General features: G+C 44.8%; 1 long non-coding RNA gene across 2 annotated transcripts; it reads right to left on the bottom strand.

The window, feature by feature from the left end:
- Positions 1–62130: 62130 nt before the first annotated feature.
- Positions 62131–140701, bottom strand: LOC143805606 (uncharacterized). 2 transcript variants are annotated; one of them, XR_013221286.1, is made up of 4 exons: positions 140103–140701; positions 81618–81725; positions 81407–81485; positions 62131–62261 (listed from the first exon to the last, which is right to left on the bottom strand). It is a non-coding gene; the product is annotated as an uncharacterized LOC143805606 (long non-coding RNA). The 2 variants fall into 2 exon arrangements; XR_013221285.1 differs by lacking the exon at positions 140103–140701 and adding an exon at positions 83611–83815.
- Between the last annotated feature and the right edge of the window lie 3478 nt (positions 140702–144179).

Genomic DNA, 144179 nt, shown 5'->3' with positions numbered 1-144179 from the left:
CATTTCCATCATCTTCTGGACAGTCAGCGCCACGTGGTTCCTCACAAACGCGTAGGCAGGGGACAGTTTGTGAGGAGGATGAGGAGGAGTCAATGGAGGAGGAAGACATCCATCCAGAGGAGGGAGTTACACAATTGTCCAGTACTCAGTGAGTACAGCGAGGGTGGGGTGATGATGAGCGGGCAGAGATCACGCCTCCAGCAGGGGACAGCGTTTCTTGGGCAGTTGGCAGTCTGCAGCACATGGTGGATTCCATGCTGCAGTGCCTGAGAAACGACCGCCGCATCGCCCACATTCTCAACATGTCTGAATATTTGGTGTTCACCCTCCTCGATCCTCGCTACCGGGACAACGTAGAAAGCCTCATCACACCGTTGAACCGGGAGCGAAAAATGCGGGAGTACCAAGACACACTGGTGAATTCCATCATCTTCTCCATTCCAAGTGAGAGAAGTGCTGCTAGTGCATTACAAAGCAGCTCAGTGCGTCCAGGCAGTGGTGGAGGCTCTGCACAAAGAGGGAGCAGAAGCAGTGCCTCTGCCCAAGGCAAGAGCAGTATGGCCCAACTGTGGCACAGTTTTCTGTGCCCACCACAAAAGTCAACACCATCACAGACGGCTCCATTCAGCAGGAGGCAACGGTTCCGTCAGATGGTGACAGACTACATGTCTTGCCCTCTTGCTGTACTCCCAGACGGCTCTTCACCTTTCAAGTTTTGGGTCTCAAAGCTGGATACATGGCCAGAGCTAAGCCAGTATGCATTGGAGGTGCTGGCTTGCCCTGCGGCTAGTGTATTATCGGAACGCATCTTTAGTGCTGCAGGTGGTGTACTAACTGACCGTCGCATGCGACTATCCTCCGATAACGTTGACCGGCTTACTTTCCTGAAAATGAACAAGGCCTGGATCTCGCCGGAATTTGCCATTCCTCTTCCTGATTAAATAATTAGGTGACTGTCTACGTTATCCAGGTCTCCTGTTGTGTTCATCTTTCTACCACCTGAACTTAAATTCCTGGGCTCCAACACTGCCAGTTGAGGCTCAGAAGTGCCGTCTGCACAGTCAAAACATACGACCCAGTGTTATTGGGTTTCAGTAACATCAGCTGATCCCCAGCTGTGTAGCCGGCAATGTGTCCTGCGACCGCCACGCTGACACAACAACTGAAATGTAAGGGAACCTGTCCCCCCCCAAGGCGTTTGTTACTGAAGGAGCCACCTTGTGCAGCAGTAATGCTGCACAAGGAAAATGTAGCTATTTTTGTTTAGCTCCTTACACACGCAGAACTTAACACTTATAAAATGTGTCCACTGATACCGTAAAACCGTCCCGGAGGTGGGACTTTCCTTCGTAATGTGACGCAGCACAGCCATCATTCTTACCCCCCGGCGCAGTGCGCCGGCTGCTCAGCGTTGTTTGATTCCGTCCCAGAGCCTGCGCTGTTATGTTATCCCTTGGCCAGGCACACTTAGCGCTGCCCATCTTCTGACATCATTTGTGTCAGGCTGGCTGCGCCTGTGCGGCCGCGCTGGCCGAGAGCCCACCTCGCAGTGTCTTCTGATTTAATCCCACTGGGGGCCTGAGATCCATGGACATGCGCAGTGCATATCTGAACCTCCACCTCTCACTCATCTCCCTATGGCTTCTTCAGACTGTGCGGTGTCAGCTGGTCCCTAATAGCATGCCACGGCCTTGACACCGCACAGTCTGAAGAAGCCGTAGGGAGGGGAGTGAGAGGCGAGGATATGCACTGCGCATGGCCATGGATCCCAGGCCCACGGTGGGATTACATTAGACGACACTGCGAGGCGGGCTCTCGGCCAGCACGTCCGCACAGGCGCAGCCAGCCTGACACCAAATGATGCCAGAAGATGGGCAGCGCTAAGTGTGCCTGGCCAAGGGATAACACAACAGCGCAGGCTCCGGGAAGGAATCAAACAACGCTGAGGAGCCGGGGCATGGCGCCAAGGGGGTAGGAATGACGGCTGTGCTGCGTCATATTACGAAGGAAAGTCCCACCTCCGGGACGGCCTCTCGGTATCAGGGGACACATTTTATAAGTGTTCAGTTCTGTGTTTGCAAGGAGCATAATGAAAAGAGCCACCTTTTCCTTTTGCATCCTTTGTGCTGCACAAGCTGGCTCTTTCAGCTACAAACGCCTTGGGGGGGTTAAAGGTTCCCTTTAGAATTTCCCCAATCAGGCTTCGGCCTACACTGTGTTCCTCTCCTCCTCCTCCTGTCCCTGGGCTCCAACACCGCTAGTTGTTGCCTGGTAGTGCTGTACGCACAGTCAACAGTCGCTCCTCTGTTATTGGGGTTCAGTAACGTCAGCTGTTCCCCAGCTGTGTGTGTGGCAATCCCTCCTATCTCCTCCACCTCCTCCTCCTCCTCCTGTCCCTGGGCTCCAACACCGCTAGTTGTTGCCTGGTAGTGCTGTACGCACAGTCAACAGTCGCTCCTCTGTTATTGGGGTTCAGTAACGTCAGCTGTTCCCCTGCTGTGTGTGTGGCAATCCCTCCTATCTCCTCCACCTCCACCTCCTCCTCCTGTCCCTGGGCTCCAACACCGCTAGTTGTTGCCTGGTAGTGCTGTACGCACAGTCAACAGTCCCTCCTCTGTTATTGGGGTTCAGTAACGTCAGCTGTTCCCCAGCTGTGTGTGTGGCAATCCCTCCTATCTCCTCCACCTCCTCCTCCTCCTCCTGTCCCTGGGCTCCAACACCGCTAGTTGTTGCCTGGTAGTGCTGTACGCACAGTCAACAGTCGCTCCTCTGTTATTGGGGTTCAGTAACGTCAGCTGTTCCCCAGCTGTGTGTGTGGCAATCCCTCCTATCTCCTCCACCTCCTCCTCCTGTCCCTGGGCTCCAACACCGCTAGTTGTTGCCTGGTAGTGCTGTACGCACAGTCAACAGTCGCTCCTCTGTTATTGGGGTTCAGTAACGTCAGCTGTTCCCCTGCTGTGTATGTGGCAATCCCTCCTATCTCCTCCACCACCTCCTCCTCCTCCTCCTGTCCCTGGGCTCCAACACCGCTAGTTGTTGCCTGGTAGTGCTGTACGCACAGTCAACAGTCCCTCCTCTGTTATTGGGGTTCAGTAACGTCAGCTGTTCCCCAACTGTGTGTGTGGCAATCCCTCCTATCTCCTCCACCTCCTCCTCCTGTCCCTGGGCTCCAGCACCGCTAGTTGTTGCCTGGTAGTGCTGTACGCACAGTCAACAGTCCCTCCTCTGTTATTGGTGTTCAGTAACGTCAGCTGTTCCCCAGCTGTGTGTGTGGCAATCCCTCCTATCTCCTCCACCTCCTCCTCCTCCTCCTGTCCCTGGGCTCCAACACCGCTAGTTGTTGCCTGGTAGTGCTGTACGCACAGTCAACAGTCCCTCCTCTGTTTTTGGGGTTCAGTAACGTCAGCTGTTCCCCAGCTGTGTGTGTGGCAATCCCTCCTATCTCCTCCACCTCCTCCTCCTCCTCCTGTCCCTGGGCTCCAACACCGCTAGTTGTTGCCTGGTAGTGCTGTACACACAGTCAACAGTCCCTCCTCTGTTATTGGGGTTCAGTAACGTCAGCTGTTCCCCAGCTGTGTGTGTGGCAATCCCTCCTATCTCCTCCACCTCCTCCTCCTCCTCCTGTCCCTGGGCTCCAACACCGCTAGTTGTTGCCTGGTAGTGCTGTACGCACAGTCAACAGTCCCTCCTCTGTTATTGGGGTTCAGTAACGTCAGCTGTTCCCCAGCTGTGTGTGTGGCAATCCCTCCTATCTCCTCCACCTCCTCCTCCTCCTCCTGTCCCTGGGCTCCAACACCGCTAGTTGTTGCCTGGTAGTGCTGTACGCACAGTCAACAGTCCCTCCTCTGTTATTGGGGTTCAGTAACGTCAGCTGTTCCTCAGCTGTGTGTGTGGCAATCCCTCCTATCTCCTCCACCTCCTCCTCCTCCTGTCCCTCGGCTCCAACACCGCTAGTTGTTGCCTGGTAGTGCTGTACGCACAGTCAACAGTCCCTCCTCTGTTATTGGGGTTCAGTAACATCAGCTGTTCCCCAGCTGTGTGTGTGGCAATCCCTCCTATCTCCTCCACCTCCTCCTCCTCCTGTCCCTGGGCTCCAACACCGCTAGTTGTTGCCTGGTAGTGCTGTACACACAGTCAACAGTCCCTCCTCTGTTATTGGGGTTCAGTAACGTCAGCTGTTCCCCAGCTGTGTGTGTGGCAATCCCTCCTATCTCCTCCACCTCCTCCTCCTCCTCCTGTCCCTGGGCTCCAACACCGCTAGTTGTTGCCTGGTAGTGCTGTACGCACAGTCAACAGTCCCTCCTCTGTTATTGGGGTTCAGTAACGTCAGCTGTTCCCCAGCTGTGTGTGTGGCAATCCCTCCTATCTCCTCCACCTCCTCCTCCTCCTCCTGTCCCTGGGCTCCAACACCGCTAGTTGTTGCCTGGTAGTGCCGTACGCACAGTCAACAGTCCCTCCTCTGTTATTGGGGTTCAGTAACGTCAGCTGTTCCCCAGCTGTGTGTGTGGCAATCCCTCCTATCTCCTCCACCTCCTCCTCCTCCACCTGTCCCTGGGCTCCAACACCGCTAGTTGTTGCCTGGTAGTGCTGTACGCACAGTCAACAGTCCCTCCTCTGTTATTGGGGTTCAGTAACGTCAGCTGTTCCCCAGCTGTGTGTGTGGCAATCCCTCCTATCTCCTCCACCTCCTCCTCCTCCTCCTGTCCCTGGGCTCCAACACCACTAGTTGTTGCCTGGTAGTGCTGTACACACAGTCAACAGTCGCTCCTCTGTTATTGGGGTTCAGTAACGTCAGCTGTTCCCCTGCTGTGTGTGTGGCAATCCCTCCTATCTCCTCTACCTCCTCCTCCTCCTCTTGTCCCTGGGCTCCAACACCGCTAGTTGCTGTCCAGAAGTGCTGTCCGCACAGAGCCAAACACCTCGCCAATGTGTTAGTGGGGTTCAGCACCGCCAGCTGTTCCCCTGCTGTGTATACGGCAACGTGTACTGCGACCGCCACGCAGGCACAACAAGTTAAATTTAAGGGAACCTGTCCCCCCCCCAGGCGTTTGTTACTGAAGGAGCCACCTTGTGCAGCAGTAATGATGCAAAGGGAAAAAGTGCCTCTTTTCGTGGTGCTCCTTGCACATGCTGAACCTTACACTTATGAAATGTGTCCCCTCCTACCGTGATACCGTCCGGTAGGTGGAACTTTCCTTTGTGATGTGACGCAGCACAGCCGTCATTCTTACCCCCTTGGCGCCGTGCGCCGCCTCCTCAGCGTTGTTTGAATCAGTCCCGGAGCCTGCGCTGTTAGGTTAGCCCTTGGCCATGCACACATTTTGCGCTGCCCGTCTTCTGACATCATTTGGTGTCAGGCTGGCTGCGCCTGTGCGGCCGCGCTGGACGAGATCCCGCCTCGTAGTGCCTTCTGATTTAATCCCACTGGGGGCCTGAGATCCATGGACATGCGCAGTGCATATCTGAACCTCCACCTCTCACTCATCTCCCTACGGCTTCTTCAGACTGTGCGGTGTCAGCTGATCCCTAATAGCATGCCACGGCCATGACACAGCACAGTCTGAAGAAGCCGTAGGGAGGGGAGTGAGAGGTGAGGATATGCACTGCGCATGGCCACGGATCCCAGGCCCGCGGTGGGATTACATTAGACGACACTGCGAGGTGGGATCTCGGCCAGCGCAGCCGCACAGGCGCAGCCAGTCTGACACCAAATGATGTCAGAAGACGGGCAGCGCAAAATGTGTGCATGGCCAAGGGCTAACCTATCAGCGCAGGCTCCGGGACTGATTCAAACAACGCTGAGGAGGCGGCGCCCGGCGCCAAGGGGGTAAGAATGATGGCTGTGCTGCGTCACATCACAAAGGAAAGTTCCACCAACCGGACGGTATCACGGTAGGATGGGACACTTTTCATAAGTGTTAGGTTCAGCATGTACAAGGACCATAATTAAAAGAGCTAAGTTTACCTTTTCCAGCATTAGTGCTGTACACGATGGCTCTTTCAGCTACAAACGCCAGGGGGGGGGGTTTAAAGTTTCCCTTTCAACTTGCTCCAGTGCAGGCTTCGGCCTACACTCTGCTCCCTCTCCTCCTCCTGCTGACCCTGGGCTCTAACACCGCCAGTTGGGGCCCAGATGTGCTAGCTGCACAGAGCCAAACACCAGCCAATGTGTCAGTGGGGTTCAGCACCGCCAGCTGTTCCCCTGCTGTGTAGCCGGCAACGTGTCCTGCAACAGCCACGCAGACACAAGAACTGAAATTGAAGGAAACCTGTCCCCCCTCCCCCAGGCGTTTCTACGTTTTACAGCCACCTTGTACGACAGTAATGCTGCATGTGTGCAAGGTGGCTCAGAAACTTATTCTCCTTGCCCATGTTGAACTGAACATGTCTAAAATGAGTCCTCTGCGACCATTAAAATGTCCCTCAGGTGTGATTTTCCTTTGTATTGACACGCAACAAGCTCCTTGGTAGCGCTGCCCGTCTTCTGGCATCATTGTTTGACTGCCTGCGCCTCTGCGGCCGCCTTGCCCCACACAACGCCCCTCGGTGTCTTATTTATTTGGATTGCGAGGGTGTGATTGATGGGCATGAACGGTGCATTTCTTCGCCTGTCCCTCATCTCCTTCCGCCTTCTTCGGACTGTGCGTCTTCATGGCCGTGGCATGCGATAAGGGATCAGCTGACGCTGCATAGTCTGAAGCGGGTGTAAGAACCCAAGCGAGAGGCGAACATATGTACTGCGCCAGGCCATGAATCCCAGCCCCGCAGTGTTTTAACAATGTTAAGACACTGCGGGGCTGGGATTCATGGTCATCGCAAACCGCAACGGCCGACATTACATGATGTCAGAGGATGGGCAGCGCTAACAGCGCAAGGCCAAGGGATAACACGAAAGCGCAGACTCCTGTGCAACAAATAACGATGCTCAGGAGGCCGCGCAAAGCACCAAGGTGGCATTTTTGACAGCTGTACTGCGTCTCTTTACGAAGGGAACTCACGCCTCAAAATCAGTTTGACTGTGTAAGGGCCTAAATGTTATACGTGTTCCTTTCAGCGTGTGCAAGGAGCAAAATTAAAAGAGCAACCTTTGACTTGTGCAGCATTACTGCTGCATAAGCTGTGGCTCTTCTAGTTTGTAACACCTGAGGGGGGGGTTAAAGGTTACCTTTGAAATTGGTTCAATTAGGTTTCGGCCTACACTCCGCTCCCTCTCCTCCTCCTGCTGACCCTGGGCTCTAACACCGCCAGTTGCGGCCCAGATGTGCTGGCTGCACAGAGCCAAACACCTCGCCAATGTGTCAGTGGGGTTCAGCACCGCCAGCTGTTCCCCTGCTGTGTAGCCGGCAACGTGTCCTGCAACTGCCACGCAGACACAACAGACCCAAAGCTGCCGCCAGTGCAGGCTTCGGCCTACACTCTGCTCCCTCTCCTCCTCCTGCTGACCCTGGGCTCTAACACTGCCAGTTGGGGCCCAGATGTGCTAGCTGCACAGAGAAAAACACCAGCCAATGTGTCAGTGGGGTTCAGCACTGCCATCTGTTCCCCTGCTGTGTAGCCGGCATCGTGTCCTGCAAAAGCCACGCAGACACAAGAACTGAAATTGAAGGGATCCTGTCGCCCCACCCCCAGGTGTTTGTATGTTTTACAGCCACCTTGTACAGCAGTAATGCTGCATGTGTGCAAGGTGGCTCATAAACTTATTCTCCTTGCACATGTGGAACTGAGCACGTCAAAAATGTGTCCTCTGTGACCATTTAACCGTCCCGGAGGTGTGACTTTCCTTTGTAATGACACGCTGCAACCCCCTTGGTAGAGCTGCCCATCTTCTGGCATCATTGTTTGGCTGGCTGCGCCTCTGTGGCCGCCCTGACCCACACAATGCCACTCGGTGTCTTATTTATTTTGACTGCGAGGGTGTGATTGATGGGCATGAGCAGTGCATATGTTCGCCTGTCCCTCATCTCCTTCCGCCTTCTTCAGACTGTGCGGCTTCATGACCGTGGCATGCGATAAGGGATCAGCTGACGCCGCACAGTCTGTAGCAGGTGTAAGGACACGAGCGAGAGGCGAACCTATGTACTGCGCCAGGCCATGAATCCCAGCCCCGCAGTGTTTTAACTATGTAAAGACACTGCGGGGCTGGCATTCATGGGCATCGCGAACCGCACCAGCCGACATGAAATGATGTCAGAAGATGGGCAGCGCATGGCCAAGGGATAACGCAACAACGCAGATTCCTGTACAGCAAAATGCGATGCTCAGGAGGCCGTGCCACGCACCAAGGTGGTGTTTTTGCCAGCTGTGCTGCGTCTCATTATGAAGGGAACTCCCGCCTCCAAGACAGATTGACTGTATAAGGGCCAAAATGTTGTACGTGTTTCATTCAGCTTGTGCAAGCAACAAAATTAAAAGAGCAACCTTTGACTTGTGCAGCACTACTGCTGCATAAGGCGTGGCTCTTCTACTTTGTAACACCTGAGGGGGGTTTAAAGGTTACCTTTAAAATTGGTTCAATTAGGCTTCGGCCTACACTCTGCTCCCCCTGCAGAGCCTGGGCTCTAACACCGCCAGTTGGTGGCCGGTACTGCTAGCTGCACAGAGAAAAACACCAGCCAATGTGTCAGTGGGGTTCAGCACCGCCAGCTGTTCCCCTGCTGTGTAGCCGGCAACGTGTCCTGCAAATGCCACGCAGACACAAAGCTGCCGCCAGTGCAGGCTTCGGCCTACACTCTGCTCCCTCTCCTCCTGCTGACCCTGGGCTCTAACACCGCCAGTTGGGGCCCGGTACTGCTAGCTGCACAGAGAAAAACACCAGCCAATGTGTCAGTGGGGTTCAGCACCGCTAGCTGTTCCCCTGCTGTGTAGCCGGCAACGTGTCCTGCAAATGCCACGCAGACACAAGAACTGAAATTGAAGGGAACCTGTCCCCCCTCCCCCAGGTGTTTGTATGTTTTCCAGCCACCTTGTACAGCAGTAATGCTGCATGTGTTCAAGGTGGCTCATAATCTTATTCTCCTTGCACACGTGGAACAGAACACGTCTACAATGTGTCCCCTGAGACCATTAAAACGTCCCTGAGGTGTGACTTTACTTTGTAATGACACGCAACAACCCCCTTGGTAGCACAGCCCTTCTTCTGACATCATTGTTTGGCTGGCTGCGCCTCTGCGGCCGCCCTGCCCGACACAACGCCCCTCGGTGTCTTATTTATTTTGACTGCGAGGGTGTGATTGACGGGCATGAGCAGTGCATATCTTCGCCAGGCTGTCACTCAGCTCCTTCCGCCTTCTTCAGACGGTGCGGCTTCATGGCCGCGGCATGCGATAAGGGATCAGCTGACGCCGCACAGTCTGTAGCAGGTGTAAGGACACGAGCGAGAGGCGAACATATGTACTGCGCCAGGCCATGAATCCCAGCCCCGCAGTGTGAAACACTGTAAAGACACTGCGGGGCTGGGATTCATGGGCATCGCGAACCGCACCAGCCGACATGAAATGATGTCAGAAGACGGGCAGCGCATGGCCAAGGGATAACGCAACAACACAGACTCCTGTACAGCAAAATGCGATGCTCAGGAGGCCGCGCCAAGCACCAAGGTGGGATTTTTGACATCTGTGCTGCGTCTCATTACGAAGGGAACTCTCGCCTCCAACACAGTTTGACTGTATAAAGGGCTAAATGTTATACGTGTTTCATTCAGCATGTGCAAGGAGAAAAATTAAAAGAGCAACCTTTGACTTGTGCAGCACTACTGCTGCATAAGGTGTGGCTCTTCTAGTTTGTAAACCCTGAGGGGGGGTTAAAGGTTACCTTTACAATTGGTTCAATTAGGCTTCGGCCTACACTCTGCTCACCCTGCAGAGCCTGGGCTCTAACACCGCCAGTTGGGGCCCAGTACTGCTAGCTGCACAGAGAAAAACACCAGCCAATGTGTCAGTGGGGTTCAGCACCGCCAGCTGTTCCCCTGCTGTGTAGCCGGCAATGTGTCCTGCAACAGCCACGCAGACACAAAGCTGCCGCCAGTGCAGGCTTCGGCCTACACTCTGCTCCCTCTCCTCCTCCTGCTGACCCTGGGCTCTAACACCGCCAGTTGGGGCCCGCTACTGCTAGCTGCACAGAGATAAACACCAGCCAATGTGTCAGTGGGGTTCAGCACCGCCAGCTGTTCCCCTGCTGTGTAGCCGGCAACGTGTCCTGCAACAGCCACGCAGACACAACAGACCTACAAATGCCTCCAGTGCAGGCTTCGGCCTACACTCTTCTCCCCCTGCTGACCCTTTGCTCCAACACCGCTAGTTGGGGCTCTAGGAAGACAAGCTTGAATAGGTCCCCATCCTGGTTCCAGCACAGTCAGCTGGTTCCGGGCAGAGCCTTTGGCTTAGGTGCCTCCCTCTGGGTATCCGAGTTCCACCAACGTCAGGTGGTCCTTGGTAGTGCTTTCAGGCACGGGTACCTCCTGCTTAGTAACCGGGTTCCAGTAACGTCAGCTGGTCCTCGGTAGTTCCATTGGCTCTTGGACCTTCGGCTACCCATCCGGGTTCCAGTACCGTCAGCTGGTTCTCGGCAGTGTCTTTTGCTCTTGTACCTTCTGCTCCCCATCCTGGTTCCAGTACCGTCAGCTGGTTCCGGGCAGAGCCTTTGGCTTAGGTGCCTCCCTCTGGGTATCCGAGTTCCACCAACGTCAGGTGGTCCTTGGTAGTGCTTTCAGGCACGGGTACCTCCTGCTTAGTAACCGGGTTCCAGTAATGTCAGCTGGTCCTCGGTAGTTCCATTGGCTCTTGGACCTTCGGGTAGCCATCCGAGTTCCAGTTCCATCAGCTGTTTCTCGGCATTTTCTCAGCCTTCTTGTACCTTCTGCTACATTTCCAAGTTCAAGACCCTAAAGACGACGACCCGGAAGACCACCCCTAAGATGACGACGACACCAGAGACGACGACCACTGAGATGACGACGACCCTGGAGACGATGACCCTGAAGACCACCCCGATGACGACGACCCTGGAGACGACGACCCTGGAGACGACGACCCTGGAGACGACGACGACATGGGAGACCGAGAAGCAGAAGAACAAGAGGCTGCAGAACAAAGAGCAGAAGAACATTAAGCATAAGACTAAATATCAGAGCAAAAGATATTATCTAAATTATAAGCAGAAGAAGACTAAGCAGTGTATGGGGGTGAGTCCATTCCTCCTCGTGGTGCCCCTGGATAAAGCCTGATGCTGCAGGCCAAACTGAACGCGGACAAATGTAACTCTTTTGTGACAGGCAGAACGGAAGGTGTAATCTTCAAACTTTTATAGATAACAACTACGGGAATGCCTGTCACAAATAAGAATATGATGAAGAAGTTGAATATGAAAAAGATAATAGTTAAATAAAAAGAATATGAACAATGTAAAAAAAAAAATATAGGTAGAATAAGAAGAAGATGAATAAGGTGAAGATAGTTGATGTCAAAGAAGCTGATGATGAGGACAATGAAGAAGAAAGTGTGGGAGAAGTAAAAAAGAAGGTGAAGGACGTGGAAGTAGTGAAACATCAATATCTGACAAAATAAAAAAAAAAATAACATAGTCAAAATCTTTCTAACGCCGAACGTCATAAAAAAAAACAAAAAAACCTGCTATTCTATTTGTTTGGGCCAAACCTCTGTGCCTTTAATGTCTCTGCCACCTCCCCCAATACATCCTACATTATTCTTAGTTGTTTTCCTTCATGTAGAATGAACCTACAAGGAAAGAAAGGGTTTATTTTAATTCCGATATTTTCGTCCCATTGACTTGCATTGGGATCGGGTATCGGTATCGGATTAGATCCGATACTTTGACGGTATCGGCCGATACTTTCCGATACCGATACTTTCCGATATCGGAAGGTATCGCTCAACACTACAGGTCACCCATAGACCAATTCAAGAAACCATATGGTGGAAAAACGTGGATGAAACCCGCGCTGCTGTAAAGATGATAATCCAGGTAGACAGATGAAAATGATGGTATTTTATTCACTAATCTCTCAACGCATTTTGGAGTTCATATAACTTCTTCTTCAGGAGATACATAAGTAATTTTCGTCATTTTCATCTGTCTACCTGGATTATCATCTTTACAGCAGTGCGGGTTTTAATTTGTTAGCATTTTAGATAGTTTAAAAATGTAGCAGTAATTTTTCCTTTTTTTTAGGAAATGTACTAAACTTATTTTTCATAGGGACCTGTTCAGTTTTTAAGTGACTTTGGAGGTCTTATTATATATATTGGAAACACCTAAAAGTGAGACGATTTTAAAAACTGCACTACTCAATGTACTCCAAATTGCTTTCAAGTATTTCATTAACCCTTCAGGTGCTTTTCAGGAATTAATGCAAAGTGGCATAACAGGAATTAAAAACTTTATTCTTACCATGTAAATTTTGATAACTTCCTAAAAGGCCGCTATAGCCGGAAGATGTTTAAGCTGTTATTTGGCCATGAGCTGCCGTGGCAAACATAAGGATCACACGATGATTTCAGAGTGCCAATGAGCTTAAAAAGGGAGCTTCCACATTCTGTTAACCATTTAGATGCTCTAGTCACTATTGACAGGAGCATCTAAGGAGTTAAATGGCCTTGGTCGGTGCCAACACTGATTGTCGCTAATGCAGCAAGTTGTCAGGTATAGTGTACAGCTGATAGCCACAGGATTGTCACCCAATGGGGAATACTAGTCTCTTATTGCAGGTCAGTAAAACGATGCATTGTGGTAATTTAGGGGTTATTCAAGCACAAAATGCTTTCCAAAATTTCTAAATTAATTGAACCCCCTGGTCAAAAAAATAAACATTATATGTAGGAATCCTATGTAATTTTGATATCTATATCTACTTGATAAAAATTTGAGCAAAATTATTTGCGTTAGGTAAAGCTGGTAGTGCACATATATGAGACATCTTGTGGAATCTGTCCACCACCACAAATATAACTGTATTACCGAGGGATACAGGTGGAAAAGTGATGAAATCAACCAACAAATGACTTTTGGAAATGTGCGCTGACTTGGCATACCTTGTCAAGTAGGTCAGACAAGACAGGGTATGTTTTTAAAAACCACTGCACAACCAAGTTCAGCACGTGGGCCATGCATGGAACTTGTACTAGCTTGCCAAGATTTAAAGCCGCCACCAAGTTACGCCCATTATCACACACAACCAAACCTGGTTGGAGGTTCAGCGGGGAGAGACACTGATCAGTCTGTTCTTTTATCCCTTTCAACAGTTCGGCTGTGTTGTGAGCTTTATCACCTAAACAGATGAGCTTCTGCAGAACGTGCTGCCGCATCGCCAAGGCAGTGCTGCAGATTTCCCAGCTGGGGAGTGATGGTGAGGCTAGTTCCGCTGAGGATGAGGAAGAGGAGGAGAGACAGGAAGTGGAATATGAGGAGACTGAAACCCTGATGGAAGTTGGGCCCACTGGGTGTGGGTAAGATGTGTGATGTCCCAGCCTTTGACTCTGTCCCAGAGTCCACCGGGTTAACCCAGTGTGCCATCAGGGAAATGTATTGTCCTTGTCCACAAGAATTTGTCTACGTGTCTGTGGAAAGGTGGACCTTCCCTGTGACTGCGTTGGCCAGAGCACGGCTGATATTGCGTAACACGGGCACACCGGAAAAATAGTGTTGGTTGGAAAATCGAGTACCGTGGGGCTGCCACTGCCAAGAGGTCGCTGAATGACTCAGATCCCAGTAGTCTAAACAACAACAATTCCAGGGCTAGCAATCTGGCAATGTGGATGTTTAACATTTCTTCCTTTGGGTGGGTGGCTGGATATTTCTGCTTTCTAGTAAATGGGGCAGGGATAACTGAATGCTGCTCTGGGACAATGAAGTGGATGTGGTTGCTGACTGCTCTGTGTGTGCAACCATGGTTGTGTGCAGGATTCATCAGCACCTGCTTCATGGACAACAGATTGGAAAGGTCATAACACAGGGGAAGGGGCAGTGGTTTCACCTGCAAACACATATTTGGTACCCAGGTGTTCTGCCCATCTACTGGGATGCTTGGCTGCAATGTGCGTTTGCATGCTGGTGGTGCTCAGGTGCTCAGGTTGGCTGGTCTTGCCTCTTGTTAGCTTGGTTTAGCAGATTCTGCAAATTACAGTTGTTGTATCTGAAGGACTTTCAGAAGAAAACTGCCATACAGGGGAACAACGCACCCTTGGCTGAGTGGGGGGACTCTGTGGAACAGTTGACCAAGTTCTACCTCTGGGCAAACCACTACCTCTTTTTGCTTCTTGCTTTGATTCCATCCCTCTCAGCACAGCTGTTCTCTCTAGGCATTCCATTGTGCCAGTTTGATCAGTGGCCTCATCATCGCCCATGTTGTCTTCCGATTCCTCTAGCTGATCTTCCTTCTGAGCTGCAATTTAAGGCTGACCTCATGGCAACTGTGCCTCATAATTATCCTCCACCTCTTCAGACATAAATTGACCTCCCCCAATGTGCCTTTCTCATGGCCATGTGTGCTCAAATGTTTGGGCATCACTGCACTCCACCTAATCCTGACCCTCTTTAATGGTGCACGTTGAGAGGCCTGACAAATTTCAAGGGAACGTAAACATTTCCCCAGAGTGGCTAGCATTGGGGTCATGTGTCTCCTGGGACTCTTGATGGTGGGAGCAAGAAAGACCAGGTTGAAGATTCAGAGGCCCAGCCCCTTGGCTACAGAGACTGCACCATGTGGAAGATTTTGTGGTGCTGCTTGTCAACACACTGGAGCCTTTGTCTGCCATCCAACCCATAACATCCTCACACTTGTCTGGGTTCGTTAGTGGTGTAGCGTGCTGACCAAATTTTGACAAGAACCTAGAACGAGATACAGTCACCTTCGCATCTGTCTCACAGCCTTGGTGGGCACCACCATATCCACATCCCTTAACGTCACCCTTTCACATCTTGAATGTGGTATGCTTATGAAAGCAAAAAATACTGGCTTTTTTTCAGAAGTACCCTTACAAAGTTCTTATGTACAAATTCACTGTATGTAGCAATGAGTGGCTATTTTTTTGGAGATCGTCTTGCTTACACACTCCAAATGCAGTGTAATGAAAATTATTGCCCCTGCTAAATTGTCACAATTGTACAATTATCTCTACCTGGTTTGTGCCAGTCGCACAACTGCTAGAGAAAGATGCGCTATTTTTTAGAATAATAGAAAATTAGGATTCTTTTTAAATCAGCTTGCTGACACACTGCAAATGCGGAGTGATGAAGATTATTGCTCCTGCTAAATTGTCACATATGATTATCTCTACCCGGATTGTGCCAGTCACAAAACTGCTAGATAAAGATACGCTATTTTTTAGAACAATAGAAAGTTAGGATTATTTTAAATCTGCTTGCTGACACACTGCAAATGCGGAGTAATGAAGATTATTACTCCTGCTAAATTGTCAAGTAAATGTATTTGTACCCAGATTGCACCAGTCGCACAACTGCTAGACATGTATTAGGTATTATAGGTAGAAAATAGCAGAGAGCTGCAGCATGTACTTGGAATGATCAGAACACTGTGCTTTCTGCCTTTTATCCAAATCCCTACCTCCTAATAAATCTCTCAGTACTAAATCCCCACCTAACAAAGATAAACAAGCAATCTTGACAATCTTCTGCTCTTAAAAGAGTTTTTGGAATAAATGCTCACTATAACTTTTTATCACTGTCCTTACGCTCACATTATGCTCTCACTATGCTGTTTTAGGGTGCAATGTGTGCAAGATGGCACTGGCAGTGTTTAAAAAGTCCCTACGACGCTCGAAGGCCAGCCAATCATAGTAATGACACACAAAAGATGGCACCGGCATTTCTGTGATTGGCAAGCCAGCCCAGCATGTTTATTGGCTGCAAATAAAATGCCAAACATGCAGGGCAGGTCACTTAAATATACCGAGGTGAATATCTAATTACTCGCCGAGTAACTAATAGATCGAATACTGTACTATTCGTGCGAGTAACCAATAGTGCCGAATGTATTCGCTCATCACTAATCATGATGTTCCCTTAAAATTTTAAGACAGAGATTCACCAGTCCAAACAGTTTACTATGGGGATATACTGCTGGGGCATCACTCTGAGCCTCTACAACCTCCTTCTCAGATCAGAACAGTTAGTAGCAATAACTACTCCTTTCTGTACTATAGGAGCCAGTTCACAATTATCTACACCCCCAGGAAAAGAACAAAATAAGTCATCCGCCTATTTGTTTTTATTCCCTGGCCTGTATGTAAAAAAAAAAGAGTTGAATATGGTTAAAAATAATGACCATCTTGCCTGACTAGGTGTCAGGCACTTAGCTAATTCTAGTTGTAACAGATGTTTTTTATTGGTGATAATTATGACTAGATTTACTGCCCCCTCCTAGAAATGTTGCCAATCTTCAAAAGCCCACTTTATTGCCAAGAGTTTTCTATTATCAAGGTCATAGTTTTTCTCACCAGATTACAGTTTCTTAGAAAAGTATAAACATAAATGCCAATTACTAGGAGATACACCCTGTGACAATACAGACCCTACCCCCACTTCTGACACACCAACATCAAAAATGAATTGCTGAGTGACATTAGGCTGTACACAGTGTCGGACTGGGGTGCCAAGGGCCCACCAGTAACATTGACTTTGGGGGCCCACTTTTCACCTGCATACAAATATTACACTAATTTACCTATATCTCTATATAATAATAAACTGGGTAGATTGGTTAATGAATGATGATATGCTGCTTTTTTCCGTATAGAGTGAACCAAGTGAATTATACAAAGTACTGCCCATGAAATGGGGTTGGTGGCCCAGATCTGCACAGGGGCCCACCGGGGGATTCCCCTGTTACCCTATGGACCAGTCCAAGCCTGGCTGTATAACAAGATGAAGTGCTTCTAACCAGTGCAAGAGTACGTGAAATCAGATGCTGCTGTCTTCTAGACTCTCTCTATCATGGTATACTCGTGACTACTAAGATGAAAAAGGCGAAGAGAAAAACCAGCGGCCCAGTGGTTTGATACTATCAAGGTAATGGTGGAGAAGACCATGTTGGAGCTATCTAGGCTTACAGAAGATTGAACTTTCTACAGATCGTTTATCCATCAAGTCGCCATGGCTGAAGGCTGTTAAATAAAGTAATAAAATACATTTTTTCCCTACTGGTCACCTGTCATCAACATTTGGTGAAGAGCATCAATTGGCCCTGCATTAAATCAGCAACCAGCATTCATGTTTTATTCAAAAAGGAAGGGCAATCCGCTGTTCTTTTAAGACAGAATGAATATTGATCCCTAATTTGGTGCAGCAGTCATGTGAAGTCCTGCCCCAAATATTGATGATAGGTGACCAGCAGGGGACATAGTACTGAATGAGGAGGAGTGCCACCAATCCAGAAGGTGAGTATAGATTTTTTTTATCTATTAAAGCACCATAGGCCCACTAACCTAAAAATTACATTAGACAGCTTTGCAAGAGTAAAATTGAAATATGTACTGTACATTTACAATGTATATTTTAAGCTAACGTATGTTAGTATTTGCATAAAATGAAAAGTGAAAACAAATAATGGGGGCACAAATACTCAGGGTACAGCAGCAGCAAATTTGCTCTACAATCTTTACAAAGGTAATACAACAATATTTTTAAACTAAATGTGTGACTCAACACATGAATACCCATGCACAGAAAAGTATATGTAGACTTGGAGAAATTGTACTTATAGGTTATTAGTAGCATAAAGACAGAAACACACTGTTTAGCCAGTAGGAAGACATGGTTACATGCAGAAGGATCATCATAATTGCTGACATAAGAGACACCTGGACTCTGTTACATTAATTGCTAGAAGAAAAACTACTACTATTATCTCTCAGCATGACCACATTAAGTCATGCTTATTACACTCTATAATTCATGGTATGAAACCAGATAGTCATTTAAATGGATAAAGGAAAATGGCATGAAAATTAGAAACATTTCTAAGTGCTTAGCAACATGAAAGTATATATATATATATTAAATACATTTTATAAAAATTATCCTATAATCATAAGTCATATTGAATGCCATTCACAGCCTGAAAAAATATGTGTCGGCATTGTGCAATTTTCTCTATACAATTATTAATCAATATATGACTTAAAAAAAGCATGCAAAATCTGTCCATGTCTCACAGAACTATACTTGAAAAAGTATAAACGTATCACTTCATAACATCTTAACCCCTTAGTGACCGAGCAAAAAATTTTGACCTTAATGACCCAACCAATTTTTACAATTCTGACCACTGTCATTGTGTAAGGTTATAGCTCTGGAACGCTTCAATGGATTCCACTGATTCTGAGACTGTATTTTCATGGCATATTGTACTTCATTTTAGTAGTAAAATTTATTTGATATGACTTGCATTTATTTATTAAAAAAATACAGAATTTTGGCAAAAATTTTGAAAATGTTGCATATTTCAAACGTTTAATTTAACAGAGAGTCGTGTCACACAAAATAGTTAATAAATAAAATTTCTCATATGTCAACTTTACATCAGCCCAATTTTGGAAACATATATTTTTTTTGCTAGGACATTATAAGGGTTAAAATTTGACCAGCGAGTTCTCATTTTTCCAACAAAATTGACATAACAATTTTTTTTAGGGACCACCTCACATTTGAAGTTATTTTGGGGAGAAAATACCTAAAAGTGACACTGTTCTAAAAACTGTACCCCTCAAGGTGTGCAAAACCACATTCAAGATGTTTATTAACCCTTCAGGTGCTTCACAAGAACAAAAAGCAATGTGGAAGAAAAAAATAACATTTAACATTTTTTCACAAAAAATTAATTTAGACCAAAACTTTTTTATTTTCACAAGGGCATCAGGAAAAATAGACCACCAAATTTGATGTGCAATTTCTCCTGAGTACGTCGATAGTCTGAAATAGGGAGAAAGCCACTGTTTGGGTGCATGACAGGGCTCAGAAAGTAGGGAGCACGTTTGACTTTTTGAATGCAAAATTGGCTGGAATCAATGGTGGGCACTATGTCATGTGTGGAGATTCCCTAACACAGGCCTAACCACAACCCTAACCCCAACATACCCCTAACCCTAATCCCCATCCTAACCTTAAACCACAACCATAACCACAAATTTAGCTCCAACTGCAACCCTAACCCCAGCACCACAACCGTAACTACAACACAACCGTAACTACAACACAACCGTAACCCAATACAACTCGAATCCTAGCCCCTACCCTAACCCTACCCTAATACTATTGCAATACCTAGCACCAAACCTAACCCTAGCTTTAACCCAGAGTTGCTGGAAAATTAAATTTCCATCTCCAACCCTAACCCTAGCTCTAACCTAAACTGCAAAGAATTGAACAAATATATATTTTTATTTTATTATTTTTACCTAACCAAGGGGGCTTTGATTTACTATTTTTTAAATTTTGATAGCTGTGATAATGTCTATCACAGTGATCAAAATTAACCAATTGGAAAAATCTCCCATTGTTGCCGGCTAGTGGCCGGCAGATCTCGGCGGGCACAATGCGCATGCGCCCACCATTATCTTCTAGGAAGATAATGCGGAGGGTCAGGGACAGAGCAGGAGGATCTGGGGACAACAGAGGTACCAGGGGGGTCGAGGGACCCCATTTCTCTCTCCTCTGATGTGCTACATCATATCAGAAGAGGGAGAAATGGATTGAAAATCTGCCTTTTTGTTGTTTTTTACATTGTGATTGCTGCCATTGGGTGAATAACAACTATCATGAAACTGGGGATAGTAAATCCGACCCAAATCATTTTCTGACGCTGTGGGCACTATACACTTACTTCTCAGCACCATTAAACACAATAAGAATAACAATAGTAAGAATAGGGCCCGGTAACTGCAGCAGGTAAAAGGTATATCAACGGTCATTAAGGGGTTAAATCCATCCTCACTTTTGGACAATTTTGGAGCTTTTAGTATAAAATCTTCAACTCTTTGTATAACATGAAGTATGTTACTTATTTAATTACCTTGAAAGAATGTTTTGAAGAAATAGACTGCCTCCAAAAGAACAACATAACATAGCAAAGTGGAACCAAACAGGGTAGTTTATGCCACAAAACAGTTAATTGTGGTAACTCAGTGAGCACACAGAAGTAGGGAGGGAAGTGTTTGCAGCATTTATCTCAAAATCAGTCTGCCTTACGGCTCTAATTATTATTTTGTATTGACCAGAAATCCTGAAACAGTAGAAATCAGTATACTAAGGCAAATTAAGGCTGGAAATATTATATGATCTTTATTGTATTACACTCTGAGTGCTCCACTGTACTCGTTCATTAAGGGGCTTCTTATAAATAATTGTATGAGGAGTTGAGGATTGATTCATTGGAATAATAAAAAAAGATGGTTTTAATTTGTTTATACATTTTAATTTTGGTAAAAAATGGCATGTGGGATGAGCACAAGTGTATATACAGTTCTTTTTTCCTTGGCCCAGGTAAACGCTTCTGGTGTTGTCTATTGGTCATGAGTGGCTAGACACAGAATACGACACTTGTAGCCCATGTCTTGGATCCATCTGTGTGTGGTGGCTCTTGAAGCAATGACTCCAGCAGCAGTCCACTCCTTGTGAATCTCCCCAAAATTTTTGACTATCCTTTTCTTAACAATCCTTTCAAGGCTGTGGTTATCCCGGTTGTTTGTGCACCTTTTTCTACCACACTTTTCCTTCCACTCAACTTTCCATTAATATTGTAGGATACAGCACTCTGTGAACAGCCAGCTTCTTTAGCAATGACCTTTTGTGGCTTCTGGACATCTGTCAAGTCAGCAGTCTTTCCCATGATTGTGGAGCCTACTGAAACAGGCCAATGGACCTTTTTGAACACTTAGGAAGCCTTTGCAGGTGTTTATTGCAATTTACTTAGATAATGACTTTTGGGTTTTCATTGGCTGTAAGTCATAATCATCAACATTAACAGAAATAAACACTTGAAATAGATCACTCTGTTTGTAATGACTCTATATAATATATGAGTTTCACTTTTTGTATTGAATAACTGAAATAAATTAACTTTTTGATGATATTCTAATTTTGAGAGAAGCACCTGTGTATATATACATATATATGTACACACAGAGGGGAAAATAAGTATTTGATACACTGCCAATTTTGCAAGTTTTCCCACCTACAAAGAATGGAGATGTCTGTAATTTCTATCCCAGGTACTGTGAAAGACCTTGAAAAAACAGAAATCATAATGTATGATTCTTACATAAAATTAATTTGCATTTTATTGTATGATAAAGTATTTGATATAATAGAAAAGCTGAACTTAATATTTGGTACAGAAACCTTGGTTTGCAATTACAGAGGCCAGACGTTTCCTGTAGTTCTTGACCAAGTTTGCACACACTGCAGCAGGGGCCCATTCCTCCATATAGATTTTCTCCAGATCTAAAAAACTGACTGGTCTGTGAGAGCCAGAATTCTTGCTGGTTAGTAGGGGATCAAATACTTATTTCATGCATTGAAATGCAATTGAATTATTTAATTAAAAATCATACATTGTGATTTTCTGTTTTTTATTTTTAGATTCTGTCTCTCACAGTTGAAGTGTACCGACGATAAAAATTACAGACTTCTCCATTCTTTGTAGATGTGAAAACTTGCAAAATCGGCAGTATCAAATACTTATTTTCCCCACTGTACAATAGAGTTGGATTCCAGCTCTATATCTCCCGGAAAGTAGAGTAGTCAAGATGTCTCTCTCTTTCTTGTTGCTCTTTCCATCCTTCTGCTTGAATTTCAAAACACCTGTACATCTATAGTTGATATGTTTTGAATGTGTTAAACAAAAAACTGCCATCTTTTAAAAAATGTGAACAAGCTTGCATTTTTTAAATTAGAATGTATCTGCCTTTTTAAAACAGACAGGCATGCCACACAAAATAATAACTAATTGATATTTTCCATTTGTCTACGTAATGTTGGAATCATTTTTTATATGTCTAACTATTTTTTTGGGAACATTAGAAGGCTTATAAATTTAGCAGCAATTTTTCACATTTTTAAGGAATTTTCAGAAACCTATTTTTAGGAACCAATTAAATTAAGGGCATTTAAGGAATTCCCAGTGGTGTAAGAAGTGTTTGCCCCTTTCTGATTCTCTATTCTTTTGCATGTTTGTCACACTTAAATGTTTCAGATAACAAATCAAATTTAAATATTAGACAAAGGTAACACAAGTAAACACAAAGTGCAGTTTTTAAATGAATGTCTTTATTATTAAGGGCAAGAGAAATCCAAACCTACAAGACCCTGTGTGAAAAAGTGACTACCCCCTAAACCAATAATTGGTTGAGCCGCCCTTAGCAGCAACAACTGCTGTAAAGAGTTTGCGATAACTGACAATGATTTTTTTACAACGCTCAGGAGGAATTTTCACCCACTCACCTTTGCAGAACTGTTGTAAATCAGCCACATTGGAGGGTTTCCAAGCATGAATCACATTTTTAAAGTAATGCCACAGCTTCTCAATCAGATTAAGGTCAGGACTTTGAATACAGCATTCCAAAGTCTTAATTTTGTTTTTCTTAAGCCATTGTGAGGCAGTGACTGGTGTTATATGCTAGGGTCACTATATGTCCCCCAGGATGCACAAAGAAGCATACGGAGGCCGTTGGAGTGCATTGCAGTCACTGGCATAGCCGTGATTGCAATGCAAAATAAAAGTGAGTATTAGTCTTGGGCATGCTATGTGTCCAAGATAGATATACGAAAACCTGCTCTGGGCTTTTTGAAATGGACTACAGGATGGTATTGGGGAAGTTCATTTCCTCCCTGGCCCTGGGTTTTCCATGTAGCCAATAGTGATAGGTACTTTTGTAAAAACCCGTGCAGCAGAAGGTTGGGTGTGTCAGTGTGGAGTTTGCAGCAAGCAGAGCGGCTGACTCTACAAAAGCGCTGCCTCTGTGAGGGAACACAGAGCAAACTCCTGGCTCCCCGCAGTGTGGTACGGTGGTGCAGTTGCTCTCGGCAACAGGATGCCCTTATGGACCGTCATGTGTTTCCCGGCCGCGATCCGGAGGATACCGTGTACTTTGTACTGTGTGAATTTGGACATTAAACATATTGTGCTTTGGACTTTGCTGGGTCACTGCCTCATCACTGCACAGCATGGATACCGCTGCACTGCACCATGCAGAGGTAGACTTGCTGGTGTGTTTTATTTCAGTGTATAGCTTTATAACCCAAGGGTGCTTCAGCTTGAGGTCACAAACAGATGGTTTTTCTGGCAAAACAAGGTGAAACAAGCCTTTATGTTCTCATTGCTCAGCAGTGGTTTTTGTCTTGGAACTCTGCCATACATACCATTTTTGCCCATTCTTTTTCTTATGGTGGAGTCATGAACACTGACCATATCTGAAGCAAATGAGACCTGCAGTTCTTTGGATGTTGTTGAGGGTTCTTTTGTGTCCTCTGGTATGAGTCGTTGCTGCACTCGAGGTAATTATCTTTTGCCGGCCACTCCTGGAGAGGTTCAGCACTTTTCCATGTTTTCACCATCTATGGATAATGGCTCTCACTGTGGTATGCTGGAGTCCCAAAGCTTTAGAAATGGCTTTATACCCTTTTCCAAACTGATAAATCTCAATTACTTTGTTTCTCATTTGTTCAAAAATTTCTTTGGATGCATGATGTCTAGCTTTTTGAGGATCTTTTGGTCTACTTCACTTTGTCATGCATGTCCTATTCAAGAGATTTCTTGATTGAGAACAGGTGTGACAATAATCAAGCCTAAGTGTGGCTAGGGGAATTTGAATTCAGCTTCCCAAAGATGTGATAAAGCACAGTTAATTTACGTTTTAATGGGCATTTTGCCATGATACAGTAATATTTTACCATATTATACAATGTTTGTTTGGTTGATATTGATCTCCAGTATAGTCCTCCATACTGTATTATGCGCACTACATAGTCTGCCATACAGTATTATGAACACCACATAGTCCACCATACAGTGTTATGAGCATCACATAGTCTTCTATACAATATTATGGGCACCACATAGTGCTCCATACTGTATGATGAACCCCGTATATTGCTCCATTCAGTATAATGAGCCTCTTATAGCACTCTGTAAAGAATAATAGACCCTTATAATGCTCCATACAGATTAATGGGCCCCACATAATGCTCTATACAGAATGGGCCCCATATAATCTCTAACCATTCCTTTAATTTCTATTGAATTTTTGACCTCTGTGTATTGTCTGTTTTTTCCTGATTTGGTGTCTGTAACTGTGGCCATTACTAACAGTGTCTCTTATTTGCATCACCTCTCAAGGATGAAACCCAGCCCAGCACTGACAGCCTGCAGCACCTCCCACACTATCACACTTCCTTGTGTTCCACTGTGCGTTCTACCACACATTACTTCTGGCCCTGCCCACAGGAAATTATGTCACTGCACATCACTTGTCTCTGCCCCCTCGCAAACACAAGCTGGAAACACCCCCAGCCTTCTGCACAAGGAAGCAGGACGTGAATCACAGACTCCTTATCTATGTAATGCACCACTTTACCAGGCACACCAGCAAAAATTCTATGGGCATTGAATCCCTATTCCTCACAATGCTGTTACATGCAATGTATCAAATGCAATCTGCAAGTGAATTTTCATGTCACAGTCACTTATTTTCTGTTTGAGGTCAGTTTGTATGTACCATGTGGCTCATTTTAATGTCTCTTTTTCTGTCATGTTTATAAGCACATTAACTAACTAACATACCGTAGCTCTCGTTATGGTCTAAACCTTCACTCCTCTTGTGGATTTGTCCATTACTACCTCACAATTATTATCTTCTAAGTGCACCATGGCTGTCTATTGCATTTAGGTCTTTAACAGACCATTTTCTAAATCCTCATCTGTGCTACTATATAATAGGGGCACCTTTCCCTTTTCAGTGATCCTTCTTAAAATTTCTTTCTGTACAGATCCATGGAATTGCTGTGTGCGTATTTTCAGAGACCCATATATATAGTCTTTTTTGTCATATTCTAATTTTCATAAACAATACATCATTTCTTATACAGATGTTTGCGTTATGCAAGTTTTCCTCTCATACAAAGTGGTCTCTACCATTGTTATGTACATAGGCATATATTACTGTAAATCTCATTGTAAATGTCATTGTATATTTCACTGTAAATTTCACTGTACATTTCACTGAAACGTATACTTGGATTTATAAGTTGGTAATTTTTTTTTTTTTTTTCTGTTTGTTTATTATATCCTTACAGTGTGAAGAAGGTCATTTTGACCAAATCATCACTGCTTTTGAAGTGCTTTGCTTTTAAATTATATTTAATTATATTTATTTTCTTGATGAGTGCTGGATGCTTTCTTTAGTAGGATCAATCTTCATCATGTGATTAACAATATAAATACTTTCCCACTACAGTAAGTCAGTTTTCAGCTATTAAAAAATGGCATCTAAAATCTATCTCATTTACAAGGGCTCATAAAATAGAGGGCCATATTGTAGTCTGGAGGGGTATAATTTGGCCTAGGCTATTTTACACCTCCAGGTAAAGTTTTGGCCTATGACAGTTTATCCCCCAAGGTATACTCTGGCCTGGGCCAAGCTATACCTGGGTTTAATCTGGACAGGGGTTAATTTTTTTAGTTACACTGGGTCATGCTTACAGCAGCCACACTCAGTATTATAAGCAGTGACAGTGTCATAGAGAAAAAATAATATATAATAATATAAAGATATCCTGAAAATTGGTGATCTCATAATCTGATAAAAGACCTAGAACATTTTATAACCAGCCCTAATATGAGCTCACCAAAGGGAGGTATGTGGGAGTAACATTGATAAAATAAAAATCAGAGTTTGGGTTCCTATCTTTGTTCATTTTCTGAAAGACACAGTTCGCTGTGAGAGTGTTCCATTTTCCTAATTGGAAGATCTTCCCTAAATAAAGAAGATCCATTCCTGCAACATAAAGTTAAGTCATTTTCTTTCGTTATCCTTTTTATTTTATGTGATTGTATTTACTGTATTGATTTGTTCCCATTTTATATCATCTTTGGATATTTTTATGAGCACTGCCTAACTTTCAGGATAAAAAATACAAAATGTAATAGCTCTGCTCCTCTTGCTCTGTAAACCGTAACACCGAAGTCATAAAATACCTGTAATGGGTGTCCAAAGGGCCTAAATAAACAATCGGGAGTGTCAGCTAGTAATTCCTTATATTATTGAGGGATTGGCAATGACCATACATATTTCATGTGCTATACATATTCCATGTGTTGGAATCGGATGTTTATATAGTATATTCTCACTGTGAGTTCCCCAATGACTGGCCAAGTAGTGGAAAAAGCCGTGGGCTCGTCTATCACTCGTGTAAGTGTAGTGAAGATTGGAAGCGTTCCCTGGCATATTGGTGGCAACAGTGGCATCAGTGTGATCTCTCTGGTGCTCACCTTAACAGTCAGTAATTGCTTGGAGCATGTCTGCTTGACTGAAAGCTGGCAGCTTCTGGGAGAAATAAAGTTAATTTTCTCACTGGTGCTGCACTTTCAGTACAACGACCGGACATTTCCATAACAATATTAACCTTCAGATTAACCCTATATCTGAAGCTTAATAGCGTTATCATACCTGACAGGTTCCCGCTAACGTTCTTCTTTTTACTGAGTATACTTGTGTAAGGAGGAGAGCTAGCCTCGACGTGCCTTGTCCGGGATGCGGGATGAGTCCGGAACCATAGGTGCCGTCATCCAAGTTGCAGGGGGGAGAGTTTAGTGCCCCAGACAGACCTTTGAACTTGAGATCAGGGGGCGTGAAGGATATGAGGGGGACAGTGTGCGGGAACAGGAGCTCGGTTGGTGGGAATCTGGAGTGTGCGGAGGCAGAGTGAGAGCCCTCCCGTGCTGTTCATTCAGGACAAAGTAGGCTAAAGTCAGAGAGGCCTACTGAGACTTACCAGAGACTGTAGGAAGAGACATCTCCTGAGATCCCTGACATACACTCCTGCAGTGTCACTGAGCATGTGTAAGCCCTCCTCATGACCAGACCTCAGGGGGCGCAGTTCTAGACTCGACATCTCGGCCGTGAACTGAGTGCGGCCATTAGACATTTGGAGTATGTGCACACGTTGCAGATTTGTCTGTGGATCTGCAGCAGATTGGACACTGCCGATTCGCAGCAGTTTTCCATCCGGTTTACAGTATCATGTAAACCTATGGAAAACAAAATCCGCAGTGCACATGCTGCAGAAAATACCACGTGGAAACACTGTGTTAGGGCTAGCGGAATGCACCAAATTATAAGAGAGATGGTATAAGGTGCGTTCGCAGCCCGGGGTCCACCATGCAGAGATCGAACCTGCTGCTGAGTAATGACGGACTATATGGTGGTACAATGTGGATACACACACGGGTTAACTTCACCCTGTGTGAAGGAAGCAAACCCTGTTGCGTCACAGGGCCGCGGTACCGCAGCAAGAGCACAAGCAAGGAGTCTCTGGACTCTATCCCAAGACACAGGATTAGAGTACGTTCAGACTATTTGTGCTCGACACCGCAACTGGGGTGTCAGAGTAACTGAAAATATTGTTTAAATGCACAAGAGTGTGTGCTGTGCCGCTTTGGAGGACGCCACTAACCACCCAGACTTGGAATAGGAAAGCGCTCTAATAGCGCACGGTGCCGCACTGGTGGTCACAGCAATTGACGCTGTATCGTGGGTTTAGTATTGATGGCTCTGTCGGGTGCTAGATAGCAAACATCCACCTTACACAAGCAGTCATAAACAAGGGAGGGGATGATTAATGAGCGACTTTCACACATCAACACACACACAATTTCAAGTATACACTAGCGCATGGCCATGCAGTCATGCAAACCTTTTATAGCTGCAGCAAGTACAGGACCTTCCCAGAAGGACCAATGGGAGGCTGCCACAGAATTTAAGCGCCTTCAGGACCTTCCTAGAGGACCAATGGGATTTGCTGCAGTATCTAAGCATGTGACCCTTGATCTCCAACGAGAGATCTTATCCTGGGCATGCTCAGGATGTGAAAAGCAGGACAGTCCCAGAAAGACCTGCTCGCTGCTGAACATTGTTGGCTACAAGGACAGAGCCTAGAAAGGCAGTAGTAACCAGTCGTTTAGTATCAGCCTGAGCTAGACGCTGGGACCGACGTCTCCGCTGAGCAGACTCCACTGCAGCTGGAGAAGAATGGGAGACCGCAGCGGAGATGGTTTGAGATTTCCCCTGTGCAGAGGCGGGAACTCAACACCTAACATTACCCTCCCCTCCTTGGACCTCGCATCGCTCGAAGGCAGCAATGAGCTGTGGAGCTTGAATGTGCTCAGCATGCTCCCAGGACCTGTCCTCTGGGCCATAACCCTTCCAATCCACTAAATAAATTTTTTTACCATGTACCACCTTATACCCAAAGATAGCGTTCACCTCGTAATCTTCCGTTGACGTTCACCTCGTAATCTTCCGTTGACGAACCCGATGTCCCGGCAGATGACTCGGAAAACCGGGACAAGTATACGGGCTTCAAGAAGGACACATAAAAGGTGTTGGTGATACCTAGGCATGTTGGAAGGTCCAGACGGTAGACCACAGTGTTAAACTGTTCAAGGACCTTGAAGGGACCCAAGTAGCAAGGTGCAAACTTAGTGGACTCAACTTGCAGCCTGATGTTACGGGAAGAGAGCCACACCAAGTCGCCAGGAGCAAAGGTCGGAGCGGGGCATCGATGTGCATTGGCGGAAGACCTCATTCTCTCCTTGGAGGCCCGGATGGCATCCTGAGTGCGGTCCCAAATGTCCCATGCCTCCACAGCCCAGTCTGCCACCCTGGAGTTGGAAGACACGGGCATAGGCACAGGAACCCGCAGATGCTGGCCGTAATTAAGGAGGAATGGGGTCTGACCAGTGGAGTCGGCTACGGTGTTGTTTAGCGCAAATTCCGCCCACGGTAGCAAGGATGCCCAGTCATCCTGCCTAGCTGACATAAAATGTTGCAGATATGTGACCAGGGTCTGGTTGGCCCTCTCTACCAAGCCATTCGTCTCGGGATGATATGCTGAAGACAGATTCAACTCAATACTGAGTAGACGACAAAGCTCTCTAAAGAACCGAGACACAAACTGGGGACCCCGGTCGCTGACAATTTTGTCCAGCATACCGTGTAGGCGAAAGATATGTTTAATAAACAACGCTGCCAGAACCCGTGCAGAAGGTAGCCATGGAAGAGGCACCAAGTGCACCATTTTGGAAAAATGGTCGGTGATCACCCAAATAATGGTGCAGCTACGAGACTTGGGTAAGCCCACCACTAAATCCATCCTGACCATCTCAGAGGGGCCTGTCCGCCACCAGCAGGGGGTAAAGCATCCCAGCTGGCCATTGCCAAGGAGACTTGTTCTTGGCGCAGGAGACACACGCCCGAACATAGTCTGCGACGTCACGAGCCATAAGCAGCCACCAGTATGTCCTCGCCAGTAGGGTTGAGCGAAACGGATCGGTCATTTTCAAAAGTCGACGACTTTTGGCAAAGTCGGGTTTCATGAAACCCGAACCGATCCCAGCGTGGGATCGGCCATGCGGTACACGATCCTCGCGCCAAAGTCAAGTTTCCTATGATGCTTAAAGCTCCATTTCTCAGCCAATGAAGGTGCATGCAGAGTGTGGGCAGCGTGATGACATAGGCCCTGGTCCCCACCATCTTAGAGAAGGGAATGGCAGTGATTGGCTTGCTTTCTGTGGCGTCACAGGGGCTATAAAGGGGCATTCCCGCCGACCGCCATCTTACTGCTGCTGATCTGAGTGTAGGGAGAGGATGCTGCCGCTTCGTCAGAAGCAGGGATAGCGTTAGGCAGGGTAAATTGACCCCAAAACCGCTTGTGCTTTAGCGATTTCCACTGTCCAACACCACCTTTTCTTTGCAGGGACAGTGGAGGCTAGATTTCTCTTCATCAGCTCTGTAGGTTATAAGGCTCCCTGATAGTTGCGTTGCTGTGTGTACGCCGCTGTGTGTACGCCGCTGTGCAAACCAACTGCTTTTTTCAAAGCACAAATCCTGTTGCTCCTTCCTTTCTGCACAGCTATCTTGTTTGTTTGTCCACACTTTTGACTTTTGTGTGCAGCAGTCCTTTTTATTGCTGCCTGCCACACTTTTCTGAGATTACTGTAGGGAGATAGTAATTGTAGTACAGTCCCTTTTTTTTTTTTTTTTTTGGTATATCTCTTCAAGCCACTTTCTGCCACAGAAAATATACTGTAATACAGTGGCCCAGATTTATTCACTAGTCTCCCTGAAAAAAACAAAAAGGGGCAGATTAAAATTGGCAAATCTGCATTAGTGCCAGTCCTGTGTGTGGCATCTGTCTTTGTTTTTCTGCCACAGAAAACCTACTGTATAACAGTGTGCCTGATTTCTTCCTAATTCTCCCATAAAAAAAAAACAAGTGGGAGATTAAGATTGGCAAATCTGCATTAGTGCCAGTCCTGTGTGTGACATCTGTCTTTGTTTTTCTGCCACAGAAAACCTACTGTATAACTGTGGGCCTGATTTTTTCCTCATTCTCCCATAAAAAAAAAACAAGTGGGAGACTAAGATTGGCAAATCTGCATTAGTGCCAGTCCTGTGTGTGGCATCTGTCTTTCTTTTTCTGCCACAGAAAACCTACTGTATAACAGTGTGCCTGATTTCTTCCTAATTCTCCCATAAAAAAAATAACAAGTGGGAGATTAAGATTGGCAAATCTGCATTAGTGCCAGTCCTGTGTGTGGCATCTGTCTTTGTTTTTCAGCCACAGAAAACCTACTGTATAACAGTGTGCCTGATGTTTTCCTCATTCTCCCATAAAAAAAAAAAAAAATTGGGAGATTAAGATTGGCAAATCTGCATTAGTGCCAGTCCTGTGTGTGGCATCTGTATTTGTTTTTTTGCCACAGAAAACCTACTGTATAACTGTGGGCCTGATTTTTCCTCATTCTCCCATAAAAAAAAAACAATTGGGAGATTAAGATTGGCAAATCTGCATTAGTGCCAGTCCTGTGTGCGGCATCTGTCTTTCTTTTTCTGCCACAGAAAACCTACTGTATAATAGTGTGCCTGATTTTTTCCTCATTCTCCCCTAAAAAAAAAAAAAAATTGGGAGATTAAGATTGGCACATCTGCATTAGTGCTAGTCCTGTGTGTGGCATCTGTCTTTGTTTTTCTGCCACAGAAAACCTACTGTATAACAGTGTGCCTGATGTTTTCCTCATTCTCCCATAAAAAAAAAAAAAAATTGGGAGATTAAGATTGGCAAATCTGCATTAGTGCCAGTCCTGTGTGTGGCATCTGTCTTTGTTTTTTTGCCACAGAAAACCTACTGTATAACTGTGGGCCTGATTTTTCCTCATTCTCCCATAAAAAAAAAACAATTGGGAGATTAAGATTGGCAAATCTGCATTAGTGCCAGTCCTGTGTGTGGCATCTGTCTTTGTTTTTCTGCCATGGAAAATATACTGTACAACAGTGTGCCTGATTTTTTTCCTCATTCTCCCCTAAAAAAAAAAAAAATTGAGAGATTAAGATTGGCAAATCTGCATTAGTGCCAGTCCTGTGTGTGGCATCTGTCTTTGTTTTTCTGCCACAGAAAACCTACTGTATAACAGTGTGCCTGATTTTTTCCTCATTCTCCTATAAAAAAAAATAAATTGGGAGATTAAGATTGGCAAATCTGCATTAGTGCCAGTCCTGTGTGCGGCATCTGTCTTTCTTTTTCTGCCACAGAAAACCTACTGTATAACCGTGGGCCTGATTTTTTCCTAATTCTCCCATAAAAAAAAAAAAAAATTGGGACATTAAGATTGGCAAATCTGCATTAGTGCCAGTCCTGTGTGTGGCATCTGTCTTTCTTTTTCTGCCACAGAAAACCTACTGTGTAACAGTGTGCCTGATTTCTTCCTAATTCTCCCATAAAAAAAAACAAGTGGGAGATTAAGATTGGCAAATCTGCATTAGTGCCAGTCCTGTGTGTGGCATCTGTCTTTCTTTTTCTGCCACAGAAAACCTACTGTATAACCGTGGGCCTGATTTTTTCCTAATTCTCCCATAAAAAAAAAAAAAAATTGGGACATTAAGATTGGCAAATCTGCATTAGTGCCAGTCCTGTGTGTGGCATCTGTCTTTCTTTTTCTGCCACAGAAAACCTACTGTGTAACAGTGTGCCTGATTTCTTCCTAATTCTCCCATAAAAAAAAACAAGTGGGAGATTAAGATTGGCAAATCTGCATTAGTGCCAGTCCTGTGTGTGGCATCTGTCTTTCTTTTTCTGCCACAGAAAACCTACTGTATAACTGTGGGCCTGATTTTTTCCTAATTCTCCCATTAAAAAAAAAAATTGGAGATTAAGATTGGCAAATCTGCATTAGTGCCAGTCCTGTGTGTGGCATCTGTCTTTGTTCTTCTGCCACAGAAAACCTACTGTATAACCGTGTGCCTGATTTTTTCCTCATTCTCCCATAAAAAAAATAAAAATTGGGAGATTAAGATTGGCAAATCTGCATTAGTGCCAGTCCTGTGTGTGGCATCTGTCTTTGTTTTTCTGCCACAGAAAACCTACTGTATAACAGTGGGCCTGATTTTTCACTGCATTCTGCCACACATAAAAAAGGGAGATTTACATTCACAACAAGTTCACGTACACCTTCTACCTGGTTTTACAGGACCACCTAACGGTTGTTAGTTAGGTTAAATTTTTCAAATAATGAGGTAGTCTGGTGGAAGAGGTCGTGGCCGTGGGCATTCATTGCCAGCTGGTAATGATGGTAGTGGTGGTGGTCGTGGAGCATCAGGTGGTCGTGGGAAAAGCAATATAGCCCCTAAGTCTCGAGTTGTTGAGCCTGCGTCATCGTCAGGCTCCACAAGGCCTCGAAGGCTCCCATTTCTGGGAGTAGGAAAACCGCTTTTGAAGCCGGAGCAGCAGGAACAAGTATTGGCTTTCATTGCTGACTCTGCCTCTAGCTCTTTCTCTCCTCCTCGGAAAGTGCCAAATGTCAGAGCAGTGCATCGTCAGTGGATGCTCCCGGTCAGGAACAAGTCGCTTCCTTGTGTCCTTCACCAAGAACAACAGTGAAGGATGCGTCAGGCGACACAACTGGTTACTCCATGGAGCTCTTTACACATACCGTGCCTGGGTTAGAAAAGGAAATTGTTAACAGGCCATGCCCATTACAAGATGAATCGGACATGGAGTGCACAGATGCACAGCCACAGCCAGATTATTATGCTGTTCCTTTGACCCATATCAGAACATTGCCCTCACAGTGTACTGATCCAGAATCTGACCCCGATGAGACTATGGAGCCCCGTCACGAACGCTATAGCACCGGCTTACACGGTGACCCAGAGGAAGGTGCACAGAACATAGAAGAGGAGGTCATAGATGACCCAGTTGTTGACCCCGATTGGCAGCCAATGGGGGAACAGGGTGCAGGCGGCATTAGCGCTGAAGCGGAGGAGGAGGAGCCACAGCAGGCATCAACATCGCAACAGGTTCCATCTGGCAGGCCCGTATCTGGCCAAAAACGTGTGGCAAAACCAAAACCAGTTGTAGGACAGCGTGGCCATCAGATTAAAGTAGCTCAGTGTGCAATGCCTGAAAAGGTATCCGATAGGAAGAGTGCAGTCTGGAATTTTTTTAACCAAGATCCCAATGATCAGCGCAAAGTCATCTGTAAGAAATGCTCAAGGACCTTCAGCAGAGGTCAGAATGTTAAAAATTTAAATACAAGTTGCATGCATAGACATTTAACCACCATGCACTTGCAAGCCTGGACAAACTACCAAACGTCCCTTATCGTTGTAGCACCCTCTCACAATGAAGCTAGTCAGCAACGCGACATCCCTTCCCTCACTGTAAGCCCACCGTTTACCACACCACCTGCAGGTAATGTGGGGGTTTCGTCGCAAGGCCAAAGCAGTCAGGGAATCACCAGGTTCGTGGTCAGAAAACCTGTATGTAGGGCAACATTAAGAATACCATCACCAACCCTTTCTCAGTCACCCATGTCCACCGGCACCCCCGCTAGTTCCACCGTATGCAGCTCTCCAGTCCAGCTCACCCTACATGAGACTCTCGTTAGGAAAATGAAGTACTCATCCTCGCATCTGCGTACACAGAGTTTGAACGCCCACATTGCTAGACTAATCTCTTTAGAGATGATGCCCTACCGGTTAGTTGAAACCGAAGCTTTCAAAGCCCTGATGGACTACGCTGTACCACGCTACGAGCTACCCAGTCGACACTTCTTTTCGAGAAAAGCCATCCCAGCCCTCCACCAGCATGTAAAAGACCGCATTGTCCATGCGCTCAGGCAATCTGTGAGTAGAAAGGTGCACCTGACAACAGATGCATGGACCAGTAGGCATGGCCAGGGGTGTTACGTCTCCATCACGGCACACTGGGTTAATGTGGTGGATGCAGGGTCCACAGGGGACAGTAATATTGGGACAGTTCTGCCTAGCCCATGGTGTAGGAAACAGTTGGCTGTAGGTGTTCGTCCCCCCTCCTCCTCCTCATCCTCCAGCAGAAGCGAGAGCTCATCCACAGACCGCAGTCGCACGACCACTCCATCCTCAGCTGCCACTGTTGCACACGAGGTGTCCAATTATGGAACAGCTTGTGGCAAGCGTCAGCAGGCTGTATTGGCAATGAAGTGTTTTGGCGACAACAGACACACCGCGGAAGTTCTGTACGAGTTCTTGCAGCAAGAAACTTAGTCATGGCTGGGCACTGTACATCTTGAGGCAGGCAAGGTAGTGAGTGACAATGGAAGGAATTTTATGGCTGCCATAGCCCTTTCACAACTGAAACACATTCCTTGCCTGGCTCACACCTTAAACCTGGTGGTGCAGTGCTTCCTGAAAAGTTATCCGGGGTTACTCGACCTGCTGCTGAAAGTGCGCAGACTTTGCTCTCACATCCGCCGTTCGCCCATACACTCCATCCGTATGCAGAACCATCAGCGGTCTTTGAACCTTCCCCAGCATCTCCTAATCATCGACGTTGCAACAAGGTGGAACTCCACACTGCACATGCTTCATAGACTGTGCGAACAGAGGCGTGCTGTTATGTATTTGTGGGAGGATACACATACACGGGCAGGCAGTTGGATGGCAGACATGGAGTTGTCAGCTGTGCAGTGGTCGAAGCTCCAAGACCTGTGTCAAGTCCTTCAGTGTTTTGAGGAATGCACACGGCTGGTTAGTGCAGACAATGCCGTAATAAGCATGAGCATCCCCCTAATGCGTCTGCTGATGCAAAGTTTGACACACATAAAGGAGCAGGCGTCTGCAGCCGAGGACGAGGTAAGCCTTGATGACAGTCAGCCATTGTCTGCTCAGGGAAGTGTACAGGACGAGGTGGCGGGCGAAGAGGAGGAGGACGAGGAGGATGATGGGGATGAGTATTTTTTGGATGAGGAAGCTTCTCAGGGGGCAATAGAAAGTGCTGGCAGTGTAAGGCCAGGTTCAGGGTTTTTGAGGGAGACAAGTGACGTTGATTTGCCCGAAAGTGCTCCTCAACCCAGCATATGCACTGACTTGACAACTGGAACATTGGCCCACATGGCAGATTATGCCTTGTGTATCCTCAAAAGGGACCCACGCATTATAACAATGGTGACCGATGACGACTACTGGTTGGCCTGCCTCCTTGATCCTCGCTATAAAGGCAAATTGCAAAATATCATGCCACATGAGAACCTCGAACAAATATTGGCAACCAAACAAGCTACACTTGTAGACCGTTTGATTCAGGCATTCCCAGCACACAGCGCCGGTGATGGTTCTCACACGAGCTGCAGGGGGTAACAGGGCATAGGTGTTAGAGGTGCACAAATCAGAAGTGGCGTAGGACAGAGGGGTTTTCTGACCAGGTTGTGGAGTGATTTCGCAATGACCGCAGACAGGACAGGTACTGCAGCATCAATTCAAAGTGACAGGAGACAGCATTTGTCCAGTATGGTTACTAACTATTTTTCCTCCATTACCGATGTTCTCCCTCAACCATCATTCCCCTTTGATTACTGGGCATCCAAAATAGACACCTGGCCTGAATTGGCCGAATATGCATTGCAGGAGCTTGCTTGCCCAGCAGCTAGTGTGCTATCAGAAAGAGCATTCAGTGCTGCTGTTTCTATACTGACCGAAAAAAGGACTCTTCTGGCTACCCAAAATGTTGATGATCTAACCTTCATTAAAATGAACCACTCATGGATTTCTAATTATTTTGCCCCACCTTTCCCGGCTGACACCTAGCTTTCCTGTAAAAAGGTCTTGCTTTGGGACTGGTATTACTGACTGTTCCAATCTCTTAATTTGCTGCTGCTGTTTGTCCAGCATACGACATGTTTACACCTCCCTAAATGGCCTAACTCCCCCCACGGGTCCGTGGTCTCGCCAATTGGCGCAAGCACCCGTCAGAGTGCCGTTTGTCTGAAGAGGTAGGTGTGCCCAATTTTGGTCAACGGCACTGGCACTGGGTCCCTCATAGTACAATGAAGTGTCTCTGGCGGTGGTGGCGTCAGACACACCGTTGTAACATGAGGGGCCCTGGGCTTGTACCGCCATCCAGGAGAGAGTTTCCCCCACCCAGGTCAAACTGTGCTCTACCACTTGCAAAATTATCTCTCGATGCTCCACCACTGTTTAGTCTATGCGCTGAAATCCTTCAATGGCTGGCACAGACAATAACAATTTGTTGACATGTATGATGCTAGTTAAAATAGTCTGGGGCCCTGTCCTACATTTACACCAGTAAATACTTTGCGCCAAATTACAATGTCAGAAAGTCAGCATAGGAGCACACCCCTGTACCTAAGTATGCCACCCTTTTTTTATGTTTTTTTTTTGGGGGGGAGACATTAACATCGATTTTGTTTTTGGGAGTACTTAGTGTGTCAGACACTCCTTCCAATTGTCCTCCGCTGACCAAACCAATGCTGCCTGTGTACCCCTGCCACCTAATGGAAGCTGCATAGAGCCTATTTTATTATTTTAGGCCTAGGAAGTCTGTCTGCGGTCCCTCCTTCCAATTGTCCTCCACTGACCACACCAATGCTGCCTGTGTACCCCTGCCACCTAATGGAAGCTGCATAGAGCCTATTTTATTATTTTAGGCCTAGGAAGTCTGTCTGCGGTCCCTCCTTCCAATTGTCCTCCACTGACCACACCAATGCTGCCTGTGTACCCCTGCCACCTAATGGAAGCTGCATAGAGCCTATTTTATTATTTTAAGCCTAGGAAGTCTGTCTGCGGTCCCTCCTTCCAATTGTCCTCCACTGACCACAACAATGCTGCCTGTGTACACCTGCCACCTAATGGAAGCTGCATAGAGCCTATTTTATTATTTTAGGCCTGGGAAGTCTGTCTGCGGTCCCTCCTTCCAATTGTCTTCCACTGACCGCACCAATGCTGCCTGTGTACCCCTGCCACCTAATGGAAGCTGCATAGAGCCTATTTTATTATTTTAGGCCTAGGAAGTCTGTCTGCGGTCCCTCCTTCCAATTGTCCTCCACTGACCACACCAATGCTGCCTGTGTACCCCTGCCACCTAATGGAAGCTCAATAGAGCCTATTTTATTATTTTAGGCCTAGGAAGTCTGTCTGCGGTCCCGCCTTCCAATTGTCCTCCACTGACCACACCAATGCTGCCTGTGTACCCCTGCCACCTAATGGAAGCTGCATAGAGCCTATTTTATTATTTTAGGCATAGGAAGTCTGTCTGCGGTCCCTCCTTCCAATTGTCCTCCACTGACCACACCAATGCTGCCTGAGTACCCCTGCCACCTAATGGAAGCTGCATAGAGCATATTTTATTATTTTAGGCTTAGGAAGTCTGTCTGCGGTCCTTCCTTCCAATTGTCCTCCACTGACCACACCAATGCTGCCTGTGTACCCCTGCCACCTAATGGAAGCTGCATAGAGCCTATTTTATTATTTTAGGCATAGGAAGTCTGTCTGCGGTCCCTCCTTCCAATTGTCCTCCACTGACCACACCAATGCTGCCTGAGTACCCCTGCCACCTAATGGAAGCTGCATAGAGCATATTTTATTATTTTAGGCCTAGGAAGTCTGTCTGCGGTCCCTCCTTCCAATTGTCCTCCACTGACCACACCAATGCTGCCTGTGTACCCCTGCCACCTAATGGAAGCTGCATAGAGCCTATTTTATTATTTTATGCCTAGGAAGTCTGTCTGCGGTCTCTCCTTCCAATTGTCCTCCACTGACCACACCAATGCTGCCTGTGTACCCCTGCCACCTAATGGAAGCTGCATAGAGCCTATTTTATTATTTTAGGCCTAGGAAGTCTGTCTGCGGTCCCTCCTTCCAATTGTCCTCCACTGACCACACCAATGCTGCCTGTGTACCCCTGCCACCTAATGGAAGCTGCATAGAGCCTATTTTATTATTTTAGGCCTAGGAAGTATGTCTGCGGTCCCTCCTTCCAATTGTCCTCCACTGACCACACCAATGCTGCCTGTGTACCCCTGCCACCTAATGGAAGCTGCATAGAGCCTATTTTATTATTTTAGGCCTAGGAAGTCTGTCTGCGGTCCCTCCTTCCAATTGTCCTCCACTGACCACACCAATGCTGCCTGAGTACACCTGCCACCTAATGGAAGCTGCATAGAGCCTATTTTATTATTTTAGGCCTTGGAAGTCTGTCTGCGGTCCCTCCTTCCAATTGTCCTCCACTGACCACACCAATGCTGCCTTTGTACCCCTGCCACCTAATGGAAGCTGCATAGAGCCTATTTTATTATTTTAGGTCTAGGAAGTCTGTCTGCGGTCCCTCCTTCCAAGTGTCCTCCACTGACCACACCAATGCTGCTTGTGTACCCCTGCCATCTAATGGAAGCTGCATAGAGCCTATTTTATTATTTTAGGCCTAGGAAGTCTGTCTGCGGTCCCTCCTTCCAATTGTCCTCCACTGACCACACCAATGCTGCCTGTGTACCCCTGCCACCTAATGGAAGCTCAATAGAGCCTATTTTATTATTTTAGGCCTAGAAAGTCTGTCTGCGGTCCCGCCTTCCAATTGTCCTCCAAAGACCACACCAATGCTGCCTGTGTACCCCTGCCACCTAATGGAAGCTGCATAGAGCCTATTTTATTATTTTAGGCCTAGGAAGTCTGTCTGCGGTCCCTCCTTCCAATTGTCCTCCACTGACCACACCAATGCTGCCTGAGTACCCCTGCCATCTAATGGAAGCTGCATAGAGCCTATTTTATTATTTTAGGCCTAGGAAGTCTGTCTGCGGTCACTCCTTCCAATTGTCCTCCACTGACCACACCAATGCTGCCTGTGTACCCCTGCCACCTAATGGAAGCTGCATAGAGCCTATTTTATTATTTTAGGCCTAGGAAGTCTGTCTGCATTCCCTCCTTCCAATTGTCCTCCACTGACCACACCAATGCTGCCTGAGTACCCCTGCCACCTAATGGAAGCTGCATAGAGCATATTTTATTATTTTAGGCCTAGGAAGTCTGTCTGCGGTCCCTCCTTCCAATTGTCCTCCACTGACCACACCAATGCTGCCTGTGTACCCCTGCCACCTAATGGAAGCTGCATAGAGCCTATTTTATTATTTTAGGCCTAGGAAGTCTGTCTGCGGTCCCTCCTTCCAATTGTCCTCCACTGACCACACCAATGCTGCCTGTGTACCCCTGCCACCTAATGGAAGCTGCATAGAGCCTATTTTATTATTTTAGGCCTAGGAAGTCTGTCTGCGGTCCCTCCTTCCAATTGTCCTCCACTGACCACACCAATGCTGCCTGTGTACCCCTGCCACCTAATGGAAGCTGCATAGAGCCTATATTATTATTTTAGGCCTAGGAAGTCTGTCTGCGGTCCCTCCTTCCAATTGTCCTCCACTGACCACACCAATGCTGCCTGTGTACCCTTGCCACCTAATGGAAGCTGCATAGAGCCTATTTTATTATTTTAGGCCTAGGGAGTCTGTCTGCGGTCCCTCCTTCCAATTGTCCTCCACTGACCACACCAATGCTGCCTGAGTACCCCTGCCACCTAATGGAAGCTGCATAGAGCCTATTTTATTATTTTAGGCCTAGGAAGTCTGTCTGCGGTCCCTCCTTCCAATTGTCCTCCGCTGACCACACCAATGCTGCCTGAGTACCCCTGCCACCTAATGGAAGCTGCATAGAGCCTATTTTATTATTTTAGGCCTAGGAAGTCTGTCTGCGGTCCCTCCTTCCAATTGTCCTCCACTGACCACACCAATGCTGCCTGTGTACCCCTGCCACCTAATGGAAGCTGCATAGAGCCTATTTTATTATTTTAGGCCTAGGAAGTCTGTCTGCGGTCCCTCCTTCCAATTGTCCTCCACTGACCACACCAATGCTGCCTGTGTACCCCTGCCACCTAATGGAAGCTGCATAGAGCCTATTTTATTATTTTAGGCCTAGGAAGTCTGTCTGCGGTCGCTCCTTCCAATTGTCCTCCACTGACCACACCAATGCTGCCTGAGTACCCCTGCCACCTAATGGAAGCTGCATAGAGCCTATTTTATTATTTTAGGCCTAGGAAGTCTGTCTGCGGTCCCTCCTTCCAATTGTCCTCCACTGATCACATCAATGCTGCCTGTGTACCCCTGCCACCTAATGGAAGCTGCATAGAGCCTATTTTATTATTTTAGGCCTAGGAAGTCTGTCTGCGGTCCCTCCTTCCAATTGTCCTCCACTGACCACACCAATGCTGCCTGTATACCCCTGCCACCTAATGGAAGCTGCATAGAGCCTATTTTATTATTTTAGGCCTAGGAAGTCTGTCTGCGGTCCCGCCTTCCAATTGTCCTCCACTGACCACACCAATGCTGCCTGTGTACACCTGCCACCTAATGGAAGCTGCATAGAGCCTATTTTATTATTTTAGGCCTGGGAAGTCTGTCTGCGGTCCCTCTTTCCAATTGTCCTCCACTGACCACACCAATGCTGCCTGTGTACCCCTGCCACCTAATGGAAGCTCAATAGAGCCTATTTTATTATTTTAGGCCTAGGAAGTCTGTCTGCGGTCCCTCCTTCCAATTGTCCTCCACTGACCACACCAATGCTGCCTGAGTACCCCTGTCACCTAATGGAAGCTGCATAGAGCATATTTTATTATTTTAGGCCTAGGAAGTCTGTCTGCGGTCCCTCCTTCCAATTGTCCTCCACTGACCACACCAATGCTGCCTGAGTACCCCTGCCACCTAATGGAAGCTGCATAGAGCCTATTTTATTATTTTAGGCCTAGAAAGTCTGTCTGCGGTCCCTCCTTCCAATTGTCCTCCGCTGACTACAACAATGCTGCCTGAGTACCCCTGCCACCTAATGGAAGCTGCATAGAGCCTATTTTATTTTTTTAGGCCTAGGAAGTCTGTCTGCGGTCCCTCCTTCCAATTGTCCTCCACTGACCACACCAATGCTGCCTGTGTACCCCTGCCACCTAATGGAAGCTGCATAGAGCCTATTTTATTATTTTAGGCATAGGAAGTCTGTCTGTGGTCGCTCCTTCCAATTGTCCTCCACTGACCACACCAATGCTGCCTGTGTACCCCTGCCACCTAATGGAAGGTGCATAGTGCCTATTTTATTATTTTAGGACTAGGAAGTCTGTCTGCGGTTCCTCCTTCCAATTGTCCTCCACTGACCACACCAATGCTGCCTGAGTACCCCTGCCACCTAATGGAAGCTGCATAGAGCCTATTTTATTATTTTAGGCCTAGGAAGTCTGTCTGCGGTCCCTCCTTCCAATTGTCCTCCACTGACCACACCAATGCTGCCTGTGTACCCCTGCCACCTAATGGAAGGTGCATAGAGCCTATTTTATTATTTTAGGCCTAGGAAGTCTGTCTGCGGTTCCTCCTTCCAATTGTCCTCCACTGACCACACCAATGCTGCCTGAGTACCCCTGCCACCTAATGGAAGCTGCATAGAGCCTATTTTATTATTTTAGGCCTAGGAAGTCTGTCTGCGGTCCCTCCTTCCAATTGTCCTCCACTGACCACACCAATGCTGCCTGTGTACCCCTGCCACCTAATGGAAGGTGCATAGAGCCTATTTTATTATTTTAGGCCTAGGAAGTCTGTCTGCGGTTCCTCCTTCCAATTGTCCTCCACTGACCACACCAATGCTGCCTGAGTACCCCTGCCACCTAATGGAAGCTGCATAGAGCCTATTTTATTATTTTAGGCCTAGGAAGTCTGTCTGCGGTCCCTCCTTCCAATTGTCCTCCACTGACCACACCAATGCTGCCTGTGTACCCCTGCCACCTAATGGAAGCTGCATAGAGCCTATTTTATTATTTTAGGCCTAGGAAGTCTGTCTGTGGTCCCTCCTTTTAATTGTCCTCCACTGACCACACCAATGCTGCCTGTGTACCCCTGCCACCTAATGGAAGCTGCATAGAGCCTATATTATTAATTAAGGCATAGGAAGTCTGTCTGCGGTCCCTCTTTCCAATTGTCCTCCACTGACCACACCAATGCTGCCTGTGTACCCTTGCCACCTAATGGAAGCTGCATAGAGCCTATTTTATTATTTTAGGCCTAGGGAGTCTGTCTGCGGTCCCTCCTTCCAATTGTCCTCCACTGACCACACCAATGCTGCCTGAGTACTCCTGCCACCTAATGGAAGCTGCATAGAGCCTATTTTATTATTTTAGGCCTAGGAAGTCTGTCTGCGGTCCCTCCTTCCAATTGTCCTCCACTGACCACACCAATGCTGCCTGTGTACCCCTGCCACCTAATGGAAGCTGCATAGAGCCTATTTTATTATTTTAGGCCTAGGAAGTCTGTCTGTGGTCCCTCCTTCCAATTGTCCTCCACTGACCACACCAATGCTGCCTGAGTACCCCTGCCACCTAATGGAAGCTGCATAGAGCCTATTTTATTATTTTAGGCCTAGGAAGTCTGTCTGCGGTCCCTCCTTCCAATTGTCCTCCACTGACCACACCAATGCTGCCTGTGTACCCCTGTAACTAATTTAAAAATGCATACAGCCAACTTTTTTAGTTAACACATACTACCTTTGTTTGTCTGCGGCGCCACTCAATCACGCTGTCCTCCACTGAAAAAGCTGAACTTCAACCTTCAGGCTCTCATTAAGTAGTTGTCTATATAAGACAGCAGTTGCCCTACTACTTTGGTTGGGGCCTAATAACGGTGTCTGCCGCTCCTTGGTGCTCTCCTCCTCCTTGTTGTTCTCCTCCAGGTTTCCTTGTCTGAGCTTCAACCTTCAGGCTCTCATTAAGTATTTTTTAATGTCACACTGCAGTTGCCCTACTACTTTGGTTGGGGCTTAGTAACGGTGTCTGCCACTCCTTGGTGTTCTCCTCCTCCTTGGTGTTCTCCTCCAAGTTTCCTTGTCTGAGCTTCAACCTTCAGGCTCTCATTGAGTATTTTTTAATGTCACACTGCAGTTGCCCTACTACTTTGGTTGGGGCCTAGAAACGGTGTCTGCCGCTCCTTGGTGTTCTCCTCCAGGTTTCCTTGTCTGAGCTTCAACCTTCAGGCTCTCATTAAGTATTTTTTAATGTCACACTGCAGTTGCCCTACTACTTTGGTTGGGGCCTAGTAACGGTGTCTGCCGCTCCTTGGTATTCTCCTCCTCCTTGGTGTTCTCCTCCAGGTTTCCTTGTCTGAGCTTCAACCTTCAGGCTCTCATTAAGTATTTTTTAATGTCACACTGCAGTTGCCTAACTACTTTGGTTGAGGCCTAGTAACGGTGTCTGCCGCTCCTTGGTGTTCTCCTCCTTGGTGTTCTCCTCCAGGTTTCCTTGTCTGAGCTTCAACCTTCAGGCTCTCATTGAGTATTTTTTATTGTCACACTGCAGTTGCCCTACTACTTTGGTTGGGGCCTAGTAAAGGTGTCTGCCGCTCCTCGGTGTTCTCCTCCAGGTTTCCTTGTCTGAGCTTCAACCTTCAGGCTCTCATTAAGTATTTTTTAATGTCACACTGCAGTTGCCCTACTACTTTGGTTGGGGCCTAGTAACGGTGTCTGCCGCTCCTTGGTGTTTTCCTCCTCCTTGGTTTTCTCCTCCAGGTTTCCCTGTCTGAGCTTCAACCTTCAGGCTCTCATTGAGTATTTTTTAATGTCACACTGCAGTTGCCCTATTACTTTGGTTGGGGCCTAGTAATGGTGTCTGCCGCTCCTTGGTGTTCTCCTCCTCCTTGTTGTTCTCCTCCAGGTTTCCTTGTCTGAGCTTCAACCTTCAAGGTCGCATTGAGTATTTTTTAATGTCACACTGCAGTTTCCCTACTACTTTGGTTGGGGCCTAGTAACGGTGTCTGCTGCTCCTTGGTGTTTTCCTCCTCCTTGGTGTTCTCCTCCAGGTTTCCTTGTCTGAGCTTCAACCTTCAGGCTCTCATTGAGTATTTTTTAATGTCACACTGCAGTTGCCCTACTACTTTGGTTGGGGCCTAGTAACGGTGTCTGCCGCTCCTTGGTGTTCTCCTCCAGGTTTCCTTGTCTGAGCTTCAACCTTCAGGCTCTCATTGAGTATTTTTTTAATGTCACACTGCAGTTGCCCTACTACTTTGGTTGGGGCCTAGTAACGGTGTCTGCCGCTCCTTGGTGTTCTCCTCCTCCTTGTGTTCTCCTCCAGGTTTCCTTGTCTGAGCTTCAACCTTCAGGATCTCATTAAGTATTTTTTAATGTCTCACTGCAGTTGCCCTACTACTTTGGTTGGGGCCTAGTAACGGTGTCTGCCGCTCCTTGGTGTTCTCCTCCTCCTTGTGTTCTCCTCCAGGTTTCCTTGTCTGAGCTTCAACCTTCAGGCTCTCATTAAGTATTTTTTAATGTCACACTGCAGTTGCCCTACTACTTTGGTTGGGGCCTAGTAATGGTGTCTGCCGCTCCTTGGTGTTCTCCTCCAGTTTTCCTTGTCTGAGCATCAACCTTCAGGCTCTCATTAAGTATTTTTTAATGTCACACTGCAGTTGCCCTACTACTTTTGTTGGGGCCTAGTAACGGTGTCTGCCACTCCTTGGTGTTCTCCTCCTCCTTGGTGTTCTCCTCCAGGTTTCCTTGTCTGAGCTTCAACCTTCAGGCTCTCATTGAGTATTTTTTAATGTCACACTGCAGTTGCCCTACTACTTTGGTTGGGGCCTAGTAACGGTGTCTGCCGCTCCTTGGTGCTCTCCTCCTCCTTGGTGCTCTCCTCCTCCTAGGTGTTCTTCTCCAGGTTTCCTTGTCTGAGCTTCAACCTTCAGGCTCTCATTGAGTATTTTTTAATGTCACACTGCAGTTGCCCACTACTTTGATTGGGGCCTAGTAACGGTGTCTGCCGCTCCTTGGTGTTCTCCTCCTCCTTGGTGTTCTCCTCCAGGTTTCCTTGTCTGAGCTTCAACCTTCAGGCTCCCATTAAGTATTTTTTAATGTCACACTGCAGGTGCCCTACTACTTTGGTTGGGGCCTAGTAATGGTGTCTGCCGCTCCTTGGTGTTCTCCTCCTCCTTGGTGTTCTCCTCTTGGTTTCCTTGTCTGAGCTTCAACCTTCAGGCTCTCATTAAGTATTTTTTAATGTCACATTGCAGTTGCCCTACTATTTTGATTGGGGCCTAGTAACGGTGTCTGCCGCTCCTTGGTGTTCTCCTCCTCCTTGGTGTTCTCCTCCAGGTTTCCTTGTCTGAGCTTCAACCTTCAGGCTCTCATTGAGTATTTTTTAATGTCACACTGCAGTTGCCATACTATTTTGGTTGGGGCCTAGTAACGGTGTCTGCCACTCCTTGGCGTTCTCCTCCTCCTTGTTGTTCTCCTCCAGGTTTCCTTGTCTGAGCTTCAACCTTCAGGCTCTCATTAAGTATTTTTTAATGTCACACTGCAGTTGCCCTACTGCTTTGGTTGGGGCCTAGCAACGGTGTCTGCCGCTCCTTGGTGTTCTCCTCCTCCTTGGTGTTCTCCTCCAGGTTTCCTTGTCTGAGCTTCATCCTTCAGGCTCTCATTAAGTATTTTTTAATGTCACACTGCAGTTGCCCTACTACTTTGGTTGGAGCCTAGTAACGGTGTCTGCCGCTCCTTGGTGTTCTCCTCTACTGAACAAAGCAGTGCCGACTGTTTACTCCTGTTACCAATTTTGAACTTAATTTGGCCCACTTTATTACTTGGGCCTACTAACTGTGTCAGCCTCTCATTACAGTTGTCCTCCACTGAACAAAGCAATGTCGCCTGGTTAGTCCTGTTGCCAATTTTGAACTGCATTTAGCCTACTTTATTCTTTGGCCCTATATCTGTGTTTCCTCCTCATCCTGCCCATTGCCCAGCCACTGCTAGATGAGTCTGCTGGTACATTGACCCAGACCACTACATTCCACTTGCACTCTACACAGCCAGAATCTGACCCTGCTGAAAGTAAGGTTCCCCTTCCCGCATGCTATACCACCTTATACAGGGACAAAGAGGAAGGTGCAGATGAAAGTGTAGGTTCCTTCATCAGGTGGGGGGCATACTCGTTGGCGACGTCACTAGCACAGGGCCCCTCAGAGTACGCAAAAGTGTCGCTGCCGGTGGGAGGCGCCCCCGCCGTGCAAACACACCGCTGTACTTTGAGGGGCCCTGTGCCAGTGCCAATGCCAACTAGTGGGCCCCCCTGCTTGCTCAGGATCACAGCACTTGCAAACTTGACATACTTACCTCTCACTGCTCCACCGCCGTGACATAGTCCACATTTCCTGGGCCCACTAAAAACTTGAACCAGCCCTACTCCCCACAACTTTAGCCAAATGACCCCCAATTTCCAATGCCTATCTATTATTATAAAGTAAATTAAGATTGACAAGCTTCAGTAACAAGAATGGATGTTTTTGCCATTAAAATGGGCACTGTAGGTGTTTTCCTGGCCTCCACTCACTGCCGACTATGCTTCCCCATTGACTTGCATTGGGTTTCATGTTTCGGTCGATCCCCGACTTTTCGCGATAATCGGCCGATTTCACTCGACTCGACTTTTGACAAAGTCGGGTTTTGCAAAACCCGACTCGACACCAAAAAAGGAAAAGTCGCTCAACCCTACTCGCCAGTAGTTCAGATGTCCTTTTGGACCCAAAATGTCCACCCACCCTGGACGAGTGAGCCCAAGAGATAACCTCCAGACGCAGACTGGATGGTACAAAATCTTGCCTGGAGGCACAGACTCTAGCGAAACCGGGGCCACAGTTCTCAGGCTCTCGGTGGTGACAATAAGCCGAGGCTCCTCTTCTTCCTTCTCAGATGATACAACGGAACGAGAGAGAGCGTCGGCACTAATGTTCTTCTCCCCGGAAAGAAAATGGAGGGTGAAATGGAACCGGGAGAAGAACAAGGACCATCTGGCCTGGCGAGAATTTAACCGCTGGGCTTTTTGCAAGTACACCAAATTCTTGTGGTCTGTGAAGACTTGGAAGGGAAAACGAGCCCCCTCCAAGAGATGTCTCTACTCTGAGAAGGCCAACTTCATGGCTAGCAACTCCCTGTCCCCAATGGTGAGAAGGTCTGCTGGTGAGAAGGTCTTAGAAAAGAAAAAGCAAGGATGCTTCAGACCTTGAGCATCCTTTTGGAGGAGGACTGCTCCAGCACCAACAGATGAGGCATCCACCTCCATGATAAATGGCTTATCTACATCGGGGCGATGTAGGATGGGAGCGCTAGCGAAGTGTGATTTAATGGAGTGAAAGGCCTTGTAGACCTCCTCAGACCACAATTTGTGATTTGCTCCCTTCTTGGTAAGTGCAACCAAGGGAGCTAACAAAGTTGAGAAGTGTGGAATGAACTGGCGATAGTAATTAATGAACCCCATAAAGCGCTGCACCGCTTTAAGAGAATGGGGTTCCTGCCAGTTCATCACAGCCTGTAGTTTGGCAGGATTCATAGCCAATCCCTGGGCAGAGATGATATAGCCCAGGAAAGGTAAGGACTCCTGCTCAAACACACATTTCTCCAACTTTGCATAGAGGGAATTTGCCCGTAAGAGGTTGAAGACTCTGCAAACATCTCTCCGGGGGGAGTCAATATCTGGAGAGTAGATGAGAATATCATCCAGATAGACTACAACCGAGTTGGAGAGCATATCCCGGAAGATGTCATTCACAAAGTCTTGGAAAACGGCTGGGCATTGCAGAGCCCGAAGGGCATCACCAGATATTCATAGTGCCCATCCATGGTGTTAAAAGCCGTCTTCCATTCGTCCCCCTCCCCAAAGCCTATTAAAGAGCTCAGATATCAGGGGCAGGGGATGCTTGTTCTTAATGGTGATTGTGTTAAGACCCCTCTAATCTATGCATGGACGTAGTTCCCCGTTCTTCTTCTTCACGAAGAAGAACCCAGCCCCTGCAGGTGACACTGACTTCCTAATTAATCCTCTTGAAAGATTTTCTTGGATGTACTGTGACATTGCCTCTGTCTCCGGGAGAGATAACTGATAGACTCGACCCCGGGGCGGCTCAGCACCTGGCAAGAGGTCAATAGGACAGTCATAGGGGTGGTGAGGCGGAAGGGTCTCCACAGCCCTTTTGGAGAACACATCAGCATAGGGCCCATATTGCTTGGGGAGAGAGGATAGATCTGCAGGTACCTCAGTAGTAGCAACCTAAACACATTCCCTCTGACAAATACCCCCACAAGATTCACCCCATCCCAAAATTCTGCCTGTGGACCACGCAATATGAGGAGAGTGGTACCGTAGCCAAGGTATCCCTAACAGGACCTCATCAATTTCCTCAGGAATGACGAGCAGAGATATGATTTCCTGATGAGATGGCGACATGGACAGAGAAAAAGGGATGGTCTGGTGTGTTATCTGTGAGGGCAGTGTCGACCCATTTGCCACTCGTACGGTTACTGGTTGAGCTAACATTACCAGGGGAATTGCATGATGTTGGGGGAAGGCAGAAGACATAAAATTGCCCTCCGCCCCAGAATCCACGCAGAGCTCCACTGAGTGGGTAATTGAGCCAATAGTAATTGTCCCCTTAAAGAACAATTTGGAGGCAAATGTCGCCGTATCTAGTGCACCTCCACATGCTACCACTAGACGCTGACATTTCCTCGACAGCTGGGAACATCTGGTAGCAAGATGTCCTGACTGCTGGCAAACATGACAAACCTGGAGTGCACGAGTGGTCCGGGACTTAGATCCCGCTCGTGACACTTCCATGGCATCATGTGACTCAGGGTCCTGGACTGGAGATTCCAAAGGTTTGGCGAATGTGGGAGCCAGCCGAAACCTCTGCCTACACTGGGCTCGCTCTAACCTCCACTCGTGAAAACGGAGGGCAATACGAGTGGACACTGCTATTAACTCCTCCAGTGTGGCGGGAATCTCCCTAGTGGCCAGAGTGTCCTTCACGTGGTCAGCCAGCCCCCTCCAAAATATCGGAATAAGGGCTTTATCCGACCACTCTAGCTCAGATGCTAGGTTGTGAAAGTCGACGACAAAATGGCTGACCAAGGACGAGCCCTGAGTCAATGCCAACAGTTGGAGTGCCGTATCATGGGTGAAATGAGGTCCTAAAAAGACCTGTTTCAGAGTGCTCAGGTACAACAAAGCACTCTGCACCACATGATCACCACGCTCCCACAGCGGCGCAGCCCACTCCAACGCCCTGTCCGACAGGAGAGACACAATAAATCCCACCTTAGCCCACTCTGTGGAGAAACGAGTGGCCATAAGCTCGAGATGTATAGAGCACTTACTCACGAAACCCCTACAAGACTTACTATCACCAGAAAATTTTCCTGGCAGCGGGAGGCGAGATAGAGTCGGAACAGGGTTGGCAGTGGACAAGGTTGCTGCAGCCACGCTAGTAGCCTGAACAGCAACTGTGGTGACATCCACAGCTGAGGTTGTGCGCTCGAGAGCTGCCAACCTACCCTCCAGCTGCTGGATGCACAGCAAGGATTGCTGTTTGTCCGTCATTAATAGCCAGACCCTGGCGCTAGTGTAATGTTAGGGCTAGCGGAATGCACCAACTTATAAGAGAGGTGGTATAAGGTGCGTTCGGAGCCCGGGGTCCACCGTGCAGAGATGGAACCTACTGCTGAGTAATGATGGACTATATGGCGGTACAATGTGAATACACATATGGGTTAACTTGACCATGTGTGAAGGAAGCCAACCCTGTTGCATCACAGGGCCATGGTACCGCACCAAGAGCGCATGCAAGGAGTCTCAGGACTCTATCCCAAGACACAGGATTAGAGTACGTTCAGACCACTTGCACTCGACACCGCAACTGGGGTGTCAGAGTAACTTAAAATATAATTTAAATGCACAAGAGTGCGTGCTGTGCCACTTTGGCGGACGCCACTAACCACCAAGACTTGGGATAGGAAAGCGCTCTAATAGCGCACGGCGCCGCACTGGCGGTCACAGCAATTGACGCTGTATCGTGTGTTTAGTACTGATGGCTCTGTCAGGCGCTAGATAGCAAACATCCACCTTACACGAGCAGTCATACACAAGGGAGGGGATAATTAATGAGCAACTTTCACACATCAGCACACACACGATTTTAAGTATACACCAGCGCATGTCCGTGCGGTCATGCAAACCTTTTATAGCTGCAGCAAATACAGGACCTTCCCAGAAGGACCAATGGGAGGCTGCCACAGGAGTTGAGCACCTTCAGGACCTTCCTAGAGGACCAATGGGATTTGCTGCAGTATCTAAGCATGTGACCCTTGAGATCTTACCCTGGGCATGCTCAGTATGTGAAAAGCAGGACTTAGCCCCAGAAAGACCTGCTCGCTGCTGAACATTGCTGGCTACAAGGACAGAGCCTGGAAGGGGAGTAGTAACCAGTCATCCAGTATCAGACTGAGCTAGACGCTGGGACCGACGTCTCTGCTGAGCAGACTCCACTGTGGCTGGAGAAGAAAGGGAGATGGAAGCAAAGATGGTTTGTGATTCCCCCTGTGCAGAGGGGGGAACTCGACACCTAACGCACTGCGGTTTATTTTCCGCAGCATGTTAATTCTTTGTGCGGATTCCGCAGCGTTTTATACCTGCTCCTCAATACGAATCCACAGGTGAAATCCGTGGGTAATTTTTGAAAAACTGAGCGGAAAAATCCATACAGAAATCCGCAACGTGAGCACATAGCCTTACGCTCTTGCTTGTATTAGCGTTGTGCCAATGCTTAAAAAGAAAGGACTGTCCTCTCTTCAGCATGACTCCTCTTGGAACCAGGACCCACGAAAGGACATTCCAGGACCCCGGACGACACCAGAACTCACAACCCATCTCAGACCAGAACGACGTTTGATTCTTCAAGAGTTTGGGCCTGAACACCAACACTATCTTCACTGAGGCTGATCCTCATCAATGCTGGACAGATAAGTTTGATACCTTTGTACTTTTCTCAACCTTTTGTTGCCCCTGCTATACCTACGTCCACCAGACACAGTTTTATTATCCTTTTCCCCCTCATTTGCCCTCTACCTGGGTGAAGCAACGCTGTTTCATTAAATCCCCCTGTAAATCCTTGCTCTGCCTCTGACCGTTACTGCCTTTTAACGGCGGCAGTTAAGGGTACTTAAACCACAGCGCCATTAATTAACGGCACTGTGGAAAAAGTGAATAGCGCCCCCCAGAGCAAGATTTTCTCTGGGGTCTCGGTTACCGTGGGTAGCTGAGACCCCAGAGAACATGATTCAGGGTTTTTTTACTGACCCCCCAGGTTGCGATCGCCGGTAATAAACCATTTACCGGCGGTCGAAAAAAAAAAAAAAAGCGATTTCCCATTTAATTTCTCTGTCCTCCGATGTGATCGCTAGTGTTGAGCGATACCGTCCGATACTTGAGAGTATCGGTATCGGAAAGTATCGGCCGATACCGGCAAAGTATCGGATCTAATCCGATACCCGATACCAATACAAGTCAATGGGACTCAAATATCGGACGGTATTCCTGATGGTTCCCAGGGTCTGAAGGAGAGGAAACTCTCCTTCAGGCCCTGGGATCCATATTAATGTGTAAAATAAAGAATTAAAATAAAAAATATTGCTATACTCACCCCTCCGACGCAGCCTGGACCTCACCGAGGGAACCGGCAGCGTTCTTTGCTTAAAATGCGCGCTTTTACTTCCTTCCATGACATCACGGCTTGTGATTGGTCGCGTGCCGCCCATGTGGCCGCGACGCGACCAATCACAGCAAGCCGTGACATAATTTTCAGGTCCTCAATGCCTAATTCTAGGCATTGAGGAATTTACAATTACGTTCCGGCTTTTGATTGGTCGCGACGCGGTCACATGGGTGACGCGACCAATCACAAGCCATGACGTCACGGGAGGCAGGAGACGCGCGCATTTTTAAAATTACGTCACGGCTTGTGATTGGTTGTGTGCCGCCCATGTGACCGCGACGCGACCAATCACAGCAAGCCGTGACGTAATTTCAGGTCCTGATGCCTATTTCTGCATTGAATTAGGCATTGAGGACCTGAAAATTACGTCACGGCTTGCTGTGATTGGTCGCGTCGCGGCCACATGGGCGGCACGCGACCAATCACAAGCCGTGACGTCACGGAAGGAAGTAAAAGCGCGCATTTTAAGCAAAGAACGCTGCCAGTTCCCTCGGTGAGGTCCAGGCTGCGTCGGAGAGGTGAGTATAGCAATATTTTTTATTTTAATTCTTAATTTTACACATTAATGTTGTTTCGATACCGATACCCGATACCACAAAAGTATCGGATCTCGGTATCGGAATTCCGATACCCGCAAGTATCGGCCGATACCCGATACTTGCGGTATCGGAATGCTCAACACTAGTGATTGCACATCAGAGGACAGAGAGATGGGGTCCCCGATCGCCCCCCGATACTCACCTGTCTCCCCCAGTGCTCCTCGTGGCTCCCAATGGGCGCGGCTATCTTGTTCCAGCCAAAAAATGGCTGGTGCATGCGCAGTGCGCCAGCCGGCCGGCACCCAGAAAATCTTTGGGGTCTCGGCTGCCGGAGGTAGCCGAGACCCCAAAGAACATGATTCGGGTCGGTTTTTACCAACCCCTGTTTTGCGATCGCCAGTAATTAACTGTTTACCGGTGACCGCAAAAAAATAAATAAAAATAACAAGCGATGCGTAATTCTCTGTCCTCTGATGTAATCGCACATCAAGGGACAGAGAAATAGGGGGATTCGGGGACCCTGTTATACTTAACGGTGTCCCTGGGTCCTCCCGTGTCCCCCCCTGGCCACCGGCTTCCTCCTCCGGCAACAAAATGGCGGGCGCATGCGCAGTGCACCCGCCATGATCTGCCGGCCGGCAGGTAGAGGAGTAGGGGCTATATTTAGGTTTAGGGTTAGGGTTAGGGTTGGGGCTAAAGTTAAGGTTGGGGTTAGGGATGGGGCTAAATTTAGGGTTATGGTTAGGGTTGGGGCTAAATTTAGTGTTAGGGTTAGGGTTGGGGCTAAATTTAGGGTTATGGTTAGGGTTGGGGCTAAATTTAGTGTTAGGGTTGGGGCTAAATTTAGGGTTAGGGTTATGGTTGTGGCTAAATTTAGGGTTAGGGTTGGGGCTATGGTTAGGGTTGGGGTTAAATTTAGGGTTAGGGTTGGGGCTAAAGTTAGGGTTAGGGTTGGATCTAAAGTTGGGTCTAGGGTTGGGGCTGAAGTTAGGACTAGGGTTGCAGCTAAAGTTAGGGTTAGAGTTGGGATTAGAGTTAGGGTTTGGATTAGGGTTGGCATTAGGGTTATGTTTGGGATTAGGGTTAGGTTTGGGAATAGGGTTAAGGTTAGGGTTGGGATTAGGGTTAGAGGTGTATTGAGATTAGGGTTAGGTTTTAGGTTAGGGTTGAGATTAAGATTAGGGGTGTGTTGGATTTAGGGTTCTGATTAGGGTTATGATTGTTTTGGGGTTGGGGTTGTGATTATCGTTAGGGTTGTGATTAGGATTATGGATAGGGTTGGGATTAGGGTTAGGGGTGTGTTGGGGTTAGGGTTGGAGTTAGAATTGGGGGGTTTCCACTGTTTAGGTACATCAGGGGGTCTCTAAATGCCACAGCCAATTTTGCGCTCAAAAAGTCAAATGGTGCTCCCTCCCTTCTGAGCTCTGCCGTGCGCCCAAACAGTGGTTTACCCCCACATATGGGGCATCAGCGTACCCGGGATAAATTGGGAAACAACTTTTGGGGTCCATTTTCTCTTGTTACCCTTGTGAAAATAAAAACTTGGGGGCTAAAAAATCTTTTTTGTGGACATTTTTATTTTATTTTCACGACTCTGCATTATAAACTTCTGTGAAGCACTTGGACATTCAAAGTTCTCACCACCCATCTAGAAAAGTTAATTGTGGGGTCTAGTTTCCAAAATGGGGTCACTTGTTGGGAATTTTTACTGTTTAGGTACATCAGGGGCTCTGCAAATGCAACAGAACGCCCGCAGACCGTTCTATCAAAGTCTGCATTCCAAAACGATGCTCCTTCCCTTCCGAGCTCTGCCATGCGCCCAAACAGTGGTTTACCCCCACATATGGGGTATCCGCCTACTCAGCATAAATTGCACAATAAATTTTGTGGTCCAATTTCTCCTGTTACCCTTGTGAAAGTTAAAATTTAAGGGTGAAACGTCATTTTTGTGGAAAAAATATGATTTTTTTATTTTCATGGCTCTACATTATAAACTTCTGTGAAGCAGCTGAGGGTTATTTGTGATTACCACACATCTAGATAAGCTCTTTGGGGGATCTAGTTTCCAAAATGGGGTCACTTGTGGGGGGTTTCTACTGTTTAGGTACATCAGGAGCTCTGCAAATGCAACATGACGTCCGCAGACCATCCCATCAAAGTCTGTATTCCAAGCGGCGCTCCTTCCCTTCTGAGCCCCGATGGGTGCCCAAACAGTGCCCCCCTACATATGGGGTATCAGCCTACTCAGGACAAACTGGTCAACAGATTTTGGGGTCCAATGTCTCCTGTTACCCTTGAGAAAATATAAAATTGCAGGCTAAAAGTCATTTTTGAGGAAAAAAAAGGATTTTTTATTTTCACGGCTCTACGTTATAAATTTTTGTGAAGCACCTGGGGGTTTCAAGTGCTCACCACACATCTAGATAAGTTCCTTAAGGGGTCTAGTTTCCAAAATGCGGTCACTTGTGGGGGGTTTCTACTGTTTAGGCACATCAGGGGCTCTCCAAACGCGACATGGTGTCCGATCTCAATTCCAGCCAATTCTACATTGAAAAAGTAAAACAGCACTCCTTCTCTTCCAAGGTCTGCGGTGCGCCCAAACAGTGGTTTACCCCCACATATGGGGTATAGACGTACTCAGGAGAAATTGCACAACAACTTTTGTGGTCTAATTTCTCCTGTTACCCTTGTCAAAATAAACATTTTGGGGCAAAAAATCAATTTTGAAGAAAAAATGTGATTTTTTATTTTCATGGCTCTACGTTATAAACTTCCGTGAAGCACCTGGGGGTTTAAAGTGCTCACAACACATCTATATAAGTTCCTTCAGGGGTCTAGTTTCCAAAATGTTGTCTCTTGTGGGGAGTTTCCACTGTTTAGGCACATCAGGGGCTCTCCAAACACGACATGGCGTCCAATCTCAATTCCAGCCAATTCTACATTGAAAAAGTCAAACGGTGCTCCTTCTCTTCCAAGCTCTGCGGTGTGCCCAAACAGTGGTTTACCCCCACATATAGGATATCGGCGTATTCAGGAGAAATTTCTCAACAAAATTTATGGTTAAATTTCTGTTTTTACACTTGTGAAGATAAAAAAAATGGTTCTGAAGTAAAATGTTTGCAAAAAAAAGTTAAATGTTCATTTTTTCCTTCCACATTTTTTCTGTTCCTGTGAAGCACGTAAAGGATTAATAAACTTCTTGAATGTGGTTTTGAGCACCTTGAGTGGTGCAGTTTTTAGAATGGGGTCACACTTGGTTATTTTCTATCATATAGACCCCTCAAAATGACTTCAAATGTGATTTGGTCCCTAAAAAATAATGGTGTTGTAAAAATGAGAAATTGCTGGTCAACTTTTAAACCTTATAACTCCCTAACAAAAAAAAAATTGTTTCCAAAATTGTGCTGATGTAAAGTAGACATGTGGGAAATGTTATTTATTAACTTTTTTTGTGACATATCTCTCTGATTTAAGGGCATAAAAATACAAATTTTGAAAATTGCAAAATTTTTAAAATGTTTTCCATATTTCTGTTTTTTTCATAAATAATCGCAAGTAATATAGAAGAAATGTTACCACTAACATGAAGTACAATATGTCATGAAAAAACAATCTCAGAATCAGCAGGATCTGTTAAAGTGTTCCAGAGTTATAACCTCATAAAGTGACAGTGGTCAGAATTGTAAAAATTGGCTCGGTCATTAAGTACCAAATTGGCTGTCACTAAGGGGTTAATTGTATTTTGAGACTTATAAATTGCTGCATAGGATTACTCAGATTTCTAATGACTTTGAGGTATTTACACCAACACTTTAAAGATTGCAAGAACAACAGGAACATATGATAAATGTTTTTTCACAAAGGAATCAAAGCCTTTCATATTTAGTATGTCATTGGAACTGGTTTTGTAATATCTATCACTTTCTCCATAAGAAAAAAGCTGTGGTGAAAAGAAACAAAGTTTCATGAAATGAAAATCTAAGCATTCTCATTATTATTTGCCAAATGATCAATCACACATCTAGTGCTTACTATATTGTAGCAATGTTAACTTTGACAATTTAACATGTTTATGATCGGGTGGAGTATTGATTTATAATACCGTAACCGCATAGTTTAACCCCTTAACGGCTTGAGGTATTTTTGGTTTTGCATTTTCGTTTTTTGCTTCCCTTTTTCCCTTAGCCATAACTTTTTTATTTTTTGGTTAAAATGGCCATGTAAAGGCTTGCATTTTGCTGGCCAAGTTGTACCTTTGAACGACACCATTGGTTTTACCATGTTGTGTATTTGAAAATGGGAAAAAAAATTCAAATACTGTGAAATTTCAAAAAAAAGTGCAATGCTACAGTTGTTTTGTGTTTTTTTTACCATGTTCAATAAATGTTAACACCGACCTGCCACTATAATTTTCCATGTCATTACGAGTTCAGAGACACCAAATATGTCTAGGTTATTTTTTATTTAAGTGGTGAAAAAGAATTCCAAAGTTTGTTTAAAAAAAAAAATTGTGCCATTATCCGATACCCGTAATGTCTCCATTTTTCGCTATCTCGGGTTGGGCTCAATGCCAGAGTCCACATCAAAGGGAGGGAGTCCGACATTGGCGTACTATTAAGCCCGATGTTAGAAAGGGGTTAATATTAATGAATTGATTGTATTAAATGGAAGATTTGTTGTTTTATATTTAGCACTATCATGCGCATTCCGATTAATGTATTGTATTAAAGATAGATGATAATTACAGTTTGCATTCCATAATAATAGTCATGTATTATACTTTTGGGCAGCTACACTCCTTAAATTCAGTTTTACATCCAGATAACATACTCATTTGCTTGCTTGAGGTTTTGCTTTTTGGTGATCACTTAACGTCTTTTTTCTGACTTGCGATATAAGAGACTAGCGTCCCCAGACAGGTGATATTCCAGCAGCTGTCAGCTGTACACAATAGCTGACAACTTCCTGCATCAGCAATGATTAGTGTTGGTACTGACTATAGTTGTTTAACCCCTTAAGTGCTGTTGTCAATAGTGACTACAGACTACAGCATCTAGATGGTTAACATAGTGTAGGGGGCTCCCTCTTTAACCCCATCAGCAATCTGAGATCTTGATCATGTGGCCATGATGTTAGCCATGGCAGTTCATGGCCAAATCTGGCCTTTGAATTTGCCAGCTACAGTGGCCTGTTCAAAAGTTATCAACATTTTGATTGTAAAAATAAATTTCTTCATTCCTGTTATGCCACTTTGCATTAATTCCTGAAAAGCACCTGGCAGGTTAATAAACTTTTTAATCCTAAAATGCGAACAAAATAAAACAACATTTCATCAGTGGTGCTGATGTAAAGCAGACATGAGGGAAATGCTATGTATTAATGTTTTTGTGTGGTATGACTATCTGGATTAATGGGTTAATCATTCAAAGTTTGAAAATTGCAAATCTTTTAACATTTTTGTAAAATGTCTGATATTATAATAAATAAATGCAGAAAATACAGAAAAAGTTACCATTATCATAAAGTATAATGTGTCACAAAAAAAATCTCAAATTCAATGGGATATGTTAAAGCATTCCAGGGTTATTACCACATAAAGTGACATTGGTCAGATTTCATAAATTTTGCGTGGTCAATAACGGGTTAACTTATGTATATCCAGCTAAAGTATACAGTATGTGAAATATGCAATTAAAGAACAGAAATTCTGAAACACCTTTTATCATTCTAAATGTTGTCCACTGTTCACAATCCTAAAAGATATTCAATAGAAATAATGGATTATGATTTATACCGATATTCTGATACATGTGCACAGCTGGCAGTAAAATCACTTAAAAAGTGCTGCATTTAGTATTTCAGATATAGAAATGGCATATGTCTTAAAATGATCTTGTATCTTTGTTCTTTATCCTACAGGTTTAATGAGTTTTATTGCAATCAAAGACATGGTTTTCATTAAAATGCAAATTCATTTTCTACTGCCCTGCCAGAAATTCAATTTTTCAGAAAGAAGATTTAAAGCATCAACAGTAGAAACTGTCTAAGACAGCAATATTGTTTGCACACAAAAAAATGAGTGGAAACATTTAAGTGGCCTTATATGTAATTCATTTTAGGATTTTAGGATAAAAAAAATGTATTTTTGTTAAAAAAAAGTTTGGTTCATTACTATGCATTTCTTATGCAAGTCGGTTGGATGCATTTGGCGGCTTTTTTCATGTTAGAAATTGCAGTATAAAACAAGTTCTGGACATAGGACTTAAGAGATATATTTTATTCATCAGAGCAAGACTTTTTTCAATTTAACTGACAGTAAGGTAATGGAAAATAGATTAACAGAGGCTGTTAAAGCTCTGTAATAAGGGAAGCTTTGTTTAATCACCCATCCAAGTATTCACTTGCTTAGTTATTTTTATTTTCTGTAACCTTAATATATTATAAGTGTAACATAAAAGTACCACTGTGTACAAAACAATTACATATCTTGGATATCCTGAAGTTTTTCTTAAATATAGCATGTATTATTGTCATATAGAATGTAATAGCTGCATATTAGCATACTGAATATATTTATGTTCTAATCATACAAAACATTATAGCCACCAGCTAAAAGTTAATTTGTCAGCAGTAGTGTTGAGCGATACCTTCCGATATGCAAAGGTATCGGTATCGGATTGGATCGGACGATACCGGCAAAATATCGGATCTCGCCGATACTGATACCCGATACCAATGCATATCTATGGGACACAAAATATCGGAATGGTTCCCAGGGTCTGAAGGAGAGGAAACTCTCCTTCAGGCCCTAGGATCCATATTCATGTATAAAATAAAGAATAAAAATAAAAAATATTGATATACTCACCCCTCCGGCGGCCCCTGCTCTTAGCGGTGACTCCGTTCCTAAGAATGCCGAGTTAAGGACCTTCGATGACGTCGCAGCTTGTGATTGGTCGCGTGACCGCTCATGTGACCGCTCACGCGACCAATCACAAGCCGCGACGTTATCGCAGGTCCTTCACACGCTCATTCTTAGGAACGGAGGCTGCCGGTTGCAGCGGTTACAACCAGGGCGCGTCAGAGGGTGAGTATATCCCTATTTTTTATTTTTATTCTTTATTTTACACATGAATATGGATCCCAGGGCCTGAAGGAGAGTTTCCTCTCCTCCAGACCCTGGGAACCATACACTGGGAACTTCCGATTCCGATTTCCGATATCACAAAAATATCGGAACTCGGTATCGGAATTCCGATACCGCAAATATCGGCCGATACCCGATACTTGCGGTATCGGAATGCTCAACACTAGTCAGCAGGGTTTTATACAGCAAAGTATTAAAGTATTAATATTTATATGTAGTTCTTTTCCTTTGTAGTCTATTCCTTTGTTACTGAATAATCTGTGTTTAAATTGATATGCACATTTCTATGGTGGATATGGAGCCTCTGTCACTCCAGCTCTATTCTCCACCCAACGCTATCTCCTCCTTTGCCTCAAGTCACTCTGCATGGAGGCTGTTAGTTAAGCAGTAGGAGGCAGAGCTGGGTGAGCAATGGAACTAGAGTTAAGGTACCGTTACACTAAACGACTTACCAACGATCACGACCAGCGATGCAATCGTTGGTAAGTCGTTGTGTGGTCGCTGGGGAGCTGTCACACAGACAGCTCTCTCCAGCGACCAATGATCAGGGGAACGACTTCGGCATCGTTGAAACTGTCTTCAACGATGCCGAAGTCCCCCTGCAGCACCCGGGTAACCAGGGTAAACATCGGGTTACTAAGTGCAGGGCCGTGCTTAGTCACCCGATATTTACCCTAGTTACCATTGTAAAAGTAAAAAAAAACTACATACTCACCTTCTGATGTCTGTCACGTCCCCCGCCATCCACAGGGTTACGCGCTGCTGCCGAGAGCTTCCTGCACTGACTGAATGTGTCAGCGCTGGCAGCAGCGGTGACGTCACCGCTGTGCTCTGCTTTATGGCCGGCCGGCGCTGACACATTCAGTGCAGGGAAGCCGCCGGTGGGGGACGTGACAGACATCAGAAGGTGAGTATGTAGTGTTTTTTTTTACTTTTACAATGGTAACCAGGGTAAATATCGGGTTACTAAGCGCGGCCCTGCGCTTAGTAACCCGATATTTACCCTGGTTACAAGTGAACACATCGCTGGATCGGTGTCACACACACCGATCCAGTGATGACAGCGGGTGATCAGCAACGAAATAAAGTTCTGGACTTCTAGCTCCGACCAGCGATATCACAGCGGGATCCAGATCGCTGCTGCATGTCAAACACAATGAGATCGCTATCCAGGATGCTGCAACGTCACGGATCGTCGTCGTTCTCGCTGCAAAGTCGTTTAGTGTGACGGTACCTTAAAAGAGGCTTCAGATCTTTAGACTCATTTGAATATCACTTCAAACACTTTTTCCTCAGTAACAAAAGAACATTCTGACCATATAAATTGAAGGACTTGCCTTTGAAATAGATTCATGGGCAAAAGCAAAAAAGAGCTCAGTTAGGAGGGGATCAAATCAAGCTTCTCGGTGTCAATGATCCACATTGTTCACTTTCAAAAGCCACAATAAGGTTCAAAGGGGTATACTTATTTTTAAACATGATATACTGTATACCATAGGTTTGAAGGGTTCTAGGACTTCCAGCTATTGGGAGAATATGGACTCCTCTTCTCACCCCATCATCAATCTAGAGAAAAAAACAATGATGCATGTGGCTCTCTACAGTACATTTTAGTTTATGGGTGTTGTTGGAGCAGCCTAGACTATCACTACCATGAGCTAAAATAGCATGAAACACATGCAAACTGGTTTCCTCTATCTCTTATACTGAGACCCCATTCACATGTTACATAGGGAAATCAGAGATGCTTACACACTGCAATATATGTGCCTGATTAACCATCCCACCACGACAAGGCATTCCCAATCAGGATGGTCCATAACGCTAGTATTTCACCTGGCTATGTGCCAGATAGCCTCAAAATAGACATAAGCAGAGCAGGACCTAGACATGACCGTTTTGCACCTGCCCATGGAAATCAATATAGACTAGATGCGTGGCTCAAAAAAGGGGGTGTACAAACCGGTATATGTACAAAGTGCAAGAAACTAAAGCAAAACCATAGAAAGTGGCCAGCACACCTGTTGGTATAAGTTCTATGTTTAGGTCATATTCAGACGGAGGCCATTAACAGGCAAAACCTAAGATAAAAACAATAAGCAGATACCCTTAAGTAAATAAATAGAAGTAGTACATGTAAATTATGTTGGGTGCTTAGTTGACACTATTTTGATCAACATAGCATAACAGCCATCTCAACGGAACAAGATGCAGAAACTCATGGTAGTCTCTAATTCTACTATTTCAGCATAACCATGTGCTAGGCTCACCTGGTGAGGTGGATCCATGAAGTTGCAGGTCATAGTGGACACACAGATTTGTGTATGATGAGAACTTGCACAACTGGTAATGCTGGACATGCTGGAAACCACAGAAGCAGATGGACAGAAGTAGGAAGGCAACAGATCTGAAGCAAACACATTGTGTTAGGTAATACAATCAGTCCTTAAAAAACAGTTCAAGATATTTACAGCAGAAGGTCAGTTAAATGGCAGCAGGTGCAGGTATTGTGAACAAACTTCAATAGATCAAGAAGCATATAGCAACGAATGAGCTAACCTATTGGAATGTTGAAGATTTCACAGAACTCTTGAAGAGACAACAAGCACTGAGAACGAATAAACTCAGAGTTCAAACACACATCTGTAGGAAACAGTTCTGGTTTAATGCTCAGGCACAAGTGTTTGTCCAAACGGGTTTTAAAATGTCTAGGGACATGATATCATAGAAGCATACCAGGCTACTTGTAAAATCCAACATAGAGTGGAATGCAGGGCAGCAACTATAGGAAAAGGAGGCAGAACCCTGCTGAGATGAGACAAGAACGTAACACCATGCAGTATAACATGTTATCTGACTAGTTATGTATTTCTACATGTGTACAAGATCAGAACCATCATCAGTACATGAAGGCACAACCACAATTGGTAAATGAATGCAGCACCAGAATCACAATCAGTACATGAATGCAGCACCAAAACCACCATCACTACAGGAATACAGCACCAGAACCATCATCACTATTTGATTGCAGCACCAAGTTTAGTACAGTGATTGCAATGTCAGATCAGCCCCATATACGTTTGTATCTCATGAACCTGCAACTCCCAGTAAGTCCATAACAATGGTAAGGAGATTCTACTAGGAGTTGTTGTTAACAGCTATCATCAGACTGCGGACCATACACAGTACCAATGAGATGCAGTCATGATCACAAATAGACATTTACATGCAGATCTATATATAAAAATGAGTGTATGTGTGTGTGTATATCAAAGATGATGTCATAATGGTTGCCATGGTGGTGATGATGTCATAAAGGTTGCCAAGGCAAAGAACATGTCATAATGATCGCCATGGCGACAATGATGTCATAATAGGTTGTAATGGTGACGGTGATGTCATAATGGTTGCCATGGTGACGATGATGTAATAAAAAGTTTGCCATGATGACGATGATGTAAGAATGGTTGTCAAGGCGAAGATGATGTCATAATGGGTATATGGGCACGGAACTTTGGGATGGAGGATGTGTATGATGGGTATATTGGGCATGGGACTATGGGATGGAGGATGTGTATGATGGGTATATGGGCATGGGACTATGGGATGGAGGATAATCATTATTATTTGTTATAACTAACCACAGTAAGCTACTATGCCCGGGCAACACCATATATTTTACATAGTCTCTGATTGAAGTAATTTCCATTCCTTTTGTCTCCATTTAGTACAGACCAGACACTATGATGGCTTGAGACATCTACAGCTCATCTCTACAGACTTCCATATTTTGTATCTAATCCAAAGACAATGCACTTAAAGTAAGAGTGGTCTTATAAAACTCATGAATATAAATACCTGCCCTACACTGTGCCCTTAAATAAAAAAAGCCAGCAAAACACACTCTGCCTGTCTCATGATATCCTCCCAACTTCCCCTCTCCATAATATACCCCAACACACTGCCAATCTCCATAATTTGTTCCCCACACTGACCTACTCCATAACATTCCCCCGATACTGCCTCACTTCATAATATCCCTCGCAATACTACTTCTGCTCTCACAATTTCCCAATACAATGCCCCAACAATAAAACCCCTTCTGCAATAATAATTAGTACAATGATTATTTGGCTCCTATATGGAGAGCTTAATCAACTGCCTTTGCAATGACGGCAACAGGATGATGAAGTCAGCAGCGGGATGATATAATTACACTGCTGCACATAGTGGAGGTTGGCTGAGGAGCACTGCACTACTCTTATCAGTACACTGAAACGTTCAAGTGTTTTCACATCCGAAAGATGCAAATACATATTCAAGCCCATAGCTACTCTAGTATCTAGTTTTTGTATCCATTGGGCTTCTGTCATGTGACGGGTCCTGGATCTGTCCCCACCACGTTTCAACTGTGGCATTTTTTTAAGCACATGGACTTTACATGAACTAACATCGCCCCTGTGGCAAATAAAAAAATATTGTGATGCCCCTTAGAGACTGGGAGCTGTGGGATTTTGAGCATCATAAAGTTGTCCATATATAGATTTGCGCAAAGTCCTACAATATGTAGTGCACCCAACATATTGTATATCACAGTCAGTACATGTGATGATATACAATATATAACATAAGTGCTGCTGCAATTCAAAAAAACCACGTATAGGATAAACCTTTTTATCTGATGAAGAAATGCAGATTTTAGTGTTAGACATGTGCTTGCAGAGACCGAATTGTCTCTGTCCACATTTGTAAGACAGTGTCTGGGGGAAAGGGAGAGGGGGTTGGTAAAAGAGGTTAATTTCTTCTCTTCCTTTCCTTCCACTCCCTTATTTATTTTAGGGCTACTTTGAGAATGTGAACACTCTGAACTATGATTAAGGACCAGTCAATTTGAAATGCTTAAGACCATGAGTTTCCCAAGTTACTGGCCTTTTTTCTAAACTATTGGTTTTATACTATAATTTTAACTATGTTACATTTAAGATTTTTGTTTTTAAACAATTATTCACTGATGGATCTGTTGCTGGATGAGTTTCCTTCTTTGATACTGCTCATTTGCTGCTGACACGATCTTCTTTCCGTGCACAGCCATTGGATTCTACTGCAGTGAGCTGGATTTTTTCTACAACTTTTTTTGCTTGTTAAACTGCTGTATGGTCTTGATCTCTGTTGTGCAGCTCAGTTTCAGGGTTTTGGCAATAATTTTATAGTCTAGGCCATCTTTTTGTAGAGCAACAATTTTATTTTCAGATCATTGGAGAGTCCTTTGCCATGAGGTGCCATGTTGAAATTCCAGAGTCTAGAATGAGAGAGTGTAAGTGTGATAACACCAAAGTTAACACACCTGCTCCTCATTCATATCTAAGACCATGTAACACTAATGAGTCAACATGCAAAAAAGAAAGTTTCAGCTCACCCTTAGAGAGTCCAATCCAATGTGGTTAAGTTCAATCCGAGCACGGAGAAAGCGTTACTGCCAAAATGCTGAAATCTGTAGTAAAAGTAGAAAAGGGGCTCCAGCTCCAGAATAAAATGAAAAAAACTTTTATTTAAAAATGTTAAAAGCTGCAAGAAGATGACCGACATGGTCGCAGGAAGAGAACAACCAACACCCACTGAACGCGTTTCGAACAACTAGCGCGTTCTTAATCCTCAGTGTGTTGGTGAAAGAACAGGTGTAGCCATAAAGCCGTTCTTGACAGGTGAAAACAATTAAAAATAATCACATGAATAACAAAAACATACAAAAGCAGGAATACACAAATGATTACACAAAAGTATGAAAACGAAAAGCAAAAAATATAAATGCATGACAATCCTGAGAAAAAATTTTTTTACATACGAAAACATCAACATTATGAAAATGTAAGTGAAGAATGCTACAAAAAAAACAAAAACAAAACCAAAAACGAAAACTTGAGAGTTAACCCCAAAGGCACTCTCGTATTAAGTCGGTAGATCCAGAAAGCTTCCCTATCCCGCAGTCTATTTTCCCTGTCCCCACCACGTGGATCCTTATGAATCTGTTCAATAGCATATGTTTTCAAATGTGTAGTCTGTCTATTGTGATGTTTTATAAAATGGTTAGATGTATTTGACACATGTCGGAGAGTGGGATGTATTATATCATACAGATGTTCTCTAAATCTATCTTTGAACTTTCTGATAGTAGAACCTACGTAAAGTAACTTGCAAATCAACACATTCTATAATATAGACTACATAGTCCGAGTTGCAATTGAGGAAATTTTTTATAGGAAAAGTGGTTAACTGTTGTGAACGAAAAAAATTGTGGTTTTTTGGAGTGTGAACAAGTTTTACATGGATATGTTCCACATCCAAAAAAACCTATGGAAGATTTTTTCAATTTCCTAGAATCCAAAAAGCTGGGAGACAGAACGTTACTAAGGGTGGGAGCTCGTCTGGAAACTATTTTGACACCATTCTTTAAAATAGAGTCATTAATGTGGTCTTCTCTAAGAAGATTCAAATTGCGAGAGACAATTTGGGAAATGGGCTTAAAGAAAGTGCTATAGGTAAGTGCTAAAACTGGTTGTTCTTAATATATGTTGTTTTTAGATTTACTTGTCCCTTCCTCAGTTACATTGATGTGGTTAACGGTTGTTACCGGTTCAATGAGTTTCAACCTTTGTTTGGAATCAGCAATATTAAATGCTCTTTCAATAGTCCAGCTAGGGTATTTTCTATGAGTAAGACGTTTTTTAATAATGGATTTTTCACAATTAAAGGATGAATCATTACTACAATTTCTCCTTGCTCTGAGTGCTTCCCCAACAGGGATGGAATGAATAGTATGGGGAGGGTGAAAGCTCTCAGCATGTAAGATGGTATTTCCTGCAGTTTCCTGATGATATGTATGGCTACCAATCATCTCACATGGGGTACCTTGGAGATATAAGTCTAAAAAAATTAATCCGTTCTTTATTCCAAGAATGAGTGAATTTTAGATTAAACGGGTTGTTGTTTATATAAAAGATGAATGTGGTAATGGAATTTTGATCACCATCCCATACAAGTAGTAAATCATCAATGTACCTGGAGTACCATTTGATATTCTCAAAAAAGGATTATTAAAGGAAAAGATGTAGTTTTTCTTCCACCGTGCCATTGTTGTTGTTGGGTGAGGAGCGAATACTGTAAGCGTGGAGGAGAGAAGGAGATCTTGGGAGGACAGGAGATTACGTGAGGGAAGATATTTAGAGATTAGTTTGGAAATATACGGAGGAGAAAAGTTATGGATGGCTTTGTAGGTCAGTGTTATTAGTTTAAACTGGATAGGCTGGGAAATTGGAGCCAGTGAAGGGATTTGCAAAGAGGGGAAGCAGGAGTGTAGCGAGGAGACACTTAAGGAGACATATCTTGTTTCATTTATGAAGGATGGACTCTTAAAGTCACAAAGCCTACTTTTAGAGGGGCATTAGGAGCCATTAATATTCTTAATGGGCCATTATTAAACAGTGTGTCTCCTATGCTGTTATTGCCTATGCAGTGAGTGGCTGGGCTGCCAAGAATTTTGACTCACCCCAATACCCCTTTCACTAGAGGTACAGGAGGGCTTCCTGAAAAAAATGTTGCATTGAATGCAAGGCCTGCCCTGCGACCAAGTCATATGCACCCCAAGAAGCCTTTGAACCCAGGTAATGGATGGCCACAGGAAAACCAACTTCACATTATTCAGTTTGTCCTGCCATTCTGTTTTCTTATGTATTAACAGCAAGGCCTGCCCTGCCCTGCTACCAAGTCATATGTACCCCAATAGGCGTTTGAACCCAGGTACTGGATAGCCACAGGAAAACCCACTTCACATTATTCAGTTGGTCCTGCCATACTGTTTTCTTATGTATTAACAGCAAGGCCTGCCTGCTACCATGTTATATACACCCTGCACAAAGGAGCAGATCTCTTAGACTCGCAATGCCCATATACTAAGTGCATGGGTTGACAAACATTTCCCCATGGGGGGTACATTTTTTAAAAATAATTTATTGGGATCATAGACACCCTTGCCCAAAAATTAACTGGCTGTATCTGAAAGGAACACGTTAACCCTCGTGATCTAGTGGCGGAGAATGATGAGACGTTAAGGAAGACCTCATTATAAACTACACCCAATGTAAAGGAGCGGGTCTTCTAGACTTGTAATGCCCATACACTAAGTGCATGGGCTGACAAACATTTCCCCATGGGGGTACATTTTTTTTAATTATTTTATGGGCATCATAAACACCCTTGCCAAAAATTGGACTGACTGTATCTGAAAGGAACACGTTAACCCTCGTGATCTAGTGGCGGAGAATGATGAGACGTTAAGGAAGACCTCATTATAAACTAGACCCAATGTAAATGAGCGGGTCTCCTAGACTTGTAATGCCCATACACTACATGCATGGGCTGACAAACATTTCCCCTTGGGGTACATTTTTTAAAAATATTTTATGGGGATCATAGACACCCTTTCCAAAAAATTGACTACCTGTATCACCACGGAACACGTTCACCCTGGTGATCTAGTGGCGGAGAATGATGAGAAGTTGAGGAAGGCCTCATTAAAAACTAGGCCCAATGTAAAGGAGCGGGTCTTCTAGACTTGTAATGCCCATACACTAAGTGCAGGGGCTGACAAACATTTCCCCATGGGGGTACATTTTTTTAAATTATTTTATGGGCATCATAAACACCCTTGCCAAAAATTGGACTGACTGTAACAGCACAGAACATGTTAACCCTTGTAATCTAGTGGCGGAGAATGATGAGAGGTTGAGGAAGGCCTCATTAAAAACTAGGCCCAAAGTAAAGTAGTGGGTCTCTAAGACTTGTAATGCCAATACACCAAGTGCATGGGCTGACAAACATTTCCCCATGGGGGTACATTTTTAAAAAATATTTTATGGGGATCATAGACACCCTTGCCAAAAAATTGACTAGCTGTAGCAGCACGGAAAATGTTAACCCTGGTGATGTAGTGGCGGAGAATGATGAGACATTGATGAAGGCCTCATTAAAAACTAGGCCCAATGTAAAGGAGCGGATCTCCTAGACTTGTAATGCCCATACGCTGAGTGTATGGGCTGACAAACATTTCCCCCTGGGGGAGTAAAATTTTCAAATTCATGCCACATGTCCAGCTTGGATAACCAATAATTAAAAGCCATCATGGAGGACGTTTATTTGATCAGCAAGGTACTCCCTCAGCATCATCCCAAACATTGCACTTCTTGTGACAGCATCCCTTGCCTCTGTGCCAGCACGATGGGAGGGTCTGAGGAAACTGTCCCAGAACTTTGCCATTGTTCCCCTGCCTGAGCTGGATTATACTTCTGTCTCTCTCGCTTGGACTCCTTGGTTGTACAACAAACTCTGATGTCTGCTGCCAGTGTTTTCAGATGGGAATTTTTTTTAGTAAATTCTCTACAAGGGTATTCTGGTACTGCAACATTTGAGTACACCTGTCTGCCTCTGGAAGAAGAGATTGAAAGTTCTCCTTGTAGCTTGGGTCTAGAAGTGTCACCAACCAGTAGTGAGTGTCACCGGGAATTTTAAAAATGTGAGGGTCACGGGAAACGCAGCACAACATAAAGTTAGCCATGCATGCCAGACTGCTAACAGGCAAGACTTCTGTGTGTTCACCAACATGATGACTGACCATACTGTCCTCCTCCTCCTTCTCCCTGTCCTCAGGCAATCCATGCTGAACAGATGGCATGGCAGCTGTGCTTGTAGTACCATCTACCATCTATAGCGCATGAAAGTAGCTCCTGTTCTTCCTCCTCCTCCTCCTCCTCATTATCTACCAATCCACGTTGGGATGATATGAGGCTGGGCTGAGTGTAACCACCCTGTATGGTTCCTTGCTCCTTGTCCTCGCACTCTGCCTGCAATGCATCCTCCTTAATTGTCAGGAGAGAGGTATTCAGAATACAGAGAAGCAGGATGGTGATGCTAATTAGGGCATCATCGTCGCTCACCATCTTGGTGCAGTCCTCAAAGTTTTTGAGGATGGAACATATGTCTGACATCCATGTCCACTCCTGATGTCTTATGTGTGGAGTCTGAACTGAATAACGATGACGTTATTGATGCTGGTAGTTAACAACTGCCCTCTTCTGCTCACAATGCCTTTCCAGCATATGCAGTGTACAGTTCCAGTGCGTGGGGACATCACACATCAGTCGGTGAGCCGAAAGCTGCAAACGCTGCTGAAGCACAGCAAGGGAAGCTGAAAATGTAGCTGACTTTGTAAAATAGGCAGACAGGTGGCGTATTTTCACTAGCAGATCCACCAGCTCGGGTAGCTTTTGAGAAAACATTGAAAGATGAGGTTAATCACATGGGCCAGGCAAAGTACATGTGTGAGCTCACCTTGCCTCAGAGCCACCACCATGTTCCAGTGTGACGGGGTGTACGGCAGAGCAAGAAGGGACAACAGGCCAAGGGATGATTCCACAGATTTATTATCCAGAACGCTGGAACAACACATGCAGGTAGATCTACAGAGTCCACAATTAGTCCAACGGAACCGGTTCGGGGCACCTCCCGATAATCCTTGTGCCAGCTAACAAAACAATAGTCCACACGAGTCCAAGCGATCACAAAACAATCCCTCGAACGACGAGATATGTCCTCAGCTCAAGTCTCGCCCCGTTCGCTTCCACAGTCACAGATGTACGTGGGGTCTTGCCTCAGCTAAGAATCCCCACTCCTTCTCCTTCCAAAGTCAACTCACATCTGATCTCAAAATAAGAATGGATTGTCTGAGCTCCTGGGATCCGCCCATGAAGGGGGTAGGGGTCACACCTTCTATTCAATGGCTGAGTCCACCAGAAGATTCCAGACTAGTCGTGTTATGGTTTCCAATGGCAAGGAAACATCAGAAGCATAGAATAAACAGACAAGCTCTCGGGTGATGGAAACTAGAGCTGACCGCGATGCTACACACCACACTAGAAGTAGCCAGGGGGCATTCCTGCGTTGTCTCTAGATGCCGCGCGCCAGCCGGAGAACTAACTACCCCTGGTAGAAGAAAACACAGTCCTGGCTTGCCTCCAGAGAATGTCCCCACAGGAGATAGCAGCCCCCCACATATAATAACGGTGAGAGCAGATGAAAAGACACACGTAGTATGAAAGCAGATTTAGCACAGAGAGGCCCGCTAACTAAATAGCAGAAAGATACAACAGAGGACTTCGCGGTCAGCTGCAAAACCCTTCAAAACACCATCCTGAAATTACCTTAACTCATGTGACAACTCATGCCACTGGAGTGGTAATTTCAGCCCAACAAGAGCTTCCAGCTGCAGAGATTCACATAAGTGCAAACTGGACAAAACATACAAAAATAGACTTAAGGACTAAAGTGTCCAACTTAGCTGAGCAGAAAACTGGGAGCAGGAACATGCAACAGAATCACTCTGGATACATTGCTGGCCAGCATTAGAATGACTGAGGAGCAAGGTTAAATAGGATACTCCCACATCCTGATAGGAACAGGTGAACTGAGAAGGCAAAGCTTGCAGGACACCAGTACCACAAGAGACCACCGGGGGAGCCCACGAACCGAATCACAACAGTACCCCCCCTTAAGGAGGGGGCACCGAACCCTCACAAGAACCACCAGGGCGATCTGGATGAGCCCTATGAAAGGCACGGACCAAATCAGAAGCATGAACATCAGAAGCTGTAACCCAAGAATTATCCTCTTGACCGTAGCCCTTCCATTTCACCAGATATTGAAGTCTCCGTCTGGAAACACGGGAGTCCAAGATTTTCTCCACCACGTACTCCAATTCACCCTCAACCAGCACAGGAGCAGGAGGCTCAACAGAAGGCACAAGTGGTACCTCATACCTCCGTAATAATGACCGATGGAAGACATTATGGATAGCAAAGGATGCTGGGAGGTCCAAACGAAAAGACACAGGGTTAAGAATTTCCAAAATCTTATAAGGACCGATGAACCGAGGCTTAAACTTAGGAGAAGAGACCCTCATAGGGACAAAACGGGAGGACAACCACACCAAGTCCCCAACACGAAGACAAGGACCAACACGACGATGGCGATTAGCAAAACGTTGAGTCCTCTCCTGGGACAACTCCAAATTGTCCACCACCTGCCCCCAAATACGATGCAACCTATCCACCATGGTATCCACTCCAGGACAATCCGAAGACTCCACCTGACCAGATGAAAAACGAGGATGGAACCCTGAATTGCAAAAGAAAGGGGAGACCAAAGTGGCAGAACTGGCCCGATTATTAAGGGCAAACTCAGCCAACGGCAAAAAGGAGACCCAGTCATCCTGATCAGCAGACACGAAACACCTCAAATAAGTCTACAAGGTCTGATTAGTACGTTCCATCTGGCCATTTGTCTGGGGATGAAATGCAGACGAAAAAGACAAATCAATGCCCATCCTGGCACAAAACGCCCGCCAAAATCTGGACACAAACTGGGATCCCCTGTCGGAAACGATATTCTCCGGAATACCATGCAGCCGAACCACATTCTGAAAAAACAGGGGCACCAACTCAGATGAGGAAGGCAGCTTGGGCAAGGGCACCAAATGAACCATCTTAGAAAAGCGGTCACACACCACCCAAATGACGGACATCTTCTGAGAAACAGGGAGATCAGAAATAAAATCCATAGAGATGTGTGTCCAAGGCCTCTTAGGAACAGGCAAGGGCAACAACAACCCACTAGCCCGAGAACAACAAGGCTTGGCCCGAGCACAAACATCGCAAGACTGCACAAAAGTACGCACGTCCCGAGACAGGGAAGGCCACCAGAAGGACCTAGCCACCAAATCTCTGGTACCAAAAATTCCCGGATGACCTGCCAACGCAGAGGAATGAACCTCCGAGATGACTCTATTGGTCCACTCATCCGGCACAAACAATCTACCAGGCGGACAACGATCAGGCCGATCCGCCTGAAACTCTTGTAAAGCACGTTGCAGGTCTGGGAAGACAGCAGACAATATCACCCCATCCTTAAGTATACCCGTAGGTTTAGAATCACCAGGGGAATCAGGTTCAAAACTCCTAGAAAGGGCATCCGCCTTCACATTCTTAGTACCTGGCAGATACGAAACCACAAAATTAAACCGGGAGAAAAACAACGACCAGCGCGCCTGTCTAGGATTCAGACGTCTGGCCGACTCAAGATAAATCAAATTTTTGTGATCAGTCAAGACCACCACCTGATGTTTAGCACCCTCAAGCCAATGACGCCACTCCTCGAATGCCCACTTCATCGCCAAAAGCTCCCAATTACCGACGTCATAATTTCGCTCGGCGGGCGAAAATTTTCGAGAAAAGAACGCACAAGGTCTCATCACTGAACAATCTGAACTTTTCTGCGACAAAACCGCCCCCGCTCCGATCTCGGAAGCATCAACTTCCACCTGAAAAGGAAGAGAAACATCAGGCTGGCACAACACCGGAGCAGAAGAAAAACGGCGCTTAAGCTCCCGAAAGGCCTCCACAGCAGCAGGAGACCAATCTGCAACATCAGCACCCTTTTTAGTCAAATCAGTCAAAGGCCTGACAACGCTAGAAAAACCAGTTATGAATCGACGATAAAAGTTAGCAAAGCCCAAAAATTTCTGAAGGCCCTTAAGAGAAGTCGGTTGCGTCCAGTCACAAATAGCCCGAACCTTCACAGGATCCATCTCAATAGAAGAGGGGGAAAAATGTACCCCAAAAAAGAAATCTTCTGAACCCCAAAAACACACTTTGAACCTTTAACAAACAGAGAATTGGTCCGCAAAACCTGAAAAACCCTCCTAACTTGTTGAACATGAGATTCCCAGTCATCCGAAAAAATCAAGATATCGTCCAAATACACAATCATAAATTTATCCAGATATTCACGGAAAATATTGTGCATAAAAGACTGAAAGACCGAAGGGGCATTTGACAGACCAAAAGGCATCACCAAATACTCAAAATGGCCCTCGGGCGTATTAAATGCGGTTTTCCACTCATCCCCCTGCTTAATTCACACCAAATTATACGCACCGCGAAGATCAATCTTAGAGAACCACTTCACCCCCTCAATGCGAGCAAATAAATCTGTCAGCAATGGCAAAGGATACTGATACTTGACTGTGATCTTATTCAAGAGTCTATAATCAATACAAGGTCTCAAAGAACCATCGCTTTTAGCTACGAAAAAGAACCCCGCTCCAAGAGGAGACGAAGAAGGACGAATATGTCCCTTTTCCAAGGACTCCCTAATATACTCTCGCATGGCAGCATGTTCAGGTACAGACAGATTGAATAGACGACCCTTAGGAAATTTACTGCCAGGGATCAAATCTATGGCGCAATCGCAATCTCTGTGAGGAGGAAGAGAATTAAGAGTAGATTCCTCAAAAACCTCACGATAATCAGACAAAAACTCAGGAATTTCAGAGGGAATAGATGAAGCAATGGAGACCAAAGATGTGTCCCCATGATTTCCCTGACATCCCCAGCTTAGTACAGACATTGTCTTCCAGTCAAGGACTGGGTTATGAGTTTGCAACCATGGCAATCCCAGCACCAACACATCATGTAGATTATACAGTACAAGGAAGCGAATCACCTCTTGATGGTCTGGAGTCATACGCATAGTCACTTGTGTCCAGTATTGTGGTTTATTACTAGCCAATGGTGTAGAATCAATACCTTTTAAAGGTATAGGAACTTCCAGAGGCTCTAGATGAAACCCACAGCGCCTGGCAAAGGACCAATCCATAAGACTCAAAGCGGCGCCAGAATCCACATACGCATCCGAAACAATAGAAGATAACGAACAAATTAGAGTTACAGACAAAATAAACTTGGACTGCAAAGTGCCAATAGCAGAGGATTTATCAACTTTCTTTGTTCGTTTAGAGCATGCTGATATAACATGAGTAGAATTTCCACAATAGAAGCACAAATGATTCTTGCGCCTATAAATCTGTCGTTCGCTTCTGGACAGAAAGCTATCACATTGCATACTCTGTGGTGCCTCTTCAGAAGACACCGCCAACTGGTGCACAGGTTTGCGTTCCCGTAAACGCCGATCAATCTGAATTGCCATTGTCATGGACTCATTCAGACCAGTAGGCGCAGGAAACCCCACCATGACATCTTTTACAGCATCAGAGAGACCTTCTCTGAAAATTGCCGCCAGAGCGCACTCATTCCACTGAGTAAGCACAGACCATTTTCAAAATTTTTGGCAATATATTTCGGCTTCATCTTGCCCCTGAGAGAGGGCTATTAGGGCTTTCTCAGCCTGAATCTCCAAATTTGGTTCCTCATAAAGCAACCCCAAAGCCAGAAAAAACGCATCCACATTGAGCAACGCAGGATCCCCTGGTGCCAATGAAAATGCCCAATTTTGGGGGTCACCCCGCAGTAAAGAAATAACAATTTTTACTTGCTGGGCAGGATCTCCAGCAGAATGAGATCTCAGCGAAAGAAACAATTTACAATTGTATTTAAAATTTAGAAAACAAGATCGATCTCCAGAAAAAAACTCCGGTATAGGAATTTTAGGTTCAGACCGAGGAGCATGTAACAAAAAATCTTGTATATTCTGAACTTTAGAGGCAAGATTATACAAATTGGTAGCCAGACTCTGGGGATCCATATTTCAACAGATAAAGTCTGAGCCATTCAGGGGTTAAGAGGAGAGGAAAACAGGAGACTGCAATTAGAGCTGGAGTGCAACTTCAGAGGAAAAAAAAAAAAAAAAGGTTTCACACAGTTCCTTTTCTCTCCTGCTTCAGCCTATAGATTAAACATTTGGGCTGGCCATACTGTTATGGTTTCCAATGGCAAGGAAACATCAGAAGCATAGAATAAACAGACAAGCTCTCGGGTGATGGAAACTAGAGCTGACCGCGATGCTAAACCTACACACCACACTAGAAGTAGCCAGGGGGCATTCCTGCGTTGTCTCTAGATGCCGCGCGCCAGCCGGAGAACTAACTACCCCTGGTAGAAGAAAACACAGTCCTGGCTTGCCTCCAGAGAATGTCCCCACAGGAGATAGCAGCCCCCCACATATAATAACGGTGAGAGCAGATGAAAAGACACACGTAGTATGAAAGCAGATTTAGCACAGAGAGGCCCGCTAACTAAATAGCAGAAAGATACAACAGAGGACTTCGCGGTCAGCTGCAAAACCCTTCAAAACACCATCCTGAAATTACCTTAACTCATGTGACAACTCATGCCACTGGAGTGGTAATTTCAGCCCAACAAGAGCTTCCAGCTGCAGAGATTCACATAAGTGCAAACTGGACAAAACATACAAAAATAGACTTAAGGACTAAAGTGTCCAACTTAGCTGAGCAGAAAACTGGGAGCAGGAACATGCAACAGAATCACTCTGGATACATTGCTGGCCAGCATTAGAATGACTGAGGAGCAAGGTTAAATAGGATACTCCCACATCCTGATAGGAACAGGTGAACTGAGAAGGCAAAGCTTGCAGGACACCAGTACCACAAGAGACCACCGGGGGAGCCCACGAACTGAATCACAACATAGTCGGCTCCGTAGTATGTACATTTGACTAGCCACCTGCTGTGAGGAACAATGGCTATTCCTTCCTAGTGATGTTGACAAAGCTTAATTACATTATAGCTTAGGGCTGCAAGTATTGGGGGAAGGAGACATTTTGTTACAGATTAACTCAAAGCACAAGAAAATACATATATTACAGCTAATAGAAACCAGAGAACAGTTACATACATCAAATGGCATATTATTCAAATACAGGACAGGGGAAAAGTACAGATCATGACACCAGCCATTGTCACACACGACCATGCCTGGCTGTAGCTTCAGCAGTGTCATCCAAAAATCTGACTGTTCTTTCAGAGCTGTCCACAAATCTTCAGCATTGTGTGGTTTGTCACCTAAGCAGATTAGCTTCAGCACAGCCTGTTGCTGATTGTCTGAGGCAGTGTTGCAGTGCTTTCAGCTTCTGACTGATGTGTTAATTTCAGAGATGGAGGCTGAAGAGGAGGAGGAGGTGCAGGAACTGCAGACTGTGGGGGCAGCCCACAAGCACTTGTCCACATGTTTGTGGTTTGGTGGGCTTTCCCAGTAACAAAATTATTGAGGGCATGGGTAATGTTGTGGGACAAGTGCTGCTGTAATGTTGGTATGGCACACTGGCAGAAATAGTGGCAACAGGGGACCGAGTACCTTGGGACAGCTGCCGCCATCAGTTTGCAGAAAGCTTCTGTCTCAACGAGCCTAAAAGGAACATTTTGAGCAAAAGCAGATGAGAAATGTTAGAATTTAGTATTGTGGCCTGTGGGGCGTTGGCTGGAAATTTCCGCTTGCATTTCAATGACTGGGGTATAGACAACTGAAGGATGTGCTGGGACAAGGACGTGGACCGACTTGATTATGGTGCTGGTTGTCTGTGGGCGACAACAGGTGCAGGGCAAGAGGCATCTTCACATGCACCATGGACTGGGGATTGGCTTCTATGCAAACAAGTGGAAGAAGCAGTGGTGTCACCTGCAGACAGTGTTCCTGGAGCCTGAGGTTCGGCCCACAAAATGCTGGTGGTGATCAGGCTGGTAGTTTTGCTTTCCCTGCTGATGCAGGCATGCAGGTGCTGCAAATGGCCTGTTGGGTTATCGGCAGAGTCTTTAAAAAAATAAAAAAGACCTAACCTTTGGTTAGTTGATCTGTGCTATTTGATACCCTCTTCTAAAAAAATACCATTACGAAATATCTTGTTTAGGAAGAACTATTTGACATCAATTTAACTGTCAAATATGTATGCGGAGTCTCTATTTTATTGGCTCAAGAGAATTACTTTAAGAGCACATACAGATCAACAATACTAGCACTAACAGTAGTTTAACAATTTGGGTGTTTGGTGGTGGCTTTGATAGGGATTCCTTTGGAGGGTCTTTAAGGGTCAGTCTACGTTGAGCGGGGATGTCATATCGTTTCCCAGGGTGCCAACATCCATTGTAAGGAAGGGACATTGATAGGGGAAGGCACTGTCTATCCTCCCTAGCCCATTTTTCTTATTTTGTGCAATAACACAATTCTGACTATTTTTTGCTTGAACAACTATATGTTTGAACAATATTGCTTGTGGAATTACTTATACTTCATCAGCATCAGATTAGACCCTCCATTTTTTACTATTATTTTGGTTTTTTACTTTGTTTTTTTGGAACTTTTAATACATTAGTAAAGTCATTTTTTAGGTCTTTTTTGTTTTGTTTTTCTAAATTTACTTGTATCCTATGATATCCAAACTGGTTTTTCTTTAAAAAATGACCAGACTCAGGAAGATCTAACAGTTGGCATGGCAACTTCCATCATGCTGTTACAGGGAATGGATGCACGCCTTCTGTCTGCGGCCATCACACTGCTTCTTCCTGCCTGATGGGGTACTATGCCTCCTTCCCCATGTGTGCTACTGTTCTCGCTCTGAATGTCCTCCTGCCAGGTGGGGTCAGTTACTGTGTCATCCACCACGTCATCTTCCACATCCGCACCCTGCTTCTCCTCCTGACTTTCTGGCAATTGTGTCTCATCATCGTCCACCTCTTGCAACACTTTCCCACACACTAATGCGTTAGTATTAGGCTGTAGACCAGATGCTCTGCATTGCTTGTGTGAACAATGCCACATACAGACTATTATCGCTTATCCTTTTGTGCACTAATGCCAAACAACCAATACTGGATTGAAAGTGGTTGTTTCATCGGTATTTTTTGCACCTGTTTATGTGGCATTTAAAAAAAAAAAATTTTAAATCACAAAATACTGAGTAGATCAAGGCTAGCAGACATAACAATGTAATGTATGCCTGAAAAGCAAGAATTTGGAGATCACCGATAGACTAGGAGTCAGACGGAGATAACAGAGTGATCAAAATATGGCCTTGATTTTTTTGGGCCCACCAAAATTGTGTCAATAAGTAGGCTATGACACTGAAAAAAAAATTGGAGTACTAAAATTGTAAAATATTTAGCGTAATGATATGCAATAAGTGTGGCGTACACATCACATTGATAAATATAAGAACTTTAGCTAAATATTTTTGGGCCAGCTACAGATTTTTGGGGCAGCAAAATGGTGTCCAAAAATGTTGTAAGACACTCAAAAAAATAATATAGTACAAAAAAAGGCCAAATTTTTCTGCACACTCACATCTGATGCCTGGGACGAAAACACATTAAATGATGAGATTTTCACGCTCTTGTATTGCAATGACCTGGCTGTAGTCTGCAGCATGACCAAGCAAATAAATGTAGAAAAAAGAGGGCTATGGGTTGCTTTCCAATAAAATTAGCAGGTATAAGCTGCAAAAAAAAAAAATTGCCACGGATACTTGCAGCTACGTATATATAAAATACGCAGCAGCAGACAGGAATGGAGCTTTTTGAGGTATGCAGTGAGATCTATATACTCACATACAGTGCCTGCAGGCCTTGCACTGATGAGGATATGTGCACATAGAGTCCCCTGCCTACCTAGCGCTGCAATCTATGTACCCCCGAATTAGCCTTAAAAAGGACTGTTGGTTTATCAGGATTTGTGTATTGAACAGTATTAGATCTGCTAACTAATAGATGTAAAAATCTGACCCTATCTCAGCAGCAGCTCTCCCTACACTAGCTGAGTCCGGAGCAGAATGCGTCGAGCAAGGGGGCACCAGGTCGCTTATAGACCTGATGACACTGTGCTGCCAACCAATCACTGTAATACCACAACAAAGATGGCTGCGGCATTACAGTGCATGGCAGACAATCCCTGCATGCTGATTGGCACTCTAAAAAGTGACAAAATTAAAAGGAGACCCAAGCTCCCGCCGAATAATCCCAGAAATACTCGGTGCTCGCCGAGTACACCGAGCATAGTGATACTCGGGCGATTACCGAGTAGTGGCAAGCACGTTCGCTCATCACTAATACATACATATATCAAAAAACTTGGAAGTTGTGAAGTATAAGAGATTGTTGAAGTAGTTTGTATATTGTTTGTCATAACTGCAGATGTTTAATTACGGTATTTCTGACAATTACATTTTATCATTATTTTTACACCTGAGTGGGAAAATAAATTATGGTCTCACAACATTCCATTTTTTGGGAGATGTGACATTCAAAACAGGTGCACCAGATCCATCAATAAATTTAACACCTTGCTTTATTATTCTGACAAATTGCCAAAACCAAATTATTCTAAATCTGCATAATGCTACATGTGACAAAATGTTATCTTACTGTTTGCAATCTGCATCCAAGCGGAATGATTTAACATTTTGGCAGCTTAGACATTTAATTTGAAAATTAAAAAACTCCCTCTGCTTAGATAAATGATTAGCGATTATAAAAGTATAAAATGTAAATTAAGATAAATATACATTTGTGTCTAAATATTTCAAAATCAAATACAAGGATTCATGGAATATGAGCAGATACTCTACACAATCCAACTGTTAAAGCAAAAAGCTAAACTCATTCGCCTGTGTTTACAAAAACAACATTTCAACTGATCCATGAAGCTTTCCTCAAACCCTTAACTAAATTATGCTGCTAGAATAAATATTTACATCTTTTATGGGATGAAAGTTATAGGCACCAATTAAAAACATTTGTGCACTATTAGAAACTTATTTATAAAAACAACATTAAATTAAATGAATAGATTGGTCACACAAAAAATGCACCTAAAAGTAAAACTGTATATAAAATTATATGTTGTGCTTAAATGTTTAATGTATGGACTGACAGCTGTTATAGGGACATCTGGTGATGCAACACAGACGTGGGGTATATCTGGAACTGATACACTGGTATGAAAACATATACAACTGATACACTGATGTGAGGACATCTGTGGCTGAAATATGAAAAATGAAAGCATTCCAGGCCTTGGAACATGGTGACACAAGGAAATTTTTATCCACTAATTTCTGATTATTTTTTCGCCATTTAGATTAAAAAAAAATATTCCAGCTTGACATTGCCACTATTATAAGCATAAACTGCAGAAAGATATACCTGGTTATTTTTATGTCAAAATGATCGTAAAAAAAAAACACAAAAAACTTGTACAATTCCACAATTCCAGGTTTCTAGTGCTTTCCATTGATTGGAAAAATGAATTGTGTAATTCAAAATGACAAATCATTCTGAAAAAACAAGCCCATCTGATGGTTATATTAATGCAGAAATAAAACAATTATTGCTCTTGAAAGAAGTATAGAAAAAAAGTAAAAAACATAAAATTGCCTTGTATCAATGGGTATAATATGTAGTTGTCTTCATCTTATACATTGGATTGGGGGTAGAGTTGGCTGAGACATTGTTATCTGGTTATCAGTAGGGTGGAGCGAAATGGATAGGACAAATAAAAAAATCGCCGACTTTCTGCAAAGTCGGGTTTCATGAAACCCGACCCGATCCTAGTGTGGGATCGGCCATGAGGTCGGCGATCTGCGCTCAAAAGTCGCGTTTCTTGTGGAGGAACTAAATGCCAATGATACTAATATAAAACTTACCTGCCATTACAGTCGGGACAGTGTGGACTTCCTTGATGTGCGTATCCATAGGGGCAGTGATGGTCTGCTACAAAGCGATCTGCATCGGAAAGAGACATCGGTTAACAGCTTACTGCATTCTACATCAGCACACCCCAGACATCTCAAGAACAGTATCCCTTATGGACAGTTCCTAAGAGCTAAACGCATCTGCTCCGAGGAAAAAACTTACCAAAAACATGCTGAGGATATCTCTAACCGTTTTTTGGACCGTGGCTACTCATCAAGAACAATCCGTAAATGTAAAAGAAGAGCCTCTGGGATTGATCGTGTCAACCTCCTAAAGACAAAAAAGGAATCAAAAACATCCAATCAGGTGAGATTTATAGCCACGTACTCCAACAATTCCACACTAATGAAAGAAGTCTTGGATAAATATTGGCCAATTATTAAGTACGACACAGTACTTTCCAAATGCCTGACTGATACACCCTCCATCACCTACCGAAGAAATAAAAATCTCAGGGATTTGTTAACCCACAGTCACTACAGGGGTTGTGAACCCAAGTATACTTTTGGCTCTAGGGGCCCTAGGTGGGGTTTCTTTCCCTGCCGAGATTGTACGGCATGTAGGAATTTGGAGCGTTGCTTTACTTGCTTATCCAGTGATGGATCCAAGGAATTCCGTATCACCCAGCATATCACGTGCTCCACGGACTATGTGGTGTATTACGCCACATGTCCGTGTGGGCTTATATACGTAGGCCTAACATCACGACAGCTACGTATCAGAATCCTGGAACACATCCGCGACATTAAGGCGGCATCTAATCCACTGGCAGATGAATTTTTGAAGCCCATACCAAGGCACTTCAAAGAAAAACACGAATGTAATAGCCAGCTGCTTCGAGTGCGTGGCATTGATCGTGTCATCATGGATGGACGAGGCGGTGATCTGAAGAAACGTCTTGCCCAGTTGGAAGCCCAATGGATAGTACGCATTGATTGCATTCGTCCTAAGGGTCTCAATGAGGTCCTTAGTTTTGTCCCATTTTTATAGTTTTTTATAGTTCCTTCTGGTTTCTATTTAAAACGGTTTTAGTCTAGTGTTTTTAATCTCTGTTTTATTTCTTGATTTTCATATCTCTTTTGTTTATTCAACAGATTACATTTTAATATGTCTTTCCTTACTGTTCCATGGAGGCGTATATGGACTTTCCATACTGGAGTGGCCTTCGACTGTTCCTGACTGGGAAATTCTGCTCTGAAAGCGTTGTTATCATTTTTTTTTTTTTTTTTTGTGTACCTATTTATTGTAGTGGCATTTCTTATTCTTTATCTCTTTATTTTTTCTTATATGTATATATACATGGGTATTTACACATAGACACTCGTATGTATTTTACTGTTATATACCATACTCACTTATTTTTTGTATTAATTTATTTAGTTGGCATATATATATATTTTTATATATGTGTTCATGTGTATTCACACATGGGCACTCACACGCACTTTATTAGGACATTTTTTGCCCTCATGGGCATCCTATATCTGTACTCTTATATATACATGGGTACCTACACTTAGACACTTATATGGATTTTATTACTATATATTACATCCTTCATTTTTCCTTTGTATTAATTTTTCGTGTTGGTGTATATGTATATATATATTCTTTATATGTGCACATATCTATATACTTACGTATACCTACACATGGGGCTCTCTTATGCACTTTATAATTTTCTGGCCCTTATGGGCATCTTATATCTGTATTTTCTTCATTCATTAGATGCACTGCCACTTTTTATGCTTCAGCTGTCAAAATATGCACTCATTTATGATTCGGTTACAGTATATGGATTTTATATCATCACCCGTATTTAATGTTGCATATGTCTCACTACCTTGGATAGGATTGACATTATTTATTATATACCTTTCATTATTATTATCTTTATCACTTGTATGGTCAATTCTTGATGTTTTACTGTTCAGAGTATATATATATATATATATATATATATATATATGTATATATATTTATTCTTAGTGTACCTTTTTATATGGATATATGTTTTGTTATATCCATCACTTATATTATCTATACTGTAGGGATACATGCTCCATGTTTCATGGGGTATTTCATCTGAGCATTTATTTGTATGCCTCATATTGTATATTCAATTAGCACACCGTTTATTATCTTCTTCTCTTACCACTTCCTCTTTTACCCAGTCAGGTCTGTGTATTCCTCAGCACAGGTTTGCCGTGCCATGGCACTTTTATAGGGCCGCTTCCCTTCCTTTGTCTCCTGCTCTCTGCGGTGTGCGCTGCTTCCGGCCGGCGCTTGTTGGTTGCCATGGAGACGCGTCCTCCCGGCGTCGCTTCTGCGGCTCCTACCACTGGCGCGTCAGTGGGGGGCGCCTGGGAGTGACGTCGGACGCTGATCCGGCCGCTTCCGGCTGGCGCTGGGCGGGACTAGCGCCGACATTACCACACCGAGCATTCATTTCATTTGTATATAAAGAGCTTCATTTCCATCATAACACTAGCGCCCCCCGAGGAAGCAATATTCGCGAAACGCGCGTCGGGGCTCCCCTCTTCCGCATACTGCTGCAGGGTGACTCTACGTGTGCATATATATCTCTTCATTTGTAAGTACACTGTGCTTGGAATTTTCCTTACTATATTTACATATTGAAACTAGGATTTACCTTCATTATATGCAAGAGGCACTTTATTGTCCTGTATGACTCATGTGCACACCTATTGTCCCCCTGTACCTGCTTCTTATATGTGAACTGTCACGCTATTGTTGCTAGGATATTTGTATCCAAGATAATTGGATCTCACATACTTTAGCAGGATATATATGTATGCGGCACTAGTGTCGCTTTTCTTTTATTCATTATTATCTTGTCTTTATTAATATACTTTATTTGTATGTACTGTTTTTATGGTTTTTCAATAAAATTGTAATTTTTAGCTTGTGGAGTCCATCTTATTTTTGGTTTACTAATTCCAATAAAATTAGCAGGTATAAGCTGCAAAAAAAAAAAATTGCCACGGATACTTGCAGCTACGTATATATAAAATACGCAGCAGCAGACAGGAATGGAGCTTTTTGAGGTATGCAGTGAGATCTATATACTCACATACAGTGCCTGCAGGCCTTGCACTGATGAGGATATGTGCACATAGAGTCCCCTGCCTACCTAGCGCTGCAATCTATGTACCCCCGAATTAGCCTTAAAAAGGACTGTTGGTTTATCAGGATTTGTGTATTGAACAGTATTAGATCTGCTAACTAATAGATGTAAAAATCTGACCCTATCTCAGCAGCAGCTCTCCCTACACTAGCTGAGTCCGGAGCAGAATGCGTCGAGCAAGGGGGCACCAGGTCGCTTATAGACCTGATGACACTGTGCTGCCAACCAATCACTGTAATACCACAACAAAGATGGCTGCGGCATTACAGTGCATGGCAGACAATCCCTGCATGCTGATTGGCACTCTAAAAAGTGACAAAATTAAAAGGAGACCCAAGCTCCCGCCGAATAATCCCAGAAATACTCGGTGCTCGCCGAGTACACCGAGCATAGTGATACTCGGGCGATTACCGAGTAGTGGCAAGCACGTTCGCTCATCACTAATACATACATATATCAAAAAACTTGGAAGTTGTGAAGTATAAGAGATTGTTGAAGTAGTTTGTATATTGTTTGTCATAACTGCAGATGTTTAATTACGGTATTTCTGACAATTACATTTTATCATTATTTTTACACCTGAGTGGGAAAATAAATTATGGTCTCACAACATTCCATTTTTTGGGAGATGTGACATTCAAAACAGGTGCACCAGATCCATCAATAAATTTAACACCTTGCTTTATTATTCTGACAAATTGCCAAAACCAAATTATTCTAAATCTGCATAATGCTACATGTGACAAAATGTTATCTTACTGTTTGCAATCTGCATCCAAGCGGAATGATTTAACATTTTGGCAGCTTAGACATTTAATTTGAAAATTAAAAAACTCCCTCTGCTTAGATAAATGATTAGCGATTATAAAAGTATAAAATGTAAATTAAGATAAATATACATTTGTGTCTAAATATTTCAAAATCAAATACAAGGATTCATGGAATATGAGCAGATACTCTACACAATCCAACTGTTAAAGCAAAAAGCTAAACTCATTCGCCTGTGTTTACAAAAACAACATTTCAACTGATCCATGAAGCTTTCCTCAAACCCTTAACTAAATTATGCTGCTAGAATAAATATTTACATCTTTTATGGGATGAAAGTTATAGGCACCAATTAAAAACATTTGTGCACTATTAGAAACTTATTTATAAAAACAACATTAAATTAAATGAATAGATTGGTCACACAAAAAATGCACCTAAAAGTAAAACTGTATATAAAATTATATGTTGTGCTTAAATGTTTAATGTATGGACTGACAGCTGTTATAGGGACATCTGGTGATGCAACACAGACGTGGGGTATATCTGGAACTGATACACTGGTATGAAAACATATACAACTGATACACTGATGTGAGGACATCTGTGGCTGAAATATGAAAAATGAAAGCATTCCAGGCCTTGGAACATGGTGACACAAGGAAATTTTTATCCACTAATTTCTGATTATTTTTTCGCCATTTAGATTAAAAAAAAATATTCCAGCTTGACATTGCCACTATTATAAGCATAAACTGCAGAAAGATATACCTGGTTATTTTTATGTCAAAATGATCGTAAAAAAAAAACACAAAAAACTTGTACAATTCCACAATTCCAGGTTTCTAGTGCTTTCCATTGATTGGAAAAATGAATTGTGTAATTCAAAATGACAAATCATTCTGAAAAAACAAGCCCATCTGATGGTTATATTAATGCAGAAATAAAACAATTATTGCTCTTGAAAGAAGTATAGAAAAAAAGTAAAAAACATAAAATTGCCTTGTATCAATGGGTATAATATGTAGTTGTCTTCATCTTATACATTGGATTGGGGGTAGAGTTGGCTGAGACATTGTTATCTGGTTATCAGTAGGGTGGAGCGAAATGGATAGGACAAATAAAAAAATCGCCGACTTTCTGCAAAGTCGGGTTTCATGAAACCCGACCCGATCCTAGTGTGGGATCGGCCATGAGGTCGGCGATCTGCGCTCAAAAGTCGCGTTTCTTGTGATGCTTTCAGTGCCATTTTTCAGCCAATGAAGGAATACGCAGAGTGTGGGCAGCGTGATAACATAGGTCTCGGTCCCCACCATCTTAGAGAAGGGCATGACAGTGATTGGCTTGCTTTCTGCAGCGTCACAGGGGCTATAAAGGGGCATGCACGCCAACCACCATCTTACTTCTGCCGATCTTATACTAAAAAGAGGACAACAAGCAGTCATAGAATCTAAAACAAACAAGATTTTATTAAATAAACACAAAAATAAAATAACATAACCAGACAAGCAGTGCCAAGAGGGGCTAAAAGATGACACAGGACGTCATCAACAACATGTTTAAAGCCCAAGGTATGGCAGTCCCTACAGTGAAATCATATAGGTGACCTTATAAAGTGCAATATGCATTAGATAGCAGCAGATGTAATGACCCGTAGGTAAGTAAACCAGCTCGTCCCTCCTAACAGATAATCACATATTGAACCCCAAAGTGGCTATAGATATATGCAGGAGACACATGAAAAACAGCAATAGCATACACATCACTTCAGACCGATGGTAGGTAATCTCAGGGACCCCTGATGTGAGTTCCGCTCTTGGGCTCCCTCCGGTGGTTATAAGTAGCATTTTTGTGAGTTCTGCTCTTGGGCTCCCTTCTGTGGTTTTGAGTGGTATGGCTGCTTCTTGGATTTAGCATCAGAAGCTGTTCTCACTGATCGTCTTTCTGGCTCGGCTATATTAGTCTGGCTTTATCCCTAATTCAATGCCAGTTGTCAATTGTTGAGCTTGGAGTCATGGCTCTCTGAGGATTTCCCTGCCACTCTGACCATTTCAGCAAAGCTAAGTCCTTGCTTGTCTTTTTGCAGTTCACTTGTTGTGGACTTTGTTGTTTGGCATTTTCTATGTTTTGCTCATTTGTCCAGCTTATCAGTATGGATCTATTTAGCAAAGCTGGAAGCTCTGGGCAGCAGAGTTTGCCCTCCACACCTTTAGTCAGGTGTGGAGATTTTTGCATTTCTCTGCGGTTGACTTTTTCTAGTTTTTATTACTGACCGCACAGTTTTCTGTTCTGTACTAATTCTGTCTAGCTAGTAGTGGCCTCCTTTGCTAAATCTTGTTTCATACTACGTATGTCATTTCCTTCTCTCACAGTCATTATTTGTGGGGGGCTGTCCTATCCTTTGGGGATTTTCTCTGAGGCAAGATAGCTTTCCTGTTTCTACCTTTAGGGGTAGCTAGTTCTCCAGCTGTGACGAGGTGTCCAGGGAGTGACAGGAACATCCCACGGCTACTGCTAGTGTCTGTGTTAAGATTAGGAACTGCGGTCGGTATAGTTACCACCTGCTCAGAGCTAGTCGCATGTCGCTCCTTAATCACCAGACCATAGCAGTACAACTGGCCAAAAATGAGCTGAATGCATCTCAAAAGAAGGAAAAGAAAAAGAGTTCTGACCCATTTTTTTTTTCTTTAGTACGTTTTGTCTTTTTCCTTCCTCTTAATCTCTGGGTGATTCAGGATTTGGATGCGGGCATGGATGTTCAGGAGTTTTCTCGTGTGGATCAGCTTGCTGCAAGAGTACAGAGTATTCAAGATTATGTTGTTCAGACTCTGGCCTTAGAGCCTAGAATTCCTACTCCGGATTTGTTTTACAGGGATAGAACTAAGTTTTTGAACTTTAAAAATAACTGCAAATTGTTTTTTGCTCTGAAACCCCGTTCCTCTGGTGACCCCATTCAGCAAGTAAAAATAGTTATTTCTCTGCTGCGTGGTGACCCTCAGGACTGGGCATTCTCTCTTGAGTCAGGGGATCCGGCATTGCTTAATGTAGATGCATTTTTTCAATCGCTCGGATTATTGTATGACGAACTTAACTCTGTAGAGCATGCTGAGAAAACACTGTTGGCCCTGTGTCAGGGTCAGGAAGCGGCAGAATTATACTGCCAGAAATTTAGAAAATGGTCTGTGCTCACTAAATGGAATGAGGATGCTCTGGCAGCAATTTTCAGAAAGGGTCTTTCTGAAGCCCTCAAGGATGTTATGGTGGGGTTCCCCACGCCTGTTGGTTTGAGCGAGTCTATGTCTCTGGCCATTCAGATTGATCGGCGCCTGTGCGAACGCAAAGTGGTGCACCATATGGCAGCGTCCTCTGAGCAGAGTCCTGAGCCTACGCAATGTGATAGGATTTTGACTAGAGCGGAACAGAGGGGATACAGACGTCAGAATGGGCTGTGTTTTTACTGTGGGGATTCTGCTCATGCTATTTCTGATTGCCCTAAGCGTATTAAGAGGGTCGCTAGATCTGTTACCATTAGTACTGTGCAGCCTAAGTTTCTCCTGTCTGTGACCCTGATTTGCTCATTGTCATCTTTTTCTGTCATGGCATTTGTGGATTCGGGCGCTGCTCTGAACTTAATGGACTTAGAATTCGCTAGGCGCTGTGGTTTTTCTTTGCAGCCTTTGCAGAGTCCCATACCCTTAAGGGGTATTGATGCTACACCGTTGGCCAAGAATAAACCTCAGTATTGGACTCAGCTGACTTTGTGCATGGCTCCAGCACATCAGGAAGATTGTCGTTTTCTGGTGTTGCATAATTTACATGATGTTGTTGTACTGGGTTTTCCATGGTTACAAGTACACAATCCAGTGCTGGATTGGAAATCAATGTCTGTGACTAGTTGGGGTTGTCAAGGGGTACATAGTGACGTTCCTTTAATGTCAATTTCCTCTTCCCCCTCTTCTGATGTTCCTGAATTTTTGTCAGATTTCCAGGATGTATTTGATGAGCCCAAGTCCAGTTCCCTTCCTCCACATAGGGACTGTGATTGTGCTATTGACTTGATTCCTGGCTGTAAGTTCCCTAAGGGCCGACTTTTCAATCTGTCTGTGCCAGAACATGCAGCCATGCGGAGCTATGTAAAGGAGTCTTTAGAGAAGGGGCATATTCGGCCATCTTCGTCACCATTGGAAGCGGGATTCTTTTTTGTTGCCAAGAAGGATGGCTCCTTGAGACCCTGTATTGATTATCGTCTTCTTAATAAGATCACGGTCAAATTCCAATACCCTTTACCTTTGCTCTCTGATTTGTTTGCTCGGATTAAGGGGGCTAGTTGGTTTACTAAGATTTACCTTCGAGGGGCATATAATCTTGTTCGTATTAAACAGGGTGACAAATGGAAAACTGCATTTAATACGCCCGAAGGCCATTTTGAATACCTGGTGATGCCTTTCGGGCTTTCTATTGCTCCTTCTGTATTTCAGTCCTTTATGCATGATATTTTCCGCAATTATCTTGACAAATTCTTGATTGTGTATTTGGATGATATTTTGATTTTTTCCAATGATTGGGAGTCTCATGTGAAGCAGGTCAGGATGGTATTCCAGATCCTTCGTGATAATGCTCTATTTGTGAAGGGGTCTAAGTGCCTATTTGGAGTTCAGAAGGTCTCTTTTTTGGGGTTTATTTTTTCTCCTTCGTCTATAGAATTGGATCCTGGTAAGGTCCAAGCCATTCATGACTGGATTCAACCCACATCTGTGAAGAGCCTTCAGAAATTTTTGGGCTTTGCTAATTTTTATCGCCGTTTTATTGCCAACTTCTCTAGTGTGGTTAAACCCCTGACCGATTTGATGAAGAAAGGCGCTGATGTGACTAATTGGTCCTCTGAGGCTGTTGAGGCCTTTCAGGAGCTTAAACGCCGATTTACTTCTGCCCCTGTCTTGCATCAGCCGGATGTTTCTCTTCCTTTTCAGGTTGAGGTTGACGCTTCTGAGATTGGGGCAGGGGCCGTTTTGTCACAGAGGAATTCTGATGGTTCCTTGATGAAGCCATGTGCCTTCTTTTCCCGAAAGTTTTCGCCTGCGGAACGCAATTATGATGTCGGCAATCGGGAGTTGTTGGCTATGAAGTGGGCATTTGAGGAATGGCGACATTGACTTGAGGGAGCCAAGCACTGCATTGTGGTCTTGACCGATCATAAGAATCTGATTTACCTCGAGTCGGCCAAGCGGCTGAACCCTAGACAGGCTCGGTGGTCCCTGTTTTTCTCCCATTTTGATTTTGTGGTCTCATATCTTCCAGGATCTAAGAATGTTAAGGCGGATGCCCTCTCTAGGAGTTTTTTTGCCTGATTCTCCTGGAGTCCTTGAGCCGGTTGGCATTCTTAGGGAAGGGGTGATTCTGTCTGCCATCTCCCCTGATTTGCGGCGGGCGCTTCAGGAATTTCAGGCTGATAAACCTGACCACTATCCTGTGGGGAAGCTGTTTGTTCCTGATAGATGGACAAGTAAGGTAATTTCTGAGGTCCATTGTTCTGTGTTGGCCGGTCACCCTGGGATTTTTGGTACCAGAGATTTGGTTGCTAGGTCCTTTTGGTGGCCTTCCTTGTCGCGGGATGTGCGTTCTTTTGTGCAGTCCTGTGGGGCTTGTGCCCGGGCTAAGCCTTGCTGTTCCCGCGCTAGTGGGTTGCTTTTGCCTTTGCCTGTCCCAGAGAGGCCTTGGATGCATATTTCCATGGATTTTATTTCGGATCTTCCTGTGTCCCAGAGGATGTCTGTTATCTGGGTGGTTTGTGACCGGTTCTCTAAAATGGTCCATTTGGTACCTTTGCCTAAATTGCCTTCCTCCTCTGATTTGGTTCCATTATTTTTTCAGCATGTGGTTCATTTGCATGGCATTCCAGAGAATATTGTGTCTGACAGAGGTTCCCAGTTTGTTTCCAGGTTTTGGCGGGCCTTTTGTGCTAAGATGGGCATTAATTTGTCTTTTTCTTCGGCGTTCCATCCTCAGACAAATGGCCAAACTGAGCGAAGTAATCAAACCTTGGAAACCTATTTGAGATGCTTTGTGTCTGCTGATCAGGATGATTGGGTGGCTTTCTTGCCGTTGGCCCTTAATAATCGAGCCAGTTCGGCTACTTTGGTTTCGCCTTTCTTTTGTAATTTTGGTTTCCATCCTCGTTTTTCTTCAGGGCAGGTTGAGCCTTCTGATTGTACTGGTGTGGATTCTGTGATGGACAGGTTGCAGCAGATTTGGACTCATGTGGTAGACAATTTGACATTGTCCCAGGAAAAGGCTCAGCGTTTTGCTAACCGCCGTCGGTGTGTTGGTCCTCGGCTTCGCGTGGGGAATTTGGTCTGGTTATCCTCTCATCATGTTCCTATGAAGGTTTCTTCCCCTAAGTTCAAGCCTCGGTTTATTGGTCCTTATAAGATTTCTGAGATTATCAATCCAGTGTCTTTTCGTTTGGCCCTTCCAGCCTCTTTTGCCATCCACAATGTTTTCCATAGATCTTTGTTGCGGAGATATGTGGTACCCGTTGTTCCATCTGTTGATCCTCCTGCCCCAGTGTTGGTTGAGGGGGAGTTGGAATATGTGGTTGAGAAAATTTTGGATTCTCGTTTTTCGAGGCGGATGCTTCAGTATCTTGTCAAGTGGAAGGGTTATGGCCAGGAGGATAATTCTTGGGTGGTTGCCTCCGATGTCCATGCCGCCGATTTGGTTCGTGCTTTCCATTTGGCTCGTCCTGATCGGCCTGGGGGCTCTGGTGAGGGTTCGGTGACCCCTCCTCAAGGGGAGGGTACTGTTGTGAGTTCCGCTCTTGGGCTCCCTCCGGTGGTTTAAGTAGCATTTTTGTGAGTTCTGCTCTTGGGCTCCCTCCTGTGGTTTTGAGTGGTATGGCTGCTTCTTGGATTTAGTATCAGCAACTGTTCTCACTGATCGTCTTTCTGGCTCGGCTATATTAGTCTGGCTTTATCCCTAATTCAATGCCAGTTGTCAATTGTTGAGCTTGGAGTCATGGCTCTCTGAGGATTTCCCTGCCACTCTGACCATTTCAGCAAAGCTAAGTCCTTGCTTGTCTTTTTGCAGTTCACTTGTTGTGGACTTTGTTGTTTGGCATTTTCTATGTTTTGCTCATTTGTCCAGCTTATCAGTATGGATCTATTTAGCTAAGCTGGAAGCTCTGGGCAGCAGAGTTTGCCCTCCACACCTTTCTGTACTAATTTTGTCTAGCTAGTAGTGGCCTCCTTTGCTAAATCTTGTTTCATACTACCTATGTCATTTCCTTCTCCTCTCACAGTCATTATTTGTGGGGAGCTGTCCTATCCTTTGGGGATTTTCTATGAGGCAAGATAGCTTTCCTGTTTCTACCTTTAGGGGTAGCTAGTTCTCCGGCTGTGAGGAGGTGTCCAGGGAGTGACAGGAACATCCCACGACTACTGCTAGTGTCTGTGTTAAGATTAGGAACTGCAGTCAGTATAGTTACCACCTGCTTAGAGCTAGTCGCATGTCGCTCCTTAATCACCAGACCATAACAGACCCCGATCCACCCCGACGCGCGTTTTGGTTGGTTACCTTCCTCTGGGGGCGCATAAACAGATATGGGCAAGAGGTAGTATATATGCACACCCACCGCCAATGTGGCACGGCCCCGCGCCGTCTCGCTCCCTCCCATCCAAGTGCGCCAGGCAGCCGACGACCGGAAACACGTGGCGCCCCACGTGAACCGGAGGTACGTGCATGGCCGCTGAGGACGCGATGGAGCAAAGACAGAGTGGCGCACGCACAACAATCAAAAAGTTAGAAGAGGCCATCTACACTAAGGGCAAAGAAAAGGGCGGCGGGACATAGTAGAAAACACATACAAACATAAATATGGTACAAAAGCACGGAAGCAAGGGAAACTGAACAGGAGATAACTAGAGGCATACATTTAGTATATCAGTGTTAAAATGCGAATACAGAGGGACACCAACCCGATATCACGCACCTATGCCTAGCATAGCCATAGAGTATAATAGTATATAATTATACAAATAAATAAGTATCGCCTGGGCAGTAAATACATATTGTGGAAGATGGAACCATACCGTACAAGTTAGACATAATTAGATATAAAAGCCCAGCAGATGTATAAGTTATACAGCACAACACCCTAGCAGATTTTAAAGCAAACTATGCTGAAATGGCATAAATAGCAGCAGTCCATCAATTTCAAGCTTCATAGTCTTCCTGGAATCCAGATGAAAAGCACCGAACTAATTGTACTGATGTGAAAAACCTAAACAACAAAAAGAGAAAGTTAAAAACAAAAATAAAAAACACACATGATGCGGATAGACAAGCCCTACACAGCAGTGCGGCGACTAAAGAAAAGGTGCATAACTAATGTTTTCGTGTAGGCCCAATGGATGTACGGTTTCAAGAGACCATATCCATCGCGTCTCCAATTGGCCCAAACGTTTGAAGAGACTGCCACCACGGATATTGACATTGAGCATGTCAATACCGCGTACTCGAAATAATGAACTATCACTCTGATGGAAAGACCTGAAATGCCTCGGGATTGTTTTAAGGAGAGATACATCATCCTGAGTGGCGGCCGCCTCAATCCCCAGGACATGCTCCCTAACCCTCCCTTTTAATTGCCTGGTTGTCATCCCAATGTATATAAGCCCACATGGGCACGTGGCAAAATAAATAACATATCTGGAGGTGCACCACCTGATAGTGTAATTCCTTGTGCCACTTGAGTTAGTAAATGTGTCGCATCTGTCCACATTTGGGCAGGCGACACAACGGCCACATGGGGTACAGCCTACTAAAGTTGGGATATCGTCCAAGAAAGTCCTTGGTCCTTGACCCACATAGTGACTGTTTGTAAGGTGGTCTCTAAGATTTCTTGCCCGTCTAAATGTTAATAATGGTCTTTTGGGGAGAAATTTACAGATAATGGGGTCAGTCTGTAAAATACGCAAGGCCCTAGTGAGAGTGAGTCTAACTTGATCTGCCTGTGGATGATAGGTGGTAATAAATCTAAGTTGGTAATTTCCAGTTTTTGTTCCACTTTCCTGGGGTTTGTACAGAAGACGATTACAAGTCGAATATTTAGCCCTATGATAGGCTTTTTTGATAATACGCCCGCTGTACCCCCGTTCGACAAAACATGCCGATAGTTCAACGGCCCGCTTTTCAAAGTCAACATCCGTTGAGCATATCCTCCGAAGACGGAGGAACTGGCCAACAGGTATAGAGGAGATCATATGACGCGGATGACAAGACGAGGCATGCAAAACCATATTCATGGATGTTGCTTTACGGTAAATGTCCGTATGGACATTTCCCGTATCATCCTTGGCAACCAAAACATCCAAAAAATTAATCCTGAACCTATCCCACTCACAGGTAAGGCGAATATTGAGATCATTGCTGTTGAGATGACCGATGAGCTGCTCCAGGTCAACGGACTCACCCTGCCAGACAAAAAGGATGTCATCGATGTACCGTATCCAAAAGGGGATACAGTCCATCGATGACAACCTGTCCGACAGGAAGAGGTCCCTCTCCCACAGCCTCAGTATCAGGTTAGCATAGGCAGGCATAAAGGCCACACCCATGGCTGTCCCCTGGAGCTGCAGGTAGAAGGACCCCTTAAACACAAAATAATTGTGCGTGAGGGTGAACTCTAGTAGTCTCAGCAGAAGTCCCCTAAGGCCACTTGATAGTCTGGACATATCAAGAAAAAATTTAACTGCGGAAATACCGTCTTTATGTTTAATGCTGGTGTAGAGGGACTCAACATCTGCTGAGACCAGTAGAGATTCACCCCCAAAGTTGAGGCCATCGACCCTACGGAGCAGCTCGCCAATATCCTTGAGGTATGAGGGAAGAGCAGTGACCAGAGGCTGAAGGTGGAATTCTATCCAAGAGTTGACATGCTCAGGGTAGTTTCCCCTCCCTGATACAATAGGTCAACCGGGTGGCGACTCCAGGTCCTTATGTATCTTAGGGAGGAGGTAAAAAGTAGCTATTGTGGGATCGTTTATAAGAAGCGCAGAGGCTAGATCCTTGGTAATGATATCACCTGCTAAAGCCTCTTTGATGATAGATACTAATTGGCCAGAATAGGCACTTGATGGATTATACGTCAATTTTTTATAGCAGGTAGAATTGTTTAATTGACGAAATGCCTCCTTTTCATACATTCCCACCGGCCAGACAACAACATTCCCTCCCTTATCAGCAGGTTTTAATATTACATCAGGGAGGTTTTTTAAAAAAGCAATTCGCTCACGCTCGATTCTAGACAAGTTGTCTGACCGCGAGAATCTCGGAATTTGACACAGGTCCTGGGTCACCACCCGGACGAAAAGATCGATAGACGAACATGTGGACAGGGGGGGAAACTTAGTAGACCGAGAGCGAATAGAGGGAGGAATCTTACCCCCCTCGTGGACATGTTCCACCGCCAACTCCTCCAGTATTCTTAACGTGGCCTGTTCTTCCTCTGTGGGAAAAAGCACATGACTCTCAGTATCATAGAAATGGCGTCTCAACAGCAATGATCTAGTGAAAAGATTCAAGTCCTTCACTGTGGTAAACCTATCATACTCCGGAGTGGGTGAGAAAGAAAGACCCTTTCCAAGGAGAGACAGATCAGCGGAGGAGAATGTATAGTGACTCAAATTAATTACCCGATTATTTTTACTCTCGGATTCCACCTGATGTTTATACCGTCTCCTATAGGGATGATAGGCATGGTCTCTCAAACGTGTAGATCCCGAGGAAACAGATATATCAGATTGTCCACTCATCCAGGATAAAAAAGTATTGGAAGTAACCCGTAATAGGCTGGCTTTCCTCCAAAGGTATACAATGTTTGTCTGATAGTCCTTAAGATCCCTGTTATGTTTAGATAGCTGGTTATCTTGGATCTTTTTTGCCAGGGTATCTAACAATTTTTCCAAATCTAGGTCAAATTGTTGCAATTTTTCTTTTGGACAATCAGTCTTAACAGAAATTTGTATATCATCAATACTTTTGTCCAATTCATTAATTTTCATAGTATTGATGTCAATCAGGAGTTGCATCAAAGTGAAGGAGCACACATTGCTAGCCTCTTCCCATTTTTGAATAAATGTATCATCAGTAATAGGAAATGATGGGATGACACGAACACACAATCCCCTTGGGATCATCTTACTAGTCAAGTATTTCTCTAGAAAGGTGGGATTCCACCATAACCTAGAGCGTTTAACTAGAAGATCTTTCATCATATCCAATTTGTCATCAAATCTCATGTCGCCACACTGCTGTACATTAGCCCCACCGGTACCAAAGGTCTGGTCCAATTGATTGAGCCATGCTCTTTCTTTGGCTCTGTAGTCCATAACATCAGAACGAATACCTGTGCATAACACAGTAAAGTTAATATAAAGCAAAATTCCAATGAGCATTGTTGGTGATGGACAGTAGTAGTCACACTATAGAGACCATATCAATATATAGATACATGGTCATATAATACAGAGCATATGTCCACAACACCCAAGCATGGACGGATAACTACATAACAAAATATACTAAAAAGAGGACAACAAGAAGTCATAGAATCCAAAACAAACAAGATTTTATTAAATAAACACAAAAATAAAATAACATAGCCAGATAAGCAGTGCCAAGAGGGGCTAAAAGATGACACAGGACATCATCAGCAACATGTTTAAAGCCCAAGGTACGGCAGTCCCTACAGTGAAATCATATAGGTGACCTTATAAAGTGCAATATGCATTAGATAGCAGCAGATGTAATGACCCATAGGTAAGTAAACCAGCTCGTCCCTCCTAACAGATAATCACATATTGAACCCCAAAATGGCTATAGATATATGCAGGAGACACATGAAAAACAGCAATAGCATACACATCACCTCAGACCGATGGTAGGTAATCTCAGGGACCCCGATCTACCCCGACGCGTGTTTCGTTTGGTTACCTTCCTCAGGGGGCGTATAACGGGATATGGGCAAGATGTAGTATATATACACACCCACCGCCAATGTGGCATGGCCCGGCGCCATCCCACTCCCTCCCATCCAAGCACGCCGGGCAGCCGACGACTGGAAACACGTGGGGCCCCACGTGAACCGGAAGTACGTGCACGGCCGCTGAGGATGCGATGGAGCAAAGACAGAGCGGCGCACTCGCAACAATCAAAAAGTTAGAAGAGGCCATCTACACTAAGGGCAAAGAAAAGGGCAGCGGGACATAGTAGAAAATACATACAAACATAAATATGGTACAAAAGCACGGAAGCAAGGGAAACTGAACAGGAGATAACTAGAGGCATACATGTATCATTACCAAGGATCTAGCCTCTGCGCTTCTTATAAACGATCCCACAATAGCTACTTTTTACCTCCTCCCTAAGATACATAAGGACCTGGAGTCGCCACCCGGTCGACCTATTATATCAGGGAGGGGAAACTACCCTGAGCATGTCAACTCTTGGATAGATTTCCACCTTCAGCCTCTGGTCACTGCTCTTCCCTCATACCTCAAGGATATTGGCGAGCTGCTCCATAGGGTCGATAGCCTCAACTTTGGGGGTGAATCTCTACTGGTCTCAGCAGATGTTGAGTCCCTCTACACCAGCATTAAACATAAAGACGGTATTTCCGCAGTTAAATTTTTTCTTGATATGTCCACACTATCAAGTGGCCTTAGGGGACTTCTGTTGAGACTACTAGAGTTCACCCTCACGCACAATTTTTTTGTGTTTAAGGGGTCCTTCTACCTGCAGCTGCAGGGGACAGCCATGGGTGTGGCCTTCACGCCTGCCTATGCTAACCTGTTCCTGGGGCTGTGGGAGAGGGACCTCTTCCTGTCGGACAGGTTGTCATCGATGGACCGTATCCCCTTTTGGATATGGTACATCGATGACATCCTTTTTGTCTGGCAGGGTGAGGCCGTTGACCTGGAGCAGCTCATTGGTCATCTCAACAGCAATGATCTCAATATTCGCCTTACCTGTGAGTGGGATAGGTTCAGGATTAATTTTTTGGATGTTTTGGTTGCCAAGGATGATACGGGAAATGTCCATACGGACATTTACCGTAAAGCGACATCCACGAATATGGTTTTGCATGCCTCGTCTTGTCATCCACGTCATATGATCTCCTCTATACCCGTTGGCCAGTTCCTCCGTCTTTGGAGGATATGCTCAACGGATGTTGACTTTGAAAAGCGGGCCGTTGAACTATCGGCATGTTTTGTCGAACGGGGGTACAGCAGGCGTATTATCAAAAAAGCCTATCATAGGGCTAAATATTCGACTCGTAATCGTCTTCTGTACAAACCCCAGGAAAGTGGAACAAAAACTGGAAATTACCAACTTAGATTTATTACCACCTATCATCCACAGGCAGATCAAGTTAGACTCGCTCTCACTAGGGCCTGACCTATTTTACAGACTGACCCCATTATCTGTAAATTTCTCCCCAAAATACCATTATTAACCTTTAGACGGGCAAGAAATCTTAGAGGCCACCTTACAAATAGTCACTATATGGGTCAAGGACCAAGGACTTTCTTGGACAATATCCCACCTTTAGTAGGCTGTACCCCATGTGGCCGTTGTGTCGCCTGCCCAAATGTGGACAGATGCGACACATTTACTAACTCAAGTGGCACAAGGAATTACACTATCAGGTGGAGCATTACGTACACCTCCAGATATGTTATTTATTTTGCCACATGCCCATGTGGGCTTATATACATTGGGATGACAACCAGGCAATTAAAAGTGAGGGTTAGGGAGCATGTCCTGGGGATTGAGGCGACCGCCACTCAGGATTATGTATCTCTCCTTATAACAATCCCGAGGCATTTCAGGTCTTTCCATCAGAGTGATAGTTCATTATTTCGAATATGTGGTATTGACATGCTCAATGTCAATATCCGTGGTGGCAGTCTCTTCAAACCTTTGGGCCAATTGGAGACGCGATGGATATGGTCTCTTGAAATCGTACATCCATTGGGCCTAAACGAAAACATTAGTTATGCACCTTTTCTTTAGTCGCCGCACTGCTGCGTAGGGCTTGTCTATCCGCATCATGTGTTTTTTATTTTTGTTTTTAACTTTCTCTTTTTGTTGTTTAGGTTTTTCACATTGGTACAATTAGTTCGGTGCTTTTCATCTGGATTCCAGGAAGACTATGAAGCTTGAAATTGATGGACTGCTGCTATTTATGCCATTTTAGCATAGTTTGCTTTATAATCTGCTGGGGTGTTGTGCTGTATAACTTATACATCTGCTGGGCTTTTATATCTAATTATGTCTAACCTGTACGATATGGTTCCATCTTCCACAATATGTATTTACTGCCCAGGCGATACTTGTTTATTTGTATAATTATATACTATTATACTCTATGGCTATGCTACGCATAGATGCGTGATATCGGGTTGGTGTCCCTCTGTATACGCATTTTAACACTGATGTACTAAATGTATGCCTCTAGTTATCTCCTGTTCAGTTTCCCTTGCTTCCGTGCTTTTGTACCATATTTATGTTTGTATGTGTTTTCTACTATGTCCCGCCGCCCTTTTCTTTGCACTTAGTGTAGATGACAGGTGGGTGGGCCCACTCTTGGGCGACGGCACTGGCACAAGGTCCCTCATAGTACAATGAAGTGTCTCTGACGGTGGTGGTGCACAACCAACGTCAGACACACCATCGTAATATGAGGGGCCCTGTGCCAGTACCACCGCCCACGAGAGTGTTCCCCCCCAGTTTGAACAGTGCTCTACCAGTTGCAATACTTACCTCTCCCTGCTCCACCACTGTGTAGTCTGTGCTGTTAAATCCTTCAATGGCACTGTCAATACAAATTTGTTGAAATGATAGATGATAGTTAAAATATACAGGGGCCCTGGCCTCCATTTAGACTAGTTAATACTTTGCACCTTCTACCACTGTCTGCTACTCAGCTGAGGAGCCCACCCCTGTACCTAGCTATGCCACCTGTTTATTTATGAACAATTTTTTGGCAGACATTTAGCCCTGTTACCACATTTGAACTGCATTTAGCCTACTTTATTATTTGGGCCTACTAACTGTGTCTGCCACTCATTGCAGTTTTCCTCCACTGGACAAAGCAATGCCGCCTGTTTAGTCCTGTTACCACATTTGGACTGCATTTAGCCTACTTTATTATTTGGGCCTACTAACTGTGTCTGCCACTCATTACAGTTTTCCTCCACCGAACAAAGCAATGCCGCCTGTTTAGTCCTGTTACCACATTTGTAATGCATTTAGCCTACTTTATTATTTGGGCCTACTAACTGTGTCTGCCACTCATTACAGTTTTCCTCCACCAAACAAAGCAATGCCGCCTGTTTAGTCCTGTTACCACATTTGTAATGCATTTAGCCTACTTTATTATTTGGGCCTACTAACTGTGTCTGCCACTCATTACAGTTTTCCTCCACCGAACAAAGCAATGCCGCCTGTTTAGTCCTGTTACCACATTTGAACTGCATTTAGCCTACTTTATTATTTGGGCCTACTGTATCTGCAACTCATTACATTTTTCCTCCACTGAACAAAGCAATGCGCCAGTTTAGTCCTGTTACCACGTTTGAACTGCATTTAGCCTACTTTATTATTTGGGCCTACTAACTGTGTCTGCCACTCATTGCAGTTTTCCTCCACTGAACAAAGCAATGCCGCCTGTTTAGTCCTGTTACCACATTTGGACTGCATTTAGCCTACTTTATTATTTGGGCCTACTAACTGTGTCTGCCACTCATTACAGTTTTCCTCCACCGAACAAAGCAATGCCGCCTGTTTAGTCCTGTTACCACATTTGTAATGCATTTAGCCTACTTTATTATTTGGGCCTACTGTGTCTGCCACTCATTACAGTTTTCCTCCACTGAGCAAAGCAATGCGCCAGTTTAGTCCTGTTACCACGTTTGAACTGCATTTAGCCTACTTTATTATTTGGGCCTACTAACTGTGTCTGCCACTCATTCCAATTTTCCTCCACTGAACAAAGCAATGCCGCCTGTTTAGTCCTGTTACCACATTTGAACTGCATTTAGCCTACTTTATTATTTGGGCCTACTAACTGTGTCTGGTACTCATTACAGTTTTCCTCCACTGAACAAAGCAATGCCGCCTGTTTAGTCCTGTTACCACATTTGAACTGCATTTAGCCTACTTTATTATTTGGGCCTATATCTGTATTTCCTCTTCATCCTGCCTATTTCCCAGCCACTGCTAGATGAGTCTGCTGGTACATTGACTCAGACCACTACATTCCCCTTGCACTCTACACAGCCAGAATCTGACCCTGCTGAAAGTCAGGTTTCCCTTCCCGAATACTATACCACCTTACACGGGGACAAAGAGGAAGGTGCAGATGAAAGTGCAGGTTCCTTCATCAGGTGGGGGGGCATACTCGTTGGCGACATCACTGGCACAGGGCCTCTCATAGTACGCAAAAGTGTCTCTGCCAGTGGGAGGCGCCACCCGCCATCAAACACACCGCCGTACTATGAGGGGCCCTGTGCCAGTGCCAACAAGTGGGCCCCCCTGCTTGCTCAGGATCACAGCACTTGCAAAGTTGAAATACTGACCTCTCTCTGCTCCACCACCGTGACGTATTCTGCGTTTCCTGGGCCTACGAAAATCTTGAGCCAGCCCTACCCCCCACAACTTTAGCCAAATGACCCCCAGTTTTCAATGCCTAACTATTATTATAAAGTAAATTAAGATTGACAAGCTTAAGTAATAAGAATTGATGTGTTTGGCATTAAAATGGGCACTGTAGGTGTTTTCCTGTCCTCCACTCACTGCCGACTTTGATTCCCCATTGACTTGCATTGGGTTTCGTGTTTCAGTCGACCTCCGACTTTTCACAATATTTGGCCGATTTCACTCGACCCGACTTTTGACAAAGTCGGGTTTCACGAAACCCGACTCGATCCAAAAAAAGTAAGTCGCTCAACTCTAGTTATCAGTAGTTGATACACCAAAATAGAGATGTCTGTGGTTGATACACTGTTACTGTACAAGGACACCAGCAGCTGAAACACTGAAAGAGGGGACATGGTGGTCTATGCACAATTTTTTATAATTGTTTCAGTTCAAACTCACAGTATAAACTAAGCACACAAGCACAAAATCTTGTAGAGGATATAGTCTGTCACCAAAAATTGCATCTTTAGAGTGCTGGTTGTTACCTCCATTCTGCAGATATTGAAGTTAAATTAAATATGCTAAATAGGATGCTTAGGGGACCTGGTTGAGGATTAGACGCAAAACACCATGTCCTTGCCTTGCTTAGTAGTAATCAGAGCTGGAGTGGCCATCTGGAATTCTGACAAATGCCAGATCAGCTGGTCTGACAGTGGGCCTCATTGGACTCTCATTACTTGTAATGCTATTTGCATCCTCTGTTAACAGATACTGTTACTGTCTGTGACAGAAAAGAGAGCTTTTGGCTCCCTGCTCTGCCACTTGCACCAGCCCAGTGAGCTGTTGCTTTTAACCTGCAGTCTGTTGTAGGCCAGAGTAAAGCAGGGTATGTCATGTGGTGTGATGGCAAGATATCATTACACTTGGCAGGAGCTTCTATTGCAGTGCAGATTTGATTTCACCAAAAAGGAGGAAAGTAAATCAGAAAAAGCCTGTGTATAGGGGGCTAAAAGAGCAATGCACTGCAGAATGTAATTATGTATAGGGGCCAAGATAAGTGATGTATGGTAGTATGAGGTTGTGTATAGGGGTCTGAAAAAGGGAAATTATGATAGGATGGAGTAGGGTTGAGCGAAACCGAGTTCCGATATGTTTGCGATATCGGGAATCGGTATCGGAATCCATATTTAAGTGTAAAATAAAGAATCAAAATAAAAAATATTGATATACTCACCCTCAGACGCGCCCTGGTACTAACCGGCAGCCTTCCTTCCTAAGAATGAGCGCGTGAATGACCTGCGGTGACGTCACGGCTTGTGATTGGTCGCGTGAGCGGTCACATGGGCGGTCACGTGACCAATCACAAGCCGCCACATCATCTAAGGTCCTTCACGCGCTCATTCTTAGGAAGGAAGGTTGCCAGAAAGAAGCAGGGCGCGTCCGAGGGTGAGTATATACCTAATAGGAATATACTCACCCTCGGACGCGCCCTGCTTCTTTCTGGCAGCCTTTCTTCCTAAGAATGAGCGCGTGAAGGACCTTAGATGACGTCGCGGCTTGTGATTGGTCGTGTGACCGCTCACACAGCCAATCACAAGCCACGACGTCACCGCAGGTCATTCACGCGCTCATTCTTAGGAAGGAAGGCTGCCGGTTAGTACCAGGGCGCGTCCGAGGGTGAGTATATCAATATTTTTTATTTTGATTCTTTTTTTTACACATTAATATGGATCCCAGGGCCTGAAGGAGAGTTTCCTCTCCTTCAGACCCTGGGAACCATAGTATCCCATTGCACAGCATTGGGTTTCGTGTTTCGGCCGACCCCAACCCCGACTTTTTTATAGGATCGGCCGATTTCACTCGACCCGACTTTTGAGAAAGTCGGGTTTCGTGAAACCCGACCCGATCCTATAAAAATAAAAGTCGCTCAACCCTAGGATGGAGCTGTACATAAAGTGGCTGAGAGGAGCAATATATTGCAGAGTGTGAGTTGTATACAGAGAGGTTAAGAGTAGTTATGGGCAAACTCCTGGATGTTCGGGTCTGGCAGGTTCGGCCAAACAGTTAAAAAAGATTTTCAGTTGGAGTTCAGAACAGTACCCGATCCAGGATCCCATTCAGATGAATGGGGAGCCTGATCATCTATTGGTGCCACACTGTCATCTGCATGACAGCATTGGTAAACACTGTCTCTGATCGGTGGTAAGATTATTACTAGGGGTCAGAGAGCCAGGGTTCCCATACAGTCAGATGACAGTGTAAGCGAGCAGCTGTGACCGGAGGTAAAATTTTAACTCTGGTCACAGGCGTCGGCTGATGAGAGTACTACTCCCATCAGCCTACAACTACTGCTGCTGATAACAGGAAGAGGAGGTAGTAGCTGATGGGATGCACTTTTTCTGGGGTGGCTGTGGGCTGTTATTTTTAGGTTGCGGTGCACTCCAGACCATTTTTTTAAATTATTTATTTAAATAATTTTTTAAAATAGTGTGGGGACCCCTGTAATCTTAATAACCAGCCACGATAAAGACAGAGGGGAACCAACGCCATTTAAAAAATATATATATATATTTATAGTGCAGGCACTGGCTGATGAATGCACCCATCAGCTGCCATCTGCTCTCGCTGTTATCTTGCAGGATTTCTCTCACAGGCATAGGCTGATGGGAGTGGTACTCTCTCATCAGCTGATGTCTCTGTGACTGGCAGTAAACTTTTTACTGCCAGTCACAACTGCTGGCTCATGCAGCTCTCTGACCGGCAGTAATAATCTTACTGTTGATCAGAGGCACCGGTGTTTCTTGTGCTGTCGTTGAGATGACAGTGTAGGAAACACCCAATGTTCTCTGTGCCAAACCCAAGCAGTAACACGTACTTCACTGAGAAGTACATGTTCGGGGTCCGTGCCCAAACAGTAGGTGTTCAGTACAGACCCTGAAATTTACCTTTCGGGTTCGCCCATCCCTAGTTAAGAGAAGGGACATACTTCAGGATGACACTATACAGAGAGAGGCTGAGTGAATTCATGTACTGCAGGAGGGTGCAGTGTACAGAAGGACTGAGAGGAATGATGTACTGCAGGATAGAGCTTAATATAGATGGACCATGAGGATTGATGTACTGCAGGGTGGAGCTGTTTGAAGAGGGTTAAGAGGAGTGACATACTACAGGATATAACTGAATGCAGAGGGAATTAGAGGATTTATATACTGGAGAGTAGGGTTGAGCGACTTTCATTTTTTTAAGATCGAGTAGGGTTTTGGGAAACCCGATTTTGTCCAGAGTCGAGTCGAGTGCAGTCGGCCGATTATCGCTAAAAGTCGGGGATCGACCGAAACACGAAACCCAATGCAAGTCAATGGGGAAGCATAGTCGGCAGTGAGTGGAGGCCAGGAAAACACCTACAGTGCCCATTTTAATGCCAAAAACATCCATTCTTGTTTCTGAAGCTTGTCAATCTTAATTAACTTTATAATAATAGTTGGGCATAGGGAATTGGGGGTCATTTGGCAAAAGTTGTGGGGGGAGTAGGGCCGGCTCAAGTTTTTCGTGGGCCCAGGAAATGCGGACTACGTCACGGCGGTGTTGCAGGGAAAGGTAAGTATTTAAAAGTTGCAAGTGCTGTGATCCTGAGCAAGCAGGGGGGGGGCCCACTCGTTCGCATTGCCACTGGCACAGGGCCCCTCAAAGTACGGCGGTGTGTTTGCATGGCGGGGGCGCCTCCCACCAGCAGCGACACTTTTGCGTACTCTGAGGGGCCCTGTGCCAGTGACGTCGCCAACGAGTATGCCCCCCCACCTGATGAAGGAACCTGCACTTTCATCTGCACCTTCCTCTTTGTCCCTGTGTAAGGTGGTATAACATGCGGGAAGGGGAACCTTACTTTCAGCAGGGACAGATTCTGGCTGTGTAGAGTACAAGGGGAATGTAGTGGTCTAGGTCAATGTACCAGCAGACTCATTTAGCAGTGGCTGGGCAATGGGCAGGATGAGGAGGAAACAGATATAGGGCCAAAGAATAAAGTAGGCTACATGCAGTTCAAAATTGGTAACAGGACTAAACAGGCGGCATTGCTTTGTTCAGTGGAGTAGCAAACCCAAGAGCAGCAGACACTGTTTCAAGGGCCTAACCACACTAGTAGGCCAAATGCAGTTTAATATCTGATAGTATAGGGCGAAAGCCAGAATGTGGAAGCTCAGCTTTGTTCAGTTGAGGACAACACCAGGGAGTGGCAGACACCTTTAGTAGGCCGGAAAAGCCTATTGCATTTTTTAAAATGGTAATTTGGAGCAGAAGGTTGAAGCTCAGCTTTATTTAGTTGAGGGCAACACCAGGGAGGGGCAGAAGCCGTTAGTAGGCCCTAACCACCATTTTTGTTTTAAAACCACTTAATGAGAGCCGGAAGGTTGAAGCTCAGCTTTATTTAGTTGAGGACAACACCAGGGAGGGGCAGAAGCCGTTAGTAGGCCCTAACCACCATTTTTGTTTTAAAACCACTTAATGAGAGCCGGAAGGTTGAAGCTCAGCTTTATTTAGTTGAGGACAACACCAGGGAGGGGCAGAAGCCGTTAGTAGGCCCTAACCACCATTTTTTTTTTTAAAACCACATAATGAGAGCCGGAAGGTTGAAGCTCAGCTTTATTTAGTTGAGGACAACACCAGGGAGGGGCAGAAGCCGTTAGTAGGCCCTAACCACCATTTTTGTTTTAAAACCACTTAATGAGAGCCGGAAGGTTGAAGCTCAGCTTTATTTAGTTGAGGACAACACCAGGGAGGGGCAGAAGCCGTTAGTAGGCCCTAACCACCATTTTTGTTTTAAAACCACTTAATGAGAGCCGGAAGGTTGAAGCTCAGCTTTATTTAGTTGAGGACAACACCAGGGAGGGGCAGAAGCCGTTAGTAGGCCCTAACCACCATTTTTGTTTTAAAACCACTTAATGAGAGCCGGAAGGTTGAAGCTCAGCTTTATTTAGTTGAGGACAACACCAGGGAGGGGCAGAAGCCGTTAGTAGGCCCTAACCACCATTTTTTTTTTTAAAACCACATAATGAGAGCCGGAAGGTTGAAGCTCAGCTTTATTTAGTTGAGGACAACACCAGGGAGGGGCAGAAGCCGTTAGTAGGCCCTAACCACCATTTTTGTTTTAAAACCACTTAATGAGAGCCGGAAGGTTGAAGCTCAGCTTTATTTAGTTGAGGACAACACCAGGGAGGGGCAGAAGCCGTTAGTAGGCCCTAACCACCATTTTTTTTTTAAAACCACATAATGAGAGCCGGAAGGTTGAAGCTCAGCTTTATTTAGTTGAGGACAACACCAGGGAGGGGCAGAAGCCGTTAGTAGGCCCTAACCACCATTTTTGTTTTAAAACCACTTAATGAGAGCCGGAAGGTTGAAGCTCAGCTTTATTTAGTTGAGGACAACACCAGGGAGGGGCAGAAGCCGTTAGTAGGCCCTAACCACCATTTTTTTTTTTAAAACCACATAATGAGAGCCGGAAGGTTGAAGCTCAGCTTTATTTAGTTGAGGACAACACCAGGGAGGGGCAGAAGCCGTTAGTAGGCCCTAACCACCATTTTTGTTTTAAAACCACTTAATGAGAGCCGGAAGGTTGAAGCTCAGCTTTATTTAGTTGAGGACAACACCAGGGAGGGGCAGAAGCCGTTAGTAGGCCCTAACCACCATTTTTGTTTTAAAACCACTTAATGAGAGCCGGAAGGTTGAAGCTCAGCTTTATTTAGTTGAGGACAACACCAGGGAGGGGCAGAAGCCGTTAGTAGGCCCTAACCACCATTTTTGTTTTAAAACCACTTAATGAGAGCCGGAAGGTTGAAGCTCAGCTTTATTTAGTTGAGGACAACACCAGGGAGGGGCAGAAGCCGTTAGTAGGCCCTAACCACCATTTTTTTTTTTAAAACCACATAATGAGAGCCGGAAGGTTGAAGCTCAGCTTTATTTAGTTGAGGACAACACCAGGGAGGGGCAGAAGCCGTTAGTAGGCCCTAACCACCATTTTTTTTTTTAAAACCACATAATGAGAGCCGGAAGGTTGAAGCTCAGCTTTATTTAGTTGAGGACAACACCAGGGAGGGGCAGAAGCCGTTAGTAGGCCCTAACCACCATTTTTGTTTTAAAACCACTTAATGAGAGCCGGAAGGTTGAAGCTCAGCTTTATTTAGTTGAGGACAACACCAGGGAGGGGCAGAAGCCGTTAGTAGGCCCTAACCACCATTTTTTTTTTTAAAACCACATAATGAGAGCCGGAAGGTTGAAGCTCAGCTTTATTTAGTTGAGGACAACACCAGGGAGGGGCAGAAGCCGTTAGTAGGCCCTAACCACCATTTTTTTTTTTAAAACCACATAATGAGAGCCGGAAGGTTGAAGCTCAGCTTTATTTAGTTGAGGACAACACCAGGGAGGGGCAGAAGCCGTTAGTAGGCCCTAACCACCATTTTTGTTTTAAAACCACTTAATGAGAGCCGGAAGGTTGAAGCTCAGCTTTATTTAGTTGAGGACAACACCAGGGAGGGGCAGAAGCCGTTAGTAGGCCCTAACCACCATTTTTGTTTTAAAACCACTTAATGAGAGCCGGAAGGTTGAAGCTCAGCTTTATTTAGTTGAGGACAACACCAGGGAGGGGCAGAAGCCGTTAGTAGGCCCTAACCACCATTTTTTTTTTTAAAACCACATAATGAGAGCCGGAAGGTTGAAGCTCAGCTTTATTTAGTTGAGGACAACACCAGGGAGGGGCAGAAGCCGTTAGTAGGCCCTAACCACCATTTTTGTTTTAAAACCACTTAATGAGAGCCGGAAGGTTGAAGCTCAGCTTTATTTAGTTGAGGACAACACCAGGGAGGGGCAGAAGCCGTTAGTAGGCCCTAACCACCATTTTTTTTTTTAAAACCACATAATGAGAGCCGGAAGGTTGAAGCTCAGCTTTATTTAGTTGAGGACAACACCAGGGAGGGGCAGAAGCCGTTAGTAGGCCCTAACCACCATTTTTGTTTTAAAACCACTTAATGAGAGCCGGAAGGTTGAAGCTCAGCTTTATTTAGTTGAGGACAACACCAGGGAGGGGCAGAAGCCGTTAGTAGGCCCTAACCACCATTTTTGTTTTAAAACCACTTAATGAGAGCCGGAAGGTTGAAGCTCAGCTTTATTTAGTTGAGGACAACACCAGGGAGGGGCAGAAGCCGTTAGTAGGCCCTAACCACCATTTTTGTTTTAAAACCACTTAATGAGAGCCGGAAGGTTGAAGCTCAGCTTTATTTAGTTGAGGACAACACCAGGGAGGGGCAGAAGCCGTTAGTAGGCCCTAACCACCATTTTTTTTTTAAAACCACTTAATGAGAGCCGGAAGGTTGAAGCTCAGCTTTATTTAGTTGAGGACAACACCAGGGAGGGGCAGAAGCCGTTAGTAGGCCCTAACCACCATTTTTTTTTTTAAAACCACATAATGAGAGCCGGAAGGTTGAAGCTCAGCTTTATTTAGTTGAGGACAACACCAGGGAGGGGCAGAAGCCGTTAGTAGGCCCTAACCAAAGTTGAAGGCCAAATGCAGTTTAATTTCTGATACTATAGGCCGAAAGCCAGAAGGTGGAAGTTCCGATTTAGACAGTGGAGGACAATTTGAATTAGGGACTGCAGACAGACTTAGTAGGCTGTCCCCTGTGGACCATGCATCCACCACATTAACCCATTGCGCCGTAATGGACACGTAATCTTCCGTGGCCATGCCTACAGGTCCATGCGTCTGTTGTCAGGTGCACCTTTGTACTCACAGATTGCCAGAGTGCATGGACAATGCGGTCTTCTACATGCTGGTGGAGGGTTGGGATGGCTTTTCTCGCAAAAGAAGTGTCGACTGGTTAGCTTGTAGCGTGGTACAGCGTAGTCCATCATGGCCTTATTAATAGTAAATAAAATATATAACTAGGCTCTATGAACTTTTAAATAGGTTCCAGGGGTACACGGGCAGCATTGGTGTGGTCAGTGGAGGAGTATTGCAAGTAGGGGCTGCAGACAGGCTATCAAAGGCCTAAAATAACAAACAGTAGGCAGTCATGGCAGTTTTACATCGGTTACATGGATACACAGGCAGGCACTCCAGGCAGCATTGTGGTCAGTGGAGGAGTATTGCAAGTAGGGGCCGCAGACAGGCTATCAAAGGCCTAAAATAACAAACAATAGGCTCATGGCAGTTTCACAGCGGTTACATGGATACACGGGCAGGCAGCTTGGTGGTGGTGAGTGGAGGAGTATTTAAAGTAGGGACCGCAGACAGGCTTCAAAGGCCTAACATAAGAAAATGGGCTGGCTGTAGGCACTTTATAATTGGTTCCAGGGGTACACGGGCAGCAGTGGTCTGGTCAGTGGAGGAGTATTTAAAGTAGGGACCGCAGACAGGCTTCAAAGGCCTAACATAAGAAAATGGGCTAGCTGTAGGCACTTTATAATTGGTTCCAGGGGTACACGGGCAGCAGTGGTCTGGTCAGTGGAGGAGTATTTAAAGTAGGGACCGCAGACAGGCTTCAAAGGCCTAACATAAGAAAATGGGCTGGCTGTAGGCACTTTATAATTGGTTCCAGGGGTACACGGGCAGCAGTGGTCTGGTCAGTGGAGGAGTATTTAAAGTAGGGACCGCAGACAGGCTATCAAAGGCCTAACATAACAAACAATAGGCTCATGGCAGTTTCACAGCGGTTACATGGATACACGGGCAGGCAGCTTGGTGGTCAGTGGAGGAGTATTTAAAGTAGGGACCGCAGACAGGCTATCAAAGGCCTAAAATAACAAACAATAGGCTCATGGCAGTTTTACAGCGGTTACATGGATACACAGGCAGCTTGGTGGTGAGTGGAGGAGTATTTAAAGTAGGGACCGCAGACAGGCTATCAAAGGCCTAAAATAACAAACAATAGGCTCATGGCAGTTTCACAGCGGTTACATGGATACACGGGCAGGCAGCTTGGTGGTGGTGAGTGGAGGAGTATTTAAAGTAGGGACCGCAGACAGGCTTCAAAGGCCTAACATAAGAAAATGGGCTGGCTGTAGGCACTTTATAATTGGTTCCAGGGGTACACGGGCAGCAGTGGTCTGGTCAGTGGAGGAGTATTTAAAGTAGGGACCGCAGACAGGCTATCAAAGGCCTAAAATAACAAACAATAGGCTCATGGCAGTTTTACAGCGGTTACATGGATACACAGGCAGCTTGGTGGTGAGTGGAGGAGTATTTAAAGTAGGGACCGCAGACAGGCTATCAAAGGCCTAAAATAACAAACAATAGGCTCATGGCAGTTTTACAGCGGTTACATGGATACACAGGCAGCTTGGTGGTGAGTGGAGGAGTAGTGCAAGGAGTGTCTGTCCCAGTACTCCCAAAATATAAATAGATGTTAATGTCTCGCAAAACAACCAAAACAAAAAAAAAAGGTGGCATACTTAGGTACAGGGGTGGGCTCATCTACTGAGTTTCTGACATAGTAATTTGGCAGTAACTATTTAATGGTGCCAATATAGGACACAGACACAGACTACTTTAAGTTGCATCATAGATGTCTACAAATTTGTATTGTCAGTGCCAGACATTGAATGATGTCAGCGAATAGACTAAAGATTGGTGGAGCTGTGCGACATAATTTTGCACGTGGTAGAGCACATTTTGAGCTGGGGTAGGGGGGAACTCTCTTGAGGCCGGCGGGACCGCCCCAGGGCCCCTCATGTTACAACGGTGTGTCTGACGTTGGGTGCGCACCACCACCGCCAGAGACACTACATTGTACTATGAGGGACCCAGTAGCAATGCCGTCAACCAAAAGCGAGCACACCCACCTCTTCAGACAAACAGCAGTCTCACGGGTGCTTGCGCCAAGTCGCGATACCACGGCCCCGTGTGGGGAGTTTTGCCATTTAGGGAGGTGTAAACATGTCGTATGCTGTACAATCAGCTGCAGCAAATTAGACATTAGAAAAGTAATTCACAGGCAAGAGCTTTTCATAGGAAAGCTAGGTGTCGGCCGGGCAAGGTGGGGCAAAAGATTTCGAAATCCAGTTGTGGTTCATTTTAATGAATGTTAGATCGTCAACATTTTGGGTAGCCAGACGAGTCCTTTTTTCGGTTAATATTGAACCTGCAGCACTGAATACTCTTTCTGATAGGACACTTGCTGCCGGGCAAGCAAGCTCCTGCAATGCATATTCTGCCAATTCTGGCCAGGTGTCTAATTTGGAGGCCCAGTAATCAAATGGGAATGACGGTTGAGGGAGAACATCGATAAGGGATGAAAAATAGTTAGTAACCATACTGGACAAATGTTGTCTCCTGTCACTTTCAATTGATGCAGCAGTACCTGTCCTGTCTGCGGTCATAGCAAAATCACTCCACAACCTGGTCAGAAAACCCCTCTGTCCAACGCCACTTCTGATGTGTGCACCCCTAACACTCCTAGTCTGCTGCCCCCTGGAGCTTGTGTGAGAACGATCACGTGCGCTGTGTGCTGGGAATGCCTGAAGCAAACGGTCAACAAGAGTTGATTGTTTGGTTGCTAATATTAGTTCCAAGTTCTCATGTGGCATAATATTTTGCAATTTGCCTTTATAGCGTGGATCAAGGAGGCAGGCCAACCAGTAATCGTCATCGTTCATCATTTTCGTAATGCGTGTGTCCCTTTTTAGGATACGTAAGGCATAATCCGCCATGTGGGCCAAAGTTCCAGTTGTCAAATCTCCGGTTGTGATTGGTTGAGGGGCAGTTGCAGGCAAATCTACGTCACTTGTGTCCCTCAAAAAACCAGAACCCGGCCGTGACACGCAACCAATTTCCTGTGCCCCCGTGAAAGTTTCCGCATTAAAAATATACTCATCCCCATCATCCTCCTCGTCCTCCACCTCCTCTTCGCCCGCTACCTCGTCCTGTACACTGCCCTGACCAGACAATGGCTGACTGTCATCAAGGCTTCCCTCTTCCTCTGGTGCAGACGCCTGCTCCTTTATGTGCGTCAAACTTTGCATCAGCAGACGCATTAGGGGGATGCTCATGCTTATTACGGCGTTGTCTGCACTAACCAGCCGTGTGCATTCCTCAAAACACTGAAGGACTTGACACATGTCTTGTATCTTCGACCACTGCACACCTGACAACTCCATGTCTGCCATCCTACTGCCTGCCCGTGTATCCTCCCACAAATAAATAACAGCACGCCTCTGTTCGCACAGTCTCTGAAGCATGTGCAGTGTTGAGTTCCACCTTGTTGCAACGTCTATGATTAGGCGATGCTGGGGAAGGTTCAAAGACCGCTGATAGGTCTGCATACGGCTGGCGTGTACAGGCGAACGTCGGATATGTGAGCAAAGTGCACGCACTTTGAGGAGCAGGTCGGAGAACCCAGGATAAGTTTTCAATAAGCACTGCACCACCAGGTTTAAGGTGTGAGCCAGGCAAGGAATGTGTTTCAGTTGGGAAAGGGAGATGGCAGCCATGAAATTCCTTCCGTTATCACTCACTACCTTGCCTGCCTCAAGATCTACTGTGCCCAGCCACGACTGCGTTTCTTGTTGCAAGAACTCGGACAGAACTTCCGCGGTGTGTCTGTTGTCGCCCAAACACTTCATAGCCAATACAGCCTGCTGACGCTTGGCAGTAGCTGGCCCATAATGGGACAACTGGTGTGCAACAGTGTCATCTGCCGATGGAGTGGTTGGCCGACTGCGTTCTGTGGAAGAGCTGTAGCTTCTGCAGGAGGACGAGGAGGAGGAGGAGGGGGTGCGAACGCCTACAGCCAACTGTTTCCTAGACCGTGGGCTAGGCACAACTGTCCCTAAATTGATGTCGCCTGTGGACCCTGCATCCACCACATTCACCCAGTGTGCCGTGATGGACACATAACGTCCCTGGCCATGCCTACTGGTCCATGCATCTGTAGTCAGGTGCACCTTTGTACTCACAGATTGCCTAAGTGCATGGACGATGCGCTGTTTAACATGCTGGTGCAGGGCTGGGATGGCTTTTCTGGAAAAAAAGTGTCGACTAGGTAGCTCGTATCGTGGTTCAGCGTACTCCATCAGGGCTTTAAAAGCTTCGCTTTCAACTAAACGGTAGGGCATCATCTCTAACGAGATTAGTCTAGCTATGTGGGCGTTAAAACCCTGTGTACGCGGATGCGAGGATAAGTACTTCCTTTTTCTAACCAGAGTCTCATGTAGGGTGAGCTGGACTGGAGAGCAGGAGATCGTGGAACTTTCGGGTGTGCCGGTGTACATGGCAGACTGAGAGACGGTTGGAGACGGTATTGTTTCCGCCGGTGCCCTAGATGCAATATTTCCTCCTACTAAACTGGTGATTCCCTGACCCTGACTGCTTTTGGCTGGCAAAGAAACCTGCACAGATACTGCCGGTGGTGTGGAAAATGGTGGCCTTACAGTGACGGAAGGGATGTTGCGTTGCTGACTAGCTTCATTGGCCGAGGGTGCTACAACCTTAAGGGACGTTTGGTAGTTAGTCCAGGCTTGAAAATGCATGGTGGTTAAGTGTCTATGCATGCAACTAGTATTTAGACTTTTCAGATTCTGACCTCTGCTTAAGCTAGTTGAACATTTTTGACAGATGACTTTGCGCTGATCAGTTGGATGTTGTTTAAAAAAATGCCAGACTGCACTCTTCCTAGACTCGGATCCCTTTTCAGGGATTGCAGACTGAGCTTTAACCGGATGGCCACGCTGTCCTCCAACAGGTTTTGGCTTTGACACGCGTTTTGGGCCAGATACGGGCCCGGCAGATGGAACCTGTTGCGATGTTGATGCCTGCTGCGGCCCCTCCTCCACCTCCGCTTCTGAACTACTGCCGCCTGCACCCTGTTCCCCCAATGGCTGCCAATCGGGGTCAATAACTGGGTCATCTATTACCTCCTCTTCGAGCTCGTGTGCAACTTCGTCTGTGTCACTGTGTCGGTCGGTGGTATAGCGTTCGTGGCGGGGCAACATAGTCTCATCAGGGTCTGATTGTGGATCTGTACCCTGAGAGGGCAATGTGGTGGTCTGAGTCAAAGGAGCAGCATAGTACTCTGGCTGTGGCTGTGCATCAGTGCACTCCATGTCAGAATCTACTTGTAATGGGCATGGCCTGTTAAATGTTTCACTTTCTAAGCCAGGGACGGTATGTGTAAAGAGCTCCATGGAGTGACCCGTTGTGTCGCCTGCTGCATCCTTCTCTCTTGTTGTAGTTTTTGCTGAGGAGGACAAGGAAGCGACTTGTCCCTGACCGTGAACATCCACAAGCGACGCGCTGCTTTTACATTTACCAGTTTCGGAAGAGGAGGCAAAAGAGCTAGAGGCTGAGTCTGCAATGTAAGCCAAAACTTGCTGTTGCTGCTCAGCCTTTAAAAGCGGTTTTCCTACTCCCAGAAAAGAGAGCGTTCGAGGCCTTGTGTAGCCTGACGACGAAACTGGCTCCACAGCTCCAGACTTAGGTGGAATATTTTTATCCCCACGACCACCTGATGCTCCACTACCACTACCATCATTACCAGCTGACAATGAACGCCCACGACGACCTCTTGCACCAGACTTCCTCATTGTTTAAAAATCGTAACCAAACTAACTTTATTTGTTGCTGTCAAACAACTTACACGGTGAGCTATAACTTCAGTATGATTTCAATATCCCTTAACAGGTTGGTGAGACCACAAGGAAAATCAGGCACAATGTTACACACTCTGTTTTCTGTGACACCAAATCACAGAGATGACACACACGCAGGACTGTCACTCAAGCACTAATGTCAATATTAATCTCCCACCTAATTTTTTTTTTTTTTTTTCTCTGTGAGACTTTAGAAACCAAATAATATTTAAAAAAAAACAAAAAAACAAGGCTTTCTATGGCCCACTGAATGAGAGATGGCACGCACAGGAGTGGCACACAAGCCCTGACTGAGGCCAATATTTTTCTCCCACTGATTGATGTAGTGTTTTTGTGTTGAGGTTGATTTTAAAACACAAATGAAGGAAAAAAATAAAAAGGCTTTCTATGGCCCACAATTAGAGAGAGAGGTGGCACACCCAGGAGTCAAGACTGGCACACAAGCTGAAATGGCAATATTACTCTCCCACTGTTTTTTTATGTATTTTTTTTTTATTTTCAGGGAGACTTTAGAAACCAAATAATATTAAAAAAAAAAACAAAAAAACAAGGCTTTCTATGGCCCACTGAATGAGAGGGACAGAGGTGGCACACCCAGGAGTCAAGACTGGCACACAAGCTGAAATGGCAATATTACTCTCCCACTGTTTTTTTATGTATTTTTTTTTTATTTTCAGGGAGACTTTAGAAACCAAATAATATTAAAAAAAAAAAAAAAAACAAGGCTTTCTATGGCCCACTGAATGAGAGGGACAGAGGTGGCACACCCAGGAGTCAAGACTGGCACACAAGCTGAAAGGGCAATATTACTCTCCCACTGTTTTTTTATGTTTTTTTTTTTTTTATTTTCAGGGAGACTTTAGAAACCAAATAATATTAAAAAAAAACAAAAAAACAAGGCTTTCTATGGCCCACTGAATGAGAGGGACAGAGGTGGCACACCCAGGAGTCAAGACTGGCACACAAGCTGAAATGGCAATATTACTCTCCCACTGTTTTTTTATGTATTTTTTTTTTATTTTCAGGGAGACTTTAGAAACCAAATAATATTAAAAAAAAAAAAAAAAACAAGGCTTTCTATGGCCCACTGAATGAGAGGGACAGAGGTGGCACACCCAGGAGTCAAGACTGGCACACAAGCTGAAAGGGCAATATTACTCTCCCACTGTTTTTTTATGTTTTTTTTTTTTTATTTTCAGGGAGACTTTAGAAACCAAATAATATTAAAAAAAAAACAAAAAAACAAGGCTTTCTATGGCCCACTGAATGAGAGGGACAGAGGTGGCACACCCAGGAGTCAAGACTGGCACACAAGCTGAAATGGCAATATTACTCTCCCACTGTTTTTTTATGTATTTTTTTTTTATTTTCAGGGAGACTTTAGAAACCAAATAATATTAAAAAAAAAAAAAAACCAAGGCTTTCTATGGCCCACTGAATGAGAGGGACAGAGGTGGCACACCCAGGAGTCAAGACTGGCACACAAGCTGAAAGGGCAATATTACTCTCCCACTGTTTTTTTAGGTTTTTTTTTTTTTTTTCAGGGAGAATTAGAAACCCAATAATATTAAAAAAAAAAAATAAATAGGCTTTCTATGGCCCACTGAATGAAAGGGAGAGAGGTGGCACACCCAGGAGTCAAGACTGGCACACAAGCTGAAAGGGCAATATTACTCTCCCACTGTTTTTTTATGTATTTTTTGTTTTTTCAGGGAGACTTTAGAAACCCAATAATATTTAAAAAAAAAAATAAATAGGCTTTCTATGGCCCACTGAATGAGAGGGAGAGAGGTGGCACACCCAGGAGTCAAGACTGGCACACAAGCTGAAAGGGCAATATTACTCTCCCACTGTTTTTTTAGGTTTTTTTTTTTTTTCAGGGAGACTTTAGAAACCAAATAATATTAAAAAAAAAAAAAAAAAAAAAAATAGGCTTGCTATAGCCCACTGAATGAGAGATAGCACACACAGCAGTGGCACACAAGCCCTGACTGAGGCCAATATTTTTCTCCCACTGATTGATGTAGTGTTTTTGTGTTGAGGTAGATTTTAGAACACAAATCACGGAAAAAATAAATAGGCTTTCTATGGCCCACTGAATGAAAGGGAGAGAGGTGGCACACCCAGGAGTCAAGACTGGCACACAAGCTGAAAGGGCAATATTACTCTCCCACTGTTTTTTTATGTATTTTTTGTTTTTTCAGGGAGACTTTAGAAACCCAATAATATTTAAAAAAAAAAATAAATAGGCTTTCTATGGCCCACTGAATGAGAGGGAGAGAGGTGGCACACCCAGGAGTCAAGACTGGCACACAAGCTGAAAGGGCAATATTATTCTCCCACTGTTTTTTTAGGTTTTTTTTTTTTTTTTCAGGGAGAATTAGAAACCATATAATATTAAAAAAAAAAAATAAATAGGCTTTCTATGGCCCACTGAATGAAAGGGAGAGAGGTGGCACACCCAGGAGTCAAGACTGGCACACAAGCTGAAAGGGCAATATTACTCTCCCACTGTTTTTTTATGTATTTTTTGTTTTTTCAGGGAGACTTTAGAAACCCAATAATATTTAAAAAAAAAAATAAATAGGCTTTCTATGGCCCACTGAATGAGAGGGAGAGAGGTGGCACACCCAGGAGTCAAGACTGGCACACAAGCTGAAAGGGCAATATTACTCTCCCACTGTTTTTTTAGGTTTTTTTTTTTTTTCAGGGAGACTTTAGAAACCAAATAATATTAAAAAAAAAAAAAAAAAAAAAAAATAGGCTTGCTATAGCCCACTGAATGAGAGATAGCACACACAGCAGTGGCACACAAGCCCTGACTGAGGCCAATATTTTTCTCCCACTGATTGATGTAGTGTTTTTGTGTTGAGGTAGATTTTAGAACACAAATCACGGAAAAAATAAATAGGCTTTCTATGGCCCACTGAATGAAAGGGAGAGAGGTGGCACACCCAGGAGTCAAGACTGGCACACAAGCTGAAAGGGCAATATTACTCTCCCACTGTTTTTTTATGTATTTTTTGTTTTTTCAGGGAGACTTTAGAAACCCAATAATATTTAAAAAAAAAAATAAATAGGCTTTCTATGGCCCACTGAATGAGAGGGAGAGAGGTGGCACACCCAGGAGTCAAGACTGGCACACAAGCTGAAAGGGCAATATTATTCTCCCACTGTTTTTTTAGGTTTTTTTTTTTTTTTTCAGGGAGAATTAGAAACCAAATAATATTAAAAAAAAAAAATAAATAGGCTTTCTATGGCCCACTGAATGAAAGGGAGAGAGGTGGCACACCCAGGAGTCAAGACTGGCACACAAGCTGAAAGGGCAATATTACTCTCCCACTGTTTTTTTATGTATTTTTTGTTTTTTCAGGGAGACTTTAGAAACCCAATAATATTTAAAAAAAAAAATAAATAGGCTTTCTATGGCCCACTGAATGAGAGGGAGAGAGGTGGCACACCCAGGAGTCAAGACTGGCACACAAGCTGAAAGGGCAATATTACTCTCCCACTGTTTTTTTATGTATTTTTTGTTTTTTCAGGGAGACTTTAGAAACCCAATAATATAAAAAAAAAAAAATAAATAGGCTTTCTATGGCCCACTGAATGAGAGGGAGAGAGGTGGCACACCCAGGAGTCAAGACTGGCACACAAGCTGAAAGGGCAATATTATTCTCCCACTGTTTTTTTAGGTTTTTTTTTTTTTTTTCAGGGAGAATTAGAAACCAAATAATATTAAAAAAAAAAAAAAAAAAAAAAATAGGCTTGCTATAGCCCACTGAATGAGAGATAGCACACACAGCAGTGGCACACAAGCCCTGACTGAGGCCAATATTTTTCTCCCACTGATTGATGTAGTGTTTTTGTGTTGAGGTAGATTTTAGAACACAAATCACGGAAAAAATAAATAGGCTTTCTATGGCCCACTCAGTGAGAGATGGCACACACAGGGATGGCACTGTAGCAGAAATGCCAATCTTAATCTCCCACAAAAAAAAAACAAAAAAAAAAAAAAAACTGTCCTACAATTACTATCTCCCTGCAGTAATGTAAGCCAGGTATGGCAGGCAGCAATAGGAGTGGACTGATGCACAAATTAAATAAAAAGTGTGGACAAACAGAAAAGATAGCTGTGCAGAAAGGAAGGAACAAGAGGATATGTGCTTTGAAAAAAGCAGTTGGTTTCCACAGTGGCGTACACACAGCAATACAGCTATCACGGAGCCTTCTAGGGCAGCCCAATGAGCTACAGCGCTGAGGGGAAAAAAAAAAAAAAATAGCTTCCACAGTCCCTGCACACCGAAGGTGGTGTTGGACAGTGGAAATCGCTGCAGCACAAGCGGTTTGGTGGTTAGTGGACCCTGCCTAACGCTCTCCCTGCTTCTGATGAAGCGGCAGCAACCTGTCCCTAAGCTCAGATCAGCAGCAGTAAGATGGCGGTCGGCGGGAACGCCCCTTTATAGCCCCTGTGACGCCGCAGACAGCAAGCCAATCACTGCAATGCCCTTCTCTAAGATGGTGGGGACCAGGATCTATGTCATCACGCTGCCCACACTCTGCGTTCACCTTCATTGGCTGAGAAATGGCGCTTTTCGCGTCATTGAAACGCGACTTTGGCGCGAAAGTCGCGTACCGCATGGCCGACAAGCACAGGGGTCGGATCGGGTTTCATGAGACGCCGACTTAGCCAAAAGTCGGCGACTTTTGAAAATGATCGACCCGTTTCGCTCAACCCTACTGGAGAGGAAGCTGTTTGCAGAGGACTGTGGATAAGTTATATGCTGCCAGTGGGCATGCCAAAAAAGCAACTTTTTTGTTATAACGTGGACTTGTGTGCTAGAGGGCACTGAAAGGAGAAGACTAGAATTAAGCAAAGAGATTAATGAGAGCGATTATTTGTATATTGATAGGGAGTGGAGCAATGTGACTTTACTTGGGACTTTATGTTTGTTGATGCTGAATGGTAGTAAATGATGTTATATACAAGGGAATGTCCATTGTGGACACCTAAAAGTATGAAATTGATATTTTTATACACATAACTGTAAGCTTGAGTGGTCTGAATGGAATGGAGTGATTTTATTTACATGGGACTGTATGATAGACGGGGCTAAAAGATGTTAAGTGATGTTAAATACATAGCACTGTATGATGGAGTGAGCTAAAAGGTGGACAGGAAAAAATCCGATCTTTTACTTCAAGCCAAATTCATGAATCACGTTGACTTTTTTATGCAATTGGAGCTAATATTACAAAGCAAAATAATAAAGTGACTTAAAAATGCAAATAATGAATCAAGGCCATAGGTCCAGATCTATTAAGTTTGAAATGTTGCAAAATCTTTGCACAACTTGGAGATGCAAAAAAAGTTGAGACTTTTAGAGCTTTTACACCAGTCAAAGCCAGCTCTGCAATGATTTAAAAAGTGGGAGAAGCATAGGTCGGTCAGAGCAAGGCCAAGCACAAGAGATGGATGGTCACCTGGATGTTCTGGTCCGGGTTCAGCCAAACAGTTACAAAAAGTTCAGGTTTGGGTACCAGAACAGTACCCAGACCCAAACCCGGACCCCATTTACTTGAATGAGGGTCCTGAATATCCAGTGTTTGCCACGCTATCATATGCATGACAGCGTGGCAAACACTGTCACCAGGTTACCGCATCAAGTGGGGCCAGAAGACTGCAGCGTCTGATTGCTCATACTCTGGCGCTAAGAAGAAGCACTTCTCCTTAATTTAAATGTGTTTATTTATTCTGGCAGAACAGGGGTTAATTGACCATGTTGGAAATCCCTGTGCTCACAGCTGAGCTCGGTTAGCCACTCCATTTCCCTTTATAATCTGGGCTGTGATACAAATCCTTGTCAGAGCTAGCTTTATTGCTGCAGTATATTTCTGGTGATGGTGCATAGCAGTTAAAATATACGCCAAATTGATGAATTTGGCAGATCTTATTTCAGCACTTCCTTCATTAAGACTTGCATACAAAATGTCAATTTTAATTAATCAAATCCAAAGGGTGTAGTAAAGTATAGTACCTCTCCATTTCTAACTACTCAAGAATACCCTGTATGTGATGCTAATTGATGTAGCTGTCAAAGATGCTATCTCAGTGTGCTTTCTTTGGTGTTCCCTGCCATGGTTTGTTGGTAAAAGGTTTCTTACATTTTGTTTTTGAGGCCTCACAATCTATTTTAAAGGGAACACTTATCTCAGAAAGTAGAGATTATATTATACTTTCTCCTTCTCGTAGTCTTCCTTCTATCCCTGTCAGCATATCTATGACATAAAAGTATTTTCAAGATAAACATATGTAGACAGTCAATGTAAAAAATCAAGTATCTCACAAACTTAATTTTCTTTGACACCTCATTGTTTTTCCCATAATCTGCACTTTTTATGATGTACTGTATATCACATACATTTTAAACTGCTGCTCAAAAGCACTGCATGAAAAGATACCCCCTTGCCCCCTCCGATGTGTCTTTAAGGCACGTTTCCTAATACAGTTTTCTATGGTTCCGACATCTAACAAATCAGTTGTTCAAAGTGAAGATAAAAGAAAGTAATTTTAACTGTTCTCTCTTGTTATGATTTCCAACACAGTGATAATCTTTCTACTTTGCTTGCAGATCTGAATGATATTGTTTTGAATAAACAAAATTTGTGTTGAAAAGCATCTAAAATTGAGCAAATATCTATCATATGTATACATCTGGCAAGAAAATTACTTTGAATGGAAGATAACAGGAAAAAGGGAAGAAATATATCAGCAAATGTACAAGGTTGTCTAACTATTTATGAAAGGTTTTTCCCTAGGTTGGCAAATTTAGGATGCAATCTTAACAAGCTGTCTATTCTCCAGAATGATTATTAAAGGGGTTGTCCAGGCTTGTTACAAAAGTATGCAGCCACTCTGTATTACTGCAGACTTGGGAATTATCACAACATGCGCTGCAAGGATTCTCCAGTGCTGGCGGCAAGACCGAGCAGTCATGTGACCGCAAGTTTGTGATTTACATACTTTCAGCCACATTCCAACTAGACATGCATGGCCTAGCTCAATATGAATGAATTGATTGACTCAATGCATGTATAGTTGAAATTTGACCAGGAGTATGCATATAGCATAATGCAGTTACATGACCGTCTCACTGTTGCTACTGCAGAATCCTTGCAGTGGTGCTGCACTTGAACTGAGGATTCAAAATGTTACTTTCACTTAAAGTTACTGCATACTTTTGTTACAGGACTGAAAAACACCTTTTAGCCTAATTTACACATATTTACTACATACAGTAAATGCATGGCTTAAGAGCTCTTGGACACAAAGTTTTATGGCTCTGAAGAAGCTTTATAAGTCATACAAAACCTTACTTGTGATGAGCGAGCATTAAAACGCATGAGTGCTTGTTACTCAAATCTAGCACGTTGGACTGCTTGGGTGCTCGACTCGAGCAATGAGTATAATGGAAGTCAATGGGAAACTCAAGCATTTTTCCGGCAGACCTTCCAAGGAGATCTAGGGGCAGTAAAATCACTGAAATGGATGTGAAAAGTGCTTAAATGGAAAGGGAATGCATAAAGAAGATGCCTGGCCGCATCTCTGACTCGCAGATCGATGCTGGAAACAATGTTGTCAGAGTATTATGCCACTTTTACAGACTGAAAATAAAACATATCAGAGTGAGGGTAAAATGGATTTTACATGAAAAAAGTGTTAGTAAACATTTTTTTCAGTATAATGACTTGTATATGAGGCAAATAAAAAAAAGCCTCATCCATCCCTTAGGCTATGTTCACGGTGTTTTTTCTGCATTTTTGCACTCTCAAAGCTTTCAATGGTGAAAAGACTATTCACCTCTAAATGTAATTTTCACATTTTACTAAGTTACCTGAGCACGTTTTGTGTATGACATGGATAGACACATCAGGTTTAATTTATGAAGGAGAAAATCTGAAAATCACAAAGCCTATGCCAACAATGTAAGAACTGCCAAAAATTAGAATTAAAAGGAATCCTATGCACTCTGTATTAGACAAAAAGGAGGGCCTCATACACATTCTGTTAAAATTGCTAGGTAATGGGACTCCTAGACTCATAAAACCTATGCACTAAGTGCAAAGGGCTGCCAAAACTTAAACGTTGAGGGGGGCCTCAGAATAAATTATTTGACAATTGTTAAACAATTGTGAGTTTTAAGTTGTAAAAAGATTGGCACTTTTAATTTTTAAAAAGATTGTACAAAGAGATAGTTTCTTTCCATGCATTCATTGACAGATTCTATCATGTTGTGGACTGTGGAAGACATATGTAACCAGACTAAACACTCATTTCCATCAGATGAAACTGACATTTGACAATGAGAAATAAAACAAGATGAGACTAAGCAAAAACTTGACTTTGACTCATACATTTTTGGATGATTTTGAAAAAGATTGGTATCGGATTGGATTGGCCGATATCCAAAAAATATAGGATATCGCCGATACCGATACCTGATACCAATGCAAGTCAATGGGACACAAATATCGGAATGTAAATAAGCCCTTTCTGTCCTTGTCCTTCCTGTTCCGGAGGGGGGAAGAGTGTGGGCGGTGCGTGGGCGGACACTGTGCGCGTCTGTGTGTGCGGGCGAGGTCTGTGCGGGCCTGCTGGGCATCTGTACGGGCCTCTCGGGGGTCTGTGCGGGCTGCCGGGGGTCTATGCGGGCTGCCGGGGCTCTGTGCGGGCTTCCAGGGCTCTGTGCGGGCTGCTGGGGCTCTGTGCGGGCCTGCCGGGGCTCTGTGCGTTCCTGCCGGGGCTCTGTGCAGGCTGCCGGGGGCTCTGAGTGGGCCTCTCGGGGGTCTGTGCGGGCTGCCGGGGGCTCTGTGTGGGCTGCCAAGGCTCTGTACAGGCCTGCCGGGGCTCTGTGTGTGCCTGCCGGGGCTCTGTGTGGGGCTCTGTGAGTGCCTGCACAGACCCACGGCAGCCCGTACAGAGCCCCGGCAGGCACGTACAGACCCCCCATGGTCACGCACAGACCCCGCCTGTGCACACACACACACACATGCAGTCTCCACCCATGCACGGCCCACACTCCATTATAGTGCATAATTGCACTATAGGAACATCCGATTCCGGTATCCGATATCGCAAAAGTATCGGAACTCGGTATCGGAATTCCGATACAGCGAATATCGGCCAATACCCGATATTTGCAGTATCGGAATGCTCAACACTACTCATTATCAGTAAATTTTGCCTTGTTTTGTGAATTTCTGTCTACAGATAACCATAATCAGTCTGAGTCTGTTATTGTATGCATGGAAAGAAGCGATCATGTAGTGAACTGTAGACATACTGTCTTGTATGTGACCAGAAGTAATACTCATTTCCATCAGATGTTACTGACATTTGACAACGAAAAATACAACAGCAAGATGGGACAAAATAAGAACTGAATCTGAGTCGGTCAATGAATGCATAGAAAGAAGATATGATGTTGTGGACTGTGGAAGAGATTGTGATAAATAATTGTGGGGGAAATAATTATTTGATCGCTTGCTGATTTTGTAAGTTTGCCAACTGACAAAGACGTGAAGAGTCTATAATTTTAAAGGTAGGTTAATTTTAACATTGAGAGATAGAATATCAAAAATAAAATCCAGAAAATCACATTGTATAAATTATATAAATTTATTTACATTTTACAGTGATAAATAAGCATTTGATCCCTCTGGCAAACAAGATTTAATACTTGGTGACAAAATCCTTGTTGGCAAGCACAGAAGTCAGATGTTTTTTGTAGTTGATGATGACATTTGCGCACATGTTGGGAGGAATTTTGGTCCACTTCTCTTTGCAGATTATCTCTAAATCATTAAGATTTTGAGGCTGTCGCTTGGCAACTCGTAGATTCAACTCTCCATAAGTTTTCTATGGGATTAAGGTCTGGAGACTGACTAGGCAACTACATGACCTTAATGTGCTTCTTTTTGAGCCACTCCTTTGTTGCCTTGGCTGTATGTTTTGAGTCATTGTCTTGCTGGAAGACTTAGCCATGGCCCATTTTTAATGTCATGGCAGAGGGAAGGAGGTTATTGTACATGGCTCTATCCATTCTCCCATTGATGTGGCGAAATAGCCCTGTGCCCTTAGCAGATAAACATCCCCAAAACATAATGTTTCTACCTCCATGCTTGACAGTCAAGACAGTGTTCAGAACCACAGGTCTGTCTGGTCTGTTAGACCTTTCAACAACGATGCGGCCGTGTGCTGTTTGTCACCCAAAGATATGAGTTTATACAGAGCCTATTTCTGCTTCACCATGGCAATGCTGCAGGGTTTCCAGCTTGCAATTGATATGGATGATGATGAGGAAGGAGTGCGAGAACTGACATAGGAGGATGTGGAGACACTGATGGATCTTGGACCTGCAATTCTAGGCATCAGTAGAACATATGCCGTTCCAGGGTCTGACTAAGTCCCAGCCTCCTCAAGGCTCACCCTGTGTGCCATCAGGGAAATGCAGCATCTCTGGCCACAAGCACTTGTCCATTTGTCTGCAGATAAATGGACATTCCCAGTAAATGCATTGGTCAGGGCATAGATGATTTTATGGGACATGTGATGGTGTAAGGTGGAGGTGGCTTTCCAGGAAAAATAGTGGCACTTGGAGGCCCAGTACTGAGGGATGGCCACTGCCATGAGGCTGCAGAAAGCCTCAGTGTTCTCAATCCAAAATGGCAACATTTCCAGAGCAAGCAATCTGGAAATGTGTCCTTATAATATTTGGGCCTTGCATAGGTGGCTTTGTATTTCTGCTTGCATTCCAAGGCCTGGGATAGGTACAGCTGAACACTGCAAGGGGCAAGGCAGTGGACATGGATGTGAATGTGCAATGATAGGTGCAGGGCAGGAGGCATCCACTTCTGCATCATGGACAGGGGATTGGCAAGCACATAGCAAAGGGAAGAGACAGTGGTGTCATCCGCAAACAATGATTGTGTACCCAGGTGTTCAATCCACATAATCAAATGCTTGAGCAACATGTGCCTGAGAATGCTTCTGGTGGTCAGGCTGGTAGTGATCTGGCCCCTGCTAAGCTTGGTATAGCACAGGTTGCAAATGACCATTTTCTTGTCTTCTGCACTTACTGTAAAAAAGTGCCAGACTTGGGAACACCTAAACCTTGGCCTAGGATCTGGTTGTGTATAAGTGCTCTGGGGAACAGTTGACTGGATTATCCCTCAGGCCACTGTACTGACTCTTCCTTCCTGTTACATTGCTATGGATCTCTTTCCCTCTGCTCTGCAACTCACTTTTCCAGGTTGGGTCAGTGACTTCATTAGCCACCACTTTATCTTCTACTTACTCACTTTGGTCCACTTCCTGACTTGTTGACTTAACATGACTGGTTGGCAACTGTGTCTCATCATCAACCACCCTTAAGGGTTATTACCATGACCTATAGTTGGCTTTTTGTGACTGTGGCATTTCAAGTATTTAAGCATCACTACACACAATCTCCTCAAGTCCGTCTTGAAATGTGCAATGTGAGAGGCTAGAAGAAGCCATGAATGGAGAGGTAAAGAGTTCCTTGAAGTGTCCACGTATGGGGTCACTTGTCTTCTGGGACTTGCCATGGTGGAAGGAAGGAGGATTGTGTGGTCAAGACTCTTGGCTAGTGAGACTGGAAAGTGTGGAAAATGGGGCGGTGCTGAATAACACACTGAAAGCATTATCTGCCATGCAACTCACAACCTGGTTGCACTGTTCAGGCTTCAACAATGGTGTCACACACCCTACTGCCAAATGGGACAGGAAGCTAGGTCTCATTGATGATCATGTTGTTGTGCTTCTGCAGTAGGCACAGTTTCACTTGGACCATGGCCATGGCCTCGCCCTCTATATGCACCATCAGTAGCATGTGCACATCCCCGTCCTTTTCCACATGCTTTGCACATTTCTAATTATGTATGCAGCTGAGAGTGGTATTATTATAAAATAGAATTTATTCAAATTGGCCCTGAAAGGACTTTTGGTTGTATGTGTCAGCACCAAGGACTGTAAGGCAATAATTCCTGACTAGATGCCCCTAATATGCTATGCCTACTACAGCAGCCAACTCTACAGTAATTGCAGCTAAGATATACATTGTTATAGAATGGAATCTATTTAGTTTGGCCTTGAAAGGACTTTGGACTTACTTGGCAGCACCTAGGACTGTAAGGCAATAATCCCTGATTAGCTGCCTGTAATACGCAATCTCTACTCCAGCAGCTAACCTTAAGGTACCTTCACACGAAGCGACGCTGCAGCGATAGCGACAACGATGCCGATCGCTGCAGCGTCGCTGTTTGATCGCTGGAGAGCTGTCACACAGACCGCTCTCCAGCGACCAACGATGCCGAGGTCCCCGGGTAACCAGGGTAAACATCGGGTTGCTAAGCGCAGGGCCGCGCTTAGTAACCCGATGTTTACCCTGGTTACCAGCATAAAAGTAAAAAAACCAAACAGTACATGCTCACCTGCGCGTCCCCCAGCGTCTGCTTCCTGACACTGACTGAGCTCCGGCCTTAACAGCACAGCAGTGACGTCACCGCTGTGCTTTCACTTTCACTTTAGGGCCGGCGCTCAGTAAGTGTCAGGAAGCAGAGGCTGGGGGACGCGCAGGTGAGCATGTACTGTTTGTTTTTTTTACTTTTACGCTGGTAACCAGGGTAAACATCGGGTTACTAAGCGCGGCCCTGCGCTTGGTAACCCGATGTTTACCCTGGTTACCAGTGTAAAACATCGCTGGTATCATTGCTTTTGCTTTCAAACACAACGATACACAGCGATCGGACGACCAAATAAAGTTCTGGACTTTATTCAGCGACCAGCGACATCACAGCAGGATCCTGATCGCTGTTGCGTGTCAAACGAAACGATATCGCTAGCCAGGACGCTGCAACGTCACGGATCGCTAGCGATGTCGTTTCGTGTGAAGGTACCTTTACAGTAACTGCAGATTAGAGCGTTATTATTAAAGGATAGAATCTATTTAAATTGGCCATGAAAGAACTGTTGGTTCTTGTGGCAGCACAAAGGGCTTTAAGGCAATAATCTCTGACTACATGCCTCTAATACGCTATCCCTACACCAACAGCTAACTCTGCAGTAATTGCAGCTAAGAGCTGTATTATAACATAATTGAATCTATTTGCACTAGCCCTGAAAAGGACTCTTGGTTTAATTCCTTTCTGACATTTGTTGTAATAATATGTCCCTGTGCCCTGGGCCTATTTATTACTCCATGGCAATCGTGCGCCCACATGGGTTGTGCGTGGGCGATCTCTGCTGGGTGTCAGCTGATTCTGATAGATGACACTCGGCACTAAGTGCCAAGAGCCATCCCGCATCGCTCCCGGCACTTTAGTCCCCTAAATGCTGCAATTGAACCTGATCGCAGTATTCAGGGAGCTTGCAGCAGGATGACAGGGTTGACCTTTGCCGATCGTTGTCATGGTGACCAAATGTTGTGGAAACTATACCCTTTAGGGAACTTATACAGATGTGTATTGAGCACCTTGAACCCACAGGTACTTCAGAGAAGTTTATAACGTAGAGCCATAAAAATAAAAAAAAAATCACATTTTTCCCAGATAGATCTTTTTTAGCTCCAAATTTTGCGTTTTCATAAGGGTAACAGGAGAAATTGCTCCATACAATTTGTTGTAAAATTTCTCCTGAGCACACCGATAACACATATGTGGGGGAATACTACTGTTTGGGTGCACGGCAGGGTTTGGAAGGGAAGGAGCACATTTGACTTTTTTAATTTATTTATTTAATTGTATGAACATATATTTTAACATCATATAAGAATGAATAATGAACAATAAACAGTGATTGAAAGGGAACAAAGGAACAGAAATCAGTCAAAATGATGTAAAATATATTGACCAAGAGATCTAGATGTAATTTGATTGTTTGGTTTTCAAGATTGTTAGTCCTTTAGCATTACCCAGGGTGCACCCCTGACTTTTTGAATGCAAAAATTGATGGAATAATTAGCGGATGCTGTCACATTTGGAGAGCTCCTGATGTAACTAAACAGTGGAAACCCCCACAAATCACACCATTTTGGAAACTAGACACTTTTGGGAACTTATCTAGATGTGTATTGAGCATCTTGAACACCCAAGTGTTTCACAGAAGTTTATTATGTTAAGCTGCGAAAATTCCAAAATCACATTTTGTATTTTCACAAGAGCAAAGGGAGAAAATGGACCTCAATGTTTGTTGTGCAATTTATCATGGTCTCACTGATAACTAGTGTTGAGCATTCCGATACCGCAAGTATCGGGTATCGGCCGATATTTGTTGTATCGGAATTCCGATACCGAGTTCCGATATTTTTGTGATATCGGAAATCGGAATCGGAAGTTCCCAGTGTATGGTTCCCAGGGTCTGGAGGAGAGGAGACTCTCCTTCAGGCCCTGGGATCCATATTCATGTAAAAAATAAAGAATTAAAATAAAAAATATGGATATACTCACCCGTCCAGCGGCCCCTGGTGTTATGACCCCAATGGCAGAGGGTCTCTGCAATAAATACCAAGTCTGCAAACACAAAAAAACCAGCTCATAGGGCAGTGGTAACTGGGCTGACCGTATAGCTAATCCTAGCACCACAAATAGCAGCAGCCGGGGAACGTGCCTACGTTGGTTCTAGACGTCTCGCGCCAGCCGGAGAACTAACTAACCCTAGAAGGGAAAAGATAGACCTTTCTTGCCTCCAGAGAAAAGACCCCAAAAGTTGGATACAAGCCCCCAACAAATAATAACGGTGAGGTAAGAAGAAAAGACAAACGTAAGAATGAAGTAGGTATTTAGCAAAGAGAGGCCCACTGACTAATAGCAGAATATAGTAAGATGACTTATACGGTCAGCAAAAACCCTATCAAAAATATCCACGCTGGATATTCAAGAACCCCCGAACCATCTAACGGCCCGGGGGGAGAATACCAGCCCCCTAGAGCTTCCAGCAAAATCAGGAATCACATTTAGTACAAGCTGGACAAAAAATAAGAGCAATACAAATAACCAAAAAACAAGGAAGCAGGACTTAGCTTAATTTTGCATGAACCAGGACCAGCAGACAGGAGCAAACAGAAAGGACTGATTACAACGATGCCAGGCACCAGACTAAGAATTCAGGAAGTTCATATAGCAACACCCCTGGACTAACGACCCAGGTGGGTGCCAAACTAGGGAAAGACAATCTCAGAGTCATACCACTAGTGACCACAAGAGGGAGCCAAAAAAGTCTAATTCACAACAGTACCCCCCCTTTAAGGAGGGGTCACCGAACCCTCACCAAGACCACCAGGGCGATCAGGATGAGCAGCGTGAAAGGCACGAACTAAATCGGCCGCATGCACATCAGAGGCAACCACCCAGGAATTATCCTCCTGACCATAGCCCTTCCACTTGACCAGATACTGAAGCCTCCGTCTGGAGAGATGAGAATCCAAGATTTTCTCCACCACGTACTCCAACTCGCCCTCAACCAACACCGGAGCAGGAGGCTCAACAGAAGGAACCACAGGTACAACGTACCGCCGTAACAAAGACCTATGGAACACGTTGTGAATGGCAAACGACACCGGAAGATCCAAGCAAAAGGACACATTATTAAGGATTTCCAATATCTTGTAAGGACCGATGAAGCGAGGCTTAAATTTAGGAGAGGAGACCTTCATAGGAACAAATCGAGAAGACAGCCATACCAAATCCCCAACACGAAGTCGGGGACCCACACCGCGGCGGCGGTTGGCAAAATGCTGAGCCTTCTCCTGTGACAACTTTAAGTTGTCCACCACATGATTCCAAATCTGCTGCAACCTATCCACCACAGAATCTACCCCAGGACAGTCAGAAGGCTCCACATGTCCCGAGGAAAAACGAGGATGGAAACCAGAGTTGCAGAAAAATGGCGAGACCAAAGTAGCGGAACTAGCCCGATTATTAAGGGCAAACTCAGCCAACGGCAAGAAGGTCACCCAATCATCCTGATCCGCAGAAACAAAACACCTCAAATAAGCCTCCAAAGTTTGATTAGTTCGCTCCGTTTGTCCATTAGTCTGAGGATGAAAGGCAGACGAAAACGACAAATCAATGCCCATCTTAGCACAAAAGGATCGCCAGAACCTAGAAACAAACTGGGATCCTCTGTCAGACACGATATTCTCAGGAATGCCGTGTAAACGAACCACATTCTGAAAGAACAAAGGAACCAGATCGGAAGAGGAAGGCAGCTTAGGCAAAGATACCAAATGGACCATCTTGGAAAAGCGATCACATACCACCCAGATGACAGACATGCCCTGAGACACCCGAAGATCTGAAATGAAATCCATGGAAATGTGTGTCCAAGGCCTCTTCGGGACAGGCAAGGGCAAGAGCAACCCGCTGGCACGAGAACAGCAAAGCTTAGCTCGAGCACAAGTCCCACAGGACTGCACAAATGACCGCACATCCCGCGACAAGGAAGGCCACCAAAAGGACCTAGCCACCAAATCTCTGGTGCCAAAAATTCCCGGATGCCCTGCCAACACCGAGGAATGAACCTCGGAAATGACTCTGCTGGTCCATTTAACAGGAACAGTCTGTCAGGTGGACAAGAGTCAGGTCTACCAGCCTGAAATCTCTGCAACACACGTCGCAAATCCGGAGAAATGGCTGACAAGATTACTCCCTCTTTAAGAATACCAACTGGTTCTGCGACTCCAGGAGAGTCAGGCACAAAGCTCCTTGAAAGAGCATCAGCCTTCACATTCTTTGAACCTGGTAAATACGAGACCACAAAGTCAAAACGGGAGAAAAACAATGACCAACGGGCCTGTCTAGGATTCAGGCGTTTAGCAAACTCGAGATACATCAGATTTTTGTGATCAGTCAAGACCACCACACGATGCTTAGCACCCTCGAGCCAATGACGCCACTCCTCAAATGCCCACTTCATGGCCAGCAACTCCCGATTGCCAATATCATAATTCCGCTCAGCAGGCGAAAACTTCCTAGAGAAAAAAGCACATGGTCTCATTACAGAGCAACCAGGGCCTCTCTGCGACAAAACGGCCCCTGCCCCAATCTCAGAAGCATCCACTTCAACCTGAAAGGGAAGTGAGACATCAGGCTGGCACAAAACAGGTGCTGAAGTAAACCGGCGCTTCAACTCTTGGAAAGCCTCCACGGCTGCAGGAGCCCAGTTAGCAACATCAGAACCTTTCTTGGTCATATCCGTCAAAGGTTTAACAACGCTAGAAAAATTAGCGATAAAACGACGGTAGAAGTTAGCAAAGCCCAAGAACTTCTGAAGACTCTTAACTGACGTGGGTTGAGTCCAATCATGAATAGCTCGGACCTTGACTGGGTCCATCTCCACCGCAGAAGGGGAGAAAATAAAACCCAAAAAGGGAACCTTCTGTACTCCAAAGAGACACTTTGAGCCCTTAACAAACAAAGCATTCTCACGCAAAACCTGAAACACCATCCTGACCAGCTCTACATGCGAGTCCCAATCATCAGAAAAAAACAGAATATCATCCAGATAAACAATCATAAATTTATCCAGATACTTCCGGAAAATATCATGCATAAAGGACTGAAACACTGAAGGAGCATTAGAGAGCCCAAAAGGCATCACCAAGTACTCAAAATGACCTTCGGGTGTATTAAATGTAGTTTTCCATTCATCTCCTTGCTTAATGCGCACAAGGTTGTACGCACCACGAAGATCTATCTTGGTGAACCACTTGGCACCTTTGATCCGGGCAAACAAGTCCGACAACAGAGGCAAAGGATACTGAAATTTAACAGTGATTTTATTCAGAAGCCGATAGTCAATACAAGGTCTCAAAGATCCGTCCTTCTTGGCCACAAAAAAGAATCCCGCACCAAGAGGGGAAGAGGATGGACGGATATGCCCCTTCTCCAGAGATTCCTTGATATACGAACGCATTGCGGCATGCTCAGGTACAGACAGATTAAATCAGGTGTTTGTTCAGACAACACCACCAGAGGATTAGCAGTTTTGCGCTCCCGCAAACGCCGGTCAATTTGAATAGCCAGCGCCATGGAATCATTCAGACTTGTAGGAATGGAGAAACCCACCATCACATTCTTAATGGCTTCAGAAAGGCCATTTCTGAAATTTGCGGCCAGAGCACACTCATTCCACTGAGTAAGCACGGACCATTTCCGAAATTTTTTGGCAATACACTTCAGCTTCATCCTGGCCCTGAGAAATAGCCAGCAAGGCTTTTTCTGCCTGAATTTCAAGATTGGGTTCCTCGTAAAGCAATCCGAGCGCCAGAAAAAACGCATCAATATTCGCCAATGCCGGATCTCCTGGCGTTAGCGAGAAAGCCCAATCCTGAGGGTCGCCCCGCAAGAAAGAGATAACAATTTTAACTAGCTGAGCTGAGTCTCCAGACGAACGGGGTCTCAGAGAAAGAAACAATTTACAATTATTCCTGAAATTCCTAAACTTAAATCGATCTCCAGAGAACAGTTCAGGAATAGGTATTTTAGGTTCAGACATAGGACTACTGGTAACAAAATCTTGTATGCCCTGCACACGAGCAGCAAGCTGATCCACACTTGTAATCAGAGTCTGGACATTCATGTCTGCAGCAAGCTTAAGCCACTCAGAGGTAAAGGGGAGGAAGAAAGTGAGGAAAAAAAAAACAAAACTCAGAATATCCTTTCTTATTATCCCACTTCTGCAATGCATTAAACATTCAACTTGGGCCTGGCATACTGTTATGACCCCAATGGCAGAGGGTCTCTGCAATAAATACCAAGTCTGCAAACACAAAAAAACCAGCTCATAGGGCAGTGGTAACTGGGCTGACCGTATAGCTAATCCTAGCACCACAAATAGCAGCAGCCGGGGAACGTGCCTACGTTGGTTCTAGACGTCTCGCGCCAGCCGGAGAACTAACTAACCCTAGAAGGGAAAAGATAGACCTTTCTTGCCTCCAGAGAAAAGACCCCAAAAGTTGGATACAAGCCCCCAACAAATAATAACGGTGAGGTAAGAAGAAAAGACAAACGTAAGAATGAAGTAGGTATTTAGCAAAGAGAGGCCCACTGACTAATAGCAGAATATAGTAAGATGACTTATACGGTCAGCAAAAACCCTATCAAAAATATCCACGCTGGATATTCAAGAACCCCCGAACCGTCTAACGGCCCGGGGGGAGAATACCAGCCCCCTAGAGCTTCCAGCAAAATCAGGAATCACATTTAGTACAAGCTGGACAAAAAATAAGAGCAATACAAATAACCAAAAAACAAGGAAGCAGGACTTAGCTTAATTTTGCATGAACCAGGACCAGCAGACAGGAGCAAACAGAAAGGACTGATTACAACGATGCCAGGCACCAGACTAAGAATTCAGGAAGTTCATATAGCAACACCCCTGGACTAACGACCCAGGTGGGTGCCAAACTAGGGAAAGACAATCTCAGAGTCATACCACTAGTGACCACAAGAGGGAGCCAAAAAAGTCTAATTCACAACACCCTGGACCTTACCGATGTAACCGGCAGCCTTCGTTCCTAAGAATGAGGAGTTTAGGACCTGCGATGACGTCGCGGCTTGTGATTGGTTGCATGAGCGGTCACATGAGCGGTCACACGACCAATCACAAGCCGCGACGTCATCGCAGGTCCTACCAGGTACTACCAGGGCGCGTCAGAGGGTGAGTATATCCCTATTTTTTATTTTTATTCTTTATTTTACACATGAATATGGATCCCAGGGCCTGAAGGAGAGTTTCCTCTCTTTCAGACCCTGGGAACCATCCAGGATACCTTCCGATACTTGTGTCCCATTGACTTGCATTGGTATCGGGTATCGGTATCGGCGATATCCGATATTTTTCGGATATCGGCCGATACTATCCGATACTGATACCTTTGAGTATCGGAAGGTATCGCTCAACACTACTGATAACCCATAGTTGATCAAAAACTACTTTTGAGACACATTGCAAAGCTCAGAAGGGAAATATCACCACATTGCAGTGCCAATTTTGCTGCACTTGTTTGAGGGTGTCATGTTACAATGGCAGAACCCCTCTTAAGTGACCCTATTTTACCAATTAAACCTCTCAATGAATTCATATATGGGTGCAGTGACTTTTTTTCATTGAACAGTGAAGAAAAAATAATTTACTTTTTTTTACCACTAATATTGTGTGTTGGCCCCAAGTTTTACATTTTCATACTGGAAAATGGGTAAAAATGGCACCAAAATGTGTCCCCCGATTTCTGCTGAATGTAGAAATACACCATATATGGATGAACAGTACTATTTAGCCACACGAAGAGACTCAGGAGGGCGGGAGAGCTATTTACCTTCTGGAGTGCACATATTCCTAGACTAGACTAGATTTCATAAAAAGAGCCCCTAAGTGCTAGAAAAGCAGAATCCCCCTCATTTTAGAAATTATAAGTCTTTGGGAATTTATATACAGATGTAATGATGATTTTGATTCCATGAGTGTTTTCCAGAAATAAGCAACAGTGGACGTTGCTGAGTGAAAATTGGAAACTGCCGTTGTAGTGACCAAAACCTACAAGAAGCGATATAAACATAAACCCTGCTGTAACTAAATAAGTAAAAAGCAAAAGTGCATTTAAATAACACAGCGTTCTTAGTAATACTGTTTTTGATCAAAAATAACATAAAAGCCATACCACTGTTGACAAGGTTAGGACTGCCCCAATCAGGGTCATCTTGTCGATGGTGGGATGGCTTTTATGCTATTTTTGATTAAAAATAGTATTACTAAGAACCATGTGTAATTTAAATGCACTTTTGCCTTTTTCTTACTTAGTTACAGCAGGGTTTATGTTTATTTTGCTTCTTGAAGGTTTTGTATGCTTTATGGGATCACATTTTTCCAGCACTCTACGCTGAGCACTTACTTTGTGGTTTCCATCTAAATCTCTGAGTGATGTGATTCAGATGAAATCCCCGAGGTAACCATTCACTATAATGAGGCATCAGAGTTACTCTGGACACTGGCTGTAAGGTGATATGTGGCAAAAAAATTTATTTGGTGGATTGGAAGGGTTATGGCCCAGAGGACAGGTCCTGGGAGCCTGCTGAGCACATTCGAGCTCCGCAGCTCATTGCTGCCTTCGAGCGTAGCGAGGTCCAAGGAGGGGGGTATGTTAGGTCTCGAGTTCCCGCTGCTGCACAGGGGGAATCTCAAACCACCTCCACTGCGGTCTCCCATTCTTCTCCAGCCGCAGTGGAGCCTGCTCAGTGGAGGCATCAGTCCTGGCGTTTGGCTCAGGCAGATACTGTGTGCTTGGTTACTGCTGCCCTTCCAGGCTCAGTCATTGTAGCCAGTACTGGTCAGCAGCAAGCAGACACTTCTGGGACTAAGTCCTGCTTTTCTCCTTCTGAGCATGCCCAAGGGAAGACCTCTCATTGGAGGTCGGGGGTCACATGCTCAGGTCCTGTTGCAGCTCCTATTGGTCCAGTAGGAAGGTCCTAAAGAAGCTACAACTATAAAAGGTTTGCATGGCTGCACAGCCATGCGCTAGTATCAATTATGTTTGGCTGTTGCCAGTGGATACTCTACCACTCAGTCATATGTGGAGAGTCTGTTTAGCTCTGGGGCTGTACACTCAGGCAGGCAGCTAGCGTCAGTGGGGGCAATTAGCCTTGGCTTAGCATCTGGTTCCTTCATGTGTGCGGTTAGCACAGAAGAGTCCAGAGCAAGCCCAACCATAGTTAGGGTATTAGGTTTTGTGTACAGCGTGACTGTGAGGCAACAGAGGTAGCTTACATTTCACACGGGGTGAGGTTTACCCACGTGTGAGCTCAGTGTCCATCCGCCTTTACTTAGCAGCAGGTATCTCTCATTACTCAGTGCGTTCCGCTAGCCCTAACACCTTCTGGCCTCCGTTCAGAAGTGTCCTTTTCAGAAGTGCCCAAATCTGTGGCCAATGACACTTTCATCGTGCAATCCCAAAAAGACGGACACCGCCGGATCACAGGTCCTATGGCGTCCACAGTGCCTCTATCTGCGTAATTATAAGAAATCTTATGCTGGGGTTCTGTCTGAATCACACATTTCAAAGATTTACATGGAAACTCCGGTGTAAGCATTCAGCATAGAGCGCAGGATAAATGTGTACCAAAACTTACTGCAATCTTTGGGAGGCAGAATAAAAAAATCAACAGCATGTGAATAATTGATTTTATTTATTTTTTTACGCCCATTCCTCATGCGGTATAAGTGATTAGGTGACATTTTTCTTCTGGTCTGTGCAAATACAGAGATATCAAATTTATACCGTGCTTTTATGTTTGGTTGCTGTCACACACTAAAAGACGCTTTTTATAGCGAAAACTAGTTTTTGCATCACTATATTTTGAAAGCTGTAATTTTTCCATATTTCAGCTGACAGAGTCATGTGAGGGCTTGTTTTTTGTGGGATGAGCTGACGTTTTTATTGGTACCATTTTTGCACACATGACATGTTTGGTCGCTTTCTGTTCTGATTTTTGGGAGACAGAATTAACAAAAACCAGCAATTCTGCTTTTTGCTTGGTGGTATGATGATAAAGCATTGTTTTTTGCCTCTTTTCTTTACGATGTATACTGAAGGGGTTAACTAGTACTAGACAGTATTATGGAGCCGGTCGTTAAAGACATGGCGACACCAAATATGTGAACTTTTATTGTTTAATTTTTTATTTACATAAATAAATCTATTTATTGGAAAAATATTTAGTTTTTCTTTATTTAGGGATTACAAAATTATTTTTACACTTTTTAATAATTTTTTTTTTTTTTTTTTGTCCTACCCTGGGACATCACTGTATAGTGTCAGATCGCTGAGTATCACATCAAGATCCGACAGGTAGGGAAGGAGGCATGTCAGCACCTGCTCTCAGCAGATGCTCACAAGCCACCTTCCCTGCAGAACCTAGAAGGACCCCACAGCCATCTTAGTGCCAGGGGTCTCCATGGAGACCATCAAGTCAACGTGATTGCATTGTGTTGTCCTGATGGATGTGCGCAGTGAACTGATTCCCTGCACAATGCTCCTCTATGCCACTGTCACTACTGACAATGGCATCAGAGGAGTTGAATGCCCGCGATCGGTGCTAGCACTGATCATGGGCGTTGCTGCGGGGTGTCAGCTCTCACACAGAGCTGACACCCACTTGCAATTATGGAAACAGGAACACACCCACTTGCGATTGCTGTGGCGCTCAGCATGAGGCCATACATATACTGCTGTTCATGGGAATGCAGCTCCCGCAGAACATTTTATGTACGGTACATGTTGTGATGGGGTTAAAATAACTCAAGTGGTAATGCTGTGTAGCATTTCATTGTGACTCCTCTATGGGATATCACTCTCCTAAAGATAACTCCTACCAACATTAGTGGCTGCAGTCTAGTAACTAGGATAGTTTTCCCAAAATAATTACATATGTCAGTTGCATGACTACTAGAGCTGATTAAAATTTGTTCATAGCCTCCCTGACATGATTCATCATAACTGGTTTCATCAGGGGACTGAGGTTAAAGTGAGTTGAAAAAAGAGTGCAAGGTCTGTAAACCTTTCTGTTGTGACATCATTAAATTAACAATCCAATCAGGTTTTCCCACATATTGTCAAAGATAAAGCCGTGTGCACTACTACTGGTGGTGCCCAGGTAGGTTCCCACACCATGTGATACTAAAAGAAAGAACCTGGCACTCAACTTAATGCTTGTGAGATTTTAATCGTAGTAGCCAAAACGTTTCGGTCCTATATCTGGACCTTCATCAGTTACTACAAAACGTGAACATAAACAAAATACTATTTACAAATATATACAAAAAGAAACAAAAGAAAACATAATGTGCAAAGAAAATATGTACATAATTCAGAGAACCACAAAATTATACAATGCAAGATGTCACATCCATGACAAGAGGTATTTAGGTCATCTAGATAAAAAACTGAGATAGACAAGCAAGTGTCAGGCTGAGTGAGACCGCCGGATATCTAGCATAGGGGTGTAAGATACAGGAGAATGAGGGTGGAACATACCGTACTATGATGAAAAAAGTAAATGACTGTAGTGTCATATAAGGCACAGCATGGTCTGCGTCTGTAGTAATATAGAGGAGATTACAATGGCATAGGTACGTGTGAACGTATTGTGGAGAGGGGAGGGGGAGAAGTAGCATACCTGGTATTTGCGCAGATAGGTTTAGGCACCCAGAATGGACTGTGGATGAAGGAAGATAAACATAACTATAGTATACCATTAGGTATACATGCGCAGAGGATGCTGCCAGTGGCATACTATAAATGGAGACATGCCAGGGACTATGGTATTACCTTATTCACGCTGATAGGTGCTGTGCTTGTGTCCAGACACGGAATCCCCGCTTGTCTGGTGTGTAGTGAAAGTGCGCGCCTTAAATGGACAGGGGGCGGTGCCGGGACTCCGTCGCTTGGCAACCGAGGGGCGCACAGAGAAGCCAGAGATGAAGTGGCCGGAAGTAAGATGGCTGTGCGTGTCAGCTGTGCTGCAGTCTGCGTGTCACAGTGTAGGGGGATGGTATGTGCTGAGAGGTTCCTGGGGGAGGGAGGTGCTTGTGACGTCCCAGAGCTGTGGAGATTTTAACAGCAGGAAGGCTGGAAGAGAAGTGCTTGTGACGTCCCAGTGCTGTGATGATTTTAACAGCAGTACGGCTGTCAGATGGTGAATCTATAGTACAGCGCGTGGAGGTGGAACGATCCAAAGGTGCTAGCCTCGGAGGGAGGGGTGGTGGCGAACATATGAAGACCCCAAAAGCATCAATACAATCGGCTCTATGGAAGAAAAGGGAGGAAATTAGAATTGGGGCTTGAACAGCAAATAAATGCATACATAACCATAGGGAAAATATATTGGACAAGGTGGTACAACCGTGAACTGATTAATATAGCAGAGAATGCAGGAACACCCATCATATTGAGGCTTATAATATGACATCACATAGCATAACACGGAGGTATTAGTAAATGAAAAAGAAAATCAACCAACAATACCCAGGACCCATGTCATGTTGTCTAAGCCTCCATAATGGAGAGCAGGGAGGGCACATGGGAGGTCACTAATTCAGTGTCCAGTGACCGGGCTGGATTATATGAAGGATGCCAGATCATAGTCTCTGTTGAGGCCTCTGGGATGGAGGGTTTCCAAGGTGTGTATCCAGAAGGCCTCGCGATGTTTTAATATGGCAATCCTATTACCCCCACGTCTGGGTGCTGGTATGTGTTCGATCACCTGAAATTTAAGCTGGGTGAGATTGTGGCCCTGAGTTATAAAATGTAGAGGAATTGGCAAGAGTAGATTTTTGCACCGTATGGTGGATTTGTGCTTAGAAATTCTATCGCGGATGGGCTGTGTGGTTTCCCCTACGTACATCAGGCCACAGGGGCATTTTATGAGGTATACGACCCAGGAGGTTTCACAGGTGAAGAAGTCAGGAATCTTGAAAGTCTTACCCGAGTGGGGATGATGGAAGGATGTACCCTTAAGGACATTATTACACTGGGAACAATGGAGGCAAGGAAAGGTCCCTGTTTTGGGATTTTGGAGAAATCGTTGGCGAGGTGTCGATTTGTTTGTACCAATGTCCGCTTTTACCAGCGAGTCTTTCAGGTTGGGGGCCCGTCTAAAACAAGGCAGAAAGGGTTCTTGGAATTCAGGAATATCCGGATGTGCCCTGGCCAATAAAGGCCAGTGTCGACGTATTGTTTTATGTATAATGTAGGCAAACGGATGAAAAGAGTGTATGAATGGAACACGGGCCGAGGATCTGTTGGGTCTGGGCGTAGAAGGTCTTTGTGCATTGTTGAGAACCCCCGTTGGATAACCACGGTTTAAGAATTTAGAGGTCATCTCTTTCAGCCTTTGGGAGCGGAGGTCTATGTCTGAGACGATGTTAGAAACCCGGTGGAACTGGGATTTTGGTATGGATCGTTTAGTAGAGGAGGGGTGGAGGCTTGTGTAGTATAGTAGACTATTGCGGTCTGTGCTCTTTGTGTATAGGTCAGTGGAGAGTGAGCCGTCCGAATTCAGTATGACCATGGTGTCCAAGAAATTGATCCTATGTGGATCATGCGATATTGTAAAAGAGATACCTGGCCATGATGTATTAAGCCATTCAAAGAAAGAGGCAAGGGACTCCAACGAGCCCCCCCAGATGCAGAAGACATCATCTATATAACGTCTCCAAAGGAGGACGTTGGCGAGGTAGAGTGGGTTATTGTAGATAAGGCTCTCCTCGAATTCAGCCATATAGCAATTTGCATAGGGGGGCGCTACGTTGGAGCCCATTGCGGTGCCGCGGATCTGGAGGTAAAAGTCATCCTGGAACATAAAATGGTTCATGGTTAGAATAATAGTTAGTAGTTCCACACATAGGTTAATCTGGTCCTCATGCATCCTGGAATGTGTAAGCAGCCTGTGAACAGAATTAATGCCTTCAATATGTGGGATGGATGTATATAAATCTTTTACATCTAAAGTGACCAGGACCGCGTTTGGAGGAATATTACCTAAGCCCTTGAGTACCTTGAGAAAGGCCCCTGTATCCAGTATGAAGGACTTGGATTTTTGTATCAGCGGGGTGAGGATTTTTTCTAGGTATATGGCGATGGGAGAGAGTATTGAATCCGTGGAAGCCACGATTGGTCTTCCAGGAGGTTTCTCCAAATTCTTGTGTACCTTAGGAAGGGTATAAAAGACCGGGATTACCGGGTTAGAATTGGTAAGGAAATCGCAGGTTTTAGCGTCTAAGATTCCCAATTGGGTGTATTTTTGGAGAGTGTCCTTGATTTTTTGACGTATGTTGGCCGTGGGATCCCTCTGTAATCTTTGGTAGATAGTAGTATCGCCCAATTGGCGTAAGATCTCACTTAGGTAGTCCGTCCTATTCATTACAACGAGGGCCCCGCCTTTATCGGCGGGTTTGATTATCAGGCTGTTGTCTTCCTGTAGGCCCCGGAGGGCCTGGCGCTCAGTTATAGTAAGATTAGGGGGATAAAACAGCCTACCCCTATTAATATCATCCCGCAGTGTATGAAATGCATCTTGGACAAATCCAACAAAGGTCTCGATAGCATGAGACGCCTGTGGGGTCTAAAAAGACTTTTTTTATGTAATCCCAGGTCATGTGATGAAAGGACAGAAATTCGAGGAGAGCCTTATCTACAATAACCCACTCTACCTCGCCAACGTCCTCCTTTGGAGACGTTATATAGATGATGTCTTCTGCATCTGGGGGGGCTCGTTGGAGTCCCTTGCCTCTTTCTTTGAATGGCTTAATACATCATGGCCAGGTATCTCTTTTACAATATCGCATGATCCACATAGGATCAATTTCTTGGACACCATGGTCATACTGAATTCGGACGGCTCACTCTCCACTGACCTATACACAAAGAGCACAGACCGCAATAGTCTACTATACTACACAAGCCTCCACCCCTCCTCTACTAAACGATCCATACCAAAATCCCAGTTCCACCGGGTTTCTAACATCGTCTCAGACATAGACCTCCGCTCCCAAAGGCTGAAAGAGATGACCTCTAAATTCTTAAACCGTGGTTATCCAACGGGGGTTCTCAACAATGCACAAAGACCTTCTACGCCCAGACCCAACAGATCCTCGGCCCGTGTTCCATTCATACACTCTTTTCATCCGTTTGCCTACATTATACATAAAACAATACGTCGACACTGGCCTTTATTGGCCAGGGCACATCCGGATATTCCTGAATTCCAAGAACCCTTTCTGCCTTGTTTTAGACGGGCCCCCAACCTGAAAGACTCGCTGGTAAAAGCGGACATTGGTACAAACAAATCGACACCTCGCCAACGATTTCTCCAAAATCCCAAAACAGGGACCTTTCCTTGCCTCCATTGTTCCCAGTGTAATAATGTCCTTAAGGGTACATCCTTCCATCATCCCCACTCGGGTAAGACTTTCAAGATTCCTGACTTCTTCACCTGTGAAACCTCCTGGGTCGTATACCTCATAAAATGCCCCTGTGGCCTGATGTACGTAGGGGAAACCACACAGCCCATCCGCGATAGAATTTCTAAGCACAAATCCACCATACGGTGCAAAAATCTACTCTTGCCAATTCCTCTACATTTTATAACTCAGGGCCACAATCTCACCCAGCTTAAATTTCAGGTGATCGAACACATACCAGCACCCAGACGTGGGGGTAATAGGATTGCCATATTAAAACGTCGCGAGGCCTTCTGGATACACACCTTGGAAACCCTCCATCCCAGAGGCCTCAACAGAGACTATGATCTGGCATCTTTCATATAATCCAGCCCGGTCACTGGACACTGAATTAGTGACCTCCCATGTGCCCTCCCTGCTCTCCATTATGGAGGCTTAGACAACA

The sequence above is a fragment of the Ranitomeya variabilis genome, chromosome 2 (genome assembly GCF_051348905.1).
Source record: "Ranitomeya variabilis isolate aRanVar5 chromosome 2, aRanVar5.hap1, whole genome shotgun sequence".
NCBI classification, from domain to species: domain Eukaryota; kingdom Metazoa; phylum Chordata; class Amphibia; order Anura; family Dendrobatidae; genus Ranitomeya; species Ranitomeya variabilis.
Note: the sequence above shows the minus strand (reverse complement) of the source record. Positions and strands in the feature narration are given on the sequence as shown.